The sequence below is a fragment of the Mirounga leonina genome, unplaced genomic scaffold, assembly GCF_011800145.1.
Source record: "Mirounga leonina isolate KUSES-001 unplaced genomic scaffold, KU_Mleo_1.0 Mir_166, whole genome shotgun sequence".
NCBI lineage: Eukaryota > Metazoa > Chordata > Mammalia > Carnivora > Phocidae > Mirounga > Mirounga leonina.
This window is the reverse complement of record NW_023270418.1, coordinates 31,031,194-31,158,277: the sequence shown is the minus strand read 5'-3', so window position 1 is coordinate 31,158,277 and position 127,084 is coordinate 31,031,194. Positions and strand designations below refer to the sequence as shown.

The 127,084-nt window shown below is 48.3% G+C and overlaps 5 protein-coding genes and 1 long non-coding RNA gene across 10 annotated transcripts in view; 2 read left to right on the top strand and 4 right to left on the bottom strand.

The window, feature by feature from the left end:
* Positions 1-7,138: 7,138 nt before the first annotated feature.
* Positions 7,139-14,767, bottom strand: LOC118015638 (solute carrier family 22 member 20-like). Its single transcript, XM_035012384.1, has 4 exons — positions 14,740-14,767; positions 11,329-11,432; positions 8,354-8,508; positions 7,139-7,865 (listed from the first exon to the last, which is right to left on the bottom strand). Exons 1-4 carry the CDS (start codon positions 14,746-14,748, stop codon positions 7,621-7,623), a joined length of 513 nt encoding a protein of 170 aa, XP_034868275.1. The 5' UTR covers positions 14,749-14,767; the 3' UTR covers positions 7,139-7,620.
* A 13,585-nt stretch (positions 14,768-28,352) lies between these two features.
* Positions 28,353-53,025, bottom strand: LOC118016040 (solute carrier family 22 member 20-like). The gene is given in 11 exon segments (XM_035013207.1): positions 28,353-28,929; positions 39,276-39,479; positions 39,673-39,781; positions 41,793-42,007; positions 45,339-45,454; positions 46,565-46,688; positions 47,218-47,386; positions 50,223-50,377; positions 51,769-51,872; positions 51,963-52,277; positions 52,279-53,025. Coding segments are annotated over 11 exon segments (1,872 nt in total). The 5' UTR covers positions 52,543-53,025; the 3' UTR covers positions 28,353-28,832.
* A 794-nt stretch (positions 53,026-53,819) lies between these two features.
* CAPN1 (calpain 1) lies at positions 53,820-81,329 on the bottom strand. 3 transcript variants are annotated; one of them, XM_035013206.1, is made up of 22 exons: positions 81,231-81,329; positions 79,771-80,038; positions 79,537-79,606; positions 79,130-79,248; positions 77,546-77,679; positions 77,289-77,457; positions 76,346-76,429; positions 75,915-76,000; positions 75,516-75,590; positions 75,220-75,380; positions 60,431-60,609; positions 59,688-59,699; positions 58,784-58,995; positions 58,647-58,686; positions 58,046-58,111; positions 57,899-57,956; positions 57,062-57,126; positions 56,379-56,447; positions 56,064-56,142; positions 55,370-55,486; positions 54,971-55,029; positions 53,820-54,595 (listed from the first exon to the last, which is right to left on the bottom strand). In XM_035013206.1, exons 2-22 carry the CDS (start codon positions 80,035-80,037, stop codon positions 54,569-54,571), a joined length of 2,148 nt encoding a protein of 715 aa, XP_034869097.1. In that variant the 5' UTR covers position 80,038; positions 81,231-81,329; the 3' UTR covers positions 53,820-54,568. The 3 variants fall into 3 exon arrangements, with proteins under 3 accessions (XP_034869097.1, XP_034869096.1, XP_034869095.1); XM_035013205.1 differs by lacking the exon at positions 81,231-81,329 and adding an exon at positions 80,862-81,054; XM_035013204.1 differs by lacking the exon at positions 81,231-81,329 and adding an exon at positions 80,698-80,855.
* A 112-nt stretch (positions 81,330-81,441) lies between these two features.
* LOC118016037 lies at positions 81,442-88,310 on the top strand. Its single transcript, XR_004680743.1, has 3 exons — positions 81,442-81,585; positions 81,960-82,351; positions 87,200-88,310. It is a non-coding gene; the product is annotated as an uncharacterized LOC118016037 (long non-coding RNA).
* A 568-nt stretch (positions 88,311-88,878) lies between these two features.
* SPDYC (speedy/RINGO cell cycle regulator family member C) lies at positions 88,879-90,641 on the bottom strand. Its single transcript, XM_035012383.1, has 5 exons — positions 90,500-90,641; positions 90,170-90,228; positions 89,820-89,905; positions 89,546-89,717; positions 88,879-89,462 (listed from the first exon to the last, which is right to left on the bottom strand). Exons 1-5 carry the CDS (start codon positions 90,639-90,641, stop codon positions 89,061-89,063), a joined length of 861 nt encoding a protein of 286 aa, XP_034868274.1. The 3' UTR covers positions 88,879-89,060.
* A 35,694-nt stretch (positions 90,642-126,335) lies between these two features.
* The window catches only part of SYVN1 (synoviolin 1), a 7,049-nt gene continuing 6,300 nt past the window's right edge, over positions 126,336-127,084 (top strand). For 2 of the 3 annotated variants that reach the window (XM_035013200.1, XM_035013197.1), the window contains exon 1: positions 126,336-126,438. The gene's annotated coding sequence lies outside the window, so the exon portion shown is untranslated. The other variant, XM_035013199.1, reaches the window with a different exon arrangement.

Below are 127,084 nucleotides of genomic sequence, written 5' to 3'. Positions count from 1 at the left end.
CATGACCTGAGCCGAAGGCAGTCGCTTAACCAACTGAGCCACCCAGGTGCCCCAATGATCTGTTTTCAAAAAAGGGATTTTTATTTCTAAAAACAAACCATAATATAATTATAATTCATAACCATAATTCAAACAAGAATCGGATATTGGTTAATTGCTAATACCTAAAGCTGATAAATAAGCAAACAATAAACAAACAAATAACAAAACATGAATTAGCAATTGAGAAACAACGAAATTTATTGTATTCTATTTTAACATCGTTAGATCAGATGCTAGTAACAAAACATGAACACAGCAATAATTCGATATGTCTTCTATGTTAGAGAAATTTAGGTGTAGAAAAAAATATATACATTTACATGTCCATGCTGAACAGAGAACCTCACTGATAACAAAGGGACTCTGTGACTTTTCAGAAATTCGGGCTCTTCTCCGTACAGTAGCCCTGTGGGGGCTTTCTGGTCATGGTCTCAAGCATATGTCCTTATATATCAAAATGGCCATTACCAAATGTAGGAGCAATATCAGTAACTAGCGAGGGGTGCTATGTCAATTGCACTCGGATCCATATCTTGGACACACCTATCCACCACTTGCCATTGGAAGTTCTGCTCGGTTTTTGGCCTTTTGTAGTCTCAGGCATCCAGCCTGTGATCTGGGCAGGTGGCTGCAGCTGGCCCTGGGCTGCACGTCAGTGCTGGTTGGGTTGTCCACAGGCAGTGCAGGACGTGGCCATGACCTGTGGCTACTAAGGGCTACATGGTCTGACAAGAGACACCACAGAGGAGACAAAACCCTTGGGGAGGCAGCCTGGGAGATGTTTTTAGCCATCAAGTCATCATTTTACATTAACCGTAGAAAAAATCTGCTGGGCTTGAAAAATACTTCTATCATAAAAATTTCCAAACACATCCAAAGGTAGGAGGTACAACGAACCCCCTGCTTCAAGCCTGGCACTCACTCTGTGCACTTTTCTAGTATTTTAAAGCAAATTCCCAATGTTTCATTTCATTCCTAAATACTTCAAGTTAACATCTTTTTTCTTTTTTAAGAAGGGACATTGGCTTATATAACCTAATGCCGCTGCCAACTTCACAAAATCAACAGATCCCTTAATATTTATTTAAAGCTCATTCTTCCTATTCAAATGTCCTTGATTGTCCAATACATGTCTTTTCTCAGTTGGTCTATAAGTCGAATGACTCATCTGCCTTATAATATTTCCATATCACAGCACTATCATTGCTTTTTCCAGTAGACGGTCAAGTGAGGTGCCACAGCATTTCCTTGGCAAGATCCTTCACATTTCAAAATGTGAGAAAGTTGTGAAGAGAGCAAGGGCCATTCAGAATATAGGTGTGGGTCCAAAGAAATCACACTGGGCATTCTACTTTTGTCTTTTCTGGAAGAAGTGCGACCAATCCATTCTTGGTGGTATTTTCACTGACGTTTCTTTGCTTGTCATGAGCCATCTTTATTCTGGGCAGGGAGAAGCATAGAATAAGCTCTGAGTGGAAAAGTGAGAGCTTCGTGGATGGAAGGGCTCTTGGGTCTCTGTCACTGCCCTGAGAAGGAGGGGCCTGCTGGTCCCAGAAGGAGGATGAAATGGAGAGGCAGAGCTGCCCCCAGGGAGTTGCCCCCAGACCAGACCAGCCCATCTGGAGCAGAGCCCCCCCAACCTGCAGACACACTCAAGCCCAGCCCAGATCAGCCAAGCCACAGACAAGGAACCCACTTGCAAAGAAGTGTTCAGTGGGTAGATTCAGTGGGTAGAATGACCACCTTCATTCTAAAATAGAAAGCATGGCTGAACTTCATCTGGAGGAACAGACTGACCTCCTTGGTCATCACCATGTGGTTTTGCAGCCATAGGTTAGGTGAGAGGAGGGACTTTAGCCATTCAACAGGTCCCCTCCACATTCAAAGTGATGATGTATTTAATAAAAGGAAAATCTGGCAGCATTGTATATGGCCTCCTGCATGATTTACCTCCAAATGCTTCAGCAGGCTCCCGGACAGTCACCACCAAGTTTAATACACCCGAAGCTATTATTACATATACAGATGGAGGGGCAGGGGCAGCAGGAGCTGCCCCAGAGTCCTGAAATGGGCCCAGGGGGTGCCCCACTCCTGCCAGGGCAGCAAGAACCCCAGCAGACCCATTCCCACTGCTCCGTCCCCACAGTCTACAAGGACGTTCTGAAATGCTGGAGAGATGGAGCAGGAAGGCTCTTACCTCTTCTCTGTCTCCTGGATGGTGTTCAGCAATGGCTGGTTATTCGTCTCCATCAGGAAGGTGCCTGCTGCAGCCGCCAGGATAGGGACCAGGCCAAATATCACAGGCTGTAGCAGTGGGCTATGATTGCCTAGGATGTAGACCAGTGGGGACAAGAGGGAGCCCAGGCGTGTGCTGAAGATTCCGGCACTCATCCCTATCTGCCTGTGGTAAGAGAGACCATAGGAAGGGTTTGGGACCCTGCATGTGCGCTGCCCTAATTCAAGCACCTGCAACAAGTCTAATAGGATTTGATGAATGAATGAATGAACCAGGCGCTGAGCCTCAGGGCCAGTGCACGAGAGATAAGAAGGCTGTGTGGCAAAGGGCCAGATCTTGATATGGGTCATGTGGGGGCACATCATGGGGAAGGGAACATTCATCTCAGATGTGGTCCCGCAGGATACTTATTGGGAACCATAACAATGATGAAAAAACTGACAGCTAATACTTACTGAGCATGTGTTTTGTGCTAGGCACTGTTCCAGTACTCGACGTCCTCAACTCAGCGATTTCCTATGGCTATCTAAGATATTTACACTTTTCTGAAGCTATAGAAATGAGACCATTTATGGAGTGCCTGTCAAGCTCCAGTCACTATCCAAGAGCAATGTCCTATGATAACCAAAATCACGATAAAATAGTGACACGAACCTGCTCCTTTGAGATGTGACACCACAAAACCATTTCCATATGGAAGCTGGTTTCCTTAGTGGCCCAGCCCTGAGGGACAGAGGCTGCCTTCTTGGTCCCAGAGACTCTGATCCATCTTCTTACCTGACTTCTGTTGGGAAGAGCTCCATGGTGTATAGGTAGAGACAACTAAAACAGCCAGCCAGGCTCCCTTTTCCAAATAAACAGAGGATCATCTGAAAGGTATTCATGTCTGAGAGAAGGTGGTGGGTGGGGTGTAGACAAAAGGGAATTAATTAAATGTCAATGCAATCACCTGTTCTGACATCTCAATGTGTCAAGCACCTCTCTGCCTCAGGGCCTTTGCACTCGCTGTTCTCGCTCCTCAGCGTGCTCCCCTCCCCACTATTCACCTACTTATTTCTCATTCTTCTTCAGATCTCAACTCAAATGCTACTTTGGCAAACCCTGTTCACTGGATCAAGCCCACTGTATATTTCCTGACTCCCTGGACATCTCCTCTGAGGCACTGATCCCAACAGCAATTGACACGAAGCGATTGGTTACCGTCTGTCTCCCTGAAGGCCTCTAGGCTCCATGAGCCTGGGTCTGCTCTGAGCCCAGGGTAGGCAGGTGCTCAAGAAATAGCTGTGAAATAACTAACAATCAAAGTTGATATTTTCAGATGAGGAAGGGGGAGTTGGGGAGTGAGGGATGCTGAGATTAGCCCTGTCTTGGGGAGTCGGGGAAGTGACTGTCCCATGGACACAGTGTTCTCATCAGTGAAATGATAGATGAGGCAGTCTTCAACACACCTCCTACTTGCAGGATTCTAGATTTCTGTGATTCCTACAACCATCTCAAATTAGTATCCCTTGCTACTAGATCTCAGAAGGCTGAATTTATACCTTTATAAACTTACCTATATGATGATAACTAAAATTTATTCAATGTTTACCATGAGTCGGGCACTGGGATAAGAACTTTTACACATGATCTTTTATTATTTTTTAAAAAATTATTTCAGGGGCGCCTGGGTGGCTCAGTCGTTAAGCGCCAGCCTTCGGCTCAGGTCATGGTTCCAGGGTCCTGGAATCGAGCCCCGCATCGGGCTCCCTGCTCGGTGGGAAGCCTGCTTCTCCCTCTCCCACTCCCCCTGCTTGTGTTCCTTATCTCACTGTGTGTCTCTCTGTCAAATAAATAAAATCTTAAAAAAAAATTATTTCAAACATATGGAAAACTATAGAGATTGATATGACAAAAACACCCATGAAGCCATCATATTGTTTTCTCCAATGTTAACACCTATTAGCTGTGTGACCTTGGACAAGTCACTTCACCTCTCTGTGCTTTATTTATTTATGCTTCAGTTATAAAAGCACTTCATGGAGTCCTCGTGATGGTCAGATGAGTTGATACATGTGAAGTGCTAGCACAGTGCTTGGCATGCTGTCAACCCCCAATAACGGCCTCTTAATTATTCTTCCTAAGTAACTGTGAGGGTCAGCAGAGGGTAAGTGGGTCAACTTGTCCATGATCACAGGAGACCACTTGAAAACAGGTTCATCTGGTTCTCCAGTCTGCTCTGAATCATTAAACTGGACCATGTTGTCCATCATATCAGAAGAGAATTTTCACGAGACCCAGAAGGAAACCTCACCTTGAGGAAGAAATGCAGTGATAAGGATCATGCAACCAGCCACCAGCAGCAGGGAGACGGTGGTGATTCGGCGGCCAAAGTAGGCCATACTCAGGCCTGTCAGCAGCTTTGTGGGGATATCCACCACTGAAAACAGCACTTGTGTCCAGTAGATGTTGAACCCAAATTTCTGCACATCTAAACTCAGCCCATAGAAAGAAAAGCCTGTGGAAAACCTGGAAGAGAGAAAGTGCCAGTAATTTATTTCATACCCTAGAGGTGGCCCATGGTTTGCCTTTCTTTCCAATGGAAGGAGTCTTTCCAACCTTTTGGCCATGGATGCGATGTGATCCTGTTCTAAAACTAAATCCTCTCAGGTTCCAGACTTTGCCAGGTTTTCCCATCTTCTCAGATTGCTTAGCCATGATCTGTTGCCTGCATCTCTGTCTCAAGCCAGTGGGGCACCAGGGAATGACAACTCAGGAACAGGTGTCAGGTGAATGACCAGGGGGTCACTCTCTGGGGCCCCACTCACCATCCCAGGGTGATACAGCAAGTCACCCTGCAGAGTCCCGGAGTGCGGAAGAGATCTAGGAAGAATGGGGACTCCTTCACAGCAGCTGTGTCCTCCTGCATGTGGATCCTTACAACCTAGCAGGAAAAGACCAGAGTGGAGATGCCAGAAGAAAGGGCTCTGGCCCTTAGTCCTTCCACTTTCTGATGCCACAGAATCACTTGATTCCTCCCACATTGGCCAATTCCTTCACACACACGTCCAAAAAGAAATAGAGGACTTCAGATTTTGGGTGTGTATTCTCTTTTGGAGCAACTTCTCCTTTTCTTTTAACTAGTTTTTCTTGATGGTCAACAATGACCCTCATTTATTGAGCCCTTGTTATTTGCCGGATGGGGGTCTAAGTACTTGATGTGAACTAACTTATTGAATGTAAAGGAGATGCTATTATCCTTTTTACAGATGAGGAAACTGAAGCTCAGAAGGTTAAATAACTTGCCTAAGATCACAGAGCTGTAAGTAGAGAGCTGGGAGTCACCCAGGTGAATGGTCCCGAGTCTGGGATCTTAGCCATTGTTATTTTGTTTCTTCATGTTCATAGTTAGAAAGGTCCCTGCCTCTCCTTTCTCTAGTACCACTCCCAATTCCTACTCTCCAGAAGCAACTGCTTTCTACTCTTTTGGTGTTTCTTCTCATATTTATCTCCTATTTCCAGATAAAATGCTACAATGCTATGGCTTGATTTTCCAACTCTAGATTGATTTATACTAAGAAAGAATGAGGATTTAACCCTCTTACTCTACCACCTCTGACCTATACTTTCCCTTCTGTAATTCTCCCAATGTAAGTCTCATTCAGAGTTGAACCATGTAGCGTACTCTGATTATATTTCTTTCCATGACATGAGTTTTTTATTTTCCTGGAGTTAATAATTGCCTCTTTTGTGTATTTGCTTGCTTATATTCTTGATTTCTTAAGTACTTGGCACTAATTTATCCCCAAATTCTTTGATAGAACCATTCATAAAACTCCTGTTAATAAGATAAAGTATAACATGGGCGCTTGGGTGGCTCAGTTGGTTAAGCAACTGCCTTCGGCTCAGGTCATGATCCCGGGGTCCTGGGATCGAGTCCCACATTGGGCTTCCTGCTCAGCGGGAAGCCTGCTTCTCCCTCTCCCTCGGCCTGCCACTCCCCCTGCTTGTGCTCTCTCTCATTGTCAAATCAATAAATAAAATCTTTTTAAAAAATGACCTTAAAAAAAAAAAAGCATAACAAGCAATCTCTCAGCATCATTTTTTTTTCTTCATGAAAGGCTTCCAGTATATGGTATTCTTTTGCTTCAGTATAAACTGATTGTTCTCTAGGTTTCTGTACAACTCTTTCCCTTCTTCTTTCCCTTTCTCCTATTTTGGATCTTCTATTTCCTGGATTCCCTGGTGGACATTCTCGTTTTGGTGGAATGTACCCTGTGGTAGCTTCTGAGAAAGGGTGTAACAGGACACTTGTCCCACAGGTCCCCTGGCTATCTGATGGTGGCAGTTACTACTTCTGGATGTAGAAACTTACCTCTTGTTCACCCTTGGCAGCCAACTTAAGCCCTCACTGAGAATTACCACCAGGTCAGGAGGAAGGGTTCAGGTAGCATGTGGGTTCCCTTTGTGCGTACCTCTGGAGTGAGTTTCCTTCCCTGCTCCTTTTTGCCATTTAATCTTGCCACAGCCTGCAGATTTTTCACAGCCTTGTCAGGTTTGTTGTGAGTGATGAGCCAGCACGCGGATTCTGGCAGGCCCCTAGGAGTGAGAGGGAATGGGGTGAGGGAGGGAATGATCTGGAGGCACGATCAGACAAGGCAGAGCCTCCTGCCCACCCCTGACCCCGATCATCTGGAGGTGCCAAGGGATCTCCACCCACAGTACCCACACAGGCACTGGGCTCGCTGTCCCAGTCACCATGTGTCAAGGGCTGGCCCACCCGAAAACAGGGAGATCCAAGGGAAAGTCCAAAAAAGCAAAACGGGAGGAATAAGGAGAGCAACTGTGAATGGGCTGGTGGTTGTTTCCCCCATTTTCCTTTTTGTCAGATCGCAAGATACAGACGTAAGCACGTGTTTGTTTTTGCAAAACGATCTCCAAGTTGTACACATCTTCTGTTACCCACATTGCTCATTTCATGCTACACTCTCAAAATCTCTCATGGCACTAGTATGGATCTTCACTGTCATTTTTATGAGAGTTCTTACTTTCATTGCGGCTCTGGATTTGTATGGAAAATCTCATCTCATTGGCTGAGTGGAGTGGCCAGAAATCTTCAAGTCTGACCCCATGAGGTATTTCATGGGAGCCTGGGGCTTCTGAGGGGCCTTGTAGTCACTCAGGACTGAATTTGGTATGGGGTCAAGTGTGCAGCCGCTTAGAACCCCAAATGGTGCAGGACTACTCACCAAGGATGATATGGAGAAAAAAAATCAAATGAAGACACCTCGTCGTATACCAAGGGTCCTCTCTTCTCTCCTTAAGGAGGTCAGATCTCAGCAGACCCAAGCCAAAGTAAGCTCTCAGGTCAGCAAACACTTCCCAGGAAGACAGACCAGACAAGGCAACTCTGCACAGTACGTCTGGGAGACGACGTACCAGGAGTAGAGAAGAATAATCACGTAGGCGACAGAAACGGTGCCCTGTAGCCAGCGCCACTGGTGGATGAGGTAGGCCAGGCCCGTGAGGACCACCTGGCCCAGTGTGATCATATACATGGTGTAGATATTGACCAGCATCCGACTCTGCGTTGGGGTCCACTCCATGGCTGGGGATGACAAGTTCGGCATTGCTGGTAATGAACTCCACAGGGCCTGGGTCGGCCAGTGACAGGGACCCCAGGCGATGCCCCTGCGGAACTTTCCCCTGACGATCCCAGTTGATGGGTGGGCTCTGACCCTGCTCAGTGCCACCCAGGACACACTGTCCCAAGCAACTTCTGCCATCTCATTTGATCTTCGTAACACCCCATATGCAGGGGCATCTGTGATGATTTCCCCTTCACAGGCAAGGACTATGTCACTGGAATCTGAGCCTGGGGTGCTTAAGCCACCACCTTAAAAATAGCTAACATTTCTTGAGGTCTTCGTGGGTGCCATGTATCATTCTATAAATATGCATGAGATGAGGAAGGTACTATCTTTATCACCCCGTATTACAGATGGGGAAACTGAGGCCCGGGCAGGTTACCTGAAGTGCCCCCCCCAGGTCGCACAGCAGCTAGTGGGGGAGCCAGGGCTCCGCAGGGGTACTCACCGAGGCAGAGGCTGGTGATAATGATGCCGGTCATTGCCACCCCACTGAGGAAGCGGAGCACGCAGTAGGCGGGGAAGCTGGACGCGAAAGCGGCGCTGGTGCCCATGATGATCATCAGCAGGGTCCCGCTCTGCAGCGCCGTCTTGCGCCCACAGCTGCAGGCAGGATAGACAGGGAGGCCAGGCTGAGCCCGGGGTCCGGCTGCAAAGGCGACTAGAGGCCACTCTGCCTCTGCTTTCGCTCCAGTCTGCTCCCCTCCACCTGTCAGCCCCCCACTTCACTGCATCCTTAGACAAGGGCTTGGGAAGCCGCCTTCACAATGTGATTGAGGGTCCTGGGAAGGTATCCCTGACCTCCTCTTGACACCCTCCCAATCGAGGAAAAAGGCCTTGGGAAGGGACTCCCTCCTTGCCCCGGCCCCTCCCCACACGAGTTGCCAAGGCCTAGAATTCCCCTATGGGAGGACGGTCAATTCTTTGCCTCTTGGCTCTGTTCCTTGTTAAAGTATAGCTGTCTCCGGATGGGGCTGTAATTGGCATCTGAGTGTGGCTTCTGGTCCCCGCCCCATGGGGGAGGGAGTGTGAGCAATGGCTCGAATGTTCCAAACGACCCTTAAGCCCACTCTCATTCTCTTCTACCTCCTCTTACACCCCTGTGTGCCAGGCAGGTGCCAAGGGCTGAGGACTCCACCAGGAGCTCACTTGCCCCTCCCCACGGGACCCCCCTACCCGTACCCACAGCCCTGGCCTGGGGCACTGTGCGAGAGCTGTGGTCAGGGAGAAATCAGACAATAAGTAAGATAAATGGGTAAAATACATAGACCGTCAGAGGCCACAGAACAAACCGGAGCAGAGCAGGGGGACACGGAATGTCAGAGGGGCTGCAGTTGTAAATAAGGTGGCCAGAGAAGGTCCTCTGGGCCGGTGACACAACGAAGCACCACAGACATAGCACTGAGGTGTGCTGGGGCTCCTCCCAAGTCATCTCGGGTCAATAGCGTCATTATCCCCATTTTACAGATGAGAAGACAGAGGCTCAAGCTGAAATGACTTGCCCCACACACACAGCCGGTGAGAAATCCACATCACTGTACTTCGAGGCTGTGAGAAGTGACCTGAAGAGGTGTCCTGGGCATAATGCCCCTGGTGGGGGCAACAGCCAGTGCAAGGGCAGGAGGAAGAAGGGGGGGTGGGGCTGGGTTCACGGCAGTGGATCTGGGGCCAGCCCAGGCAGGGCCAGCAGGCCATGTGCCCATTAGGCTTCACTGGCTAAGAACCGGAGAGCTGGTGGAAGGTTGAGCAGAGGAGGGCCAGGATCTGTTCTGTATCTAACAAGATCGCTCTTCCCATCGATTTGAGAGTAACAGAAGGCAAAGATCAAGGATAGGAAGAAGCAGGGAGGCTCCCTCAAAGGCTGTTTCAGCCAGCCAGGTGCAAGATGAATGAGTGGTAGCCTAGCGGGTGGCGAGAGGAGGAGGTGGGTTCTGATCTATGTTGATGACAGAGCCAACAGGGTTTGCTGGTATACTGGAGAGGAGGGGAGAGTGGGGGAGGTAGGGGGGAAGGGAGGGGGAGTCAAGGGGATGTCTCAAAAGGGATCAGGCAAACAGTGGAGAAGAGGTGGCGTTTACACACTCTGGAGGTCATTCCACCCCCTACCAGGGCTCTTTCCAGAGGTGGGTGCCTGGAGGTAGACTGGAGCTCTACCTTGGATACCCCGTGGCTCTCAGCTATCTGAATACAAGATACTATTTGGCCAGGCTGCAGGCCCCTTGTTACTTGGGGACTGGCATTTAAAGCAAGAGCTCCCTGCCGGCCCCATGGAGATGACTTAGTTCCCTCCTTTCACCTCTGGGTCAGGTGGGGGTGAGGACAGAGTCTGGGGCCCTCCAGATGGCCTCCTTTCCGATGAGCAAGGCCTTTGCGTCACCAGTCCCTCCTGCCCAGAGCTCAAGGCTGGGTTTCCCAGCAAAGGGGCCAGAGGCTGAGTGTTCCTGGAGCCCAGCCAGGGGAGACAGGGGCAACTGGAGCCACTGGGTGACTGGGAGAGCCCCTCAATTGTACAGAAATGATCCCAAGAGCTAAGTGAATTTTCTAAGGTTCCATAGAGGGGCAGAGCCCAGCTCCGCTGATGTCCACTTGAAATCCTCTTTCTGCTGCACTGGACGGATGCATCCTACAGGCTGGCAAAAACCAAGAGAGGTAAAAGACCAGAAGACACCGTACCCAGGGTTGGCTTTCTCAGAAATGTGCCTTGGCTTGTTTAACTTTAACCAGGACTATCTGTCTAGATGTGGCATCGAGCACAGAGCTTCTTCCTCACGGGAACATCATCGTCACTTCCAAGAACAGGGACTAAATGTCCATGCTGGAATCAGTTTTCCGTAAGACCAGTGGTGCTAAGCCTCATTTCATCTGTGAAATGGGAGCAGCTACCCAGGGCTACTGGGAGGATGTGGGAGAGCGCTCGGTAGAATTAGCCGTTCACAACAATAATGACCATCACAGGGGCTCTTTCTTCCTGGGGGAGCGACCTGTGGGGGCAACCCTGCGGGGAAATCACGGATGGCAGAAATGAGACCACGGACCCAGCTTCATCGCCATTCACATGATGAAGGCGTTCTGCCACGTGACTCAAAATTCATCCCCAAGCAGAAAGTAATTCGAGATTCATGATTGCAGTTCATTGCAGAACAAAAAAGGGAGGCATCATCACCTCAGCCACATCGGCTGCATGACCAGGGACTGTCTCCTAGAAAAGTGGGGTGTCCAGGACCCAGGCAGGGAGTGGCGAGCGCTCTACCCCGGCCCCTCCTTTTGAGGTCTCGGGTGCGGCCCTGGCTGTCTGGCAGGGAGAAGGACATGGGGGGGGTCTTCTCAAGTGGGGTCCTGAGCCTTTGAAGACAGTGTGGGCATAGCATGAACTCTAGCCTCGTAGGAAGCTTCTGGAGACTTCCTCGGGCCTCCTGCCCTCACCTGTCAGAGAAGATGCCAAAGGCAGTAGCTCCAACCAGCTGTCCCGTCATGTATATGGACTGGGCAATGGACTTCAGTGACTTGTGCTCGCACACCAGGTCCCACTGGAGAAAAAGAGACATAAGTGTCAGCAGGTGGCTCATGCATCCTCACCATGTGGCTTCCATAGAATATTAAGAGCTGCCTCGTCACCTCTTACATGCTAACACGGTCCCACAGCTTGCCCTTAAGCACATAATGCTGCCATCCTCAGCCCTGGCCCTTTTATTTTAAATGGCACGAACCTCTATATCAATGTCAAGCACATTATCCCAGATGTTTTATAAAACACATGGTCCTGAGTCTTAGGAAACCTCTACCCTAAAAGAAAGATGACCAACATGAATCTAGACCCAGTTTACTTGAAATGCTTCATTTTTTCCTGCTTTTTGTTCTCATTTCATTCAGCAGTCTGAGAAATTTGGGGGAAAACAAGAAAACAGGGGCACCTGGGTGGCTCAGTCAGTTAAGCATCTGTCTTCAGCTCAGGTCATGATCCCAGGGTCCTGGGATCGAGCCCCGCATCGGGCTCCCTGCTCAGTGGGGAGTCTCCTTCTCCTTCTCCCTCTCCCTCTACCCCTCCCCCCCCGCTTGTGCTCTCTCTCTCTCTCTCAAATAAATAAAATGTCTTTTAAAAATTACTTAAAAAAAAAAAAGAATGGACATATACTCTGTGGCATATTCGTGCAACGGAATGCTCTGAGGAACTGAGAAAGAACCATCTCCCAAAGCATATATCAACATGGATGACTCTTAAAAATCTATATTGAATGAAAAAAATCCCAACACACTAAAGAACACATACTCTATGATTCCATTCATATGAAATTCAAGCATAAGCGGTACCAAGTGATGGTGATAGAGGTCTGATTGGTGGTTATACTGGCGGTGGGTGGGGGGTAGTAGTGATGCAGAAGATTACAAGGGAACCTTCTGGGGTCCTTAGAAATAACCTGTAATGGGCACCTGGATGGCTCAGTTGGTTGAGCAACTGCCTTCGGCTCAGGTCATGATCCTGGAGTCCCGGGATCGAGTCCCGCATCGGGCTCCCTGCTCAGCGAGGAGCCTGCTTCTCCCTCTGACTCTCCCCCCTCTCATGTACTCTCTCTCATTCTCGCTCTCTCAAAATCTTTAAAAAAAAAAAAAATGAAATAACCTGTACCTTGACCTGGTGTTTACATATGTAAAATTTATCCAGCTGCACATTTAAATTTTGAGCATTTAATGGAATAAGTTATGTCTCCGTTAAAATAAAACAAACAAAAAAAATCATCTGAAGACCCAGCATTCAGCTGTAGCTTTACCTCACCTCAGAAACGATTGAGGAGGCAACAGTCTGGTCATACACCCACCCATCCAGGCAGGCCTCGGTGTCCAAGCTCAAAGACGAGGTGCCATTGTGGTTTAAGATCTGCCAGTGGGGCTCAGAGAACCTCAGGCACTGCTCAGGCTTCTGGTCCTTGTCCAGTGGGATGAAGACTTGCAGCAAGTCCCCATCCCCTACACCACCCGGGACATGGGACCCGTTGGTCCAGTTGGCTGGCCGGCAGTGATGTTTTGGGGTCGTGGCAGTGAAGTTCTGCAGGAAGCTGTGACAGGCGATCAGGATGGCAGGGAACATCATGAGAGCAGTTTGAAGGATTTGGAAGTTCCCCATACCACCGATGGTGTGGAGCAACTCAGAGAACCCCATGGTGCTCTTTCCACTATAGCTGTTGACAGAAGCATATCCACACACCTACGCGCGGGCTATTTTATAGACTCTCTTGCCTCCTTCTAGTGGGTTCTTGGGAAAGAGCTTCTGGGCATTTGTCTGGAACCATAGTATCATCACATTTTATTTGCTCTCCGTGAGGAAATAAGGTGTTTCTACATAAGAATATTTCTTCAAGGAATAAACTTCTTGTGACCATTTAAATGGAAGCCTTCCAGACAAGTTCCCTGTGTCTTAATTGCATAAGTCCGTTGTCAATATTTACCGAAGACCTGCAGACTGGTTATCCTTCCCAGGCTCATGAGCATCTTTACGTTCCCAAAAATGGTGTGAAAATGTTGCAATTTCTCCACATCCTCGCCCACACCTGTTATTTTGTTTTGTTGATAGTAGCCATCGAATGCGTGTCCGGTGGTGTCTCCTTGTAGTTTCCATATGCATTTCCCTAATGATCAGTGATGTTGAGCATCTTTTCATGTGCTTATTTATTGGCCATTTGTCTGTCTTTGGAAAATGTCTATTCAAGTCCTTTGCCTATTTTTGAATCGTGTTGTCTTTGTTGGGGAGTTTTAGGTGTCCTCTCTATATTCTGGATATCCATCCCTCCTCAGATATATGAACTGCAAATATTTTCTCCCATTCTGTGGGCTACCATGGACCAACTCCACTTTCCTCGTCTTAGAAACCCTCAGACTAGAGTAGGCACAGCTGCCCCTCTGTGGGCTGCCCAGGCCTACACAGCCCAGCCCCCAGCCAAGACAGCAAACAGGTCGTTGACTAAATAACGCAGCAAGAGAGGCTGGCAGCCACACACCTCACCTTGACCAGCCCGCAGGAAGTGCAGGGCAATGTGATTGCCCATTGCCACTGTGCTGGAGGGTTTAGAGCAACCAGTCTCTGACAAACATAAAAACCCATCCAACAATAAAAAGAGGGAACCAAAGGGACGGAGCCATGTCCAGAAAGTTCATCTTGTTCGGTCCTCTTCAGTGGAGGCTGCTCCCTCTTGGATTCAGTAGTTGTTGGCAGGTGTCTGATTAAGACTCTTCATTAGGGACACCTGGGTGGCTCAGCTGGTTGAGCATCCGATCTTGATTTCGGCTCAGGTCATGATCTCAGGGTCGTGAGATCGAGCCCTGCATCGGGCTCCGTGCTGGGCGTGCAGCTTGCTTGAGATTCTCACTCCCTCTCCCTCTGCCCCTCCCCCGGCTCCCCACAAAAGACTTTTTTTTTTTAAGATTTTATTTATTTATTTGAGAGAGAGACAGAGAGAGAGAGCATGAGAGGGGGGAGGGTCGGGAGGGTCAGAGGGAGAAGCAGACTCCCCGCCGAGCAGGGAGCCCGACGTGGGACTCGATCCCGGGACTCCAGGATCATGACCTGAGCCGAAGGCAGTCGCTTAACCAACTGAGCCACCCAGGCGCCCCCCCACAAAAGACTCTTTATCAGTCAGTGGTCGAGTTGAGGGTGGCAGCTAATGGCTGGACTAAACTGGCCAGATGCCCCATGAATAAGAGCCGAGAGGAAGAGATTAGTGTCCCTTTCTGTGCTCTGACCTCCCAGGGGTAAAGTGTTCCCGTCCTCCCACAGCCCTGCCACCCCCATGCCTGGTCCCTCAACAACCACTTCGCCCTTTTCCAGTCTTCTCCATGTCTTACCCGCACCATTTGCACAGGCTTGTCCCCAGGGTGCTCAGTGGTTTCCTCCTTCTGTCCCTTGTACCGTCCTAAGTCATCTCCCACCGCCCGCCTTGTGGGCCATGCCCGGTCACCCTGGGAGTCTCCACCTCTTGTTCACGATCGCTGGCATCAGTATCAACACTGTTTATTGCCCAAACCAGGGAGCCTAGTGCCTGCAAAAGAAACACCAGGTGACAGTCCCCCATCGCCACCCCCTTTTTGGGCTCCTTGCAAATGCCAGTAGCCCGGGTGCCCAGGGCTGGGCATGCGAAGGGAAAAGTAGAGGGTGACAGGTTCATTATGCGGTTTGGCCTCTTAGAGCCGGTCTGGGCCTCACCCCTCTCCAACTTCATAATCAAGCACTCAGTTAAAGCTAGGGAACTCTTTGCGGGGGACCACTGAATTTAGACCTCAGACTGGCAGGGTGTCTGCACTGGGCACAGGACCCCGGACAACCAGTTGTCTTTTCCAGGGTCTCTTTTAAAGTCCATCTTTTGGTGGCACCTGCTGCCTGGCAGCCCAGGCCAGATCAGCATGTTGCTCCTGCTCAGGTTGCATGTGAGTCATGGAGACGGGGTTGTGGACCTGGTGACATCTTCCAGTCCTCCCGCTGCCAGGCACCAGGCTGTCTCCCCCTGGGTCAGTGAAAATGTAACCAGGTGCATTGTGGGGGCTGCTTTCTGGGGCGAGCACCACAGCCCACAGCTCTGCCCAGGGAGCCGAGTTCCTCTTCCAGGTACGATTGTCAGCAGCAGTGGCCAGGACCCCACCAGCCCTTACCTTAGCTGATCTGCCCTCACCTGATCTTTCCTGATCTTGCCCTGCCCAGGCAATCCTTGATGCTCGGATCCTGGGCACCTCGCAAGCCATCTCTCTGCAGCCACAACTTAGAGATGCCCAGAAGACTGTCGTCCAAGGCTCTTGAAAACCTAGTGCCCTGGCTGGTCAGTGCCTTCGGAGGTAAATGCAGAGAAGTCTGGAAGCTATTTACCAGTTACAGTAAAGGTGATCATAGGGGACCAAAGGCAAATGGAATCCTGTTTAAACCGTTCACTCTTGTATCATCATCGAGAACATCAAGAACTTGTCTTCACTTAGTTTCTGGCCAGTATTTTTGGTTTTTGGTTGTATCCCATGGACTGTGATCTGTCCTCACGATTATTCTTACTTCTCATGGGAAACTTCCTTGTCAGGGTGTTTGTTAGAGGAAATCGGGTTTGTTCACTTAAACATATGTATTACCTTTGTCTTGCCCAATTCATGGCAACTACTCCACCAACTAGGTGTTCAGAGTGTGGCCATAATTAACCCTAACAACTGGGTTAAGTTCTGCACATTTTCTTGCTGGTTAGGAAAACTATTTCTAGACCAGTCGTTCTCAACCCCAAATAATGACATCAGCATCCCTGGGAGTGGGCCCGACCCAGCACTGGTATTTTTTAAAAGCACACAAGCGATTCCAGGATTGAGAATTGCGATTTTAAATTTTCTTCAAAAATACAAATTACAGATGTTTATAACAGATTTGTTTTTAAAACTGTTAAAGAAAGAACTTTCCCCAAATAGAGTCACTTGTGCTAAGCCCCACATCAGCAAACCAAGACTTATTACCTAACCGAGTTGCCGTTTTTGTTTTTTTTTTAAGATTTTATTTATTTATTTGAGACAGAGAGAATGAGAGAGAGCACATGAGAGGGGGGAGGGTCAGAGGGAGAAGCAGACTCCCTGCCGAGCAGGGAGCCCGATGCGGGACTCGATCCAGGGACTCCAGGATCATGACCTGAGCCGAAGGCAGTCGCCCAACCAACTGAGCCACCCAGGCGCCCCCCGAATTGCCGTTTTAGCCTCTCCTATGACTGGAATTTCACACCAATTAGTGTAGCATTTCCTGATCCACATCAGAGAGGTCATCTGCTAGATAGACCCCTGTCCTTCCCCCCAAAGGAAGGTGATTGTAATAATCCCTTCTTTCATCTGTGACTTCCATGTTGCTGCCTAAAAAAAGCTTTTTGCCTTTTGCCTTAAAAAGCTTTCCATTTTGTATAGCTCCTTGGAGATCCTTTCTTTCTTTCTTTCTTTTTTTTTAATTTGACAAAGAGAGACACAGCGAGAGAGGGAACACAAGCAGGAGGAGTGGGAGAGGGAGAAGCAGGCTTCCTGCGGAGCAGGGAGCCCGATGCGGGGCTCGATCCCAGGACCCTGAGATCATGACCTGAGCCAAAGGCAGACGCTTAACCATCTGAGCCACCCAGGCGCCCCAATTTTTTTTTTTTTGACAGAAAGACACAGTGAGAGAGGGAACACAAGCAGGGGGAGTGGGAGAGGGAGAAGCAGACTCCCCGCCGAGCAGGGAGCCCGATGCGGGACTCGATCCAGGGACCCCAGGATCATGACCTGAGCCGAAGGCAGACGCTTAACGACTGAGCCACCCAGGCGCCCCTTGGAGCTCCTTTCTATTTGCTCGGTGGGATGCTGCCCAAGTCATGAATCATTGAATAAAGCCAATTAGATCTTCAAGTTTAACTTGGCAGTAGTGACAGGATCCAAAGCCAAACTTTTTTTTTTAAGTGGGCTCTATACGCAACATGGGGCTTGAACACAGGATGCTACTGACTGAGCCATCCTGGCACCCCCAAAGCCAAACTTCTGACAGCATTTGGGGCCAACGAGAAACATAGGTGTGGTACCCTAAAACCTCTTTTTTGAGTTCTCTTCTTGCTGTTTCTGAAGCCACGGGTAAGTTCCTCTTGGTTCTGAGCTCCTGGTCTAATTGGCCTTCTGATACAGGACAGGTCAGCCTGAGCTGGCAGACGATTCTGTCGGGAGCCCAGCTGAGCTGCCAGGTGGTTCTGCCCAGAGCCAAGCCTCTGGCCTTTTAGACTGCAATTCCCAGATTTTTGAGGGGGAAACCCCCAGCCCTTAATTCTTTCTGGAGAACCACGTGGGAACTCTTAGGGGCAGTCCCCAGTCCCCAACTGTTGGGGTCTGCTGCTTTAATTCTTTCCCCAGTCCCAGGGTCCAAGGGAATTGTCGGAGCTGTGCATAGGCCATTTGTTGGGCCAGGACGTAGTAACAGGTCTCGGTTACTGCTGATCTATTAAGGTGCACGTGTTTCTTTGTCTTGTCTTACATAGATAAAGGCTAGTTGCTCATGAGAACTTCCGAAGTCAAAAAAGCCCACCGAAATTGGTGGGCATTTAAAGCATTTATTTATTTACTTATTTTCGTTTAAAGCATTTAAAAACTGCTTGAACACTTGCTGCTTAACCCAAAGACTCCATGTTAGGATAAAGCCGGTCACGGAAGAGGTTGGATTGACACGAGGTCACCTACCAACCTCAAGAAAATTTCCGGGCACCAAGGTACACTATGAAACATCACACAATTCCCGATCCACGGTGGCACGCCCTTTTTGGGTATTGTTTGGCTCCAAGATACCCAAGGCCTTAGCTGAAAAATAAATAAATAATAATAAAATAAGATCTTTGAATTCCAAAGAGTGGAACATACCCCTTCCCGGCACAGCTGGTGGTTTTATATTTAAGAACTGTGGTCTCTGAAATTGCAGACAGCTACAAACATGGCAAAATCGTACCATCACAGCAATGGCCACAATGGCCAAACTATGGAAAGAGCCCAGATGTCCATCAACAGGTGCATGGATAAAGCAGATATGGGATATATACAATGGGATATTATTACCAAGCCATCAAAAAGAATGAGATCTTGCCATTTGCAATGACGTGGATGGAACTAGAGGGTGTTATGCTAAGCAAAATAAGTCAGTCGGAGAAAGACAAATACTGTATAATTTCACTCGTATGTGGAATTTAAGAAAAAACAGATGAACATAGGAGAAGGGAAGGAAAAATAAAATAAGATAAAAACAGAGAGGGAGGCAAACTGTAAGAGACTCTTTTTTTTTTTTTTTAATTTTATTTATTTATTTGAGACAGAGAGAATGAGAGAGACAGAGAGCACATGAGAGGGGGGAGGGTCAGAGGGAGAAGCAGACTCCCCGCTGAGCAGGGAGCCCGATGCGGGACTCGATCCCGGGACTCCAGGACCATGACCTGAGCCGAAGGCAGTCGCCTAACCAACTGAGCCACCCAGGTGCCCCTGTAAGAGACTCTTAACAGTAGAAAACAAACTGAGGGTTGCTGGAAGGAGGGGTTGGTGGGGGGGAATGGGGTAATTGGGGGATGGGCATTAAGGAGGACACTTGACGTGGTGAGCACTGGGTGTTATACGCAACTGATGAATCACTAAATTTTACCCCTGAAACTAATACTACACTATAGGTAAGCTAAATTTAATTTAAATTTAAAAAATTTTAGGGGCACCTGGGTGGCTCAGTTGGTTAAGCCCCTGCCTTCTGCTCATGTCATGATCCTGGAGTCCCAGGATCGAGCCCTGCATCGAGCTCCCTGCTCATGGGGGGAATCGGCTTCTCCCTCCCCCTGCTCTTGTGCTCTTGCTCTCTCTCAAATAAATAAATAAAATCTTAAAAAAATTTTTTTAAATAAATAAATAAATAAAACAACTGGAAATTACGATGGTCATTACGGGGAACGTTCCGGTAGGTAAGCTTGTTCATTTAAAAAGTGCACTTGAAAGTAAGGGTTTTCAAATTAAACAAGTAGAACAGTATACCTATTTTAGTTGGCATGCAAAAACCCCCAAAAGTCTAAGTTTTTTTTTTTGAAGGCTAAGATTTACGGTAAAAGGCTAATGAAAAATTAAGATATAAAAGGTACCTAGGACAAAAGACTATAAGGCTGAAGTAAGCCTCCTGCTCCCCTCAGTCCTCCTTTGAGCACTCTTCAATGCTGTCTGAATTGCCTTTCCCCTAGGGAGAGACTGTTAAGCAGGTGCCTTTTGAAATAAGACCACTCAAGTCTACAGATGATCCTCCAGGTATCTGGCCCTCCTAGATCAAAGGCCAATCTGAGAACCAGAGCCACGTTGTCCCTTCCTTTCCAAATCCAAGCCAATGGTTATTGATCTCTGTGAGTGACTCTGGATCTTGTGAAGATAATATCTTTTGCACCCTCCCTGAGGATGGCTCTTGGGCCCACGGGCTTGTCTAATACCGCCAGAAATATTTGCTGTTCGTCCTAGCTGAAACTGACAAAATATTTAAAAGAATTTTTATGTAGGTCTGTGGTTAGAAGTTGGCCAGGTTGGTGGCTGATATTCAGAGCCTAATAAGAACTTTTTTTTTTTTTTGGCCTTCACCCCTGTGCTAAATGTACCCAAAGGAACAGAAAAACTTTGCAACATAGATGGATGTGTCGGTCTTTTGATATCTTTTAGGTGGCAATCCAAGTCCCCGAAGAATTAAGAACAGCTGTCCTTGTTCTACAACTTAAGTCTTTACAGGACCACAGGTGCAGCTCCAGAAACTATTCAAAGTCTGCCACTCTTTTTTACCAATCCCTAAACCTCCCCCATTTATCTCCAAAGGCTTGTCCTTGTGCCTCTGAGATATAAGTGTGCTACCTGGTCTTCCCCAGGAACTTTTTTCTAGGTCATCTCTTTAAAATACCAATGTCAGGGGCACCTGGCTGGCTCAGTCGGTGGAGCGTGTGACTCTTGATCTTGGGGTCGTGAGTTCAAGCCCCATGCTGGGTGTAGAGCTTACTTAAAAATAAATAAAATTAAAAATTTAAAAATAAAGGAAAATATCAACTTCAGTGAAGTAGTTCTTACCAGAAGAAAAACAGAAGAAGGAAAGGTTATTCGAAATTTAAGCAAATAGAAAACAATAACAACTTTAAGTGTCTTCTCTATAAATGCCTGTCTTGTGGTGGAAATCTGAGAGTGGAAGCTATGAGGCCTTTCAGTGTCTGTCGTATGTTCACGTGTGTCTATATATGTGTGTGTGTGTGTTGTAGATTTGTGGCATTTTCTACCTCTAGATGGTATTGCCAAAATTAATTTGTTAAAGAGCTCCCCTTAACTGGCTTAAAGAAAATTAAGTGCTTATAGAAATTAAATTCCCAGAAATATAATAGAAACTTAATCCAGATGGGGTGCCTGGGTGGTGCCGTCGGTGGGGCATCCGACTCTTGGTTTGGGCTCTAGGCTCAACCAACTCTTGGTTGTGATCTCAGGGTCGTGGGAGCCAGATCTGTGTTAGGCTCCAAGCTCAGAGGGGAGTCCACTTGAAATTCTCTCCCTCTGCCCCTCCCTGCCAGATGCGCACAGGCTCTCTCTCTCTCTCAAAGAAATAAATCAATATTAAAAAAAAAAAAGAAACTTAATCCTGATGAATTTCAGGGTCATTGGATATGGGGAAATATTTGGTATTAAAGCTAGTTTAAGTTTGTTGATTTAATTAAGGCAGGCATGTCTTTAGAGTTATCAGCATTGAATACAGTATTTTTATTCCACCTAAGCTTACTAAAGGCCTGGCAATTTCATATTATTGCTTACAAAACTTGTCAGCAGGAGAAATACCTTGAGACAATGGCTAACTGTCTAGAATTTTTTTTTTTTTAAGATTTTATCTATTTTTAGAGGGAGAGAGCGTGTGCAAGTGCCCGAGCTGGGGGGAGGGGCAGAGGGAGAGAAAGAGAGAATCTCCAGCCGACTCCACACTGATTATGGAGCCTGGCTCGATCCCACCACCCTGAGATCATGACTGGAGCCAAAACCAAGAGTTGGACACTCAGTTGATTGAACTACCCAGGCACCACTGACTTAGTCTAGAATCTAAATGTATTCATTAAGTGGCCAATTTATAGAATGCTAGAGCAATATTTCACAATCGTTTGCTTCTTTTTCTTTGGTTTGCTTCTTTTTCTTTTAAAGGTTAAAAATTCTAATATGTAAGCTAGTAGAAATAATAAAAATATTCCACATACAAAGAAAGTAAAAGGTGTGTTTTCGGTAAGAGAAGGTATGAGAAATGGCGGCATGTTTTTGTGTTGAGGGAAAAGAAAATAATTTTGTCCCAATCTGAGGCTGGTTGTCTAAAGAGGAAAAACACAGGACAAATATGAATGTAAGAAACAAAGTTGCATAAGTTTTGTGGAAAGGAATCTTGGGAAAGGAATTTTAGTCTGGTCAGGCTAAATGAATTTAAAGGTTAAAAAAACTTTAACATCAATAACATACTTATGTGAAACTAAACCTTAATTTTTTCTTTCATCTGATGAAAGGACACATTTTCTTGTGTTTTCTTTATTTTTTTTTAAAGTTTATTTATTTAAGTAATTTCTACACCCAGTGTGGGGCTTGAACTCACAACCCCAAGATCAAGAGTCACATGCTCTTCTGACTGAGCCAGCCAGGCCCCCAGGTTTTCTTTACCTTTGATTTTTTTTAAGGTTTTATTTATTTATTTGAGAGAGAGAGAGCACGAGCAGGGGGAGGGGCAAAGAGAGAAACAGACTCCCTGCTGAGCACGGAGCCCGATGCAGGGCTTGATCCCAGGACCCTGAGATCCTGACCTGAATCTAAATCAGGAGTTGGACACCTAACCAACTGAGCCACCCAGGTGCCCCAAAAACTTTTGATATTTTTGACAAACTTCCCCAAAATCAAAGTCTTAAACTTCTTTTTTTTTTAAAGTAGGCTCCACGCCTAGCCTGGAGCTCAACATGGGGCTTGAACTCACAACGCTGAGATCAAAACCTGAGCTGAGATCAGGGCATCCAGGTGCCCCAGTGAAATCTGTTTGATCTCAAACTAACTTGGGGATTTTTCAGAAGTCCTTAGAACATCTCAAAAGGTTTGTTCTCTCTTTTTATAAGAAAGGAGATGTGAAACTAATCAGGCTAATTTGACGTGTTAAATTACATAGGAAGCATTGTCAAGTAAGAAGCTATACTAAGGAGCGCCTGGGTGGCTCAGTCGGTTAAGCAGCCAACTATTGATTTTGGCTCAGGTCACGATCTCAGCGTCATGAGATCGAGCCCCATGCTGGGCTCCCTGCTTGGCGGGGAGTCTGCTTGAGATTCTCTCTCTCCCTCTCCCTCTGCCCCTCCCCCCACTAGCACTCTTCCCCACCAAATAAATAAATCTTTTTTTTTTTAAGATTTTATTTATTTATTTGACACAGAGAGAGAGAGTGCAAAAGAGAGCATAAGCAGGAGGAGCAGCAGGCAGAAGGAGAGGGAGAAGCAGGCTTTCTGCTGAGCAAGGAGCCCAATGTGGGGTTCAATCCCAGGATTCTGGGATCATGACCTGAGCTGAAGGCAGCTGCTTAACTGACTGAGCCACCCAGATGCCCCTCAAATAAATAAATCTTTAAAAATAAAATAAAATAAAATATTGAGTGTCACAGAAATAACCAGACTTTCTTGTCAATTCCATGATAATAAACTCTCATCAGATCTTTAACAATGGGCATTTAAAAATCTTTGTCGTTAAGCTGTCATCATCAAGACAGTATGGTACTGGCACAAAAACAGACACATAGATCAATGGAACAGAACAGAGAGCCCAGAAATGGACCCTCAACTCTATGGTCAACTCATCTTTGACAAAGCAGGAAAGAATGTCCAATGGAAAAAAGACAGTCTCTTCACCAAATGGTGTTGGGAAAATTGAACAGCCACATGCAGAAGAATGAAGCTGGACCATTTCCTTATGCCACACACAAAAATAGACTCAAAATGAATGAAAGACCTAAATGTGAGACAGGAATCCATCAAAATCCTAGAGGAGAACACAGGCAGCAACCTCTTCGACCTCAGCTGCAGCAACTTCTTCCTAGAACCATCATCAAAGGCAAGGGAAGCAAGGGCAAAAATGAACTAATGGGACTTCATCAAGATAAAAGGCTTTTGCACAGCAAAGGAAACAGTCAACAAAACCAAAAGACAACCAACAGAATGGGAGAAGATATTTGCAAATGACACATCAGATAAAGGGGTAGTATCCAAAATCTATAAAGAACTTATCAAACTCAACACCCAAAGAACAAATAATCCAATCAAGAAATGGGCAGAAGACATGAACAGACATTTCTGCAAAGAAGACATCCAAATGGCCAACAGACACAGGAAAAAGTGCTCAACATCGCTCGGCATCAGGGAAATCCAAATCAAAACCTCAATGAGATACCACCTCACACCAGTCAGAATGGCTACAATTAACAAGTCAGGAAATGACAGATGTTGGCGAGGATACAGAGAAAGGGGAACCCACCTATACTGTTGGGAATGCAAGCTGGTGCAACCACTCTGGAAAACAGTATGGAGGTTCCTCAAAAAGTTGAAAATAGAGCTACCCTACGACCCAACAATTGCACTACTGGGTATTTACCCCTAAAGATACAAATGTAGTGATCCGAAGGGGCACATGCACCCCACTGTTTATAGCAACCAGTGTCCACAATAGCCAAACTGTGGAAAGAGCCTAGATGTCCATCAACAGAGGAATGGATAAAGAAGGTGTGGTATATATATACAATGGAATATTATGCAGCCATCAAAAAATGAAATCTTGCCATTTGCAATGATGTGGATGGAACTAGAGGGTATTATGCTAAGTGAAATAAATCATTCAGAGAAAGACAATTATCATATGATCTCACTGATATGAGGAATTTGAGAAACAAGACAGAGGATCATAGGGGAAGGGAGGGAAAAATGAAACAAGACGAAACCGGAGAGGGAGACAAACCATAGGAGACTCTTAATCTCAAGAAACAAACTGAGGGTCGCTGGAGTGGTGGGGGGTGGGAGGGATGGGGTGGCTGGGTGATGGACACTGGGGAGGGTATGTGCTATGGTGAGTGCTGTGAATTGTGTAAGACTGACGAATCACAGACCTGTACCCCTGAAACAAATAATACATTATATGTTAATTAAAAAAATAAAATAACTTTAAGGTCATAAAACTCAACTGAGTAAGAATTTCCAGAACTAATGGAAAAACTGGATTCAAGCCGAGCAAGAATTAATAACGTGGGACCCAATGAACTGACGAGGATGATTATAATTTTTATGACTTTTTGTTTGAAACGTGGCTGGTTCCTTAACATTTTGTTTTTCCAGATTTAAGAAAACTTTGTTCTCTTTTCTCTTACTATGGCTTATAGCAAATTGGTAGGGCCTTTGTAAACAAAGATGAAACATTAGTTTTCTCTACCTACCTGATCCCAACAGAAACTCCTGAGTTTTCTTTTTATGGCAATGTAATCAGTTATGTGCAGAAGTTCCATAAGAATCTATTCTCCTTGTAACAGGACACAGTTGGAGATACTGGCTACATTACCAAAGCTTTGATTGGAATGCCATATTTGAGAGAGATATGCAAGGCTCAGATATGACCAGACGATTTTAAGGAACTGCTTTAACCTTGGCTTGGCTTCCTGGCCTCAGACTTTTAAGAGTTCAATCTGAGATTCCTTATAAAAAGTTCCAGCAAATCCGTCTGAAAAAGAGCTTATATGGCCAATCACTATTCTTTTTTTTTTTAATATTTTATTTATTTATTTATTAGAGAGCGAGCGAGAGAGAAACAGCATGAGAGAGGAGAGGGTCAGAGGGAGAAGCAGGCTCCCTGCTGAGCCGGGAGCCCAATGTGGGACTCGATCCCAGGACCCTGGGATCATGACCTGAGCCGAAGGCAGTCGCTTAACCAACTGAGCCACCCAGGCGCCCTGGTCAATTACTATTCTTGCTACACTTATGTAAATAATCAGGCCAAGTTTAATGCAAATAAATTAGTTTTGCTGTGATTATCTTTGGTAAAAGATGACCATAGATAGAAAAATTATGTTTGCACCTTTTTATAGATATTAGATTCTGATCCTGTTCATTGTCTTTGAGGTCTGGGGACATACCTGTAAACTGGCCTCAATCCTGAATTCTTCTGGTTTCCTCAAATATCTGACTATGACTCCCCAAACTGTTTCTAATTTTCTCCCACCCTTCTGATTTGGAATCGCTAAGAACAAGAACTGCCCTTGAACGCTTTCAAAGGGACTGTCCCAGGTCCGTAGGGTCCTGTGCAGACCAGGAGACCTCCTAATCAAATTGACCAGGAGGAGAAGCAGCTGACATTGATGTTGAGTGCTTCTACTCAAGATGCTGAGTCAATGGGGCGCCTGGGTGGCTCAGTCGTTGAGCGTCTGCCTTCGGCTCAGGTCATGATCCCAGGGTCCTGGGATCGAGCCCCGCGTCAGGCTCCCTGCTCAGCGGGAAGCCTGCTTCTCCCTCTCCCACTCCCCGTGCTTGTGTTCCCTCTCTCTCTGTGTCTCTGTCAAATAAATAAAATCTTTAAAAAAAAAAAAAAAAGATGCTGAGTCAAAACTTCAAACTTTAACTAAACATGAAATCCTTTCTTCTTTTCTTTCATTTGCTCTGGCATTGGCCTGGAAAGATAATATCATCATCTGTATCTCCCAGGCCATTACTAAGGGGACAATCTTTCAGACTGCTGGATTTGTCATCAAAAACTCTGACCTACCCATGATGCCAGACACCCTCTGGTCCATTTTGCTGTTGCTGGTTAACAGTGCCAAACTTGGGGGACTCTGTGCCCAGGCTGTATGCAAAGAAAGGGACACAAGGCAAGGGTAATCAGAATAAAACTCCCTGTGTGGTCTATAGCCCTTGCAATATTTACTGGCCTCATGGATGTTACCTTTCCAGTCCAGAATCAAGCAGGAATGACCAGGAGGCCTTTATGATTCATTTACGCTTCCCTTGGCAGGGCCCTACTTCCCCGGTTGGGGAGTAAATGTAAATGAGGCTATAATCAGGAACGTCTTCTTAACTCTTGAAAATACTGCAGAATTCGCTGCTAAAAAAACAATAGGGCGCCTGGGTGGCTCAGTTGGTTAAGCGACTGCCTTCGGCTCAGGTCATGATCCTGGAGTCCCAGGATCGAGTCCCGCATCGGGCTCCCTGCTCGGCGGGGAGTCTGCTTCTCCCTCTAACCCTACCCCCTCTTGCGCTCTCTCTCTCACTCTCTCTCTCTCAAATAAATAAATAAAATCTTTAAAAAAAAACAATAGCTGCCCAACAAAAAATCCTTAGATTCTCTGGCCCAAGTTGTTCCTGATAACAGGATAACCCTTCACTATCTCTTAGTTGAGCAAGCTGTGTTGTGGCCACCACCACCTGCTATGCCTGGATTAACACTTCTGGGGAAGTTGAAACCCAATTACATAAACTCAATTGTACATAATTATGTACAATTACATAATTACATTGAGCGAGTGGCTTGGCTTAAAAAGGTGACTCCTTCAAAGGGGTCTTTGACTCATTTGATTTCGATTGTTTTGGATCCTGGGGACTATGGCTCTGAAGCGTGGTCCAGACATTGTTTATAATAACCTCAGTAATCTCCCTGGCATGTTGTATTCTCTCAAAAGTTTATTTTTTTTAAGGATTTTCTTTATTTGTCAGAGAGAGAGAGAGAGAGAGCACGAGCAGGGGGAGAGACAGTGGGAGAGGGAGAAGTAGGCTCCCCGCGGAGCAGGGAGCCCAATGCAGGACTCGAGCCCAGGACCCTGGGATCCCGACCCGAGCCCAAGACAGACACTTAACCGACTGAGCCACCTAGGTGCCCCCAAATTCTGTTTTTTTAATAAAACATGTACAAAATCTTGTTTTACTGCCTCCTCCCTCAGAGTTCAGCAGTGACAGGTCACGTGTTTTTGTTTTGTTTTGTTTTTTAATCCTCATGACTATTTCATCCACTCCAGCAACACGAACTGAGTACCTACTGTGAGGTGGACCGTGGTAGATACACACAAAGATGACCTACCTGTCTTCAAGGAGCCACTATGATAGATCAGCATGTAATGAACCCATCACAGCACAGCAGGGAGAATGTGAGGAGGGACTCACGAGAGCCCAGAGGCAGGCAGGGGAGGTCAGGGAATGCTGCTGCCTGGAGGAGGTGACTCCCAAGGTGAATCTTAAAGGACGCCTTTCAAATTTACTGATCTGCTGAGGGCTGTGGGTTGAGAACAACTCAAACAAGAAAGGAAACACACAAAGGATCGCCGAATGAGCGGTTAAATCTATGGGAGGGACTGAGGATTTAGTGCATCAAGGCTCATGCCTTGGGACAGCTTTTTGGAGGATTCGCATTCAAGCTCTGTTCCAAGCGGTAAGCTGCTGAAAGATGACGTTGGCAAAAGGACATGTTGCAGTGGTTCCTGCCCAAACTGTGATATTTTTACTTTTCCCCCAGATTGCGCTTTTTTCTTGAGCTTTAGGGGTGGAGCCCTGATCTCATGGATTCTCTGGCAATTCCAGGAGGAAGGGATCAGACAGGAAAATGTGCTCAAGACTACTCAGAGAGCCAGGATTTGAATCCCTCATGGATCCAATCTGAATTACACTGAAGGGCAAGGCCAGGGGTGCAGGCACCTGTCCAACATCTGGACTGGAAATGGATCTGAGGTCAGAGGGATACCAGGAATTCGTCTCTCTGTGAGACGTTTGGAGAACCACGCCACATCCTGTTTCTGCAAGGTGGTATTGCCAGGAATGCCGGTGAGGGGTAGAGGTCTCTATCCAGTGCCTGAGTCTGGCTCATCACATATTCACCAACTACTCACTAAGCACGTGCCATGTGCAAATGCCACATTTGCTAGTTGAGAAGGTAAGTCATACACAACCAGGGGAAGAGAACTTTAATTGTATATACGGCAAGACAGAGTAAATGCCGAAGGTGTGGAGCAGAATGAGTTCTCAAGGACAAGCTGGGTGGGGCTGTCCCAGGGACAGCCAAGGGGCACAAATGTCAGCCACTTTAACCTTGCAAAGACACAATGTTTGGAGGTAGAACAAGAATGAACAGAGGTTTTAAGGGGACAGGTATGGGGATGGGAAAGGAAAACAGTTCCTCCTTTGGTCCCTGGACATGGAGGGTCCCTGGTTCCTCTTGACTTTCTCCATGTTTGTGATGCCAATTGGCTGCTGGTGGCAGTTTCCTTCCAGCAACCACAGCCCTGGCTTGTGAGCAGCTCTTTGGCCTGGACCCCCAGAGCCACCACGGCCCTTGGCCAACCTCACCCCCATCAGTGTCAGGAAAAGCCCCAGGGGTGTCTGGAGACCAGATGAGGGGCTGCCAGCAAGCACCAGGCTTGTGGCAGCTTAGATGATTTCTTTGAGGGGAGAAGCTCCCAGCTGCTGGAGAGAAATTTCTTCCCTCTTCTCTTCCGCATCCTTCTTGGAAAGACCTCCTTTGACTCTGTTGAAATGAAAAGGCAAATGGAAAAATAAGACGGAAAGGCAGAAAGGACATGGTGAGAAGCAGGTGCTGTATGCACAGCATTCAACACATGTCTCTACTAGCCCAAAGCCCCCAAGGGTGGTAGAAGCCACAGTGGCCCTTCCTCTAGTTCTCGTGGGGGCACCCCAGGGAAAGACTGCAAGGTCAAAAAGTTTTCCAATGAGGACCTGAGGCCAGACACGCACCCAAGGTCACCCAGCTGGTGAATGGGGCACCCGGTTCACTGAACTTGCTGGGGCTGGGCCTGGCTCCCCTGCGGACCAGGGGCACCTGCAGAGACTCTGGGGGACTAGGCACTGCCAGGGCCCTTCTCGCTCTGCCCCAGGTAGAGAATCAGCCAGGCTGGAGCAGGGAGGAGAGTCAGGGGCTGGGAGATGGCAGGGAAGTCATCTGGAATAGCCTCCCAAACAGTGTGGGGGCTGCCCCGTGGGGCTTTCTGTCCTTTGAACAGGTGCAGCTTTGCCTTTTTCGCTTGTATCCCTCTATCTTTGAAATAATTTGTGTTCTGGTCTCTTTTATTTTATCCTGGAATTGTGCAGACCAAGAATGGTTTGTTCTACGTAATTATGTTAGTTTTCTTTTTTTTCTCGTTTTCATCATTTACACCTCTCGTCCATTTCTCTGGTCTACTTTTCACTGGCTCTGGTTTGAGAACGTTTTCCAATGTTCCAAATGTCTTATCAGAGTTTTCATCCTTACCTTGTAACTCTTATTTCTAACCTTTTAGTCCAACGGTTTAAGCCATTTTTGTGTGTGATTATTTCTTCACATAATCACAAAGAGACATTTCTTTCTTCTCGCTCTACTGTCCTCCATGTCTCTTTTTTCTGCACTTGAAGCCTTGTATAGTCTTTCTGACTCTGTCCTTTGGGTCCATTCAGCTTATTGGCTTTACCTGTTGTGTGCCTGAGGGGTGGGGGCTAAGGGACAGGAGCCTGTCCCGCCTGCCTGTTCCTCCCCAGCTCCCGTCCATGGATTCCCCATCCCTTCCAAAGATGATTCCTAAAAACCCAGAGGCAGACATCCTCCAGATTCAACCACTACAATGGTTAGGCTTGCTCAACACCATTTTTAAAATTCATCATATGAGCAAAGATGACCAGAGGCAGCATGTTGGGTGACCTGAAATCCATGGTCTTCTTTTTTTAATGTCTGAAATATAATACAATAAGCATTAAAAACGTCCTGGGGTCAGCCATGAACTGGGGTTTGCCATGGGTGAGAGGGTGGCAGGAGGTCCCAGCTGACCAATGGCTTGGGCTTTGGCCTTGGTGAGCGCCAGACCTCTTGCTGAAAGGCTGAACCACATCCCCCACCCCTCACCTCTCTAAGCCCCCACTACCAGTGGGAAGAACTCCATGGAAGGTCACCGGTTGGAACCTCGCAACTTTGTCCAGGCCCTGCTGCCTCTCATGGGTCCTTCCGCCATCTTGGCAGGCTTTTAGGAGCACCAGCATCTTCCCAGACACTTCCCTAGCTTCTGGGCCTTGAGAGGGTCTCCCCTGTGTCTGGGAAATTATGTAATTGAATTTTTTTTTAAGATTTTATTTATTTATTTATTTGAGAAAGAGAGAGAGAGAAACAGCATGAGAGGAGAGAGGGTCAGAGGGAGAAGCAGGCTCCCCGCTGAGCCTGGAGCCCGATGTGGGACTCGATCCCAGGACTCCGGGACCATGACCTGAGCTGAAGGCAGTTGCTTAACCAACTGAACCACCCAGACGCCCCGTAATTGAATTCTTATAATTGCTTTCCTTTGTGCCTCTCCTCCTTTGTTACCAAAGAAAGCCTGCTCAATATAGACAATTTGGAGATAATTTTTATATTAAAAAAATTTTTAAGTTTTATTTATTTAACTAATCTCTATCCAGTAAGGGGCTCGAACTCAGGACCCCAAGATCGAGTTGCATGTTCTTCTGACTGAGCCAGCCAGGCATCCCTGGAGATAATTTTTAAAATGTGAAGTAGCCAGGAAAAAAATTAAATGTCACTCCTAACTATGAGGTGACCACTGTCACCATCTTAACATACTTCTTTCTCTCTTTCAAGTCTCTATTTCTTTTTTTTAGTTTATTTTTATTTATTTATTTAAGTAATCTCCACACCCAATGTGGGGCTTAAACTCATGACCTCAAGATCAAGAGTTGCATGCTCCACTGACCAAGCTGGCCAGGCGCCCCTCGAGTCTCCATTTCTCGACATAATTAGGAAATATCATAATTAATTTTAATATACTATTTAACAGTATAATATAAACATTACCCATGCCCTTAAAAGTCTTCATCAGCATAACTTTTTACTATTGCACAGTAATCATAATTTATTCAAATTGTTGAAGATTTGGAGAGTTTACGTTTTTTTCCAGGCATATTAAGCATGGTGATGAATATCCTTGTAAATAAACTTTGTCCACATTTCAGTTTATTTGCATAGGGCAGATATGGAAATGTTGTTGCTACTTAGAAGAATATGAAAATTTTTCCATCTCATGATCGGTAGTGCTAAAGAAACTTCCAGAAAGTTGCAGGAGTTTCCTCCTTCCTGTCCATACTTCATCATTGACTATGACTATGTTTTAACTGTTTTCCTTATTGGATATTTAGCAACGACCTCTTTTTTGTTTTAGCTTACATTTCTTTGATTGTGACTGACGTGAATACCTTTCCTCTGTTTATTTTCTATCAGCATTTCCTCTGTGAATGTTATAATCTTACAGGAAAGGATTTTTTGAGCAGGGTTAGTCAACTCTTCTTTTGCTATATTGCTCCAACAAACTGGGGCATAAGCCCAACTGGGTCATGGAGGCTGACCTGGCCCCCCGCCAGGCATACAGACCATTCTGGAGAAACATTATCTGGTCTTGTGATTAATGAAGGATGGGAGCAATTTACACACAAATAACTTATTAACAACTGGATTTTCGTCAGCCTGTGAAATAAATATGAGGAAGTACCCTTATATCTTTATGTAACCTAGGAGCCGGTGGTAGGTGTGTTACCCCTAATCCCTCTTGGCTTGTAGCCATCTTGGAGATGGGTAACGTGAACCTTCGAAAGAGCCATTTTCTTCTCATCTTAATCCTTGACACCCAAGGCCTGGGACTAGCACTCATAATTATATGATGAGATTAGAAATGGAGAAAAATGAAATGGGCTGAGCAGTTCTTGAATTCTTATTGTTCAGATGTTGAAAACTCCACTTGACTGACTCATGAGAGAGGCCGTTTCTTGCCTCCCGTTCCCCAACATCACCACTGCCTACCAAACCAAAACAAGTTGAGTCTTTTCTGTCTCATATTTGGTTGGAAGGGAATTGTCAAGAAGAACCCCAGACAGGTTATTGAAGAAGCCCATGGACCAGAACACTCGAGAATCATGCAGGAGCATATTAAATGTGTATCTGATTATAAGCCCCTCAGGGGCTCTAAAAATCTTAACTGCAGGAGATCCTATGGCTGTTGGAACAGGTAATCATTGCTGAAGAATACTCATTCTTCACAGGGGTGATATGGCCCTCAGGGGGCGAAAACTGGTTCTTGGAGTGGGGGGGGATGAAAAATCTGAGATACTACAATGGTTTGTGGCCATCCAAAGGGCCAAAGTACGTGAACAGATACAATTGTTATTGGCAGGGTGGAGGTGTGATTAGGGAAACAAATGTATATCTAGAAATGTCCCCACAGTGGGGGTGGGAGGGGTGATAATGAAAAACGGTTGAGAAACTGTTCTAAAGCAACTGCTCTAAATTCCTAGACCCAAGGGCCCATTTAGGCTGAGACTTACTAATGCAAAGGAGACAGAAAGGGTCTTTAAAAATCAGACCACATCAATCCCTTCCTCCAAGTCCTGCAGTGGTTTCTCTATTAACTTAAAAGCCTAAGTTCTCAGAGTGGTCTCGAGGGCAGCCCCTGCCTCTCTCTAGGCTCATCTTTCAGGTTCACACCTGGCCATCAGCTCCTGCCAGCTCCGTGGGACTTCAGGGGGCCTTGCATAAGCTGTTCTCTTTTCCAGGGACACACTTGTCCCCCTTCTCAGCCTGGCTAATTCCTTCTCCTTCATTAAGTCTAGAGGCATCCTCAGTCACTCAGTTAGTCTCTCTCTCTTTTTTTTTAAGATTTTATTTATTTATTTGAGACAGAGAGAATGAGAGAGACAGAGAGCACATGAGAGGGGGGAGGGTCAGAGGGAGAAGCAGGCTCCCTGCCGAGCAGGGAGCCCGATGCGGGACTCGATCCCGGGACTCCAGGATCATGACCTGAGCCGAAAGCAGTCGCCTAACCAACTGAGCCACCCAGGCGCCCCAGTTAGTCTCTCTTAATTGCACATTTATTTCTGTGTCTTTGTTCTCTCTGTGTCTCTCTTCCTCTGTAACCTCCAGGAGGGCAGAGATCACACCTGTCTTGTTCCTCCTGCACCCCATACTTAGCCCTGTGTCTGACCCATCATAGGAACTCAATGAATAATAATACATAGATTAGATTTAATACACAGATTAGATTTCGAAAAGGCTAAATTAAACACCAGGTAAAATCCTTGGCCTCCAGAGCTCTGCCACAGCTCCTTGACCACTGTCCACTACGTTTATCAGCTCACTCATGGCGGGCTCCATCTGGACAAGCTCCTCCTGGTGCCTCCCCAAGAGCAGGTTTTGTTTCCCAAGATGTTAGCCCATTCTATTTGCTAAAAAAGCATCATGACCATTTCCTCAATAGGTCACAAGTTTAAACTTCTTACACAAAAGTTTATTTGAGATGCAAACTGGTTTTGAGTGTGGCTAGTCTACTTTTGGCATGGTTATACTTGCTATAATCTCAAGGGGGAATCTAGAGGAGTGTGAGGTTGGAGGAGTGGGGAGGTCAGCGGGATTGTCCTTTATCTGTTTATGAGAATGACAACCTGTGTCATCAAAAATATATGGAAAACTTTTCTTCCCTTCTCTTCCTGAACAACTGATCTTTTTTTTTTTTAAAGATTTATTTATTTATTTATTTGAGAGAGAGAGAGCAGGAGGGGGGGAGGGTCAGAGGGAGAAGCAGACTCCCTGCCGAGCAGGGAGCCCGATGCGGGACTCGATCCCGGGACTCCAGGATCATGATCTGAGCCGAAGGCAGTCGCTTAACCAACTAAGCCACCCAGGCGCCCCTGAACAACTGATCTTAAAGCCATTACGTGGGGCAGAGCAAGGTAGGTGTTGACATGGAGGGCTGTCCCGGCATGGGGTTTTGGAGCCTAGGTGGGGTGTGGAGGGGTCTGTGAAGGAGAGGATGAGTTACATGCCGGGGGATTGATCAAATAGGCAAATACGTTAAGGCTGAGGGAAGGCAGATTTCTCATTGTCAGAGAAGGGAGTTAAATATGAAAAGGGAGGGCGCCTGGGTGGCTCAGATGGTTAAGTGTCTGCCTTCGTCTCAGGTCATGATCCCAAGGTCCTGGGATCGAGTCCCACATCGGGCTCCCTGCTCCTTGGGAGCCTGTTTCTCCCTCTGCTTCTCTCTCTCTCTGTCTCTGTCTCTCGTGAATAAATAAATAAAATCTTTTAAAAAAAAATATGAAAAGGGAGCAAACTGATATAAACCTGATGGTGGGTGGTGTTGGAGGTAATGGTGTGACTCATGGTTTTCAGTATGATCTACAGATACAGAAAAAAAGATGTACGGGTCTCTGTACCTATATGTATATTCATATATTCCCTACCTCTGTTCGCTGGGAGGCTTGAGAGCAGAAAAACCCCATAATAATGAGCCCCTCACACCTGGATCTTGGCTTTTTTTTTTTTTTTTTAAGATTTATTTATTTATTTTAGAGAGAGAGAGAGAGAGGTGGGGGAGAGGCAGAGGGAGAGAGAGAATCTCAAGCAGACTCTCTGCTGAGCCCAATGGGGGGCCAATCTCACAACCCTGAGACCATGACCTGAGCCAAAATCAAGAGGCAGATGCTTAATCGACTGAGCCACCCAGGTGCGCCAAGGATCTTGGCTTCTAAATACCATTCTCTACTAAAATGAGTTAAGACACTCAGAGAAATGGTTGCTGCCAAGACAGTTATGGGGAAACTCATTTCCTAGGCTATCCAGGAAACAACAACATGCTTAAAGAATTTTGAAAGAACACAGAAGTCAAAAGGTTCATACTGCCCAAATTTAGGACAAATTGAGCATCAAAATAAACAGGGTATAATACATTGAAAAATAAGGATTGGGGCGCCTGGGTGGCTCAGAGGGTTAAGCGTCTGCCTTCGGCTCAGGTCATGATCCCAGGGTCCTGGGATCGAGCCCCGCATCGGGCTCCCTGCTCAGCAGGGGGCCTGCTTCTCCCCCTCCCTCTGCTTCTCCCTTTGCTCATGTTCTCTCTCTCTCTCTCTGTATCTCTGTGTCTCGAATGAATAAATAAATAAAAATAAATAATCTTTAAAAAAATAAGGATTTATAAATCCATAATGATACAAATACATACATAATAAATTGAAAGTTTGATCAGGAATGGAATACTTACATAGTATAAAGTACTTCACCACAAAAGCCTTGTTAATTACAAAGGGGAAAAGAATTAACTTTACAGTGCAGAGGGCCTGGCAGGTACCTCCTTAATTAAGGGATCAAGGGGAACATCACCAATCACAGGACAAACCAAAATCGTGCACCAGCTGATGGGATACAACAAGCAGAATCAGGCCTCACATTTGTGATAACATTGCCAGAGATGCGTGAGCTACAACCTGTAACATCAGAAAACCCCAAACCAGGGAGAGATCTACAGAATAACTGGTCTCCATCTTCAAACAGTCAAGGTCATTGTTAGCTCACAGCTAGTCTGTGGCAGCTCCGCGTGCATCTTCAAAGACATCTGGAGCCAAGACACTGCCCATCAACCACAGCAAGGATGATATGGACTAGCCAGTAATTTTTCATGGGCTGTCAAAGTGTGACTCTCCCTCTGGAGACAGCCTCTCCCAGCTTGTCTAATATTGTTTGTTGAAAATTATGGATTGGGGCGCCTGGGTGGCTCAGTCATTAAGCGTCTGCCTTCGGCTCAGGTCATGATCCCGGGGTCCTGGGTTCGAGCCCCTCATTGGGCTCCCCGCTCGGCTGGAAGCCTGTTTCTCCCTCTCCCACTCCCCCTGCTTGTGTTCTCTCTCTCGCTGTGTCTCTCTCTGTCAAATAAATATATAAAATCTTTAAAAAAAAAAAAAAAAAGAAAATTATGGATTTATGGTCTGCAATTGCTTTACCTGGCTCTACAAACCGATTTTAGCTGTGACCAACGGGATACCAAAAAAAAAACCCCTTGGCAGACGTGTGCCTAGGCTTCCCCGAGATTGAGGTATCTCCCTTTCATGCTGACAGCCTCTGAGAGAGACCAAAGAGAGGGCAGAGAGGACCCCCAGGCAGTGTACCTGGGTGCCCTGGGCCTTCCTGATGATTGCCTGCATTTTCTTCCTCCTAACTGTATTGCATCCTTCATCTCCTGAAAGCCTTATATAAGTGTGCTCTGTGGACTCATCCCTGTCCTTGCTGTTATAAAACCTTGTATAACTGTTGGAGTCAAGAGAGTCTGAGAACACCCGAGGATCTAGTCCAGCCTGAACGAAATGCAACATCTAAATGCCACTTGTGATTCTGAACCGGATCCTCTTGCTTTATGGGATGTTGGTGGTGGGGCAGGGGTGGGGGTGGGAAAGACTGGCAGAACTTGAATGAGGCCAGAGGATTAAATGGAAATCATATATCAATATTAGCTTTCTAACTGTGATGGTTCTACTGAGGTTGTGTAACAGAACATCCTTGTTGGAGAGAATTACACGTCAGAATATTTGGCAGAGATGTCTCAACAACTTTCTCTCCCAGGGTTCAGACAAAGAGTGTAAGTTTGAGATTGCCCCAGACCACACTCAACACACAGACACGGAGGCAGATGCCCTCACACATACATAATTTAAAAAATAAACGATAAAAGCAATGCAAAATCTGGGACTACTCTGCAACATTGTGCAGCTTCGGAGAGCTTCCTGCATTTTGGATATTGGTTAGTTTCCCAGGGTGTGCAAGCTCTTCCACACTCCCTGGGATGAATGGACTCCTGACAGGACCAGCTAGGTCAGATCCAATCAGCAAATTGTTGTAGGAAAGAATGGCTTGTTCCCAACTATTTTATTTTATTTTATTTTAAAGATTTTATTTACTTATTTGACAGAGAGAGAGAGCACAGCAGGGGGAGCAGCAGGCAGAGGGAGAAGCAGGCTCCCCGCTGAGTAGGGAGCCGGATGTGGGACTTGACCCCAGGACCCTGGGATCATGAACTTGGGCGGAAGGCAGACACTTAACTGACCGAGCCACCCAGGTGCCCCTCAACAATTTAAAAAATAAAATTAATTTTAGGGGCGCCTGGGTGGCTCAGTCGGTTAAGCATTGGACTCTTGATTTCGGCTCAGGTCATGATCTCAAAGTTGTAGGATCGAGCCCCATGTCTGGCTCTGTGCTGGGCGTGGAGTCTGCTTGAGATTCTCTCTCTCCCTCTCCCCATGCACTTTCTCTCTCTCTCAATAAATTAAATTAAATTAAATTAAATTAAATTAAATAATTATTTTTAGTAAATGGCCTCCATCATGTAATTGGTTCACATCTGTAACAACATACAGTAGCTTTATAATAAATGTTCCTGGCAGGATCAAACGAAGCTCTGTTACCCAAAACTCGAATTTCATTTGGCATTGCTGGGTTTTTCTATAGCTAGGGTAAGCAAAATGTGACTTTAAAAATGCCCAGGCCAGGGGCGCATGGTGGCTCAGTCATTAAGCGTCTGCCTTCGGCTCAGGTCAGGATCCCAGGGTCCTGGGATCGAGCCCCGCATCGGGCTCCCTGCTTTGTGGGAAGCCTGCTTCTCCCTCTCCCACTCCCCCTGCTTGTGTTCCTACTCTCGCTATCTCTCTCTCTGTCAAAAAAATAAATAAAATATTTAAATGAATAAATAAATAAAAATGCCCAGGCCAGAACCATTACAGTAATATTGGGGGGGCCACTCCTCCAGTTGTCTCTTCATGTACTTGGGTCCCTCAGGCAACATCTCAGAGCACCTGTAAACAGGCTCTGGATTGGGTTATTGACAAATACTAACCCAGCATCTGGGGTGTCTAGACCTATACCTGTGGCATGAATGGGAATTAAACAGGCAGAGAGCAAAGAGAAGAACATTCCAGACAGAAAGAGCAGCCTTGGTGTTGGCAGGAGCCAGATCCTGGGAGCTTGTGAGATTTCATATTTTATCTTCAACATAAAAGGGTGCCAGGGAAGGGTTACAAGGAAGAGTGATGTGATTTCTTACATGGAAAGCCTTTCACACTAGTTGCTGTATAAAGAATAAAGTGGAAGGGACAGGGGAAGATACGAGGCTTTTAGAGCTGTCCAGACTCAGAGGGGGATGGTCACAGGGGTGACAGAGAGGGACAGATTCTAAATATATTTTGGAGGCAGAATTGACAGGACTTGCCAAAGGCAAGTGTCCTGTCCTTGATCTATGTGAGTCCAGCCTTAGTCCACGGCTCAGGTTAGATGTAGGATGCTCATGGGGGATTATTTTAAGGATTTCAAACACAGTCCACCTCACAGGTCTCTGGAGAGATGGTTCCAGCTGTGGAATCAAGCTGGACTCAGAGAAAGCTACAGACTTGGGCCCTGTTCCCTTCCCTGGCCCCATTCCCCACAACCAAGGGTCTTCAGTGGCCCCACTGTTGCTGAGAAATGCAACAAGTCCACCTGGCACTTTTAGAAACATCATCAAGGACATCACCTTACTCAGTGACCTCCCTAAGGAGATCCATGAGAGAAATTTCTTCTAGTGCTAATTGTTGAGGAAAGTTTCACTTTTCCCAGAGAACTGGTAGCCCCTTTTCTCTTGGACAATATGACGGAAGTCCGTAACCGGGTCTCCCTTTCTGTTGCCAGGAAGCTCTGGGCCAAATCTGAAGGCCACCATGGCAGCCACACGGGCCTGTCTTTGCTTCAGAACATGGCACCTCTCTTCCCCACAAACCGTTATCCCCACTTCTCTGCCAGGCTTGACCTCAGCTCATGTTCCTGTTTTGCCTGGTCTCCAGTTTATTCTTCGTTCTATTTCACCATTCATTGTTGGGTCTGTCCTTGATGAAAGCCAAGCCTCTTAGACAAAGGTGGGTAGGCAAGGCTGGTCTTCCCAACACGGCTCCCACCCACCAGCCATGACATTGGAAGAGCAGTGGGAAGACCCTGAGTTATTTCACCTGCAGCCTGTTTGGCCATCCCCCCATCCCCCCCCACCATGCCCAGAGGCTCCTTACCTCCTCTCCATGGCCTCGATGGTCTCCACCAGGGGCGCGTTGCTGGTCTCAGCCAGGAAGCAGCCAGCCAGCCCAGCCAGGATCGAAGTGGCCCCAAAGCCCATGGGGGACAGGATGGCGCTGAACTCCCCGAGTGTGGTGACCAGGGGCGCAACCAGACCCCCAAAGCGGGCATTGACCGAGGCAAAGCCCATCCCCATCTGCCTAAAAAGTGCAGACTGGTCAGTGGCCATGGCCCAGGCTGCCTAGAGAACTGGGGGTGCCAGGCCCTGGGTGTCAGGGGGCAGACAGAAAGGAGAAGGGGTCCTGCTTCAGCAAGCTCAGCAGGTGTCATCCTGGAACTCCAGGGCCTCCCAGGTTGGGGCAGGTGCTGCTCTGCGTCCCCCCATGCACCCACCTGATCTCTGTGGGGTACAGCTCTCCGGTGAACAGGTACACACAGATGAAGGAGCTGGCCAAGCAGCCTTTGCCCAGTGCTGCCTGGGCCGTGCACAGGGTCTGCATATCTGCAGAGGGGTAAGCAGAGCCGGGGGTTAGGGGGAGCTCAGAGCCCCAGGGGGGACCAGGCAGGCAGAGGAGTGTGGTGGGAGCAGAGGTGCTCAGGAGGGGATGGGATCTGGGGAAGAGGCAGAGGCTGAGGCTCAGAGCCCAAAAAGGGAGGGGGTAGGCAGAGCACTGGGTGGAGGGGCTTGGGATTCCCACGACCTCATGTTCCCACTTAGGCCCCAGAACACCCCGCACTGCACTTCTCTCACTTCTGCCTCCTTTTCCCGTTCCCGAGGCAGGACAAACTTTGGAGTTAGGCCTGGGTGCAAATCCCCATTCGGTCACTGTCACTTAACCTCTCTGAGCCTCCCTGTCCTCAACTGTAAAATGAGGAAAACACCAGCACCTGCTTTGCAGGGTGCTCATAAGGTTCCGTGACGTCATGAGTGCAAAGGGCTCAGTGCTCACTCAGTGTTTGCTGTTACCATCATTGCTACTGGTTATGAATAGTAAAACCCCAATGCACATGCCCAACATCGAAGCAATGGTCAAGGAAATTATGGTACGTCCTCTGACTGCACACTGGATCCAGGAGGCGAGATTTATAAAACACCCACATCTGGGCTCTACCCCCTCTCCGTTATATTAAAACCTCTTGGGGATAGCCTCAAGTTTGGGTATTTCTTTAAAGGTCCCTAGGAGAGGGCGCCTGGGTGGCTCAGATGGTTAAGCATCTGCCTTCGGCTCAGTCATGATCCCAGGGTCCTGGGATCGAGTCCCGTGTCGGGCTCCCTGCTCCTTGGGAGCCTGCTTCTCCCTCTGCCTCTTTCTCTGTCTCTCATGAATAAATAAATAAAATCCTAAAAAAACAAAAAAGAAAACCCAAAAAAACCAAAAAAATAAAGGTCCCTAGGAGATTCCAACATGCAGCAAGAGTTGTGAGGCACCAATCTGGATGAATTATTACATAGTAATACAAAATTAGGGTCATGGAACATTTGTATGAACATTTGTATGAACAAAATTAGGGTCATGGAGCATATTGGGGTGCCTGCTGGCACAGGCCATTGAGCATCCAACTCTTGGTCTCAACTCAAGTCTTGATCTCAGGGTCATGAGTTCAAGTCCCATGTTGGACTCCATGCTAGGCCTGGAGCCTACTTAAAAAATAATAGTAAATAGGGGATCCTGGGTAGCTCAGTTGGTTGAGCGTCTAACTTCAGCTCAGGTCATGATCTCAGGGTCCTGGGGTCGACCCCACTCAGCAGGGAGTCTCTTTCTCCCCCCCTCTCTGCCCCTCCCCTGCTATGCATTCCCATTCTCTCACTCAAGTGAATGAATAAAATCTTTAAAAATAATAACAATAAAAATAAATAAATAACATGAAAAAGCATATTTATGTTATAACATATAGTGAAATAGGATATATCTTAAATGTATAAATAAGATAACACATATATACATATATAATCCCATTTTTATATATATGTACATATATAATATTATCTCAATTATGTCAAATACAAAATCTACAAAAAGGAAAAAAGACTGGAAGAAAATATGTCAAAATACCAATAGAAATAATCTATCCATTTTACAGGAAGGCGATAATGCCCGGAGAAATCAGACAAGCTGCCCAAGGCCATGTGCCCTTGGCTTCACACAAGCTCTAGGACTCTGCAACTCAACCCCGGCTTCTTGCTGGAATCACTGGACTGTTCTTTAAATACCTACAGTTGGGTCCCATTCCTTGACATTGCTGACATTGGCCTGGAGCCCCTGGGCATTGGGAATTTCAAAGGTCATCAACCTGATCTCCCTGACAAGATGGTAAGTGCTTTGGGGTCTTTGCCAATTCTCCGCCATGGTGCTGAGTGCGTAGTAAAAACTCTGCTAATGGACAGTCACTTCCTCTCCAGATCCAGAAGAACATCCCTCAGCCTGTTCCTTTGCTGTAGTCATTGCCCACCAGACCCCAGACCCCAGACCCCAGAGGCTCCTAGGCGGTCATGGCAGAAGCACATGGCTCACCTTCTGGCACAAACATGTTCACGATCACCATGAGCCCAGCCAGGATGAGGAAGGAGGCCACGGTGGCCCGGCGGCCCACGTATATCATGGTGGTGGTGGCCACTAGCATGGCCGGGATGTCTATGACTCCAAACAGGATCTGCACCAGGTATACACTGAGTCCAAATTTCTGCAGGTCCATGGCCAGCCCGTAGTAAGCCATGGAGTTGGAGAACCTGGTAGAGGCAGAAGAATGGTCCTGCTATGGCCAGGGTTCACTGTTCTGGACCCAGGGAACGGTACACAGGATGAATGACACAGGATGCCATTGTCAGGGCATTAAATCCCCTGAATTTAACCCACCCCCCTTTCCCCTTCACCAAATCCAAGTCTCTGACTTGGGTCTTAGAGCCCAGGCTCCTCCCTCCATGTCCCTGCTTAACCACCTGCTCCCCAAGTCAAGTCCGTGGGCTCTGGAGTGTGAGTGTTTTCCTGTTTTCCCCTATCTGCACTGCTCCAGCCCCTCCACCTCCACCTTCAGTGGCTGGTCTGAGCTTCACAACTAAAAGCTGGAAGGAGAAAACGAGAGGCTTCCAACCAGGCAAAGACCCCACTGGACCCTCACAGCGTCTCTCAATGTTTACTGAGAAATCTACACCTACAGATGTCTGCTTCCGCCAAGGGGGGTTTATGGTCAATCTGACGGCAAAGGTCTGGAGTTCCCACACTGGGGTGGGGGGGAGGGGGTCTCCAGAGAAATTTAAAATGTCTCTGAGGCAGTGTCTCAAAGAGATATTTGTACATCCGTGTTCATAGCAGCATTATTCACAAGAGCAGGAAGATGGAAGCAACCCCAAGCTGCGACCGATGGATGGATGGATGGATGGATGGATGGATGGATGGATGGATGGATGGATAAAGAGCATGTGGTGGTTGCAGGTAACTACTCAGCCTTCAGAAGGAAGAAGTATGATGTTGAACTTTCTTTTATGTGTCATTTACCCACGTAACAATAAAAGCATGGGACTGGCCCTCATGAACCCCAGCAGGTTGGACTGGTTTTGTTTCCCTGTGAGACCATATGTTGACATAGGCTCTGGAACATCTTGGGGAGGGGAAGTGGAAAAATGGAATTTGGCAGGGGGCTCTCTCCAAGTAAGACCCCAGCCTCTGCCCCCTTAGCACTTACTGAGAAACGCCTACCATCCCTCCCACCTACCCCCAGCTATGTGAGTCAGGGGAGATGGAGAAAAAGAGAAGACACTTCTAGAAAGGTGATACAGTAATTCTTATTGACCCTAGACAGGTCTGGATTCATGTAACACTGTAAAGATAATTACAGATATGGTTAAGTTATTAGAAGCAAGTAGCAGATATGTATGGTATTAACCCATTTTTGTAAGAATACAAGTGTGTGTCTTGTGTGTACAAAGGTCTGGAAGGATACAGACTCATGCTTGGCAGGGCTTGCTGCTGGGGGGTAGGGGGGAGCAGAGTGGGAGAAGGAGCGTTCGCTTTCCTCTCATCCAGTGATAACAGGTACGCATCTTGAGTTTACTAAGTGTCAGATACTGTTCTATCGGCTTCACATACATGAATGCTTCTAATCTTCACAACCGCCCTATGTGGTAGGTACTATCATACCAATGTTACAGACGGGGAAACTGAGGCACAGAGAGGTTAAGTAACTCACCCAAGACCATGGAGACAGAGCTGTGGCAGATAAGTGGCAGAGCTGGAATTCAAATCCAAGCAGTCGGGTTCCAGAGTCCTGCCTTTTATTTCGTCTTGTTTTTTTTTATTTTTAATTTTTTATGTATTTTTAAAGATTTTATTTATCTATTTGACAGAAAGAGAGAGAGACAGCGAGAGAGGGAACACAAGCAGGGGGAGTGTGAGAGGGAGAAGCAGGTTTCCTGCCGAGCAGAGAGCCCGATGCGGGGCTCGGTCCCAGGACGCTGGGATCATGACCTGAGCCGAAGGCAGACGCTTAAGGACTGAGCCACGCAGGTGCCCCTTGTCTTGTTTTTTTAAATTAAACTACAGTTGAGTCCTGCCTCGCAACCAATACAATATCCTGCCTATATGTTTCTGGGTTGTTTGGAAAAACATTTTTTTTTTTTCCCAATGAGTATGCAGTGCTTTTGTAATTTAGGGGGAAAAAAATAACAACAAACCAGTAGAGAAAAAGAAATCCAAGTTCACGGAAGGCATTTACAACAGAGGCTTGTGAAAATCCACCAGTTCCTCACCCTTCCTCTTCCTCCCAAATCTCCCCACCTGCCGGCAGAAACTCCATCTGGGTGACCCAGTCACTAGCTGCCTGAATTACTTCCTTTGAACAGAAATGGGCTTGAGCTTATTTTTTCCAGAAGGATCCAAGAGGGGACTTTCAACCCTGGAATTTTTAATTCATGATGTTTCTTCCCAGTGGGAAGAGGACAGCGAAGTAGGGGTGGGCCAGCAGGGGTAAAGCATCACCTCCTTGACTTGGGTTCTGAGGAGCTCTCTGGCTGCCCAGGGCAGAAGCCCTCTAAAGGTCCAGGGTGGTGGACAATCCCACATTTCCAGGGCTCAGGGAACACAGCTCTGAACTTAAATCAGAGAATAGACTCTATCCAAGCACTTACCCTGGCCAGGTGGGGGGTTACATGTCTAAACATTTAGTTCTCAAAAGGACCTTAGGGGTAGATATATAAGCTGGAAATTGGGGCACCAGGAGGCTGGCTGACTTGCTCAAGGTCACCCAGGTAGTCTGGTCTTCCACCACAGCCTGGCCAGTAACCACAAAACAAAACGGCTGGGTCTCCTCCAGAGAACAGATCACTCATTGCCTGTGTTCCCTACGTCACAAATACCAACCCTTACCCTTTACATATCTAGGACATCCTGTCAAGCACAATTAAAATGGCTCCCTACCCCCTTTCTAAATCAGTTCCTTACCTTAGGGTTTGCCAGCTGCCAGTCTGTGCTAATGGGAATGGATTGCCCTTGTGGTTTTAGCCATTTTACACTTCATGTTTATCTATGTGAGCTGCTATGAATCCCTTCCTGGTCCCCTGGCAAACGCCACAACCATTTTTGTAAAATCCACCTGGATGCCGTCTCCTGCATGAAGCCCTCGGCAGCCCCAATCAGGAGAATTGCTATAGGGACACTTGTCATACCTCATAGACATTATCGTTTCCTTGTCTGTCCCTTTCTGACCCACAAGTGTTTCTCCAGGGTGGGACACTTCCCAGAATCTCCTGCAGAGCCCCAAGGGCCTATCAGGATGGGACAAGGTACATTTTGGAAAAGCTGCGTGGGTGATTCCAATGGGCACCGCCCCCACCAACGTGAGACCCACTGTCCAGATGTGGGGTCCCTAGGTCGGCACAGATGTCTCATCTATGACCACATCTCAGCGCCAAGCAGAGGGCCAAGGACCCTAGACAAAGAGTAGGGAACAAAATTGAATTCACAAGGCTCACCTGCTCAATGCATTTGAGAACAGAGTTTGGAAGTGGGGATAAAAGGTGTGTCCCTGTCTCAGGTCAAAGACTTAGGCGCAAGCATATCACCTACCAGACCACCATGAGACAGCACGTGACCTTTCGGATGGCCGGGGTTCGGAAGAGGTCCAAGATGGAGTTGGAGGTGTGCACATTTGCAATCTCACTCTGGATGTAGGAGCTCACCACCTGGACAAGGGAAGTTTGATCAGCAGAAGGGAAGGATCTGGGACCCTATTTTCCTGCGAGGAGTCCCTTTATCTGTGGAGAGGAAGGTCAAAGTTGAGGTCCCCAGCAAGGTGGCTGGTTCTAGTCTCTGCATGCTGGGACTGATGGCTCTCAACAGATTGTTTCCAGAGCTTCGGGATGAAGCAGAGGCTCCAATGTGAGTCCCAAGGCTCCTGAGCTGCGGGCTGATTAGGCTGAAATTGACACCTGTGGTTCTCGAGGGACCCTCACGCCTCACCCCTGGTAGAGACTCTGAGATAGGCTTGGGCAGTGGTTAAAGGCAGGGGTTCTGAGTGGTTCTGCCACTTCCCACTGTGTGTTCTTAGGCAAATGACCTGGTCCATTCAAACTTCAGTATCCTCAACCACAAAAGTACCATTTTTTTTAAGGATTTTTTTTTTTTTTAAGATTTTATTTATTCATTTGACAGAGAGAGACACAGCCAGAGAGGGAACACAAGCAGGGGGAGTGGGAGAGGGAGAAGCAGGCCTCTGGCGGAGCAGGGAGCCCAATGCCGGGCTCGATCCCAGGACCCTGGGATCATGACCTGAGCCGAAGGCAGATGCTTAACGACTGAGCCACCCAGGCGCCCCCCAAAAGTAACACATTAAATGAGATTATGTACATAAAGCCCTTAGCAGAGTGCCAACACGGGGCTTGAGAAACCGTACGTATTTATAATGAATGGTAACTATCTTACAAATGGTAATTATCTTATGCTGGTATTCATCGTTAAGGGTACTTTTATTATTGGTTCTTTGATAATTTCATTTTATGACTTCTACTTTAATATTTTCACTTTATTTTCTTGTTTTATTTAAATTTCGGCGAGGTGTCAATGTGAATGGGGTTATTTCCCCACGGCATAGATGGGTGGACTGATGAACAAAGCCGTTAAATTGTTGCTCTCAGATCACACAGCCATTCGCCTTTTCGCCTTCTCTCTCTATTCCCAGCCTCCTCCCCTGGGTGGACGGTGGCTCCTGGCAAGCCACTGAGTCCCGGCACATCTTAAGGCCACCAGCCAGACTAAAAACGGTCCCTCCCCTTTCTTCCACCCATGCCGCCTACCTCTGTGGTCAGCCTCTCCCCTTCCTCCGTTCTCCCATTCATAACGGCCACCTTCCGCAGGTTCTCCACAGCTAGGTGCGACTTGCCATGGAGGAGGAGCCACCGGGATGACTCTGGCAGCCACCTGGCACCGAAAGGAGGATGAAGGATGGCAGGGGTGAGTAGAGCTCCTTCCATTCTCCAAACCCAAGTACACTCTCCTTCCCTTTCCTGCTGCCTGCAGACTCGGGAAGACCGGGGGACACGCCAGCTTCCCTTTCCCAAAGCACAGCAGACAGCGAACTGCTAAAGGGCACTTAGAAACGTTCACAGATCCAGTTTTGAATCTGGTTCTGACACTGCTGTGTGGCTAGAATAACAGGGGCCCTCCCTGGGCTGTGCCTCAGTTCCCCTCCTGTTGTGAGTTGCAAAGGAACTGATGAGGCAAAACCACTCGAACGTTCTGGGGCCCTACACTAATGTGAGGGATTTTATGGGAGCTTCCCAACAGCCATCGGCAGTACCCGTGAGCCCATGGTCCCCACAAGCATCGACCCTCTTTCGAGTCCCCACCATGTCCAGCAAGTCCCAGTCACTGCATAGCCCCAGACTGTCACAGGTGGGGCTCAGTCACATGGGTGCACCCACCCACCCCCCTCTCTGTCGGGACGTACCAAGAATAGAGGAAGAAGATGAGGAAAGGAACAGAGATAGCAAACTGCAACCACCGCCAGGGGCGGATCAGGTATGCCACTCCGGCCAGGATGAGCTGACCCAGGGTGAAGGAGTACCCCAGCAAGACCCCCGCCATGGTCCGGCCCCAGGTGGGCATCCACTCCACGACTGCAGAGAGAATCAGGACAGGATCAGTAGGACTCACAGCCCCCATGGTTGTCTAATCCACCTGTGCCTTTCATGGCGACTCTGTGGCTACTTGAAATTTTTCCAGAGGTTTCCTGAGCCACAGGTGCACCAAAGAACTAAATATAACCAATAAAACCACAAGAATGTTAGAAAAAAATCATGGCAACTTTTTTTTTCAATCTTAGAGTCAGGAAAGTCTTTTCTAAGAATGCCACAAAACTCAGAAGCAATAAAAGGGAAGAACAACAATCTTGACTTTACAAAAATTAGAGTGCATATAAGAACGAACACCTTGACTGGCTTTAACAACAATAAAAAAAGCAAACACCATAAGTCAAGTCATAATGTCAGCGAAAACAGTCAAACAAAAAATTTGCAACTCAAATTATAGAGAAAGGGTGAATTTCCCTAATATTGGAAGGATTCTTACATATCTATAGGAAAATGACCAAAAGGCAAAAAAAAAAAAAAAAAGAAAAGAAAAAGAAAAAACCCACAAAAAAACAGGCAAAACATGTAAATGGTTGGTAGGAAAGGAAATACAATGGCTCTTAATTACAAGACTTTTTTTGTAAATAGCAAAACTTGGAAACAACCTAGCTGTCCATGCTTGGGGGACTGATTAACAAATCATGCACACTTGGGGCGCCTGGGTGGCTCAGATGGTTGAGCGCCTGCCTTCGGCTCAGGTCATGATCTCTGGGTTCTGGGATCGAGTCCCACATCGGGCTCCTTGCTCGGCAGGGAGTCTGCTTCTCCCTCTCCCTCTGCCTCTCCCCCTGCTCATGCTCTCTCTCTGTATCTGTCTGTCTCAAATGAATAAATAAAAAAATCTTAAAAACAAAAAAACCAAATCATGCACAAGCTTAAAAGGCAACTGTAGCCATTAACGAGGACACTTCTTTCCCATGAGCAGCCAGCTCGTGTGTCCAGTCCATCAGCAAATCCTGCTGCTTCTACCAGCAGAACCCAGTCGAGCCCTTCCTGCCTCTTCTTGCTACCCCCGGCCCGAACCAGTCTGCAGCTGGCTGGTGACCGCAGGAGCCGCGGAACCGGCCTCCACAGGGACCCTGGCAAATGCTAAGTCAGATCAGGTCAGGCCTCTCCTCAGCTTGGGATCCTCCAGTAGCTCCTGTCTTGCTCAGAGTCAAAGCCAAAGTCTGTAAGCGGTCACAGGGGCTAAGGATCTGCACCCCCAACTCATCTGTCACCACTCCCCTCCCCGCTTCCCACCCTGTGCTCTGCTCCAGCCACAAGAACCCCCTCCTCAGGACGCCCGGGTAGCTCAGTCGGTTAAGCGTCAGCCTTCAGCTCAGGTCATGATCCCAGGGTCCTGGGATCGAGTCCTGCATTGGGCTCCCTGCTCAGTGGGGAGCCTGCTTCTCCCTCTGCCTGCCTCTCCCCTGATTGTGCGCTCTCCCCCCTTCCCCGGTCAAATAAATAAATAAAATCTTAAAAAAAAAAAATGAACCCCTTCCTCTTGAGCCCACTAGAAACACACACCCCATCAGGGCCTTTGCCTGGAGTGTTCTTCCCCCAGATAGCCGCGGGGCGCACTCCCTCCCTCCAGCAAACTCTGCTCAGTGAGGACTTCCCCTGGCCACTCTGCACCCCCCAATCCCTGCTTGCTTATCCCCTTTCTGGACTTCAGTTTCCTCTGCAGCATTTATCCCCGTCCAACATACTACATGATCCGCTATTCATGTGGCTGTCTTTCCTCCCCCGCAGAGCACAGGCTCCATGGGAGCAGAGATCTGCTTTGTGCATTACTCCATCTCTGGTGCTTAGAGCCGCATCTGGTACATAGTAGTAGTTCTAGTAGTAGGTGTGCGCAGGGGTGTTTGTAGGTAGGAGTGTATGTGTGTATGTAGGGGTGTGAGTGTCATAGAGGTAACTCTAGCACGAGATGGCCCGTGCACGTCTGTTCCTGCCTTCCGATCCCATGAGCTGCGGCTGGACGCCCAGCCTGGAGGCTGAGGTGAGTGGGCTGGGATTTGCCGGGATCGTGCGTGAGATCAACAAGCTTCAGTGTCCTGATTCAGGGAGGGGGCTGTCAGGTGTGCCAGCCTGGTACATCCTGGCTCTCTAGCCCTAAGGTGTCCTCCCCATCCCTGAAAAGAAAGACCCATTCCGTCTTTGGCAGCAGTCTCTGGATCCCTCAGACCCTCCCTGAGCCTGGTAGTGTCCCAGGTGCAAACTAAGCCCTCAGCACAAGCAAGTGGCAGGCCTGTGTGCACCGTGAGCTTTCCACTGCCTACCAGTGCTCCATGCTGGAGCTTCCAGCCGCTGCCTGAAACCAGCCTCCAGTGAGGACTGACCCTGTCACTTTGGGGGTGGGGGACATTCCCACCTGGCTTCCAAGGGGCCAGGTCTCCACCATGGTGCTAAGGAGTCACCACCTTTGCAGCCCGGGTGAGCCCTGTTCCTTTTTGGAGCTACATAATCTTAGGATACCTGCAGCCTCGGGGACCACTGTGTCTCAGCTCCCTTCTGTGTCCCCACACTGAGCCCACACGGGGCGTGGCAAACAGTAGGAGTTTGCTAAATGGTTATTGTGGACCATCGCACACAGGAAATAACCCAACCCTCTCAGCATACAGATGGGCACATCCCAACCCAGGGTCCACGGCTCATTGCCGGCAGGGCCATGGCTGAGAGCCCAGGTCGCCCAAGAACCCTGGGGTGGGGGCTCTGAGTGGAAGTCACTGGACGAGAATCCCAGCACCACACAACAGGTAGGACATCCACTAATAGGGCGCCATTCCCGCTTCCGCGAGCCCTCCTCCCCTCTAGGCCCCTCCTTGGCTGGACTCACCCAGGGAGAGGGAGTTGAGGATGATGCCGGAGAAGGTCATGCCCATCAGGAACCGGAAGACGCAGTAGGCACTGAAGGAGCCAAAGTAGGCTGTGGCCGCCCCCGAAACTGCCAACTGCAGGTACGACCAGACCAGAGGGCCCTTGTGGCCCAACCTGAGCCGGGCGCCAGGCACGGGGTTAGCTTCCGGAGGCAGCGGCTGCATCCCTTGTGGGGGTTGCCGAGGGAGGGCAAGAGGAAGCTGCCTCCCAGGCCAGTCCCCCGTAACAGAACCAGGCACGTCTGCTGGGACCCAGGCAGTGGCAGCCGAGGTTGGTCAGGGAGGGAAAACCGGACCCGAAGAGACGTCTTTTCTCTTTTGTTCCTTCACTCGAGTATTTCTGGCCCCCCAACCCAGCTCCTAATCTTCGGGGCTTGTGGTCAGAGGGTCCCCTGAGTGAACTTCCGGCTGGACGGAGGCCTCCCACCAGGACTCACAGGCCAGTGGGAGCAGGACCCCAACATCAAGTCTTCATTTGAACTGGTCATGCTGGGGAGGTGGGGGGGGGGGCTTGCCACACCATAAAGGGGTCGAAGGTCAGGGTTCCGGGTAGCAGAGTTAACCCAGTCTGGCCTCGGCACTGCCCTATTTGTGAGGGTCCAGGGCCAGAGGCCTAGCGTGGCTGGGAGGGCAGCAGGCCAGGAAAGGGGCCACACACTGCCCATCCCGGGATCCACTCATTTGTTCACTCATTCATTCTCTGACACAAACATGCCTCGACCGCCTCTAGGAAACCGTCCTGCACTGGGGGCTGGTGACAAACTCGACACCATGGATAAGAGACAAGCTCGTCCACGGGAAGGCCAGGCTGGGTTGTGACACAGTATGACCAGGGTCATGACAGAGCTGCCCATGAGGGGTCTGAGGCATGCAGCACGGGGTTGGGGGGCAGTCCACACTCCAGGGTGCCAGAGAGCCCCCCAGAACTGGCAGGGAGGGGAGGAGGAGGGCAGGGAGAAGGGGAGGACGAGCTGGAAGGCAGGGGAAATAGGACAGAGGAGGTGTGGAGCCGACTCCATTGGAGCCTAGCGCCACGTTGGGTTTCCTGGGGTCTCTCTAGAAGGGCTGCCGGCTCTACTCAGGGGCCGTTCTGCTCAGTTCTGGTCGCCCAAACAGTAGAATTCAGCAGGGACGGTAGGGAGGACCAGAAAGCTCTTTCTAAAGGAACATGCAGAGGCCTCGAAGGGAAGTAAAAGCCAGGTCCAGAAGCACACGTCGGGTGCACCAGCATTTGTAAGACAAAAGTGGGACAGAGCATATGTCCCTGTTGGCTTGGATGACATAAAATCATAAAACCTCTGGTAAGAGACACAGAAACCAGGCTGCCCTCTAGAAATCCCCGGGCAGTGGGGCAGGAGTGGGAAAGGGACTCTTCCCTGCAGACTCTCCCACACCTTCTGGAATGGTGAACCCTGCGAATGAATTATCTCTATACAAATCAACGTCAATAAAGTAAGATAAATGAAGAGGCTCAGGTGGCTGGGACCCTCCTCCCCCAAGACTCACCTGTCCGCGAGGCTGCCGAACACGGCGGCGCCCACCAGCACCCCGGCCATGTAGATGGACTGAGCTAGGTCGCGGAGGGGGCGGGCCTCACACACCAGATCCCACTGCACGGGGGAGAGAGGCACGCTCCAGCCTCGGCCTCGGGCAGCATCCCCCGCCAGCACCACCCCGGCCCCCACCCCCACCCCGCTGACCTCCATCACGATGGTGGACGGGAAAACGCTGCGGTCATAGACCCAGCCGTCCTTGCAGCCCTCCGTGGCCGCTCCGTGGACAGACGTGTTGGGGCTCAGGAGGGCCCACTGAGGCTCCGTGAAGCGCCGGCATGGCTCGGGGGCCCCGAGCTGGTCCAGGGGTACGGTAGCCCTCCGCCAGCCCCCCAAGCGGTTGGTGGCGGCCACGGTGTGGTTGACGGGGCCCCGGCAGTGGTGGCCGGGCACGGCGGCCGTGAAGTTCTGCAGGAAGTTGTGACAGGCCAGCAGGGTACAGGGCAGCAGCAGCAGGGCCGTGCCAGACGAGCTGGAGAAGGCCCACGCCACCTAGGCTGTCCAGCAGGTCCGTGAAGGCCATGGCCACGGGCCCAGCCCATGGCCCAGCCTGCCGCGGCCTTATGTGAAGGACCGGGCCCTGGGAAGTGGAGAAATAGTCCCTGGGGTCAGGACCGCAGACACCCTGCGTCCGGCAGGTCGGAGGGGTCCGGTTACACCTCACAGGAGGCCTCGCCTGTCCCCCTGCCTGCAGGGCTCCCCCTCCCTCCAGGGCCTTGCTCCTCATTTCGCTCCACCTCCCCTCCCAGTTAGAAAACCAGGGTTCCCAGAGTGCCGCCTTGCAGCGCACCGCCCAGTTCTACAGGCCCAACCGCCCGAGCCCTGCCTGCACCAGCAGGACCCCCCCCAGTCACGGCGAGGCCATCATCACCCTCCCCTCTATTCGGGAGGCCATCGTGAGGCATCTTTGAGAGCCCGATCCAGCCTCAGCACAGGGCACCCAGTCCCTGTGCCCGAACCAAGAAGTCAGAGGCTGCACAGGAGAAACTGGGGTGAGGTGGGGTGGAGTCCTTTAAAGATGCTCAAGCAGGGCAGCCAAGGGGAAGCCCAGGTCTCCCTGCCTCCGTCCCAGGCACTCAGTCTCAGCGGGGGTGGGGGGATGGGGGGGCGTCTGTGAGAGGGTGGGGCTGCCAGATCATCCAGACCATTATTCCAACCTGCTCATCAAACAAAAGCCCAATACAGAGAACTACGAGGGTGGGGCCCATCCATGCCCTGCCTCCCAGCCCTCCACCTGGCCCCCTCACACCCCAGCCTAGACTTCCAGAAAGTGATGGGCACTCTCCTTAGTAACAGGACACCAAGGCCCAGGACCTGGTCTAGGACGCCTGAGGGCAAAATGCAGGCTCAAGACAGGGGGTCCAGGCCCTGCGCCAGCCTGTGGCGAGTCCAGTATGGGAAGTCTGCCGCCTGGGGCTCTCTCTTCAGCCCCCATCCCCAACCTTGGCTCCCTCAGCCTCTGCCCTGCAGACGCTGCCCTAGTTTGTGGCTCGCCCATCCCCCTCCTCTTCCCATTGTTCTAGCTCTTCTACCCTCACCTCAACCCACTCTTATCTCTGGTAAGTAAAGCCAGGACCCCAGGGGGCTGGAGCGGCTCACATAAGCTGCAGGTGTCTAGGTGAAGGAGGCTCTTGTGTTCTGGGAGCTTCCTGGGGGGTCAGGTTTGCGCTCACTAGGAGTTCGGGTTTCAGCTGGCGCCTCCCCGGGTCAGAGTGTACGTGGAGGGCAGGGGTCAGGCCTCTGGGGCTGTGAGGGGGGCATATAGGACCAGCGGGGTCAATGGGTCCTCAGCAGTATGATCTTATCCCTGCAGCTGGGGCCCCATCCTCCCCAACTTCCTAGATACCCAGGACTCCAGCAAGGGTGAGTCCCCAGGGCCTCAGGGAAGGAGCCAGAGGGCAGGGCAGGGGTGGTGTGAGGCCCTGGGCTGTCCCTGCAGGTCAAGGCTTGCTGATGCCTTCCTGAGCAGCAGCTTTGGGCAGAAATACACTCCAGAGACAGGTGTGGGGCCTTTTCCTTTATTGTTGGGGGTTCCTCGGCATGGAAACGTGAGACCCCACCCCACCCCACACCCAGGTGCCTCTGGCACCCCTGTTACTGGTACACCAGTCCCTGAAGAGTCCCCTTTAAAATCACCAATATAAAAAAGGAGGGAGCGAGGGAGGGAGCACCTGACTACCCCTCAGTCCAGGCGACTCCTGGTTGGCAGGTGGGGCAGGGCTGGGGGTGGGGGTGGTGGGCAGGCCATGGAGGCGAGGGGCACTGGTTTCTGCACAGGAAGGAACGGGCCTTCCCAGCCTCAGGAGGAGGCCTCCGCTGGGAGGGGCCCTGCACATCTGGATTGCAGACTGTGCAGTTAGTGGTTATGTTCTACAGTCCGCAGGTGGGGCCAGGTGGCTAGGCTAGGTGGGTGGTCTCTGGAGCAAGGCGAGAGGACACGTGGGGAGATGCCAGGAGGCCTGGGGCTGTCAGCTCCCCCAGGAGCCCCATCCTGAGGCAGGAACAGCGAAAGCTGCTCCTTTGACGAGGGGAGGGGCGGGGGAGTCCATCCGAGCCCAGGGCTGGCGAAGGCAGGGAAGGCCACACAGCTCTCCGCAGAGCAGATGAACTGTGGCAGCTGGGAGGTGAGGGGACAGGAGGACGAGGCCGCCTCCTGGTCCGAGGAAGGCACTTGCAGCTGGTGTGGCACGGCGGGAAGGCATGGCTGGGCGGATGAGGGAGAGGAACACAGCGGGGGGCCCTGAGCCCCTGCCTCATGCAAACATGGTCAGCTGTAACCACTGCAGAAGGGGGCAGAGAGACGGGTCAGCCGGGGACAGCAGAAGCGTGAAGTCCAGCCTCCCAGCCCAGAAGCCACCGTCGCTTCACCACTGAGGGCAGGTGGGAGGGAACCCTCTGGGGGAGGAGGGCACCTTCTTACCTCCTATAACCCTGGGAGACCAGGGTGCTGGCTCCCACAGAGACCTCCGGGGGAGCCTGGCCCTCCCTTCCTGCTCCCTTCCCAGGACCCAGACGACCCCACCCCATCCTTCCAGGACTCAGGAGGCCTGGCCTTTGGGGCTGGGTCTGAGGCCACAGGCTCCCGCCACAGGCAGGTGAGAAAGCTCCATCACCCCTAAACACCCTCCCCTGCCACAGCCAAGGCAAGTTCCCACCTTAAACAGGTCAAAGGTCACGACGCCATCCAGATCTGTGTCCAGAGTTTTGAAAAACCCTACATTCCAAAGAAGATGTTTTGGCACTGAGAATTCAGTGGGACACTCAGGCAGGGCCAGGACCCACCTTGCCCCCTGCCCTTTCCCCCCCCATCTCCATAGCACCCCAAGCCCTCACCTGTCGCTGCCAGGGAAATAGCTCTTTCTGCTGCCTGAGCCCACCCCTGCTGCCAGGTCCCCACTCCCCCAGACTCCTGGCACTCAGCCTTCAGGATCCCAAGTGCAGAGACCTTCGCCGTTCTGGCACACGCCATGACACGTGTGTCCTATGTCTCCCTGTCGTTTCCCCCCAGCTGACGGGAGACAGAACTAGCGGCAGGAGCCAGATGGGACACTCACGGAACATGGTCTCCAGCCGCACCAGGCAGCACACAAAGTTGTCGAAGTCCACGGCAAGGTCTGGCTCGGAGTAGCGGGTGATAATGAGCTCATACAGCTTCTTGTTGAGCTTGAAGCCTGGCCCAGGAGAGTGGGTTAGGGCCAGGGAGGCGTGGTCTGGCCCGACGGGCCAGGGAGGGGGACTGGGGGGTATGCAGGGTGAGCCCTGCAGCTCCGAGGCCTGAAGACCTCCTGAGTAGGGCCCAGTGCTGGGAGGGGCTGGGCAAGCAGGGTCCGATGGCCCCAGGGAATCAGCTGGCTGGGGAGGGCCCAGGGGCCCAGTTTTATTTGTGCGGAAAGCCCTGGTCTCATCCTGACATGCACCTCTCTCACTGGAGGCTCTGAATCCCAGCTCCACCTGTGTCTGGCTGTGTGGCCACAGGCTACTGGCTTTCCCTCTCTGAGCCCTACTTTCCTCTGTGTGCAGCGGAGATAGTAAGAGACCCTTTCCCAGTTAGGCTGCAGCGAGGGCAAGAGGAAATGCTGATAAAGCACTTAGTTCAGTCATCACGGGAAGAAGTCAGAAGATGGCTGTTACTGCCATACCCCATCACCGTCACCACCCCAAGGACAAGGGCAGGGTGGTGGCCTGCCACCCTGGGTCGTTGGCAGGAAATCAGCCTGGGGCCATCAGCCTCCGGCCCTCCGGCCTTACCTGCAGACTCGATGGCCATCCGCATCTCGTAGGCACTCATGCTGCCCGACTTGTCCAAGTCAAACTTCCGGAAGATGGACTGGAGTGGGGAGCAGAGGGTGAGGGCCAGGCCGAGGGGGGTCACCCAGCCCTTCCGGTCCCCCCCACCCCCCAGGTGGGGGCTTGCTGAGGGTGCAGGGGAAAGACCTGAAAGTTGGGCCAGGAGCTGGGATCTGGAGAGGCGGACCCAGGGCAGAGGGACCATGCAGCCGGCCCCTCCTGGGACTGCAACTGCAGCGGAGGGAGGGCGCTGACAGGGACCACGGGACCACCTACCAGGTAATTCCGGATGCGGTTCCACAGGATGTTGAACTCCACCAGGCCCAGCTTCCCGTTGCCGTCCCGCTGGGGTGCTACTGTTAAGAAGCTTAAACCAGGAACGCTGTGGTGGCTCAGTTGGTTAAGCGTCTGCTTTCAGCTCGGGTCAGGATCCCAGAGTCCCGGGATCGAGTCCCGCATCCGGCTCCCTGCTTGGCAGGGAGTCTGCTTTTCCCTCTGACCCTCACCCCACTTGTGCTCACTCTCTCTCTCTCGCTCTCTCAAATAAATAAATAAAATCTTAAAAATAAGTAAATAAAAAATAAAAAAAGAAGCTTAAACCAGGCACAGGGTAAGGAGCAACCAGGCAGAAACGGAGACTGACCTGAAGATGAGAGAAAAGGGGAAGGGGCAGGAGCCTGCATAGCCAGGTGGGTTGGGCTTGGAGGGGTGCAAAAAGCACCAGCCTTAAGGTCACTCAAGGACCTAGGCCCTGCTCTAACTCCCACAACACAGAGCCCGTGCCTCAGTTTCCCCCTCCCAATCAATGGGAAGTTGCCCAGGAAAACTGTCCATCCACACTAGACAGAGTTTTGTCCCTTTCTCTGCACTGCTCCCGGGAGAGGTCACGGGGCGTCCTCCCCTCACCACGTCCACCCCCCCAAACCAAAGCAGCCTCAGGAAACACAAGCAAAGGATACATCCATGAGGTTCACCATGCTGCGGCACGACTCTAGGCTGAAGCCCTTGGTGCGCAGGTCCTTGTCTGCAAGAAAATCAGTTCTGACCCCCCAACCAGCGAGCTTCCGGGGCCTGCCCTGTGCTGGGGGCCCAGGGACCAGGGAAGCACGATTCCCGGCGCATGGTGTGTAAAGTCTAGCACGGTGGGTGTGTCAGATCATTTTTACTGTGAGCACAGTTTAAAGTAGTTAAGCAATCAAGCCGGTGTCCCAGCAACAGTGTCCCTGCCATGGAACCGCCATGAATGAAAGGAAGTCAGTGCCAAACAGAAGTGGGACAAATGCAGTAGAAACGTGAGGCCAAGGCTGCCACGGAAGGGCTGGGGTTTGCCGCAGGCCCCAAAGGGGGGCAAGAGGAGAGGGCTCTGGGCTGAGGGGAGCAGCGTGGAAGGAGGTCAGAGGTGGGGGCAAAGGGAAGGTCGGGGGGTGGCTGCTCTTGGCTGTGCACACGGGGGAGTGAAGCCAGCCACGTTCTGCTCGAAGCCACTCGGCCCGGCCCTGGGATGTATCTTCTGGAGGAAGGGGGGCCTGTTCCTTCATATTACGGTGCTTGCCTGCAGCTCAGCTTCTAACCACATCAGGTCCCAGAACTTGGGCATAGAGAACAGGGACCGGCAAGATGATGGAAGCAGTCTGAGAGGAAAGTGGGGGTGAGCAGGGCTCAGCAGGGGGTGAGTAGGGCTTCACCCACCCATGAAGACCAAGGGCTTGGGTTTGGCTCAATGTGGGACCAGAAGCCTAGATTCTGGGGTTTGGAGGAAGTGAGGACACAGGGTGGAGAGCTGCTGGGACGCTCACGTTTGCTGATGATCCTGTTGAGGATGGTCTGCAGCTCCTTGACACTGATCTCCAGGTCCTGGGGGGAAGAGGGAGGATGGCACCCGCCCTGGGGAAAGGCTGTCCCCTGGTGCCCCAGAGCCCCTCGCTCCAGCACACCCAGCCTACCTCCCCTGCCAGCTGCCTGAAGAGAGCCTTGAAGTTCTCGTCAATCTCCTCTTCTGAGAGCACTTGCTGGATGGAGAGAAGGGGGAGAGCAGGTCAGGGGTGTTCCAGCCGGGCCCCTGATGAGCAGCAGCTGGGGCGAGGCTGGGACCACTCATCACCATGCGCCTGCCTGAGCCTCACTCTTCTCACCTGGAAAGTGGGAATCTAGACCCCACTCTCCTCCTGCCCAGGGCTCTGTGACCTGAGGAGGGTGCAGTTCAGCTCCATGATGGGGGTGAGCCTTGGGCAAGTTCCTTAACCTCCCTGAACGTGAGTTTCTCGCTGGAGGGGGAGATGGTGACGGCACCCTGACAGGATTGTTGTGGAGGAAACGGGCTGACCAAGTAAAGAGCTCAGCACAGACCCGGCAGAGACAAGACCTCAGGGACCTTGCACCATTATCATCTCAAAGTCCTTTGCAAACTCTCAAGTGCTGGGCAGATGAGGGATTAGGATTCCTTGTATGGCTCCTCCCAGGAGCCAGGACACCCAGGTCCCCATGATACACCCAGGGTGAGGCAGAGGAGGAAGGCACGGGGGGGGGGGGGGGCAGGGCACGCACCTCATCAGGGAGATTGGCTTGGATCTGGTCGTCCAGCTCCCTGCAGACGTGGGGAGAGAGGGGGGCCAGTCAGGGCGGGGTGCAGGGGGACCCGTGGCAGGTGGGGAGCAGGCACTGGCGAGGGGCCTTCTACTCACTGGGTCCCGGCGCTCTTCTCTGAGAAGAAGCGCAGCACGAAGTCCCCCTCCTTGTTGGGCTCGAAGGTGGAGGGCACCACCACGTACTCCCCGGGCGGCAGGCGGAAGCGGGTGCTGACCTCGCGCAGGTTGATGAACTGCTCCGAGCGTGCCCGCGACGAGTTAGCCAGGAAGAAGTCCCGCTTCAGGTGCACTGCCGGCTGGCCCACCAGCTGGTGGGAGGCAAGGGGGGAGCGGGGGCTGCAGCTGGCCGCTCGCCCCCCGGCCCCAGGAGCTGCCCACCGACCCCGACCCTGACAAATCGTTCTGTCTCAGTTTCCTCGGGTCAAGTGAAGGCGACAACCCTGCCTTCCGCACGGGGCGGAGGTGAGGGGACACTCTGGAGGTGGATGGAGATACTAGGACACCACTGAAATAACATTCCCATTATTCCCCAAGTCACACAGCGCAGGGTACTTTCCACGGGGCCCCTCATTTAAAGCTCACGACAGCCCTGTGAGATGGCGCTTTCGTGCCCTAAATTTAACAGACACCGACACGGAGGCTTAGGCAGCTTGCTCGAGGGTGCGGAACACTCAGCCAGCCCCAGGCAGCCCCAGCCAGCGTTACTCAGTGGAAACAGCAAGACGGGACGAGCCCCAGGTGTGCATCTGAGGGGAGGAGAACTCTGAGGGCCACGGTTCAAACCCAGCTCCCTCACTTATTACTTGCCCTGGCCCCCAGGACAGCAGTGTTTGCCCCCTGCCCCAGGTGGGGGGAGGAGGACAGTTAGCGAGCAATAAAATGAGGTGACTTCTTAACTCTCTACGTGCGGGCTTGCTGCCATCTTGCTCCCCTCTGGGCACCGTCGGGCCCTCTGTGTTCAGGGGTATGTAAATCCAGGTGAGGCTGCTGTCACACCTACCTCCGGAGGGACCTGCCAGAGAGATGGAGGAGTTAGAGATGTGTGCTTGGCCCAGAAGAGGGGGGGTGCAGCATGGCTGGGCAGAGGCCCTGAGTTCTTAAGAATGATGGGATGAAGAGACCAGGAGGGAGGGCTCGGGGCCACTGGTGACCCAGACCTGTCTTCACACCAGAGAGGGACCTCAGGACCTCAAGACAGGGGGCCCAGGCAGGGTCCTCTTCATCCTCAGAACACCCTGGGCCTTGGCTCTGAATCAGAGCACCCAGGACAGCCCCCAGGGTGGCCACCTGCAATGTCCCAAAGTCCAGAGACATCAAAGGTCTATACCAGTCTGCAGCCAGGAGCTCTGGGCCTGGGCCAAGACTGTGGCCATTCTTTGCCCCCACCAGGAAGGTCCAGAAGTTTCTGTCTTGAACATAGGGAGTGAAGCAGGGCCCTCCTAGGCCAGCCTCTGCTTACATACTTCTAAGACAGGGAGCTCACTACTCCAGGACAGCGCACTTGCCTCCTTCTTTCTGAAGCTGAGCCCAAGTCTGTCCCCTAGAAGCTACCTCCCAGTTGTCAACTAAGCCAGATCCCTCTGCCAAAGAATGGCCTCAGCAGGTGCCTCCAAGGGACAGTGTCCTTGCCTGCCTCGGGGCTACGGAGGCAGTGTCCTCCGGCGCCCCCTGCTGGGGATCGCCTACAGTGCACCGGGAGGCGGCTTTCCCCGCCGGTTCTGAGATCCCTGGCTCGAGGCTCACCTCGTAGACCGCGAAGCCAATGGTCTCCATGTCGCGGCCAAAGCGGCGCTCGCGGCGGCGGTGCTTCTGCATGAGGGCTAGCACGAAGCTGCAGCCTGACTCACGAGCCCCGAAGTCGTCGTCCGCATCATCTGTCTCCTCCAGCCGGATCTTGAACTGGGGATTGACCCAGAAGGTGGCTGTAGCGACGGGTGGTCGGCAGGAATCAGAGGAGGAACGGCGCAGAGCGGCCCCTCCCCCCTCTCCAGGCTTCCCCTCCCCCATGTGTCCGTTCATTCATCCATCCAACAAATATTGCTAAGTGCCCACCGTGTGCCACGTGACAGCCGTGCACTGGGGACACACACGGTCCCTACCCTTATGAGCTCACATTCCAGGAGGGGAGGCAAAGTAGGCGCTAGTCAGTGTAATTAACAGAACAGTTACCAAAAAAAAGCAAGCTGGAGCTGGTCAGGGTGGGCATCTTTGAGGAGGTGACATTTAAGAGAGATGGGAAGGAGAAGCCCTTGGGAAGACCCTGGGCAGCAGGAGAGAACCAAGAGCCCCACACATGAGGGGACAGCCAGGGTCTGATGCAGCATCTGGCTCCAGCGAGCACTGGGGATCCAGAAAGGGGAAAAAGGGGTGGGAGCAGGGTGGGTGGTAAGGAGTGTGGTTTTAATTGAAGTGCAAAAGGACCTACCCCCACCCCCCCAACAGGCTTGCAGCAGGAGGGGCATGAATGGATTCAGATTTGCTAAGGTAGCTAAAACTGCTGTGTGGACAATGACTTAGGAAAGAAAAAGAGAAAGCAGGGTCTGATGGGAGGCCTCAGAGCTGCCAAGGGTGACAAAGACATTTCTGGGAGTTTGGTGATTCAGCTGCTCACAACCCCCTCAAACAACCAGGTACTGGATACAATACGCGAAACTGCTTTTTAGAGAAACGAATAAGCCACAGCATTCCCGTCCTCCCCCACACAAGGTGACACTAACCAAAATGACAGATACTCTCAAGTGCTAGCCAGGATGTGGAGAAATCAGAACCTCAGATACTACTGGTGGGAAAGTAAAATGGGGCAGCCACTTTGGAAAACAGCCTGGCAGTTCCTCAAATGGTTAAACACTGAATTATCATATGACCCTGCAGTTCCACTCCTAGGTATATACCCAAGATAAGCAAAAACATATGGCCACACAAAAACTTGTATGTGAATATTCTTAGTAGTGTTATTTATAATATCCAAATGGTAGAAATAACCCAATTGTCCATCAACTGAGGGATAGATTAAAAAAAAAATGTGGTGTAACCAAACAATGGAATATTATTCGGCAACAAAAAGGAATGGAGTACTGCTAGGTTCTCTAACATGGATAAGTATATGACCAGGCAAATCCACAGAGACAGACAGTAGGTTGGCAGTTATGTGGGAATAAGGAGGAAGACAGGCTCAGGAGTGACAGCCACAGGGTGTGTGGTTTCTTTTGGGGGTAATAAGAATGTTCTAAAATTGATGTGGTGAGAAATGCACAATATGTGAAAAGCCACACTGAATTTTGTACTTTAAGTAGGTGAATTGTACTGTATGTAAATTACATCTCAATAAAGCCCTTTTTAAAAAATGGACACTTAGGTGGGGGGCCCCGGGTGGCTCAGTAGATTGTGTCTGACTTCAGTTTGGGTCATGGTCTCAGGGTCATGGGATCAAGCCCTGCATGGGGCTCCCCACTCAGCGGGGAGTCTGCTTGTCCTTCTCCCCCCGTTCATGCTTTCTCTCTCAAATAAATAAATAAAATCTTAAAAAAAAAAAAAAAAAAAGACACTAGGAGCCTGCAAGGTAAATAATGCCAAAGGACTTCTATTGATTCCTGGAGACCCTGAGCCCTGGGTACTGGGATGGGAGATAAAATCTAATAGGAGATCCTTGTGATAAAACTGGGACCCCTATGAGGAATGCCAACAGCGTTAAGTGTGAAAGAAAAATAAACCCCATTGAGAAGAGGGGGGAAAAAATCTTCCAGAGAATTTATAGCCACAAGCCTCCAAGTGAGCTTGCAGTTTCTTTCTCTCTTTTTTTTAAATTTATTTGTCAGAGAGAGAGAGAGAGAGCACAAGCAGGGGAAGTGGCAGGCAGAGAGAGAAGCAGGCTCCCCGCTGAACAAGGGCCCCAATGCAGGGCTCGATCACAGAACCCTGGGATCATGACCTGAGCTGAAGGCAGCTGCCTAACCGATTGAGCCACCCAGGCGCCCCAAGCTTACAGTTTCAACTCATGTTGCCTGTAAGGTCAAGGAAACCTTAAGGAGAGAATTTATTTTTGAAAGAGTCCTGGGTTGGCAGCATCCCAGGTGACTGACAGAAACACTGGAGGAACCTAACTTCACCCAAGGACTCAAAGAACTCCCACCGATGAAGTTGTAGGCCAAACGGGTCAAAAATCTCACAAGGTAAGAAGGCATGAGGAGTGAAAACTAGCAGCCAGAGTGGACAAAAACCAACCCACCGAGTCTTCAAATATTGAAATAATCACAGAATATAAAAGACTAGTCTTATTCTATTTAAAGAAATAAATGAAAAGCTTGAATACATGAGGAAGAATGAACAGATTTGAAAAAGAGCCATTAGAACTTCTAGACATAAATTTTTAACAAAATTAAGTACTTGTTAGAAGGATTAACCAACAGATTTGATGCAGCAAAAAAGACCATTAGTGAATTGAGAATGGATCTGAAGGAACTATCCAGAATGCAACCCAGGGAAATGAGATGGAAAACTGAAGCGATGTTAAGAGACACAGACAAATGAGTGAGGAGTTCCAGCTTACATTATATTGGAATTCTAAAAGGAGAAAATGAAGAGTATAAGGAGGAGCTGCTATACTAGACAATCATGACTAAAAATTTTCTAGAATTGTCTAAATACATCAATTTCCAGACAGAGAAAGCCCAATGAATCCAGAGTGGAATGAAAAGAAATCCACACCTCAATACATCATGGTGAAATGACAGAATATCAAAGATAAACAATCTTAAAACAGAAAAGACAGGGTGCCTGGGTGGCTCAGTCGGTTAAGCGTCTGCCTTCAGCTCAGGTCATGATCCCGGGGTCCTGGGATCGAGTCCCGCATCAGGCTCCTGAGCCTGCTTCTCCCTCTGCCTCTACCACTCTGTGTCTCTCATGAATAAATAAATAAAATCTTTAGAAAACAAAAACAAACAGAAAAGACAAAGCATCGCAGGAGGCATGGGAGACAGAGTCCTGACTCACAGAGCAACAACAGATTCAGAATAAAGAGTAACTTTCAACGAAAGAGTAACCCCTTCAATGGGCTGAAAGTAATGCAGTCTAGAATTTTCTGTCCAGAGAATTGTCAAGAATGAGCACACTATAGAGGCATTTTACAGAGATAGTGTGAAAGTTTATAGAAGGAGAGGGAGAAGGAGGAGGAGGTGAAGGAGAAGAAGAAATTTAAAAGTATGTGTTTCAGGGAGATGGAAAATGATCTCAGATGAAAGCTGTGAAAATGGTGAGCAAAAATACCATTATGTGGATAATCCAGTGAATCTGGGCTACATCAAATAGTGATAATGATGATGATATTTAATTGACAGCAGGAAGGAAAGTGTTTAGAATTACAATACTAACTAAAAACAGCATAGTAAACAAAGGGGGGGTTTATCCAAGTTAAGTAGTCTAAGGTCTTTGCATTGATCAACTAACTTAAGAATGTATTAATTAGGGCGCCTGGGTGGCTCAGATGGTTAAGCGTCTGCCTTCGGCTCAGGTCATGATCTCAGGGTCCTGGGATCGAGTCCCGCATCGGGCTTCCTGCTCCTTGGGAGCCTGCTTCTCCCTCTGCCTCTCTCTCTCTCTGTCTCTCATGAATAAATAAATAAAATCTTTAAAAAAAATGTATTAATTAAAGCACTTATATCTTCCAAGCTCACAGATTGAAAAGCTAGTAGAGAAAAAGGTTAAAGAACTCAATGCAAAATAAGGCATAACAGGAGGGACAAGAGGAAAATGTGCAGTAAGTCTGCTGAGATAAATACAAAGTTATTAATAATCACTGCAAATGTAAATGGATTAAACTTTCTAATCAAAGGGCAAAATTTTTCAAATGGATTAAAAAGCCAGCTATAGTCTGTTTACAAGAGATAACCAAAACATTGAGTTATAGAAAGATTAGACATCAAAGAGTATAACAAGGGGCCCCTGGGTGGCTCAGTTGGTAAGCATCTGCCTTCGGCTCAGGTCATGATCTCAGGGTCCTGGGACCAAGTCCTGCATTGGGCTCCCTGCTCAGCAGAGTCTGCTTTCCCTCTCCCTTTGCCCCTCCCCCTGCTTGTGTGTGCTCTCTCTCTCTCAAATAAATAAATAAAATCTTAAAAAAAAAAAAAAAAGAGTATAACAAAACATACCACTAAATTACTAACCAAAAGAAAACTGGAGTTGCTATAGTGACATCGACTGAAATAGACTTAAAAGTAAAAGAATTATTACCATAGAAGGGAGCCATTAAATAACAACGAAAGTAACAAAACAGGTTCAATTCACTAGCAACTTATAACAATTCTAAGCTTGATGCACCTAATATCATAATGCAAAATATGCAAAGAAATATAATTGATAGATATAAAGGGAGAAACTGGCAAAACCATCAGGAGGGTGTGTGATTTTATCCTCCCTCTTCCAGTAACTGACAGATTAAGCAGACGAAATATTAAGTTTGATATGGTGGACAATTATAAAACATTCCCCCTAACATTCAGAATTGTGTAATGGTCAAGAGAACAGACTGCAGGGCTGCAAACCTGGATTCAAATCCCAGCTCCATCACTTATTAGATTAGTGACTCACCTTCCTTAACTGTAAAACAGGTATAATAATAGTACCTACCTCATAATACCTACCTACCCTAACTAAATATTTAAAATATTTAGAGGAGTGCTTGGCATATAATACAAAATTGAGAAGTGTTAACCAGTCTTTGCCAGAATGCGGGAACACTGAGGAAAATTCACCACAAGCTGGGCTGTAGAACCAGCTTCTGTTTATTTCAAAGCTATGATCTCATATAGATTGTGTTTTCTGACTACAAGGATATTAAGTTAGAAATCAACAATAAAACAATAACTAGCAGGTTATAACTGGGAGGTTTGGTTATAGACTCAATCTCTTAACTGTTACAGGTATATTCAGATTTTCTATTTTTCTTAAGTCAATGTTGGTAGCTTGTTTCTTTCTAGGAATTTGTCCATTTCATCTAGGTTAGCTGATTTGTTGGCACACAACTATTCACAGTATTTCCTTATAATCCATTTGTTTCTGTTGGGTTGGTAGTGATGTTCTCTCTTTAAGTCCTGATTTTAGTAATCTGAGTCTTCTTTTTTCTTGTTTAGTTTGGCTAAAGATTTGCCAATTTTGCTGAGCTTTTCAAAGGACTGACTGTTGGTCTCATTGACTTTTCTCTATTGTTTCTCTATTCCCTATTTCATTTCTTTGGCCTTTCATCTTTATTATTTCCTTTCTTCTGCTTGCTTTGGGTTTAATTTGCACTTTTACTACATTCTTAAAGTAGAAGATCAGGTTATTGATCTCAGATCTTTCTTTTCTAATATAGGCACAAAGTGTTTTAATTACTATTCTACATGATTTCTCATTTACATTATCATTTCTTTTTGATAAATTAACTCATTCTACGTGACACTACCCTGATACCAAAGCCAGATAAAGACATCACAAAAAAATCACAGGACATCACTTACAAATATCAAAGTAAAAATCCTCAACAAAATACCAGCAAATCAAATTCAACAGTATTTTAAAAGGATTAGACCCCATGAAATAGGATTTATCTCAAGAATGAAGGATAGTTCAACATAAGAAAATCAATGTTAATACACTACACATTAATAGAACAAAGGGGAAAAACTTACATGATCATCTTAATTGATGCAGAAAAGGCATTTCATGAAGTCCAACACACATTCATGGTAAAAACATTCAGAACACTAAGAATAGGGACACCTGGATGGTTCAGTCATTAAGCGTCTGCCTTTCGCTCAGGTCATGATCCTGGGGTCCTGGGATCGAGCCCCGCTTCAGGCTCCTTGCTTAGCAGGAAATCTGCTTCCCCCTCTCCCATTCCCCCTGCTGTGTTCCCTCTCTTGCTGTTCCTCTGTCAAATAAATAAAATCTTTAAAAAAAAAAAAAACTAAGAATAAAATGGAATGTCCTCAATATGACAAAGAGTGTTTATGGGAAAAGCCAGTTAATATCATACTCAGTAGCGGAGACTGAAGCTTTCACCCTAAGATCAGGAACATGGTATGGGAAGTTCCAGCTAGAGCAATTAGTCAAGGGGAAAAAAAGGTATTCAAATTGGAAAGGAAGAAGAAAACTATATTTGCAAATAACATGATCCTGTATATAGAGAAACATGAAGAATCCACAAAAAAGTTACTAGAACTAATATCAAAGTCAGCAAAGCTACAGGTTATAAGCTCAAGACACAAAAATCAGTTGTGTTTCCATATACCAGCAATGAACAATTGAAAAGGGAAATTAGGAAACAATTCCTTTACAATAGTACCCAAAAGAATAAAATATCTAGGTATAAATTTAACAAAGGAGTTCAAAGACTTGAACACTGAAAATGGCAAAACATTGCTGAAAAAAATTAAAGACATGAAAAAATAAAAAGATACCCCAAGTTCATGGATCAGAAAACCTAATATTATTAAAATGTCAACACTACCAGAAGTGATCTGCAGATTCACTGTGATCTTTATCAAAATTCCAACATCCTTTTTCTTTTTCTTTTTTTTAAAGATTTTATTCATTTATTTGAGAGAGAATGAGATAGAGAGAGCATGAGAGGGGGGAGGGTCAGAGGGAGAAGCAGACTCCCTGCTGAGCAGGGAGCCCGATGCGGGACTCGATCCAGGGACTCCAGGATCATGACCTGAGCCGAAGGCAGTCACTTAACCAACTGAGCCACCCAGGCGCCCCCAACATCCTTTTTCAAAGAGGCGGAAAAGCATTATCCTCAGACTCATGGAATTATAAGGGGCCCAGAAATCAAAATGATTATGAAAAAACGTAGAAGTTATAAGACTCGCGCTTCCGGATTTCAAAACTTACTACAAAGCTATGGTAATTACAACAGTGTACAGGCATAAGGACAGATATATAGGGGCGCGTGGGCAGCTCAGTCGGTTAAGCATCCAACTTTTGATTTCAGCTCAGGTCATGACCTCAAGGTTGTGAGATCGAGCCCTGAACTGGGCTCTGCACTCAGCATGGAATCTGTTCAGGATCCTCTCTCCCTCTCCCCCTCCACTGCATTCTCTAAATGAATGAATGAATGAATAAGTAAATAAATAAAATCTTAAAAAAAAAAAAAGGGATATATAAACTAAAAGAACTGGGTCCAAAAATAAACCCGTACATATCAATGGCCAATTGATTTTTGACATGGGTGCCAAGACAATTCAATGGGGGAAAGAATAGTTTTTTCAACAGATCATGCTGAAACAACTGATTTCCACACGCAAAAGAATTAAGTTGGGCACCTATCTCATACCATATATGGTGCTATGGTGATCAATGATCTTTTATATTACTATTGTGCTTGTTTGGGGGCACCACAAATTGCACCCACGTAAGACAGCAAACTTAGATAAATGCTGTGTGTTCTGTTCCACCCACTGGCTGTTCCCCCATCTTTCTCCCTCTTCTGGGGACTCCCTATTCCTGGAGACACAACAATATTGAAATGAAACCAATGAATAATCCTACAATGGCCTCTGAGTGTTCAAATGAAAGAGTCCCATGTCTCTCACTTTAAGTCAAAAGCTAGAAATGATTAAGCTTAATGGGGAAGGCGTGTCAAAAGCCAAGAGGGGCAGAAGGCTAGGCCTCCTGCATCAAACAGCCAAGTTGTGAATGCAAAAGAAAAGTTCTTTAAGATAACTAAAAGTGTTATTCCAGGGGTGCCTGGCTGTCCCTCCCCCTTGCTTGTGCACTTTCTCTCTCTCAAATAAATAAATAAAATCTTAAAAAACAATAAAACAAAAGCGCTATTCCAGTGAACACACACGATAAGAAAGTGAGATAGCCTTATCACTGATAAGGAGAAGTTTTAGTGGTCTGGACAGATCAAACCAGCCCCAACATTCCCTAAGCGAAGATCTAATCCAGAGTAAGGTCCTAATTCTGTCCAATTCCATGAAGACTGAATGAGGTGAGGTAGCTGCAGAAGAAAAGTTTGAAGGTTGCAGAGGTTGGTTCATAAAGTTTAAGGAAAGAAGCCAACTCCATACCATGAAGGTGCCAGGGGAAGCAGGAAGTGCTCATGTAGGAGATGCAGCAAGTTCCCAGAAGATCGAGCTGAGATCATTAATGCAGGCGACTACACTAAACAACAGAATTTCAATGTAGACAAAGCAGCCTTCTATTGGAAGAAGATGCCACCCAAGACTTTCATAGCTAGAGAGGAAAAGTCAATGCCTGGTCTCAAGGCTTCAAAGGGTAGGCTGACTCTCTCATTAGGGGCTAATACAGTTAGTAACTTTAAGTTGAAGGCAGTGCTCGTTTACTATTCCAGAAATCCTAGGGCTCTTTGGAATTATGCCAAACCTACTCTGCCTGTGCTCTCTAAATTTTTAAATTTTTTTACATAATCTCTACATTCAACCTGGGGCTCAAACTCATGATGCCAAGGGAGATCAAGAGTCGCATGCTCCTCCCACTTAACCAGCCAGGTGCCCCTCCCTGTGCTCTTTAAATGGAATAACAAAGCCTGTGTGACAGCGCATCTGTTTACAACATGGTTTACTGAACATTTTAAGACCCCCGTTGAGACCTACTGCTCAGAGGATTCCTTTGCCTGTTCTTTGACAATGCACCTGGTCACCCAAGAACTCTGATGGAGACAAAGAATGAGATTAATGTTGTTTTCACGCCTGCTAACCTAGCACCCATTCTGCAGGCGCTGGATCAAGGAGTAATTTCAACTTTCACGTCTTAACTACTTAAGAAATATATTTTTGTAAGGAAGATAGTGATTCCTCTGATGGAGCTTGGCAAAGTTAATTGAAAACCTTCTAGAGGGGCGCCTGGGTGGCTCAGTCGGTTAAGCGTCTGCCTTCGGCACCAGTCGTGATCCCAAGGTCCTGGGATCGAGCCCCAAGTCGGGCTCCATGTTCAGCAGGGAGTCTGCTTCTCCCCCTGCCCCTCCCCCCAACTTGTGCTCTCTCTCTCTCAAATAAATAAAATCTTTTAATAAAAGAAAAAGAAAAGAATACCTAGAAAGGATTCACCATTCTAGATGCCATTAAGAACACTTGTGATTTAGGGGCACCTGGGTGGCTCAGTCAGTTAGGTGTCTGCCTTTGGCTCAGGCCATGAACCCAGCATGATGGGATCGAGCCCCACATCGGGCTCCGTGCTCAGCAGGGAGCCTGCTTCTCCCTCTGCCTGCCTGTCTGCCTACTTGTGATCTCTCTCTCTCTCTCTCAAATAAATAAATAAAATCTTAAAAAAAAAAAAAAAAAAAGAACACTTGTGATTTAGGGGAAGAGGTCAAAATACCAACACGAACAGAAGTTTGGAAAAAGTGGATTACAACCCTCATGGATGACTTTGAGGGGTCCTAGACTTCCGTGGGGGAAGCGGCTACAGATGTGGCAGAAACAGCAAGAGAACTGAATTTGAAGAGGGGCCTACAGATGACACTGAATTGCTGCAATCTCATGCTAAAACTTTAATGGATGAGGAGCTGCTTCTTACGGCTTCACAAAGAAAAGTGATTTCTTGAGAGGGAATCTACTCCTGGTGAAGATGCTGTGAAGACTGTTGGAATGACAACAGGGGATTTAAAATATTACATAAACTGGGCAGCTGGGTGGCTCGGTTGTTAAGCGTCTACCTTCGGCTCAGGTCATGATCCCAGAGTCCTGGGATCGAGCCCCACATGGGACTCCCTGCTCCGTGGGAGGCCTGCTTCTCCCTCTCCCACTCCCCCTGCTTGTGTTTCCTCTCTCGCTGTGTCTTTCTGTCAAATAAATAAATAAAATCTTAAAAAAAAAAAAAAGATTACAACTTGCTGAAAGCTGAAATGGCAGTATTTTTAGTGATAAAGTATCTTCAAATTAAGGTATGTACATTTTTTAGACATAATGCTACTGCACACTTACTAAAATACAATATCATGTGAACGTAAGTTTATATGCACCAGGAAATCAAAATATTCATCTGACTTGCTTTATTGCGGGATTTGCTTTACTGTGGTAGTCTGGAAATGAGTCCGCAGTATCTACCTCTGAGGTATACCTCTACAAAAATTAACTCAAAATGGATCAACGACCTAAATATAAGAGCTAATGCTGTAACACGCTCAGAAGAAAACACAAGGGTAAATCTTCATGGTCTTGGATTTGACAATGGATTCTTAGATATGACACCAAAAGCATGAGCAATAAAAGAAAAAAAATGAAAAATTGGGCATCACAATTAAAAACTTCCGTGCTTCAAAGGACACTATCAAGAAAATGAAGACAGGGCGCCTGGGTGGCTCAGACGGTTAAGCGTCTGCCTTCGGCTCAGGTCATGATCCCAGGGTCCTGGGATCGAGTCCCGCATCGGGCTTCCTGCTCCTTAGGAGACTGCTTCTCCCTCTGCCTCTCTCTCTCTGTCTCTCATGAATAAATAAATATATAAAATCTTTAAAAAAAAAAAAGAAAAGAAAAGAAAAAAAAAAAAGAAAGAAAATGAAGACAACCCACAGAATGGGAGAAGTTATATGCAAATCATCAATCTCATAAAATCATATCCAGAATGTATAAAGAACACTTATGACCCAACAATTAAAAGACAACCCAATCTAAAAATGGGCAAACTTGGGGCGCCTGAGTGGCTCCAGTCGGTTAAGCATCTGCCTTTGGCTCAGGTCATGATCCCAGGGTCCTGAGATCCAGCCTCGTGTTGGGCTCCCTGCTCAGCGGGGAACCCGCTTCTCCCTCTCCCTCTGCTGCTCCCCCTGCTTTTGCGTGCTCTCTTTCTCTCTGTCAAATAAATAAATAGAATCTTTAAATAAATAAAAATGGTCAAACTTACTTGCATAGAAACTCTGAAAAATATATGTAAGTGGCCAATGAATACATGAAAAGACACTTTTATCAACCTCATTCGTCATTAGGGAAATGCAGATTGTCAATGAGATGCCATTTTATACCCACCAGGACTGCTATAATAAAAAACCTGGGCAACAACAAGTGTTGACAAGCATGTGGAGAAATTGGAACTCAGACACCACTGGCGGGAATGTACCACGGATGGGTGCTGGCACCTTGAAAAACAGGTTAAACATGGAATTACCATGCAACCCAACAATTTCACTCCTACTAACAGACCCAAGAGAACATCTGCTCACATAAATACAGGTATATGAATGTTCATAGCAGTATTACTCGTAACAGCCAAAACCCAGAAACAATCTAAATGTCCATCAACGGATGAATGAATAAGCCAAATGTGGTATTATCCACACCATGGGGTATTATTCAGCCATAAAAATGAAATCAAGTACCGATACATGTTACAACATGAACAGACTTTGAAAATGTTACAATAAGGGAAAGAAGTGATGCACCAAAGGCCATGTATTGTATCATCCCGTTTATACTAATGCCCAGAAGAGGGAAATCTATAGAGACAAAATGTAGATTAGCGGTTGCCAGGGGCTTAGGGGGAGAGAGGGGGAGAGGGAGTGACTCCTTACAGATATGAGGTTTCTTTGGGGACTAGTGAAAAGGCTCTGGCATTAGATGGTGGTAGTGACCACCCAACATTACAGGTATACTAAAAACCACTAACTGTACACATTATAGTATGTGAATCACATCACAAGTCTTCAAAACATTATGTATCAAAATTGTGTCACTGAAAGATGCACCTGGAGGGAAAATTATCACCTTAGGTATTTACATAGAAAAACCAGCCCAGGGGTGTCTGGGTGGCTCAGTTGGTGAAGCATCTCCTTCAGCTCAGGTCAGGATCTCAGGGTTCTGAGATCGAGCCCTGCTCAGTGGGGAGCCTGCTTCTCCCTCTCCTCCCAGCTTGTGCTCTCTCTAGCCATCTCTGTCATTATCTCTGTCACTATCTCTGTCTCTCTCAAAGAAATAAAATCCTTAAAAAATATTAATTGTAGTTTAAAAAGTTTGCTGGAGGGTGCCTGAGTGGCTCCATCAGTTAAGTGTCTGATTCTTGCTATCAGCTCAGGTCACGATCTCAGGGTCATAAGATCGAGCCCTGTGTCTGGCTCCATGCTGCACGTGGAGCCTGCTTAAGATCCTCTCTCCTCCTCTGCCCCTTTTCCCCAACTCTACTCCCTCACCCCATGCTCTCTCTCAAAAAAAAAAAAAGTTTGCTGGATACAAAATAAATTTAAAAGGTCACCTGCATGTTGCTGTATCAGCAATTATTATTTGGGAGATACAATGTTAAAAGAGATACCATTTATAATACCAACAAATGATACAGTATCTAGTAATTAATCTCAAAGATGTATAAGTTCTTTAGGTGAAAATTATAAAATTTTCTTGAAAGACACTAAGAAGACCAAAATAAATAGATATACCACATTCTTAGACAAGAAAACTCAAAACTATAAAGACGTCAGTTCTCCACAAATCGATCTATAGTTTCAGGACAATTCCAAATTAAAGTCTCAAAATGATTCTTTGTAGGACTTAGTAGCTGATTCTAAAATTCATACAGGAAAACAAAGGGCAAGAATAGCTAAGAGACTCTTGAAGGCGTTCACCCTGCCCCCAGAGCAGGCCTTCTTATAAATCTCTAGCAATGAAATTGATGTACTATCAGCAGAGGGGAAGACCAAGGGATGGAATGGTGAGCCCAGAAGGAGACCCACACATATATGGGAACTACAGGACAGAGCTGTCACCACAGGGCAGTGAGGAGAGGACAGATTTCTCAATAAATGATGCAGGAAACAGTTGTTATCTATTTGAGCAAAACCTGAAACTGGATCTCCATGAGGGGGAAGAATGCTTCCAAACAGGGCTGTGAGCCATGCTGGGAACACGGATGACGTAGGACGTGAGAACAGAGCAGTGGGGGAGTCTGGCAAAGCCAAAGATGTGGGTGGACTTCAAAAGAAGAGGACCAGGGACGCCTGGGTGGCTCAGTTGGTTAAGCGGCTGCCTTCGGCTCAGGTCATGATCCCAGGGTCCTGGGATCGAGTCCCACATCGGGCTCCTTGCTTAGCAGGCAGCCCGCTTCTCCCTCGGCCTGCCTCTCCCCCTGCTTGTGTTCTGTCTCTCTCTCTGACAAATAAATAAATAAAATCTTAAGGGGCACCTGGGTGGCTCAGATGGTTAAGCGTCTGCCTTCGGCTCAGGTCATGATCCCAGGGTCCTGGGATCGAGTCCCGCATTGGGCTCCCGGCTCAGCGGGGAGCCTGCTTCTCTCTCTGACCCTCTCCCCTCTCATGCTGTTTCTCTCTCGCTCGCTCTCTAAAAAATAAATAAAATCTTAAAAAAAAAAAAAAAGAAGAGGACCAGTCACATGGTGAGGATGGAAGCTGGACCACAGTGGGTTAAAAAAACTGAACTGGAAGCAGGAAAGGAAACAGGGAGTGTGGTAAGCTAAAACATTTTGCTTTGAAGGGGAGCAGAGCAATGGGTGGGGAAGTGGGGTCACGAGAGAGTTACTCTAAGACAGGATTCTCCACAATGACACAGGACCCAGAGGTGATCGATGATGGAGCCAATGGCTTTCAGACACGTGGGAGAATGGAAGCCAGAGCAGGGGCAGGGCTGGTCCCTGTGAGCGCAGACAGTTCTGTCATTGTCACAGTTGAGAAAGCAGTGACGACGGGCACAGGCCGAGACAGGTGGGGTGAATACAAGAGGTGCCCTGCGTGAAGACAGCTACCTCTCAAGGAAGTGCAAGGCCGGGTCGACAGGTGGGAGTAAGCACGGAGGCAGGTTTGAGGGAGTGGGAACGTTCCTAATGGTTCCTAATCAGCAGGGGAAATGCTGGGGACCACGCACGGTGGTCCTCTGAGGGGTACGGCTGTGAATTTGGAGGGCAAATGCTGCCCCCGTTGTGTGATTTTCTCTCCAGCCCCACTCAGTGGTCCTGGAGCTGATGGAGAGGGTTCAGTTGGGATTCTGAGGGTGCCGGGGGCGGGGGTGGGGAAGAGGGAGCCAGGAGCCAGAATGTCTGCAGGGACAAGATTACAATGCTGACTCGAACTAATGAGAAGAGAAGACATAATGAGAGATGAAGGATAGAGCAACAGCGGGCTTAACAGGCCAGACAGTTAGACAAGGCTGAGGGCTGCAGAATGAGGGAGCCCAAAGCGTCAAGGCAGAGGTCAGGCTGCAATGTCTGGTCCGGCTCCGCTGGGCCTTTAGGGGGGGTGGCTGAACTAAGGCGGAAGAAAAGGTCGCTGCCGGTGAGGATGTGGAGGAATCGAGAGCCCAGGATGTGGCCCAAGTCACCCGCATGGATTCAGAAGCTCAGGGAAAGGTGACGGAGGCCCAGGCAGAAAGACAGTGAGCCAGGAGGGAAGGTTCCAGAATGAGGAGTAAAGACTAGTCAATCAACCTTTTACTCCTCAAAGCAAATCCCAGAGGTCAGTACAACCATGCTAGTTCACAAATGAGAAAAACTGAGGCTCAGGGAGGAGACGCGCAGGGGGCGAAGCCCAAGAGCCAGGAGGCAGCCGGGCCCAGAAGCCACCCCTGGGCGCCCTGCGGGCCGCGAGGTCAGGTCACCTGGGTAGTTCCGGCAGCCGCCTGCGGTGCTCCCCCGCCGCCAGGTGCCCTCATAGAGTGTGGTGTTCCATTTGCGGACTGACCGGCTCTTGAGCGTGTCAGGCGTCAGGTTGCAGATCTCCAGGCGGGTGAACTCACGCATGAAGTCTCGGAAGGACATCCTGGGGTTCCGGAACAGAGGTGAGCCACAGTCCCCAGCCAGGGCACAGAGGGAAGGGGCATGTGCAGGGTTCTTGGGGATCGGGAGCTGAGGCGCAAGCTCCAAGAGGGGCTAGACGGGGGAGGAGGCTGCTCACCAGAACTCTCCATCCTCCATCTTGACCTGGAGCTGCTCCCGATCGTAAGGGTCCACGTTGTTCCACTCCGAGGAGCTGGGGGGGGGTGGAGGGTTGGAGAAGGGCGCTGCCGGACGCTGGCAGAAACTGACCAGCCAGCCTCAGTCCCTGGAGCCTGTCCTCCCTGAGCCCAGGTCAGAAGGCCTCCGCGTGGTCAAGCCCGAGGTCCCAGTTCCAGGGGCTGTCATACGAGGGCCAGCTCCGAGGATGCCCGGCCTGAGCTGTATCAGGACAGTCCCCCAGACCCAGTAACGTAGAGATGGGCCCACCCCGCTCAGTCCTGAGCAGAGCCCCGGCAGAGATGCCAGAGCACTGACCAGCCTCCCCCAGCCTCCCCAGCCAGCGTCCGCTGCCCCTCACCCGTCACTCCAGGCTCCCGTCCACTCCACCTCGCCCCAGGGATTCCGCATCCGGATCAGGCTCACCCTCTGGCCCTGGTAGTTCACCTGTTCCCCAGAGCTCTCATGAGTGCCTGCTTCTGGCCCGCACTTCAAACATCCCTTCCTGCCCCTCCCCCCTCAGGGGCCCTGCTCAGCACCCAGCACCGCACCAGGGGAAATACAGCCCTTTCTCTAGGAATTTACCACGGAGGGAGGCAGCTCTGCACACAAACTACAGAAAATCAGAGTAAGATAGACATCTCAGGATTAGTGGCCGCAAGACGCAAGTAAGATGCCCGAAGAGGTCAAAGAGCCAGCCCCTCCCATGGCTCTGGTCACAGGCCAGACAGGCAAAGGCAAGCAAGGAGGCAGGAACCATCTTCCCGGGAAGGCCCCCATGTGGGCTGGTACCTGCTTGGCTCCTGTCACAGAGTAGGCGTGGCCCTTCACCAGCTTCCTGAAGGTGACGGCCTCCATGTCCAGAACGCTGGAGATCTGCACAGAGACACATGTGCCATGGTGAGGGGCCAGGTTCCAGGGACCATGGGCATCCCCATCCCCAGTCAGGAGGTGAGCCCCATCATAGGTCCCAGACATTCCCATGCATATACGACAGCTCTTGGGAGTGGGAGGCAGGGACCCTGATTCCGCCTAACGCCCCCACACACACTGCCCCTAGAAGGGGGGGGTCGTTCCACCAATGCCACCACTGGCAGGGGGGCCTGGGCAGCCCACTGACACTGCTTTGGCCAGGGCTGGCCAGACCCCATGCAAACACACAAGTGCACACACGGACAGTGGTACATAGGTCCCCCAGAGCCCCAGGGCCCTCGCGTGGAGGGACACAGTGAAGTGGAAAAGGGGGTGAGGACAGGCTGGAGTCAGCTAGGACTGGGGAAGAAGGTGGAGGGTGGGGATGGGGCTAGAGCTGAGGATGCAGTGATGGAGGGGGAGGAGCCTGAGATCAAGGGTAAGTGGTGAGAACAGAAGAGCAGCAAAGTGGCGGGGGGAGGGGGCGGTGAAGGAGGCTGGGCCAGCAGGAGCTGAGGCTAGGGAAGAGCTGAAGTTGGAGGCTGGGGAGCTGGAGAGCGGATGGGCAGAGCATCTGATGACAGGACCGGGCAGCAGAAGGGCGGGAAAACAAGCTGAGGTCTGAAGTCTGGGGGACAGAAATGACACCATCCATGAAGGAGGCAGATGGGACTGAAGTGATGTATGAGGCTGGGTGAGAATCCAGAGATGGGGTGAGATGATGGGTCTGGAACCAAGCCTGGGGCCAGGATGAGGCCAGGCTGGCCTGGAAAAGAAAACAGGTTACGGGGGGGGCGGAAAGGTCAAGGCCGGGTGCACTCACGTCAATGGAGCAGCCCAGGAGGGACCCCCGTTCCAGGGCCTTGAGGATGATTTGGTAGAGGTCGCTGGGTGGCTTGCGCAGCTCATACCACTCGGTGACCCCGCCTGTGAAATCCTCGAAGCCCTCTGAAGTGCTGCCCCCAGAGAGGGCCTCGTAGCTGCCATTCACCCTGCAGGCAGCCCCAGGTCAGCACTCTGGCAGCAAGCCAAGACCCCAGGCCCCAGGGTCGCCTGCAGTGGCCCGTGGCCCTGACTCACTTGGCATAGGCCTTCTCGAGCAGGGCACTCCAGAACTCATTGCCTTGGGCAGAGTGCACAAACACCAGCTTTCCGTCCTTCATGGGCAGCAGGTCATCCACAACCACGTCCACCCATTCCCCAAACTGCCAGAGCTGGAGGGGACGAGAGCACAGTGAGCACCTGCTGTGGGATCTGCCCGGCAGCCTCCCCGGCCATTTGCTAGATGCCTGATCACGGACCTCTAGATCTAGGAGCCTGAGCGAGGTCTCCTCTCGGAGCCTCAGTTTCCCTAGCCATAAAAGGGAACAGCAGGACCTTCCTCAAGGGAAAACTAACCATGATCACAAAGATAAAGCTTTTAGGACAGCATTATTGGTATTTCTAGAACAGACCAAGGTGCTTCCTCAAGTAGGCTGAGGTTGGAAAGCCCTGGGGGCTTGGCTCTCGTGGAACCAGACCCCTACCCCCCCTCCGCATTCTAGTTCATTCTAGGTCGGGATGTGTGTCTTGAGGGGGGATGTGGGGGGATACATTTGTAAATAAAGTCTGGATCCAAAATGTGGCATCTAGACCACAAGATGGGTGTGGTTCTCACATGCATGGGTTTGCTTCACAGATGGCGAGAGAAACAGGTTTCCTAGGGCCAGAAGCGTCAGGGGCCTGGGCCAGAAGTGATCAAGTGCAATCGAGGTGGGAAGGAGTGCAGAACATCGGGGCAAGGGGAGGAGGTGGGCCCAAGTAGTGAGGGGGGAGGGGGACATGTGGAATGGGCCAATCAAGAGGCCAGGGAGGAGCGGATTAGAGGAGTAAGGGAAGGGGGCAGGGGAAGGGGCAGCAAGGCCACGCCCCTGCAAGCCGGTGCGGACAGGTGCGCACTTGGCACGGCCGGTCCGCTCGGCCCCGCCCACCGGCCCAGGGCAGGATGGAATGGGGAAAGGGACTCCCTGAGCAGGCGGCAGGAGAGAGCACCCAGGAGTCCCCGGGGCAGGGCTGGGGCCACTAGGGCCAGAGGGTCTCACCCAGGGTTGCTGGGGGTGTGTCTCTCCCAACATCAGCTCACTGAGAATTCCTTAGTGTGACTTGAGAAATGGGCCCTTGCGTGCAAAAAGGGAATAGCAGGTTTAAAAAGTTTTAATCCTTTCTTTTCTGCAGGTCGCCAAAGTGCTAGAGGAGCTGGGCGTGCGTGGGTGGGGAGACTTGCGCCACGGGTGGGGATGGCCACGGGTGCTGCTCTGTTTTCCCCAGTGGAACACTATTTATTTTTCAGACGGGAAACTGAGACCCCGTGGAGGAAAAGGACTTGTCCCACAGGAAATAATAGAGATCTTTCTATTCCTCCAAGCACTTTTTCCCTGATCTGCACAACCACACAGGAAGACTGCCAGCCAGAATACCTGCCTGCCCAGCCGTTTCACACATGACAGATCTGAGATGCATCAAGAGGTCAAATTCTTTCTAGAGGAAGGACTGATCCCTGCAGGGTGTGGACTTAAGCCACCCTAACTTCAGACTGCTGTAGGTCACTGGTCCTCACCTCTTCCAGTGCCTGCTACCCCTCTTTTCCCCCATGCCCTGGTCCTAGGTGGATTCGGGGCTCCTCACCTGGAAATGGAAGATGCCGGCATAGCCATTCTGGAAGCTTTGGCCGTGTGGAACCACTCGATGCAGAAGCGTGTCATTGAGGGTGAGGGAGGCAATTGCGGCCAGGAGCCAACAGTCCCCTGGGATGGGAGGGACCCACATCAGGACTGCTCTGCAAAAATGCTCCCAGGGATGCGCAAGTGCCTATGCCGGGGAGAACCTGGGATTCCCTGGGCACCATGTCCCTCAGCTTAGAGAAAAGACCTAGGAATCTAGGCAAACCAGCCCAGCACTGATAGCTAGAGCCTGCCTGAGCTTGCAGGAGGGAGGGAGGGGTTAGGGCAGAGCGGGAAAGAACAGGCCTGGGGAACTACTCTGGAAAAAACACACAGAACCCCCCCCCCACCACCACCACCACAAGGGCCTACCCAGTGCTCCCTGGCAGATGTCTGTACGGGTAGCTCCATCCACAATGAACTGGGGGTTTGAGAGCAGCTCCTGCAAGAGACCCGGAGTCCTGTCTCTGGGCCAGCCCTCCGAGAAACTGGAAGCCAGCCACCCCAGACCCCAGTCCCCGCCAGCGACCTCGAGTCCTCTTCCCACTCCTCACCCAGGATAGGGGTAAACGGACTCCCACCCCTGGGGAGAGGGGTCCCTCTCACCGTGGGACGCTTCCACTTGATGCCATAGGTTTTGGAGGAGTTGGGGCCCAGGTCCTTGTAGCCTAGGCTCTGGGGCACCGGGGGGAAAGCCTCATCACGGAAGAGGGCCCCACTCTGCAGGCAATGAGCCCGCAGCTGCTCATAGTCCTGGCCCATGTACTTGATGGCGTTTTCATGGCGGCCAAGGCCCAGCTCCTTGGCCCGCTGCTTCTGCACCTGAGCAGACACTCCCGTGCAGTACACTGGGATGATGATCTCCTCAGCCATCCTGCAGGACAGACCAGCCGCTCAGAACCCAGGCCTTCCCAGGGCTGGAACTGGGGCTCCTGCCTGCCGCTCAGCACCCTTCCTTTCCAAACCTGGGGTTTCCCCACCTCACTGCTCCCCTCACAGAACTCGAGACTCTCCGCCACCTCCCTATACCCCCAGAAACCAGGAGGGGGGCTGCTCTGCCCCTAGGTGTGCGGCCACCACCTCCCCACCCCTACACAATGCTCTCCCTTCCCACACTCCCATTGTCCTGGGCCTGCAGTCCTGTGCTTAGCCGACCAGGCAGGTGGGGCAGGGCAGAGCCTAGAGACGACACAGTAACCCCGTCCCCAAACAGCCGAGCTCCTAGGCACCGGCCCCCCCTTCCCCGGCTTGGAGGCCGAGACCTCCAGGCAGCCAGGGTCCCCCTCCCCAGACCCGTGACACGGGCTGAGTGATCCAGGGCTGCCGGGCCTCAGTCCCTTCCCCTCCGGCCTTCCCCCAGCCCCGCCCCAGGAGACTGGTGAGCGCAGGCTGGGCCGGCTGCCTGGGCTGCGCGGCTTGCCGAGCCCCCGCCCCTGTCCGGGCTCTCAGAAGGCTCGGGGCAGGGGCAGCCCCTCAGCCCGAGAGCAGTGGCCAGGGCTCGGCGAATCCTGGCCGGGCCACCCAGCTCCTTACCTGGGGGGAGCAGTGGTCGGGGGATCGCTGCAGTCCAGGCGGCTGCCTTCCCGGGTGGCGGCTCAGGGCAGGGCCCAACCAGGAAGAGCGCTCCTCCCCGCCCTCCTCCCGCGGCCCCTCCGCCCTCCTCTCCTCCTCCCTCCTCCTCCTGCCCCGGCTCCTACCCCGCTTCCTCTGCGCGCTCCCTTATCTCGGCGGCACCTTCTCCCACTATCTCTCTGACGGCGTCTCCCCGCCCCTCCCTCCGGGGCCAACTCAGCGAGAGGACAAATTGGTGAAAGGCGGAGTGGTGGCCCGGGAGGGGCCGCTGCGGCCCAGACGGAAGGGCACGGCGGGCGCGGGGGCGGGGAGCGCGGGGGAGGGCCGGGCCGGGGGTATTTTTAACCCGGGACAGCTGCTCCCCGCGCCGGGCCCGGCGGCCCCACCCCACGCGGTGCCCCCGGAGGGCATGCCCGGCCGCTCGGCCCGCCTCGCCTCCCGCCGCCCCCCCCCGCCCCGCCCCTGCGCGTCCCCCAGCGCGGGGCCGAGATTACCTCAGGCTGCGGCAGCCGCTCGGAGGAGGGGCCGGGCTGGCGGCGGGCGCACCCCTGTCGGACACCCGGGCACACAGCAGCCGGGGCCCCGCCGCAGCCCCGCTCCGCTCCGCCGCCCGCCCGCCCCCGCCCCCGCCCCGCGGCTCGGGGCGCCCCCTCCCCGCCTTAGCGGCTCCGCGCGCCCCCCCCCCCCCGCCCGAGGCCCCGGCTCGCTGCGTGACCTTGGGCGAGTCCCTGCCCCTCCCGGCCTCGGTTTCCCGGGTGTGTGCGCCGAGAATGGGACGGAGACGAGCGACGGCGGGAACCCATCTTTCTCTTGCGCTCTGGGGTTTCTTGAACCCGGAACCTGCGAGAGGTGGGCCTCCCTGCCCGCGCCCCCAAACCCTGGGCCCACCCACCTGGGAGCGCCCTTGTGCCGCCTGACCCAGGAGGGGGCGGCAGAGGCTGCAGGACCGACGGATCCTGCCTCCAGCCTCCCGAGCTGCGCTGGGAGAAGTCGGAGCGCCCAGAAGCCCAAGGGTGGAGGACTGCGGCGTTCCCCCAGCTCGGGGCTTTTCACTGACCCCGGGGGCCCGGGCCCAGCAGCTGCTGCAGGTCGCCTAGGATGTACACACGAGCATTTTGTTGGGGAAACAGTGCATAGCTTTCCTAGGATTTTAGGAGCCACTACCCCAAGAAGGGTGGGAGCCCCTGATTTAACCGGACCTCATTCACAGTCTCACTTTACAGATGAGGAAAACTGAGGCTGAAGGATGTGACTTGCCGAGCCCCCTCACCAGGGGCTGGAACCGAAGCCTGGGCTCTTTGCTCTTCACCATTCAGCATTTATGTGTCGAATCTTGACTAAACCCTTCTGCCAAAGCCTCTGCACAGCAGAGACCCATGACTAAGACACAGCAGCCCCTGCTGGGGAAGCAGGCTCTCCTGGTCCCTTGTTTTCGGTGATTAGGAAGTTGAGTCCTGATGGACAAGTAGAAGTTAACTAGGCAATGAATCGCTGGAGAGGGTGTCTCGACAGAAAACAACCAGCTTGTGCAAAGGTCCAGAGGCTGGGAGAACATGTTCCGTGTACCTAGATCACCAGGAATAAGGGCCTGGAAGAAGAAAGAGGCTCCGGAAAGGTATGTGGCTCAACCTACGGGTCCCACGGTTCCCAGAATCATCTTCACAAACCTATCACTCCTACCCAGTGCTTTTGATTGTTCACCAAATGTGCACTGACCACCTGTATGTGCAGAGCACTGTGCTCGCCTGAGCATAAGATGGTGAAGACCCATGGCCTCACCCCCTCTGAAGGAGGTGTGCATCGCTTTAATTATGACACCCATAATTAATTGGGAAGAATTGGTGCTAAGCCCTATCTAGTCCAGGGGTTAGAATAGGCATAAATCAGACACAGGGTTGTATGAGGGGGTATGGGAGATGCCAGGTCGGGGAACTGGCACAGTGGAGGAACTGAAATATGCATAGTGTTACTTGAGCAGAGAGAGAGAGTTATGGCAGGACTAGGTGACCCATGGGAGTTTCCATTTTATTCTACTTGGGGTACAAGGCTGCTCAGATTTGTACAAATGAAGGAGGCTGCAAGGGAGTGGGCTGGAGGGGCAAGAGAGAAAGCAGGGGATCCAGATAAAAGACCAGGGAGAGTGGTGGCTCAAACAAGGGAAGTGGTAGGTGGGAGAGAGAAGTAGATTAATCTGATAACTATCTAGGATACATCATATCAACATCTGAGACTGGGTTAGACACCTAAATATAAACCTTAAAACTACAAAACTTCCAGAAGAAAGCACAGGACAGATCTTAATGATCTTGGGTTTGGCAAAGACTTCTTAAACATGACACACACACAAAAACACAAGCAATAAAAGAAAAAATTAAATTGAACTTCATCAAAATAAAACACTTTTGTTCTTTGAAAGGCATGGAAATGAAAAGACAAGCCACAGACTAGGAGGAAATTAGCAAAAATTATATCTGACGAGGGATGTGTATTTAGAATATATGAAGAATTTTAACAACTTAAATAATCCAGTAAAAATGGGTGAAAGATTTGAATGGACACCTCACCCAAGAAGATATATAAATGGCAAATAAGACATGAAAAAATGCTCAACACATTCATCATCCACTGGGAAAACACAAATTAAAACAACCTAAAGGACCATCACTACACATTTACTAAAATAGCTAAAATGAAAAAGACTGTCCCTGTTGGCAAGGATGCGGAGGGCTGAAACTCTCAAATGCTGCTGGTGGGAATTCAGAATGCCATCACTACTTTGGAAAACAGTTTGACAGTTTTTTAAAAATATGTTTTTTAAACATATTTAGCAATAAATAAAAGTGACCTATCAAGCTACAGAAAGGTGGTGGAATCCCAAATACCTATTGCTCAGTAGAATATGCCAGAAAAAAAGCTATATAGTTATGATTCCAACTATATAACATTCTGTAAGAGGCAAAACTAGAGATAGTAAAAAAAAGATCAGTGGTTGCCAGGGGTTTGCAGGAGGAGGGGAGGGATGAATAGATGTAACACAAGGACATTTCTAGGGCAGTGAAATTTGTGTATGATATTATAATGGTAGATACATGACATTATACATTTGTCAAACCCATAGAATATACAACATTAAGAATAAATCCTAATGTAAACTATGGACTCTAGTTAATAATACTAATGTATCCATATTGGCTCATCAACTGCAACAAATATACCACACTCTTGCAAGATACTAATACTAGGAGAAACAATGTGACAAAGAGGGGGTATATGCGAATTTTCTGTATTTTCTCAGTCATTTTTCTGTAAACCTAAAGCTGCTCTAAAAAAAATAGTCTATCTTGGGTTGCCTGGGTGGCTCAGTCGGTTAAGTGACTACCTCTGGCTTGGTCCATGATCCCAGGGACCTGGGATCGAGCCCCATGTAGGACTCCCTGCTCAGTGGGGAAGTCTGCTTCTCCCCCTCCCCCTGCTCATGCTCTCTCTCTTGCTCACTGTCTCTGTTTCAAATGAATAAATAAAATCTTAAAAAAAAAAAATAGTCTATCTTAAAAAAAGAAAAAAAACACATACCTACCATATTAAACATAAACCTATCATATAGTCATATAGGACCCATTATTCCACTCCTAAGCATTTACCCAAGAGAAATAAAAGTATATATCCACACAAAGACTTGTGTTCATAGCTTTTTTTTTTTTTTTTTGGTCGTCAAATGATCCTTTCTTGAAATCTCCTTTGTAGCTGGGTATTCCACTGCACCACTGCCGATGTCTTTTATGGTGCCATGAGGAAGGCGGCCGTCAACCCCGCAGCCCACAGACTGGCAATCCCCATGATCTCTTTAATGGTTCCCAAGCACTCTAGTTAAAGATCGGTGGGGTATCTGTCTGGCAGTGTTGACAATCTTACCAAAAGTGATGTTTCCACTGTGCTTAATGTTTTTCTGCTGTCTCTTAGTGGTTCCTTGAGGGTTTTGATGATCAGGGCAGTGGCAGAAGGTACCACCCCAACCAATGAACAAAGGACTATCATAGCCTGATGAGTTATATGTATCTCCCTAAATTAAATAAAATTTTATGCCCCCCCCAAAAGAAGGTACCACCCCGATCTGGTTCTGTCTGTTCACTGTCATCCTCAGTCCCTTGTAATCACCAGTTGCTTTTGGCAATGTCATCTCCAATCTTCTGGGGAGACAGACCCCAGGGGCCAATTATGGGGGCCAGGGCCGATGTGGCACTGACCTCCCTGCCCCTGCATCTCAGGTATATGATTTTGATATCCTTGGGGTCAAACTTAGGCAGCAGGGTGGAGATGGCTAGTGCCGGGTGAAGCCAGATTCAGGACTAGCAAAGAAGTTGCACCAGGGCCTCCTCAGAGCAGAGAGCTGAAAGCTATTCATAGCAATTTTAGTCATAGCAGCCTAAACTAGAACCAATCAAATCTTCATCCGTGCATTGTGGATGGATAAACAAACAGTGGTATACATATACAATAGAATCCTACCCAGCAATAAAAAGGAACAATAGATGAATCTCAGAATTATAACAAATGTAAGAAGCCAGACAAGAATACATATTATATAATTCCACTTATATGAAAAGTCTAGAAAAAGGATGCCAATTTAGTGATAGAAAGCAGATCAGTGGTTACAAAGGGGTGAGGGTGGGGGGGCTGGCAGGTGGGAAAGGGTGGGAGGGAAGGATTACCAAGGGGCTTGAAGAAACTTTTGGGGGATGGACATGTTCATTCTCTTGATTATGGTAATGGTTTCATGGGTGTATACATGTCAAAACAAAATGTATATTTTAAATGTGTGTGGTTTATTGTATGTCAACTAGACCTCAATAAACCTGTTAAAAACCTGGAGCGCCTGGCTGGCTCAGTCAGTAGAGCATGTGACTCTTGATCTTGGGGTTGTAAGTTCAAGCCCTGTGTGGGGTATAGAGATTACTTAAAAAATCAGTCTTTAAAAAAGCCCAACAACACGAACAGGGCTTAGTTAGAGTTAGAGATGGCTCTTGGAACACAGTAGGGGATCAAAGGCAACTCTAAACCCTTGATCTGGCTTGACCACCTGAGTGGATTAAGGAGGCAGAGGGGACTCACCAAGCCAGGGGGACAGTGCAAGACCTTTGGGAACACTTCCTCCAAGCAGAGGGGCCCAAGGAGGGAACATAGAGGTACAAATTTGGGAGTCACTGGCCATTGGTGCCACGTGAAAGATGCAGAGATCAGGGGACAGGCACTTTACTCTGGATACAAAGATACTTTATAAAGATGTCAGTTCAACTTAAAGCAATCTATAGATGTATCAGAGTTAATATTCTAACTGATCAGGGGAGGCTAGAAAAGCTGATTTAAGGTCCATATGGAAAGTTAAACAAGCAAGAGTAGCCAGGAAACTTCTGAAAACAAAGGGAAATCAGTGGAGACTAACTCTACCAGATATTAAAACATAATAAATCCATAATTAGATGTAATAATTAAAGAGGGGTACTGACATATAGATCATTGGAAGTTAGAAAAATCTAGAAGTGGGGGCACCTAGGTGGCTCAGTCAGTTAAGCATCCATCTTTTGATCTCAACTCAGGTCTTGATCTTAGAGTCATGAGTTCAAGCCCCACATTGGGCCCCATGCTGGGAGCGGAGCCTATGTAAGAAAAAAAAAAAAAGAAAAAGGAAAAAGAAAAATCTAGAAGTAGATCCAAATGCACATAGGAATTTAGTATTTAATATAGCATTTCAAATCTGTTGAGAAAAGATGAGTTTTTAAATAAAAGGCATTAGGAAAATAGGAAGGAATTTTGCATATGATAAATTCCAGATGAACTCAAGATTTGAATGTAAAAAAATGAAAATAAGAATGTAGCCAAGAGCTAAGGGAGAAGATTCTTTAGTCATCTCAGTGTGGAAAAGGTCTTTTTAACTATGACACAAAACCCAGAAGCCACAAAAAAAAGCTTATTTTCCTACATTAAAAAATCTGCCCAGCAAAGTCAGCAAGAAACTGAAGAAAATACAATCGACATCTTGAAGGGCTATTTTTCTCGCAAACCCTTATATGTCAATCAGAAACCAAAATGGGAGAAACAGGCAAATAGGGTTGTTCACAGAAAAGAAGACAAACGACTCTTAATTGTATGAACTTGAACTCACTCAAAAGAAGAAAACATGCAAATTAGAACTTCACCAAGGGACCATTTTCCACTGAGCAGTTTGGCAAAGATAAAAAATCTGGTATGTCACTGATAGATGATTGTTCTGGAAAACAGCCTTCATACATACTGCTGGAGGTGGGGCTCAGTATGGGCATGGCCTCTAGAGAGGGACATTTGGCAAAAATTGTAAAAATGACTATTCGGACGTGGCCCTGGGGCAATTCTTTAGGAATTCCTACTACAGGTATCTTTTCACATTTGAATAATGATGTCCTTACAAAGTCTTGGTGACTCTCTGTAGGACTGTTTGGAATAGAAGAACTCTGGAAGCAACTTAGATGTCAATGGATGAGGAACAAGCTACATTTTGGTACATCCGCGAAGAGGAATACTATACAGCTGTCAAAACGAATATATGGATAAGGAACCATCTTCAAACCTGGGGTGCCCACAACCCCTTCCTCAGGTTTGATCATTTAGTAGAAGACACAGAACTTGGGGAAGTGCTTTACTTATGAGTTTTATTTTAAAAGATACAACACTGAAGCAGCCAAATAAAAGCTGTGCCTAGGGGCAAGGGAGGGTGGGGAGGGATGCAGAGCTTCTGTGCCTTCTCTAGGTAGCCCACCCTCCCAGCACCTGTGTCCCCCAATCCAGAACTGCTCCAATTTCCAGACCCGCTCTCCTCCTTGGAGGAGGTGGGGAAGCTGAAAGTTCCCACTCTTGATTGGTCTTCCTGGGGTAAGTAGGGGCTCCACCCTGAGTCACTTCATTAGCATGGTGTGGCTCAAAGGGGCTCATTGCGAATAACAAAATTCACTCCTGTGACGCAGAACATTGTAAGGGTTTTAGTAACTCTGTGCAGGGAACGGGGACAAAGACCAAATCCATACTTTTTTTTTTTTTTTAATCACACCACATTTGGCTGTGTATGCTTATATTCTTTCTCTGGAAGGACATAAGCTATTAGTTTTATTGCTTCCAGGGAAGGGAACTGGGGGTAGGAGGTGACCCTTGGTTCAAAATTTAAAACATACATGTGAATATATTATCTCTTTGAAAAACAAATGAAAAGTACTTTGTAGCCCTTGTCTTGGCTTCTAATGCCCGCAATCTCCCGGCTTTCTCACTTCCATGCTTCCTGGGAGCCACTCAGAGAGTATGCAGGGGAATGGTGTGCAGATCCGCTTGTCGGACACCCCGCCCCCCCACCGTGGACTTCACCAGCTTCAGTTCCAGCCACTTCCCAAACACACCCTCCCCTCCAGACTTTCCCCAGCCAGCCATTCCCTCTACTGGTAACACCCAGGGCTCGCATCTGAGCTCCGTTCTTAAAAAAGTTCTAAACACATCTAGGATTAATGCACTCAAACCTCACAACAGGGGCGCCTGAGTGGCTCAGTTGGTTAAGCATCTGCCTTCAGCTGAGGTCATGATCCCAGGGTCCTGGGATTGAGTTCCATTTCGGGCTCCTTGCTCTACGGGGAATCTGGTTCTCCCTCTCCCTCTGCTGCTCCCCCTGCTCGTACTCTCTTTGAATAAAATCTTTAAAAAAAAAAAAATACCTCTTCTCATTCAACCTCATCGACACTGTGTAGATTTCGTCATTCATAGGTGAAGTCATAGAGGGGAAACTGAGTCGGGATGACTGGTCATCATTGGAAAGGGGAATTGTTATTACAGAGCCTGTGCTCATGAGTCTCCATCACTGGTACCTAACTTGGCAGACCCCCCTCTCCTGGCATTCCCTCCCTAACCCTACCCTGGGTCAAGGAGCCAGGCCAGGGCCTAAGCACAGTCAGAGTCCTATAGACCCGAGTTTATTAGAGGGGCCAGGGTCAGAGTGGGTACATTTGGGAGGAGGTGACGGGGCCTGGGCAGCTCTGCCAGCCTGATGGCAATAAGACAGAAGGCCAGGGGGGGAGGGGGGGCGGCACGCAGCCAGTGGGGCTTGGGTCAGCAGGCAAGCAGGTGGGCTACTCTTCACCCTGCAAGTGTCAGTGCCCAGGGCATGGTGGAGGCTTCGGGAGGACTGGGGAGAAAGGACAAAGAGAGGCTCAGAGAGGAAACTTACCAAGTGCACACAGCTAGGAGGTGGCAGAGCTGGGACAGGTGCCCAGGCCTGCTGGACCCCAGGTCCTGTGCCCCTCCTTCTCGTTCTGTCAGGCCCCACACCTGCCTCCTAGCCTCCCAAGCCCAGCCCCAGCTGCTGCCTTCAACTCACTGTGGAGACTGTAGGTGCCTGGCTCCACTTGCAGTTGGGGGGGCGGAATGATAAGGAAGCCCCCCACCAAGGGGTCTTCAGCCACTGAGAGACAAGCTTGGAGGGGAGGGCAATGCCACTCAGGGGCTGGGGAAGGGCACTTGGTTAAGACAGGCAAGGAGCGGGGCTGGTGGTGGCAGTGGCTGTGGGAAGGGGGCCAGCCACAGAGGGAACAGTGAGGTGGCGAGAGGCTGGGGGGCCCGGGGAGGGGGACCTGGGCCTTTGGACCCCTCTGAGCGCCACCATGCTGGGGGCGCCGCTCTCGAGTCCAGGCCCAGTGAGACCGCTCCTTGGCCATGACCTGGCGTGAGTAGAGTGCATAGTAAATGGGGGCGGGAGGTCCAGCCTTGTGCCCCCCACCCCAGGATGATGGTGGGGCCTCACCTCCTCACAGCACTCACGGCTCACCATGGCCCGGAAGCCCATCCGGGCCCACAGATTATCCCTTTGATGCAGGAAGTCTGACACCCGGAGATGCCAATCTTTTCCCAGGGCCCACAGAAAAATCACACATTTGGGGTCCTCTACATCCTCCTCCATGTCATTGGCGAGAAACCTGGCCATGGAGGGGGGGCAGAGAGCAGAGGCCCTAAGCATCTGGCCTGCCCCACTCCACAACTCCCAGCTAGCGTCTCTACCACCTGCCCTGGCCACTCACAGAGCCAGAAACAAGTTGCTGTGGTTGTACTCGCTGAGCTTCAGGTTGGCACGCCGGAAGTAGACCAGCACCATGGCCAGAAGATACTGCAGACACAGAAAAGGGGAGAGTTACAGGGAGGCACGGGGGAGAGGCAATTGCACCAGGCCCACCCGCTCCCAAGGAAGCAGGGGTGTGAGTCAGAAAACCCCGAGGAATTGGCTGGGGTGGGGCGGGGGGTGGGGGTGCAAAGATTTAAAAGGGAGGTGCTCCCTCCACCAGACCGGGAGGCCCGCTGAAATAGCCTTCAAGCTCCGCGAATTCAAACTGCCCCAAGTGACCCCCGGCCTCTACTCCCCGTGTCACCTCACCTTATCCGAAATCTGGAAACAGGGATCTTTGGAAAGGAATTCCTGGAGGAAACTGTGCTCTGCGGTATAGAGAAGAGAGATGGTGGACTGGGGTTACCACCAGCCCCCACAAGACAAGAGTGGCATCAGAGTTCCAAAGCCCAAGCCTCCGCTGATCCCACATTCTGCCAAGACCCCTCCCTTCCCTTTGCCAAACTGGGGTCACCTGAGAAGGGACAGGACAGAGATTTCAGAGGCGTGCATGGATGGGCAGGTGAGATCCCACCTCTCCCATCGATTTCACGCAGGGGCCCCACACCCGCTTCCATGCCAGCCCCCAAGTGAACTCACCCAGCAGGTTGAGAAAGGCCTGGAGCTCCTGGTGCCGGCGCTGATGGACAGACCCACTCCCCCCACCTTGACGGCTCCAGCCCCCCAGCTTCACCTGGGTGGCAACCACGGGGACAGTGGCCAAGTCTTGAGTGTCACTCATCTCACAGGGGGTGGGGGCAGGACAGCCTGTAGAGAAAGCAGCCTCAGGATTTAGCACCTACCCCCTTGCCCCCCACCCCCCAAATCGAGAGGGTTGATGAGGCTGGCCTGACAGAGGACCTCCAGAAGGTAGAGACTTGGGGTGGGGGGCAGGGCAGTGCTGGGAGCAGACAGAAACTGGCATATGTGTGGGGTGAGGAGGCCAGAAAAGCAGCAGAGTTCCTGAAGGATGCCGCCCCCCCCCCACCCCCACCGCATCCTGGCACCCCAGGCCAGGCCAGGGAGGAAGCAGAGCATCAACAGGCCCACGAGGGCCTCCTAAGTGCCTGGGGCTGTGCTAAATTCTTTAAGGGCATTATTTCACTTCATCCCGGAGCGGGTCTAGGCCAATACCCATTTTGCAAACACGGAAGCTGAAGCGTGGAAGTCTCGTCACAGCTACTTAAAAGGTGGGGACGGCCTGACCCCCAAAGCCAAAGAGTTTAATTGCTCCTCTGCCCCCCCCCCCAACTCCCAAATACCCCTTCACTCCACACCAAATTGGCATATTTGGAAGGACCACCAACCCCTTTCTTCACGGAGAGGAAACTGAGGCCCAGAGGGGGGATGTAACTAGACAAGTACCTGAGGTGGGGCGACCTCAAAATTTTCAAGCTACGGGGAGAGACGCCACCTACGGGGCTCAGAAATTGCAGCCCACCACCCTATAGTCAACCTGAGGTCCTCCACCTAGGCTCCCACAAGCAGCCCACCCTCCTCTTCCTCCTCCTCCAAAAAGCCTTACCTGAGCTAGGGGATTACCTACAGCATGACTCTTTGCGCTCGGGACTGCATTTATATAGCCCTAGCGCTGCTCCGCCCCCGCAGCCCTCCACCAATCAGGCCCCTTCCTGGGAGGGGGTGGGGCTTTCGGCCATCACCGCCCACCTCTACCTGGAGTGAACTCGGTCTCCACATTCGCCTCCCAGCTGCGGCCCCCCAAAGTAAGAGCTTCTCCAACACTCCGTCACCTGCAAGAGGGGTAAAGGCAGGCCGGCGGGACCCCAGGGCCGGAATGGCAACACGGTCCCCTCCCCACCTGTTTCTTAAAGGTGAAGCCAAGGTGCAGGCCGGAAACGAGGCCTGGGCACGATTCACTGATTGTGTCTTGGTGGGACAGAGTTGCTGGTTGGGTCTCTGTTTGTTTCAGATCCAGGAACCTCAAAACCTGAGAGCCAGAGAGGAGAGTGTCTTGGCATGAGAGTTCCCAGAGTCCACATCCCCCTCCCAAGATCCTTTAGTGGCAGGGGGAGCTTAGCCAGTGGCTCTAAGGTGGGAGAGGAGGCCTTTGCCAAAGACCAGCAAGCCCCGCCCACCCCACCACCCCCCACCCCACCCCCAACCCCCACCCCCACCCCCAGCCTGGTGCAGACCTTAAGCCTTGCCGTGCTCACTGGTTCATTTACTCTCTCTATAATCCTATGGGACAGTCACCATCTGCATTACCTTCTACTTTTAACAGGTGACACTTGGGTTTCCCCCCATTTTTTTTTTTTTATCGTGGTAAAATACACATACCGAACAATTTACTACCTGAGCCATTTTTACGTTGAGTAGATTTAAGTACGTTCATATCGTTGTGCAGCCACCACCACCAGCCATCTCCAAAACTCTTCATCTTGCAAAACTGGGTGTCTATACCTATGAAACAATCACCCCCCATTTCCCCTCCCCCAGTCCAGGGCAACCACCATGCTGCTTTCTGTGTCTGTGAATTCACCTCCTACAAGTGGAATCACACAGGAGTTGTCTTTTTGTGACGGGCTTATTTCGCTTAGCGTGTCCTCAGGGTTCATCCATGCCCTGGTATATGTCAGGATTCCCTTCCTTTTTAAGGCTGAATAATATTCCATTCCACGTATAGACCACAGTTTGCTTATCCATTCATACATCCTTGGACACTTAGGCTATTTCCCTATCCTGGCTATGGTGAATACGTCAGCCATGAGCATAGTGTACAAATATCTCGAGCCCTTGCTTTGAGGTATACACCGAGAAGTGGAATTGCTGGGTCAGGAGATAATTCTATGTTTAATATTTTGAGGAAGCATCAAATTGTTTCCCACAGCAACGGCACCATTTTGCAGTCCCGCAAACGGCCAACAAGGGTTCTAACGTCTCCACATTGTTGCCAACACTTGTTATTTTCTGTTTTGTTGATAGTAGCCATCCTAATGAGTGTGAGGTGGTGACAGGTGACTTTTAAAATACGTATTTAGGGGCTCCTGGGTGGCTCAGTTGGTTGAGTGTCTGCCTTTGGCTCAGGTCATGATCCCAGGGTCCTGGGATCGAGCCCCGCATTGGGCTCCCTGCTCAGCGGGAAGCCTGCTTCTCCCTCTCCCACTCCCCCTGCTTGTGTCCCCTCTCTCTCTGTCAAATAAATAAATAAAATCTTTTAAAAAATCAAATAAAAAATGAGAAAAAGATCTGAACAGAAAATTCACCGAATAAAAGACATGAAAATCTTTTCCAAACATATGAAAAAATGTTCAAACTCACTTAAATAAATCAAATCAACACCGAAACACCTATCAGATTGAGAGGGGAGTCTGCTTCTCCCTCTCCCTCTGTGATCTCTCTTGCTCTCACTCTCCCTCAAATAAATAGATAAAATCTTTTTTAAAAATAAAATACCGGGGCGCCTGGGTGGCTCAGTCGTTAAGCGTCTGCCTTCGGCTCAGGTCATGATCCCAGGGTCCTGGGATCGAGCCCCGCATCGGGCTCCCTGCTCCGCAGGAAGCCTGCTTCTCCCTCTCCCACTCCCCCTGCTTGTGCTCCCTCTCTTGCTGTGTCTCTCTCTGTCAAATAAGTAAATAAAATGTTAAAAAAAATAAAATAAAATACATATTTAATAGAAATGGAGGCCAGAAAGAAGTTGAATCATTTATGCTCAAAGTAACCACATAAGGGGGCTCAAGTCACGTGACCAACACATCTGCCCCTGGGAGGTCAGTTTTGTGGTTCTCATTGACATTTTTCATATGGGAAACTGAGGCTCGGGGCCTCAACCTGCTGACATTTGAATGTGGCTGGGCCAGGTGGTCGGTGAGCACAGGGCCAGCTTTGGAGCCCGGGTCCACGGACCTCAGATGCAGTCTCCTTCCTCTGACCTGGCTGCTCTTCACTGGTTGGACACGCAGCAGCCGTCTCTGCTTTGCTCCCAGTCTCAGGCTTTGACCCCGGCTGCCAGTGTGAATTTTCATTCCTGGGGACTGCCGCCCCTCCTGTTCTGTGTCCCTCCATCTCTGTTGGTTTCTGAGTCCCTTAATCTCTTGATCTCTCTGTGTCTCTCAGTCTCTCTGCATTTCTGGGTATCTCGATGTTTTGGGGTCTCTTGGTGTCTCCGTGTCTCAGAGTTTTTTGGTGTCTCTGGATCTCTCCAGGTCTCTCTGGATCTCTCTGGGTCTCTGATATCTCTGAGTCTTTTGGCCTCTCTGGGTCTGTGGGTCTCTTGGGTGTTCTAGGTCTTTTTGTCTCTCTCTGTCTGTCTTTGTCTCTCTGGATCTCTGGATCTCTCAGTCTCTGGGTCTCTATGCATCTCTGGATCTCTTGGTCACTCTGGGTCTCTGGACATCTCTCGGTCTCTGGGTGCCTTAAAATCTCTGGGTCTCTGAGTCTCTATGAGTGTCTCTGAATCTCTTAGTTTCTTAGTCTCTCTGGTCTGAGTCCTCTCCGTGGGGCCACGTCCCATGCTCCCTGAGGCTGCTGAGCCTCTCCCTGACTACCCGGTCTCATCAGGCCACCCTCCTTGTGTGTGTGTGTGTGTGCGTGTGGAGGTGGGGGAGATCTGTGTTTCCCCTTGTGTATTTGTTGTCGACCTCCCCCAGAAAGGAAGCTGTGACCCCCACGGTCTCAATAGCAAGCCCCCCAAACATGTCACTAAAGAGCCTGTAATTGAATCAGCTCACATGTTCCTCACGACCACCCCACGAAGTGGATATTATTAGTAGCCTCGTTTTACAAATGAGAACTACAACTAAACCACAGAGTTTGGGTGATCTCTGGGAGGTTAAGTAACTCACTGCCAGCCACGAAGCTAGTGAGTGGAGCTAGTGAGTGGAGGGCCACATTTCAACCTGGCTGTCTGGCCCAGGCCCCATGTTGAAGCCTAAGCCAGGGAGCCTGGCTGTCTGGGTCTAGCGCTCTTTCCCGACAGAGCCTAACATAGAGAAGGTGTTCAGAAAAAACGAATGAATGAATGAACGAATGAATGAATGAATCCCCCAGACCAACTGAGTTTTCAGCCTCTCCCCCTCAGTAAGTGGGTACAAAAAAGCCTGTGGGTGGGCTTCAGGCCCATTCCCTTCAGTGCCAGCCTTGGGCTTCCACACTCCACATTGGAGAGAATATTTTCATTTTTTATTTTGAAAGAATTTAGACTCACACAGATGTTGCTTAAAAAGTATGGAGGGGCACCTGGGCGGCTCAGTCGGTTAAGCGTCCAACTCTTGATTTTGGCTCTGGTCATGATCTCAGGGTCATGAGATCAAGCCCTGCATCAGGCTCTGCACTGAGCATGGAGCCTGCTTAGGAATCTCTCTCCCTCTTCCTCTGCCCCCCCTCCCTGCCCCCACCATGCCTCTCTAAAAAAAAAAAAGGAAAAGTATGGAAAGTTTTTCTGTCCCCTTCACCCAACTTCCCCCAATGGTAACATCTTACATAACCAGAGAACAGTGAGAACCAGGAAATTGACATTGGTACAACAAAACTATGGATCTCATTCAGACTTCATCAGGTTTCATAAGCACTCACTCTTTGATTTTTTTTTTTTTTTTTTTTGGTGTCTGGTTCTATAAATGTTATTACACACATGGATTGGTGTATCTACCACCCCAAGCAGGATACACAATAATTCCATCACCCAAAGGAACTCCCTCAAGACTCCTTCAGAGTCACACCCTCTGTCCCACCCCCAGCCTCCAGCAACCATTCATCTGTTATCACATTAAGATCATTACATAATTAGAATCATACTGTATGTGACCTTGGAGGCTGGTTTTTCATTCAACATAATGCCTTCAGACCCACCCAAGTTGCTGCATATATCAAAGGTTCATTCCTTTTTATTATCGTGGATTTTTATTACCAAGTAGTATTCCACAGTTTGGAATGGGTTGACTCCAGTGCGGGCTATTACAAATAAAGCTGCCGTGAACATTTGTGTACAGGTTTTTTTTTTTTTTTTAAGATTTTATTTATTTATTTGACAGAGAGAGACACAGCGAGAGAGGGAATACAAGCAGGGAGAGTGGGAGAGGGAGAAGCAGGCTTCCCGCTGAGCAGGAAGCCCGATGCAGGGCTCGATCCCAGGACCCCGGGATCATGACCTGAGCCGAAGGCAGACGCTTAACGACTGAGCCACCCAGGCGCCCCTGTGTACAGGTTTTTACATGGACATACGTTTTTATTTCTCTAGGATAAACACCTAGGAAGAGTCATATGGTAAATGTATGTTTAACTTTATAAGAGGCTGTGAAACTTTTTCAGAGACAATTTTGGTATTGTGAGTATTCTTTATTTTAGTCCTATGGGTTTTTTTCCTTTCTTTTCATGCCTTCCTAGTTATTTCTACCTATAAATGAGTATGTACCTTCTCCACCTTTTTTTTATTATTCTGACACCCTCTACATATAAACTTTTGATAACTGGATTTCTAAGCAAGAAATTTTAATTAAACAATGTGTTATATACTTCTGTGTCTCACTACACTTACGTATTTGGTTTCCTTAGTCGTGTGGTTTTTAATTTGCATTTCCCTAATGGCTGATGATATTGAACATCTTTTCACGTGCTTATTTTCAGTTGTGGAGTATATTGTTGCCCCCACCAACCACCAAAAGATATATTGGTCACCCCTACCTCCTCCATTTCCTGTGAATGTGATGTTATTTGGAAACAGGGTCTCTGCAGATGTAATCAGGTACAGATGAGGTCATACTTGATTAGGATAAGCTCTAGTCCAATATGACTGGTGTCCTTAAAAGGGAAGAGACACAGAGATAGGTGAAGACAGACACGAGGGGCCCCTGGGTGGCTCAGCTGGTCAAACATCTGACTTTTGGTTTTGGCTCAGGTCGTGATCTCATCAGGGTCATGAGATTGAGCCCCGGGTCTGGCTCCACGCTCAGTGGGGAGTCTGCTGGAGATTCTCTCTCTCCCTCTCCCTCTGCCCCTCCCCCCATGCTCACGCTCACCCTCTCTTTCTCTCTCTGTCTCAAATAAGTAAGTAAATAAATAAAATCTTAAAAAAAAAAAAAAAGACAGACACCCAGAGGGAAGACAGTCATGTAACAACAGAGGCAGAGATTGGAGTGTCGTAGCTACCAGCCAGGGAACACCAAGGCTCTCCTGCCCCTGCCAGAGAGACAGCATGGCCCCGCTAACACCTTGATTTTGGACTTCCAGCCTCCAGCCCTGAGATAGTAGCTTTCTCTTTGAGGCCCTGCAGTTCGTGGTACTTTGGTACCGGCAGCCCCAGGACATGCATACATTTTGCATCCATTTATCTTCTCTGGTGAAGCTTCCGTTGGAGTCTGTTGCTTGTTTGTTCATTGGATTGTTTGTTTTCTTACTGTCGAGTTTAGAGAGTTCTTTACATATTCTAGGTACAAGCTTTTGTCAGATAAATGATTTGTCAATATTTTCTCCCGAACTATATATAGCTCCTCTTTTCACTCTCTTAACATTGTCTTTCCCAGAGCAAGGCTTTCATTTTGATGATGTTCAATGACTGATTTTTGTTAATAGACTGTAGGATATCAAAGATAGGGATTATCTCATTCTAGGGCCTCAAGAAGCCCCAGAGAGAGACAAAAACCAGACAAGAGAGACGCAACCAAGAGTAGACCACTCTAGAAGAAAAAGCCATGGGGCTGACGCTGCCCCGGCTGAGTGTGTAGGAGGCATGGGGGGGCAGGGGGCAGGCGGGGACAGAGGCTGGAAGAGCTGGAGATGAGCCCTGAGTGGGCGTGATCAGAGGGTCACCATGGAACACGGATCCAGGAGGCAGAGGGCAGCCAAACTTCCAGGCCTGGTTCTGGGCCCCCTTCCTCTGCCCATGCCCCCCAGTTTGCTCCCTGAATTGCCTGTCAAGTCCACGGACTTTAAATCCTTCCAGAGGCTCCAAAGGCTCTTCCCAGCCCTGACACTCCCCCATGTCCACACTTGTACCTCCTGCTGCCTCTCGGCCCTCTCTGCTTGTTTTCTCCAGGCACCTTGTTATCTGCCCCCAGGAACCTGTTCCTTCTTCCGTTTCCCCATCTACTTACCAGCCGTTGTTCAAAAGTAACATAGCAACAACAAAATTAGGGGTCGTTGTTTTCCAGTACACTTTTTATTGTAGCCACATAGAAAAGTACACAGAACAGAAATGAGTCACGTGATGAGTTTTCAGAGCTGTGTAGCCAGGGGCTCCACGCGCCCTGCCCAGTCTCTAGTCCCTCCGCCCCCCCCACCTCCACTTCCCCCCCAAAGGCTAATCACTATTCTGGACTCTAACCTCATCGGTTATTTTTGCCTGTTTTTAACTTTATGTAAATAGAAGCACACAGTAGGTTTGCTTTGGGGCAAGACTCCATCACACTGCTGCTTCATTCCCCTTGCTAGGCGGTGTCCTCTTGGCTGAGAATTTGCAAGTATTTTTACTTTCTTTCTCACCCCCGACATCCAGTTCATCACTAAATCTTGTGGATTCTAGCTCAGAAATCTCTCCCTAATTCAGGCCCATCTCCTCTCCCCTCTGCCTCCCTGGCCATCACCTCCTGCCTGACTCCCCCAGTGGTCTGCTGAACAGTCTCTGACTTCTTGTGCTCTTGGCCCTCCCTAGAGCTGCAGTGATCTTTGAAAAATAGTCCTTTTAGGGGCACCTGGGTGGCTCAGTCGGTTAAGCGTCTGCCTTCAGCTCAGGTCATGATCTCAGGGTCCTGGGATCGAGCCCCACATCAGGCTCTTTGTTCAGCGGGGAGTCTGCTTCTCCCTCTGCCCCTCACACTGCTCATGCTCTCTCTCTCAAATAAATAAAATCTTAAAAAAAATTAAAATAAAATAAAAATAGTCCTTTTAATAAAATACAAACTCCTTAACTGTGGTACTTATATGATCACTGTCTGCAATCATCTCACTTCCTTGTTACTTCCCACTAGGTAAATGCTTTCAGAACAGGGACCTCATCAGCCTTGTCTGTCCCCAAGCTTCCAGCCCTGACTCAGCCTACTGTGTAAGCACTCTGCTCACATTCACTGGATGAATAGATGGCTTACCAGGCCCTGCACCATCTGGTCTTGCTCCTCTCTCCAACCACGTCCCTAGCCCTGCCTCTCTGCTGCCCTCCAGCCAGACCGGCTTCTTTCAGTTCTTCTCTGAACTCTGTCCCCCACTCCTTGCCCCAGGGCCTTTATACATGCTAGTCCCTCCCAATAAGACAGGTGTCCTTCCTCTGGGACAATTCTGCTCGCTACCCCGTTTTATACTTACTGGGACGGCTTTCTTCAATTACTGAATTTGAGCAGAAATGGTTTATGCCACACCCGAGCAGAAGCTATAGGAGCCCCAAGGTGTTTCTACTCTTGCTCTTTTCCACCTGTGCTGGGCGGCCTCTCTAGCCTGGAGCCTGGAATAAAGAAGACATGAAACGGATCCAAAGCCAACCTGTAAAGGGCATGGAATGTGAGCAAGAGATAAACTTTTGTTTTAGAAAGCACCGAGATTTGGAAGTTGCTTATTATCATATTGGATCTCTCTCTGCTGCTGGAGCCAGTAATGGAGTGGCTTCGAACGACACAAATCTATTATCTTACAACCATGAATCCAAAAACAAGAGGTCACATTCTGTGTGGATGTGGCCTGCATTCCTTGATTCATGGCCTTGCCCTTCATCTTCACAGCGAGCAGCACCTCATCTTCAAATCTCGAACTCTGACCCCACTTCCACTTTTAAGGACCCTTATGATGACATTTGGCTCACCTGGATAATCCAGGATAATCTCTCCATCTCAAGATCCTAGACTTAATCACATCTGCAAAGTACCTTTTGCCACGTGAGGTAAGGTTCACAGTTGCCAGGAATTGGGATGTGGACATCTTTGAGAGGCCACTATTCTGCCCACCACATTTATCACAGCATGATTTATGCTCTGCTACCAAATCTACTATTTATAACATCGTATATTAGCACTGCGTGCTATTTATAAAAGATACACATGAGGGGCGCCTGGGTAGCTCAGTTCGTTAAGCGACTGCCTTCAGCTCAGGTCATGATCCTGGAGTCCCTGAATTGAGTCCCACATCGGGCTCCCTGCTCAGCGAGGAGCCTGCTTCTCCCTCTAACCCTCCCCCCTCTCGTGTACTCTCTCTCTCTCATTCTCGCTCTCTCAAATAAATAAGTCTTAAAAAAAAAAAGATACACATGAAACACAAGGATATGGGGGCACCTGGGTGGCTCAATCGGTTGGATGTCCGACTCTTGATTTCAGCTCAGGTTGTGATCTCAGGGTCATGAGATCAAGCCCCGTGTCAGGCTCCTTGCTGGGCGTGGAGCCTGCTTGAGATTCTCTCTCTCCCTCTGCTCTTCCCCCCACTGCTCATGCTCTCTCTCTTAAAACAAAAAAAAAAGGATATAAAAAATTTGGAAGTACAAGGTTAGAGAAAAAGATAAGGCAAATATTAAAGCTGAAAAAGCTATATTAGTATCAGAAAAAAATAAATTCCAGGTTAAAAGCATTACTAGACAGAAAGAGGGTGCTTACATAATGATTTCTAAAATATATAGCAATTTAAAATTTATTTACTTTTTTTTTTTTTAGATTTTATTTATTTATTTGACAGAGAGACACAGCGAGAGAGAGAACACAAGCAGGGGAGTGGGAGAGGGAGAAGTAGGCTTCCTGCGGAGCAGGGAGCCCGATACGGGGCTCGATCCCAGGACCCTGGGATCATGACCTGAGCCGAAGGCAGACACCCAGCTACTGAGCCACCCAGGCACCCTAAAATTTATTTACTCTTAAAAATAAAGTCCGTGGGAAAAAAAAATAAAATAAATAAATAAATAAAGTCCGTGGGGCACCTGGGTGACTCAGTCAGTTAAGTGTCTACCTTTGGCTCAGGTCATGATCCTAGAGTGCTGGGATTAAGTCCTGCATCTGGCTCCCAGATCAGCAGGGAGTCTGCTTCTCCGTCTGCCCCTCCCACCACTCGTGTTCGCGCTCTCTCTCTCAAATAAATAAATAAAATCTTTAAAAAAAATAAAGTCCAGGGGTGCCTGGGTGGCACAGTCATTAAGCGTGTTAACAGATCTGTATGGAGCTATTATTAAAAATATTAATAGATCTGGGGCGCCTGGGTGGCTCAGTTGGTTAAGCGACTGCCTTCGGCTCAGGTCATGATCCTGGAGTCCCGGGATCGAGTCCCGCATCGGGCTCCCTGCTCAGCAGGGAGTCTGCTTCTCCCTCTGACCCTCCTCCCTCTCATGCTCTCTGTCTCTCATTCTCTCTCTCGCAAATAAATAAAATCTTTAAAAAAATATATTAATAGATCTGTATGGAGCTATTATTAAAAACCAAAAAAAAAAAAGTGGGGGCGCCTGTCTCGGTTGGTAGAGCATGCAGCTCTTGATCTCAGGGTCATGAGTTCAAGCCCCACGCTGTGCAAGGAACCTAAAAAAAAAAAACAAAAAAAAAAGCCAAAAAAAAAAAAAAAAAAACGGAAAATAAAATGCACATCAAGTGAGATCTCCCCTCACCGAAAAAACAACCATGAATCCAAAGAAAAGTATCCCCCCACCAAAAAAAAAAAAAAAAAAAAGAACGAATCACACATCAGGTCACAAAGAAATCATCAGTAAGCTCAATACCAAAAAAAGTATTGTAAAAGCATTACTAGACAGAAAGAGGGTGCTTACATACCAAAAAAAAAAAAAAAAAAAAAATCGGAAAATAAAATGCACATCAACTGAGGAGATCTCCCCCCACCGAAAAAACAACCATGAATCCAAAGAAAAGTATCCCCCCAACCAAAAAAAAAAAAAGAAGGAGTCACACATCAGGTCACAAAGAAATCATCAGTAAGCTCAATAAAGTAGAAACATTATAAACAATATTGTCTGAGCACAACATAATAAAATATGAAATTATTAATAAAGACAAAACCAAGAGGATTTTGGTGAAAACAAACTGGAATACCAATTTTTAAAAAATAATGAGAATGAGAATCCTCCTTACTGGATTCTGTGAAATCTGTTGAAAACAACAACCAAAGGGAAATTCGCCACACTAAACACTTTCATCATTAAAATGAAAGAATGAAAAGAAATGAATGGGGGGCGTCTGGGTGGCTCAGATGGTTAAGCGGCTGCCTTCGGCTCAGGTCGTGATCTCAGGGTCCTGGGATCAAGTCCCACATCGGGTTCCCTGCTCAGTGCAGAGCCTGCTTCTCCCTCTCCCTCTGCCACTCCCTCTGCTTGTGCTCTTCTATCTATCTCTCTGTCAAATAAATAAATTTTAAAATCTTTAAAAAAAAAAAGAAAAGAAAAGAAATGAATGGTAATTCCCAGCTCAAAACTAGAGAAAGAGCCACAAAGTAAACCCAAAGAAAGCACAAATGGGGAAACAATTTAAAAAAACAAAAAACAAAACAAAAAAACAAAGATGAATGGACTGGAGAATAAAAATTAGACTTGGATTTTTGGAAAGACTAACAAATAGAAAAAAATACCAGCTCACTTGTTTAAGAAGAGGGGGGAGAGCACACATATAACAAATAAGAAATGACAAGAGGAAACCCATGGACCAAGAAATATTTTTAAATCTTGAGGTTGATTTCCAAAATGTCAGAGTGAGGAGCTTGGTAGACTCTCTCCCCAGTGAAACAACCATTTAACTGGGAAAAAATGTTTTTGAAAACCCAACTATTTAATGTCTGGAAATTATCCTACAGGCATATCCAGCAAATGTAGAAGAATTCCTTCAAGGACATTTCAGTAAGAACAGAACAGTGAGAGCTTATGGCATCTGAGCCACAACCCACTCCTTTCTCTTCCCATCCCCTCCTCATTCTGTCTTCTGGAAGCTTCTACTCTGGGGCTGTGCAGCCGAGAAAACAGGGGGCTCCCTCTCCCACTCCAATCCGCACTTCCCAGTATAGAGCGAATACGTCACTCCAGGAGGGGCAAACGATCAATGTGTGTCACCCCCTTGTCATGGAAGCTCTCTCTAGTCCAGGAGGGTGCAGCAAAAAAGAACCAGGCGTCTTTTCCCCACACACAACCCACACTTGTAGGGAAGAGGCTCTACTATAGGCATGACAGCCTAAAATACTGGATCCCCACGACTCACACCCCAGCTCTCTCCTAGGACACGTATTCCATGCCAAGAGGGCAAGTCAAGAAGACCTCAGGGTACTATCCCCCTCCCCCACCAGCTTATAGAGCAGAGGCCTCGCTCATGATAAGGGACTGCTCTCCCCACCCCTACATCCCATCTGGTGAGGCAGAGGTTCTGCCCAGGTGGAAAGGCAGGCTATGAGGATGAAAAGCTTCATAATTCTGCTGGAAGGAACTGATTTTATTTGGCACAATGCCGGTCTGTGGCTTGTCTTCTCATTCCCAGTTTCTAGGTTATAAAAACTGAGGTTTCCATCTTGGGCCTTTCTCACTTTCTCTCTCTTGGATCAGTGATTCTGAGGGAAACCGTGTTGTAAGCAGTCCCATGGAGAGGCCCACATGGCAAGAAACTGAGGTCTCCATCTGGGGAGGAGCTGAGACCTGCCCACAGCCACTTGAGGGAGTTTAGAAGGTGACTCTCCAAGCCTCGGCCTCCGAGGAGCCTTGAGTTGACTGCAAGCCTTGCTTAACTCATTAAGTTAACTCATTAAGATTAGCTCATGAGAGACCGCGAGCCAGAGTCCTCAACAAGGCTGTTCCCAGATTCCGGGCTCCCACAGAAACTGCTAGAACACAGGAGATAGATAACTATCACAACAATAGATCGCTAGAAGGAGGACCAGTCCTAGCAGACGTTAAAACAAGTATAAAGCCTCTGCAATTAACACAGCGTGGTAGTGGTCCGGGAATAGGCAAACCAGTGGAATGGAAGAGAAAACCTAACCCAAGTACAGTGGAAATTTGGTATAGGGCAGGAGGCACGGGAGGGATCTCAAAGCCACTGGAGAAAAGGTGACCTTTATAATAAATGGTGTGGGACCACCCACTAACCATTTGGAAAAAGAAAAAAAATAGACCCATTCCTTACACTCTACCTGAGAATACACTTCAAGTGCGTCAGGAATCTAAATGTCAATTATAAAACCACAGAAGCACTGGACGAAAATATGAGTGAACTCCTCATTCACCTCTGAGTAGAAACGGCCTTTCTAACTCTGATTCAAAATCCAGAGATGGTAAAAGACAAGATTAATAAATTCGACCACCTCACATGAAGAAAAGATTTTTGCAAGGCAAAAACACCATGAACAAGCTGTGACAGCCATCTTAGGACCCTGAGAGGACAGGTCAGGAGACAAAAATCAACATGCTGAGAATGTCAGAGGAGAAAGATAAGAAAATCCTGGATCTCTGATGTCATTATTGAACCACTTAATTACAAGAGGAGTTCACCACCTACTCGAACTTCTTGTTGTATGAAATAATAAATGTCTTTATTTTAAAGCCTTCAGAATAGGAGCCTTTTGCTTGCTGTCGAAATTATCTCATGTTAATACTTGATCCCCATAAAACATACCAACAATAGAAACATTGTATACAAAATAGAAAACAAAAGCTCCTGGGACGCCTGGGTGGCTCAGTTGGTTAAGCAGCTGCCTTTGGCTCGGGTCATGATCCCAGGGTCCTGGGATCGAGTCCCACATTGGGCTCCTTGCTCGGCAGGGAGCCTGCTTCTCCCTCTGCCTGCCTCTCCCCCTGCTTGTGTTCTGTCTCTCTCTCTGACAAATACATAAATAAAATCTTAAAAATTTAGAAAAAAACAAAACAAAAGCTCCTAAACAGCTTCTAAACAAACAAAGACACCTGACAAATTAAGAGAAAAATTTTCAACCTATGTCCTTAATATACAAAGAACTGTTACAAATTGTGGGACAAAAGACTAAAACCTAGATTTAAAAAAAAATGGTCAGGGCACCTGGGTGGCTCAGTTGTGAAGTGTCTGCCTTCAGCTCAGGTCATGATCCCAGGGTCCTGGGATCGAGCCCCACATCGGGCTCCCTGCTCAGTGGGAGGCCTGCTTCTCTCTCTCCCACTCCCTCTGCTTGTGTCCCCTCTCTCGCTGTGTCTCTCTCTGTCAAATAAACAAATAAAATCTTTTTTAAAAAATAAAAATAAAAATAAAAAATGAGAAAAAGATCTGAACAGAAAATTCACCCAATAAAAGACATGAAAATCTTTTCCAAACATGTGAAAAAATGTTCAAACTCACTTAAATAAATCAACACCGAAACACCTATCAGATTGGTAAAAAGTAAACAATACAACAACATATTTTGTTGGTGAGGCTGTGGTGAAACAGACCTTCTCATGTTGCAAAAGGAAACGGGAACTGGTATAACCCTTCTGTAGGGAAATTTGGCAACGTGTAACAAAGCTACGTATGGACTTACTTTGTGGCCCAGCAATGCCACATCTAGGAATTTCCCAATGATACACCTCCAACAATATGAAAATATATACGCACAATGTTATTTATTGAAGCATTGTTTGTCATTGCAAATAACTGAAACAAGCTTTACATACTATATCGTATATGGAAGATGGGTGAGGGGATTTGGTACATCCAGACAATGGAGTACTATGCAGCTGTAAAAGGGAAAAAAGGTGGGCACCTGGGTGGCTCAGTTGGTTGAGCAACCAACTCTTGATTTTCGACTCAGATCATGATCTCAGGCTCATGAGATCGAGCCCCATGTCGGGCTCTGTGATCAGCATGGAGTCTGTTTGAGACTGTCTCTCCCTCTCCCCTCCCCGCCCCTCCCCCCTCTCTCCCTTAAATAAAGAAATAAATAAAATCTTTTTTTAAAAAAAAGAGTGAGGAAAATCTCTAAGAACCACAAGGGAGTAATTTCCAGCAGCATATAGGATGTTATCCTTTATGTAAGGAGGGGTTATAAGAAAATATACCTATATCTATTAATTTTTGCAAAAAGAAATACAAGAAAGATAAACCAGAACTAATGACATTTATTACCTTTATGGAGTAGGTGGAAACGGGTTAGAAAGAAGCCAGGAATGGAACTGGCATAGAAGCTTCGGATTAGGGAAGAGTTACCCTTTTCTGAGTATGTTTTTTGTATAGTGCTGACTCTTAGGCCCATGTTAATGTTTTCCCTACCCTCCCAAACAATAAATAAATAAAGTCAACTGGAATATGGGGGGGTACCCAAAAAGGAAATAAAAAATAAAACATGAACTTCACTGCATTAAGAGTAAGTAACATAGCCACACTGAAGGGGGTGGGGAGACAAAAACTCACCTAAATCACTTTGGATACCAGTATTTTGACTACGTACTGTAAGGCAAAGGACAGAGGTACTGAACAACACAGGTATTGCACTTGAATTACAATATTTGGTTTTCAGACTGGTACGGGTTAGAAATGCTGAAAACTATCTAATGTATAGACTTGTATTAAGCATGTAAGTAATACACTGTGGATTATGAGAACCAGATTTCTCACTGTTGAAATAAGGAGTTACAAATAAGGAAAAGGGTAGTGTTGGATTGGAATCAAAGGCATTAGTATAAACTTGTGATCTGCATATATGTTAAACACATATATAACATGACACATGTAACACATGCACGCATACACACACACACACACACACACAGAGGGATAGATCTAGAAATAAAGAGATGTATGCAGACATACATATATTCCCTACTTTATGCACTGAGAAGGCCTAGAAACAATGACACCCCAGCAGCAGTGAGCACAGACAGTACCCAGATCTTGGTTCTTAAATTCCATTCTCCAATAAAAGTATTCAGGGTTCTTTGGAGAAATGGTTCATTTCCAGGCTAGGACAGAGATAAAACAAGATGAGTCTGGAATATCATGCAGTGACAGAAAGTAAGGGAGTGCTCAAAAAATGATGGGGGACATTTCAGAAGGACAAGAATCAACTTGAAGGAGCTTCCAAGGGCCAAATCTGGGACAATGTGAGCAATTAAATGAGTAATGATAGTGTATAGTCAGAGTTCTCCAAAGAAACAGAACCAATAGGATATATATGTGAAGCGATTTATTTATTTTTTTTTAAATGATTTTATTTATTTATTCATGAGAGACAGAGAGAGAGACAGAGGCAGAGGGAGAAGCAGGCTCCCCGCGGAGCAGGGAGCCCCATGCGGGACTCGATCCCAGGACCCTGGGATCATGACCTGAGCCGAAGGCAGACGCTTAACCGACTGAGTCACCCAGGCGTCCCTATGTGAAGCGATTTATTAACAAGAATTGGCTCATGCAATTATGGAGACTGAAAATTCCCACTATCTGCCACGTGCAAGCTGGAGACCCAGGTGAGCCATGGGATAATTCCATCAGACTCTGAAAATCTGAGAACCAGAAGCACCAAGAGCAGAAGATTGATGTCCACCCCAAGCAATCAGGCAGGAAGGGGCGAATTCTTCCTCTCCCCACCTTTTTGTTCTCTTCAAGCCCTCAATGAATTAGATGATGCCCACTCACATTTGAGAGGGCTTCACAAGTCCATTTCATCCAGGAACACATGTTCACATGTTCATTTCATCCAGGAACACCCCCACAGACACACTCAAAAATAATATTTAGCCAAATATCTGGGCACTCCTTGATCCAGTCAAGGTGACACACAAAAATTAACATCACAGATACTAATAGATTATTACCTATAAAGGAAATAAATATTCATGTGTCTATACTGGTATAAATAAGTAAATGGGGGAGAAGAGACAGCTCTTCCTTACTGTAGGTTTCTAATAAATGTAGAAGGAATGATAGAAATAGAAAATCAGGGGCACCTGGGTGGCTCAGTCGGTTAAGCGTCTGCCTTTGGCTCAGGTCGTGATCCCAGGGTCCCCACCAGCATCCTGCTCCCTGCTCAGCGGGGAACCTTTCTTCTCCCTCTCCCCCTGCTCTTGCTCTCTCTTGTAGTCTCTGTTGCTTTCTCTGTCTCTCTCTCTCAAATGAATGGATAAAGTCTTTAAAAAAATAGAAAATCATCATTAGGCAAACCATACAGTAATAATCGTTGCAGGCATGATTCATTGATGGATGTTAAAATTAATAAGTAAGGGGTGCCTGACTGGCTCAGTCAGTAGAGCATGTGACTTTTGATCTCGGGGTTTTGAGTTCGAGCTCACGTTGGGTGTAGAGATTACTTAAAAATAAATAAATAGGGGCGCCTGGGTGGCTCAGTCGTTAAGCTTCTGCCTTTGGCTCAGGTCATGATCCCGGGGTCCTGGGATCGAGCCCTGCGTCGGGCTCCCTGCTCCACGGGAAGCCTGCTTCTCCCTCTCCCACTCCCCCTGCTTGTGTTCCTTCTCTCGCTATCTCTCTCTGTCAAATAAATAAATCTTTTAAAAATAAATAAATAAAATATTTAAAAACAAAAGAAAAGAAATCATGTCTAAAAAAATTAGTAAAGTGTGCCTGAGTGGCTCAGTTGGTTAAGCAACAGCCTTCGGCTCAGGTTATGAGCCCAGAGTTCTGGGAGCCTGCTTCTCCTTCTGACCCTCTCCCCTCTCATGCTGTTTCTCACTCTCTCTCACATAAATAAATAAAATCTTTAAAAAAATAAAAAATAATAAATAAATAAATAAATTAGTAAGTGAAAGTATGTTGAGAAACAAGATATTTGCATAAATTCGAAGTATCTCTTCACAGAGATTTACTAATCATAAAGAGAAAAAGTGTAACCTTACAGTGGAGAAACCCAGAAGACACCACCTTAACCAAGTGATCAAAGTTTACGTGACCATTTATAAGACATACCAGCATCACGTAACATCTAATATGAAGCACTTAGAAGAGCATTTCACTTCTGTAATATTCTTATCCAAATGAATAACCTCAAAGTAATCATTATGAAACATCAGATAAATCCAAATTGAAGGATATTCTAAAGAAAATAACTGGCTAGTACTCCAGGAAAAAATGTCAGGTTCATGGAAGAAAAATAAATCTGAGATTGTCCCAGATTGGAGAGACCAAGAAGACATGACAAGTGTGGTAGCCAACCTCCAAAATGGCCTCTGAGTGATGCTTCTGTTCACGGAACAGGGCTGACCGGTGTATCAATAGGATATTGTGGAGATGACACAGGGTGATTTCTGAAGCTAGGTCATAAGGGACTTTGCAGCTTCAGCCTTACTTTCTTTGGGTGAAGCCAGCTGCCATGTCATGAGGCCACTCGAGCAACACCGTGGAGAGACCCATATGGTGAACTGAAGCTTCCAGTAGTTACGTGAATAGGCCATCTTGAAAGCAGATCCCCCAGTCCTAGTGAAGATGTCAGATGACCACAGTCCTGGCTGACATCATGAATGCAACATCATCAGAGACCCTGACCAAGAACAACCCACCTAAGCAGCTCCTAAATTCCTGACCCACAGAAACTATGAGACAATAAATATTTGTTGTTTTAAGCTACTAAGTTTTAACATAATTGTTACATAACAACAAATAATATACCAATTATATGCAATTTGGAATCCTGGATTGGATTGGATTCTGGACCCGGAAAAAGACATTAATGGGACCGTTGGCACAATTAAAACAAGGTCTATAGATTAGCTAATAGTCTTCTAGCGCTGTTAATTTCCGGTTTCAATAACAGTCCTGTGGTTGTGTAAGATGTTAGCATTAAGAGAAGTTTGGTGAAGGGTATACAGGAACTCTCTGCAGTTTTTGCAATTTTTTGTAAGCCTAAAATTATTTCAAAATAAATAGCTTTTTAAAAAAGAACAAAAATGGGGCGCCTGGGTGGCTCAGTCATTAAGCATCTGCCTTCAGCTCAGGTCATGATCCCAGGGTCCTGGGATCGAGCCCCGCATTGGGCTCCCTGCTCCGTGGGAAGCCTGCTTCTCCCTCTCTCACTCCCCCTGCTTGTGTTCCCTCTCTTGCTGTGTGTCTCTCTCTCAAATAAATAAAATCATTAAAAAAATAAAAAGAATAAAAATATGCCTAATGAAGTAGAAGGAATAAAATAATAAAGAGCAGAAATTAATAAAATAGAAAAAATTTAAAAGTCATAATTTGGTTCTTTGATAATACCCATAAAATTAACAAACCTCTAGCAAGATTGATTCAGAATAACTTTTAAAAGAGAAGGCACAAATTAACAATAATAGGAATGAAAAGGGAGCTATAACTACAGATATTAGAAAATAAATATATGAGGATATTATGAACAACTTTATGACAACTTTTATATTTATATTTTATATATGAAACATATACTGGGGTGCCTGGGTGGCTCAGTCAGTTAAGCCTCCGTCTTGGTTTCAGCTCAGGTCTCGCTCTCACATTTGACTCTACGCTTAGCTTGGAATCTGTTTGAGATCCTCTCCCTCTGCCCCTCCCCCCACTTGCACTCTCTTTCTCTCTCAAATAAATAAAATAAATCTTAAAAAGAAACATGTACTTATTTTATACACTTATATTTGTTTATATGATAGTAGAATAGTCCTTATAGAAAAATATAATTCACCAAAACTAAAACATATGGAAATAGAAATCCTGCTTAGTCCTATAACAGTAAACAAATTGAATCATTAGACAAAATCTTATAAAGAATACTCCAGGCCTATATGGTTCCACCAGTAAGATTAAAATTCAAAGAACAAATAATTGCATCTTACACAAATCTTTCCAGAGTATAAAAAAAGAGGGCCCTTCCTCCACACATCATCAGGGTACCATACTTGATACCAAAAAGCCAATAAAGACTATATAAGAAATTCTGCAGGCTCAGAAACATAGATGTAAAAACTCTAAGCAAATTATTAGTAAACTGAATCTAGTAATATATAGAAAAGATAACACACTGTGCCCAAATTGGATTTATTCTAAAAAGGCCAGGTTAGGGGCACCTGGGTGGCTTAGTTGGTTAAATGTCCAACTCTTTTTTTTTTAAGATTTATTTATTTACTTACTTACTTATTTGACAGAGAGAGAGCAAGAGAGTACAAGCAGGGGGAGCGGCAGAGGGAGAGGGAGAAGCAGGCTCCCCGCTGAACAGGGAACCCAATGTGGGGCTCACTCCCAGAACCCTGGGATCATGACCCAAGGTTCACGAGCTGAAGGCAGACTCTTTTTTTTTAAGATTTTATTTATTCATTTGACAGAGAGAGACACTGCGAGAGAAGGAACACAAGCAGGGGGAGCAGGAGAGGGAGAAGCAGGCCTCCTGCGGAGCAGGGAGCCTGATGCAGGGCTCGATCCCAGGACTGAGCCGAAGGCAGATGCTTAGCAACTGAGCCACCCAGGTGCCCCTGAAAGCAGACTCTTAACCCACTGAGCCACCCAGGCGCCTGAAGCATCCAACTCTTGATCTCAGCTCAGGTCTTGATCTCAGGGTCACGAGTTCAGGCCCCATGTTGGGCTCTGAGCTGGGCATGGAGCCTATTTAAAATCATCAATCAATCAATAGGCCAGGTTAGAGATGAGAAATTTAATGAATGCATTTACCCCTTTAACAGATTAGAGGAGAAAATTTGCACCACCTCAATGAATGCACAGAGTTCATCTTGCCATGCCCAGTGAAACACACCCCATAGGGCACACTGCACCAGTAATGGATGTGTGGCCAAGAGCAACAGGAGAGGCAGGGTCTGGTCAGGAAATTTGAGCCAGTTGTTGAAACAGGATCTAGATATTGAGAGCTTTATTGGGCATGCAGTCAGTTTTATACATAAAAAGCAAATCCTTTCAATTCTTAACTGGAACATTTTGGTAAGCATATTTATAATAAAAAAGCCACTCAAGTTTATGAGAAAAATGATAGCAAGTTCATGAGTTTAAAAATAATATAAAGTAAGACATAGTAAAATTTCAAAAAAATTAAATAAATAAATAAATAAATAAATAAATAATATAAAGTAGTGGTGTAGGAGTCGGGGAGATATATTGGGAAGAGGAAATGGGGAAACAGCGATGTCAATAATGTTCTGTTTTTCAAGCTGGGTGTTAATTATTTCACTCCATTGCTTATGTATACTTGACATCAATTATTTTGTACATATCAAATATTTCATAATTTTTAAAAGTGAACTCAACGGGCTATCTCTAAACCTGCAGTCTCTGGGATTCCCCATCTTAGAGAATAATTCTATGTTCCAAACGGAAGCCTGGGGCTGCTTGGCTTCTCCCTTTTTCTCTCCCGCCCTTTTACTCAAATACCACATCCTGGCCCTCTCTATGCCTTCAGGGGGCCCGTCCACCCCGCCCAGACCAGAACAGGCTGCTTTTATCTCTGAGTGCTTGCTGCATCAGCTTCCTGATCACTCTTCCCACTCCAGCTGCTAGCCCCTCCCTCTTCTAGTCCCTTCCTCTACTGTGGCCATGATGACATTTCCCAGGGCAGACCTGCTCCTCCATCTCCGGCTTAAACCCTGCAGCATCTTCCCACTGACCCTAGTCTGGCTGTCTACAAGGCCAAGTGTGCTCAGTCTCCATTCACCTCTTCAGACTCATTTTCGGCCATTCTCAGCCTCACTCTCCAAGCTCATCACTCAGGCATTCTCCTTGTTTCCTAAAATACACCCACACTTTCAGGCCAGAGGATCTTCCTACTGATCCTTGTTTCTTTTTCTTCCCTTCCACCCACCCTATGCTCTAATCATCTTTCGGTTCCATCTTAAATGTCGCTTCCTCATCCCATTTTTCACTATTTTTTATTATTCATTATTCATTGAAAACCACCCTAACAATCTCCCTCACTCTCTATATCCTAGACTTCCAGCCCAGTACAGATCTCTGGGGAACTCCAAGGGCGCCCAGGGAATGGCAGAGCCACAAGATAGAAGGAGCCTGGGTTCTTGCATAACCAGGTGGAAGCCTGCCCTCCAATACTCCTCTCACCATCGAAGACACTGGTGTATTAGTTATGGTGTTGTATAAAAATTATCCCAGAACTTTCAAAAAACAATTTACTACCTCGCTGTTCCATGGGTTAGGCAACTCAGGAGCAACAGAGCTAGGAAGTTCTGACTCACTGTCTCTCATGATGTTTGCAGTCAAGATGTCAGCCAGGGCCGCCATCATCTGAAGGCTTGGTAGGGGCCAGAGATTTGCGGGGGTTCCCCTCCTTGGGGGCTGACTCACATGGCTGAGGGCTGCAGAGCCCCCATTGCACACCACGTGGTCCTATCCAGAGGGCTGCTTGTGTGTCTTCCTGCCATGGCCCCTGGCTTCCCCCAGAGTGAGTGACCCAAAACAGAGAGCAAGCAGGAAGCCAAAGTGCCTTTTGTGACCAAGTCTCACAAGTCAGGCCATCGCTTTTGTTTTAATCGACTCAGTAGAAGCGAATTACGGAGTCCAGTTCACACTCAAGGCGAGGAGAGTTAGGGCCGCCTCTGGAAAAGAGGAGTATCAAGAGCACATGGATGGGGCGCCTGGGTGGCTCAGTCGTTAAGCGTCTGCCTTCGGCTCAGGTCATGATCCCAGGGTCCTGGGATCGAGTCCCACATCAGGCTCCCTGCTCGGCAGGAAGCCTGCTTCTCCCTCTCCCACTCCCCCTGCTTGTGTTCCTGCTCTCGCTGTCTCTTTCTCTGTCAAGTGAATAAATAAAATCTTAAAAAAAAAAAAAAAAGAGCACATGGATATATCCTAGAAGTGCCACACCCTGGCTGAACCCATTCATCCATCTACAGGGTACCTGTACCTGAGGCGAAGCAAGTCAGGTAACCAGAGGGCTGCCTCACAGTGAACTCGGGGCGCAGGAGGCCCTGGGCACACACCTCCTGGAATTCTCCTGTGTTTCTCTACTCAGATCCTGGTCCCACTTTCTGAGATAACTGGTCACAACTTCTCCTCGCTCCTCCCACCTCCCACACTTGTTCCCTTGTCCTGTTCCTGTATCTCCCTATGCATACCTCCTGCAGGGATAGGACTGTCTCTCCTGCCTTCAGACACCCGGGGTCCTCCTCATTTGCTCCACCTGCCCTCCCCTCTTGATTTCCCAATGTCAACACTTCTCTGTGTGTTTCCTTGTTTATTTGTTGTCTATTGACTGGAAGCTCCAGGAGGACAGGGATTTTTTTCTGTTTTGCTCATGAATGCATTCTCTACACTGAGCACAAGGGCTGGCTCTTGGTGGGCACTCGGTAAATACTTGCTGGATAATTGGGTGATGGGCATTAAGGAGGGCACGTGCTGGGATGAGCCCTGGGTGTTATACACAACTGATGAATTTTTTTTTTAAGATTTTATTTATTTATTTGAGAGAGAGAGAATGAGAGAGACAGAGAGCACACGAGAGGGAGGAGGGTCAGAGGGAGAAGCAGACTCCCCGCTGAGCAGGGAGCCCGATGCGGGACTCGATCCCGGGACTCCAGGATCATGACCTGAGCCGAAGGCAGTCGCTTAACCGACTGAGCCACCCAGGCGCCCAACTGATGAATTATTGAACACTACATCTGAAACTAATGATGTACTATATGTTGGCTAATTGAATTTAAATTAAAAAAATACTCGCTGGATAAAGAAATGACCAAATCAGGGGCGGCAGGGAGACTCCATCCACTCTAATGGTAAAGAAGCAGGAGGAAAAGTGATTGTCCCAAATTTCCTGCACTGGGCAAGAAGGTTCATGAGGGCAAAAAGTATCTTTTCGCTTCCTACTGAGTCCCCAGCACACAGCCCGATGCCTGGCACATAACAGGCCCTGTAAATGTGTGTTGATTGACTGAGCGCTAACCGATTGCCCACGGTAGCAACTTATTGCCCCCAACACCTTTCTTTGCCTATAATACACTTGGGTAACAGGTGCTATCCCTGGACCTGTTCTTAGCCCACCCTTATATTCTATGTCCCTTTCATAGATGCCCTCAGGGTCTATGTTCAGAGTTATGACATGGCCTCACACCTGGCCACCTGCCCCTTGCAGTGGGCAGAAACTTGGGCTCCCTGGCCCTGCTCTGCCCTCCAAGGACACTCAGGTTGTGTAGCCCAGCAGTGACTGCTCCCTAGCTTTGCCCAAAGACTGTGGGTAATGACTGAGCCCCAGACACTGCTTGGATTGGGGGTGGAACTCACTACGGGTCCTGGGGGAGTTGGGTCCAGATGGTGGGGACTGTTGGCTCACAAGAAGTGCAGGGGAGTGTTAGGGAACCAGACAGTGTCCTAGCTCAGCCACTCTCCAGCAGGGTGACTCTGGCTAAGTTCCCTAGCTTCTCTGAGCTTTGGCTTTCTCATCAATAAAATGGTAATTTGGGGTACCTGGCTGGCTCAGTCAGTAGAGCATGCAACTCTTGAACTGGGAGTCAGTTCAAGCCCCATATTTGGCTTAGAGCTTACTTTAGAAAAAAATGGCTATTTGTCACAAGGATTGAGAAAATGGATGTGTTGCAAAGTAAAGAGGCTGTGGCGCCCCGCTGCCTGGGTTTAAATCCTGACTTTGTCTTTCCCTGTTAGCTGTGCAAACCTCAGGCAAGTTACCTAATCTTTCTGTACCTCAGTTTCCCCATCCATTAAAGAAGCATGATAGTGGTACCTGGCTCATAGGATTGTGATGAGCCAGGCGTATAGTCAGAGCTCAACACACAAGGGCTATGTGATAATCCTTACAATTTACATCACACACAGAGGAGTTATTTTTATTATTCCCCACCCTGCCCTGACAGAGGTCACAGACACAGGAGCTATGGCAATATAGGGTCAGATGAGATTGTGTTCCCATTGGCTCAGTGCCATGCGCACCAAGAGGAGGGAGAGATTCATCCGGGTTTACAGCTGATGCTTGTAAGTGTCTTTGGAGGGGCACTAAGCATTTTCTGGGCAAACAGGAGGAGGAAAACATCTCACACAAAGGAGGAACAGAAGAGAAGAAAGCTATGCTGAAGAGACAAAGCAGAGTGTGAGGAATGAGGACGAGTTAAGTTTGGCCACGACACAAAGTGCATGAGGGACGGTGGGGGTGGCAGGCTGAGGCAGATCACGCGGGAATCCGGATGCCCAGTGAGACAGGCCTTTGGAAGAGCAGTGAGTGGACGTGGGTGTAGCCATCTGGCTCATGTGGCATCTGTCCCAGGCTCCTCCCAGCTGCCTTCTTGGACTTGCAAAGGTTGGAATGAAAAAAAAAAAAAATAGGGGCGCCTGGGTGGCTCAGTCGTTAAGCGTCTGCCTTCGGTTCAGGTCGTGATCCCAGGATCCTGGGATCGAGCCCCGCATTGGGCTCCCTGCTGGGCGGGAAGCCTGCTCCTCCCTCTCGCACTCCCCCTGCTTGTGTTCCCTCTCTCGCTGTGTCTCTCTCTGTCAAATAAACAAATAAAATCTTAAAAATATATATATGTATGTTCCAGCTGTTCAACTGCAATCATGTGAGACTTAACTCTGGAACCGAGTGAAACGGAGGGCTCCCCCCGGCCGCCAGCCCCAGGCATTCCTTCTGCTGGTGTGGCTCTGGAACCACTGCACTGTGGAGGCTTCCAGGTCCCGGGATGGCAGCCACCACCTCACGGGGATCATCTGTGTAGGTCCTACCCTTGACATGCCACCTCCAGTGGCTCTGACTGGAACCCTGCCCAGGAAACGAGTTAGAACAATCCCAACACGAACAAAAACAAAAAAACACAAACAAACAAAAACAATCCCAACAGAAACTGCCCCCTCCATCTTCCATGAAGCTGCTGCCCCGTGTCCCTGATTCTGCCAGAACCTACCACTCCAAGGCGGTCAGCCCCGAGTCAGTGCACGTATCTACCCATCCATTCATCCATCCAAATGTATGTCTATTCACTCCTTCAACATCCACTGAACTCGGATTGTGTCCCAGGCCCTGGACCTGGGGCTGGGAACAGTGAGACAAACCAGACATCAGGCCCACTTTGGTGATGGTTATCTACTGCTGTGAAACAGACCACCCTCAAACTGAAAGGTTTGCAGCAATTACCACCATGTATTTCCTTACAATTTTGCAATTTGGGCAAGGCCTTCAGCAGTGAGCTCTTTTCTCCTCCATGTAGCATCATCTGGAGCAGCCAGTTATTTTAACAGCAAAAGAAGGGTTTATTCGGGAATTGCTGAGAATTACAACCTGGGACAAGCAAGCTCCAGCAAAACCCCAGGCAAGTCCCTGACCCAAGGAGAGGACCACTCTTTTATAGAGGAAAGGGGGGAGTTGGGGGTTATAAACTGAAGGTCCTTTGGAGTAAACTGGGAGCTTGAAGTATGTGGCTTCTCAATGGCTGAACTGTGACTGTCTGTCATTGGCTGGGCTGTTGCTGGGGCAAGGAGAAATTTTCCTTCCTCTGGCTAGGATAGCACAAGAGTATCCCCTTGTGAGGTCCCTCTCTTCCTGTTGGACCTGCAGCTGACAGCTAGTGCTGGGCATGAGGCTCCCCCTGCTGGCCGCCTGGCTCCATTCTAAGTGAGGCTTCCTTTTCTTAGTTTTCACACCAGCATGGGCTTAGTCTAGAGAAGAAACAGAATGTAATAAATGTGTGTCAGATAAATGATGGGACAAATTCCTAATGTGTGCCCTTGGAGCCAATACCCAGCTGAATTGAGGGGTGAGCATGGCTTGTCATGGAGTGCCAAGAATGTCTCCATTTCAACGCATGCCCCAAGTAACAAAGCTAAAGCGCACAGAGCTGGGACAGGTAATGAGCGGGAGTGACCTTGGCCACTGGGGACTGGAAAGCACTGGCCCCATCCAAGCGGCTCTAACTGGGAAGGTGGGCCCAGTGGGGCCAGACAGTCAAGTTTCCTGGAGGAGCCAGACATCCTTACTTCTTATGCGAAATCTTATACATTTTAAGCGATGACAACTAATTGATAAAAAATTGTCAGTGTAGTGCGGGTCAAACAACACTCAACCATGGGCCAGATGTACCCATGGGCAGGCAGCTCAGGTCTCTGATCTGAAGGCTGTTTGTCCTCCAGAATGCCAATGGTGCCCTCCTCCGTGAAGCTTCAGGCTTACGCTACCACACAGCTCCCAGCAACCCAGGATTGCTGCTGCCTTTTTTTTTTTTTTAATCTTTATTTTTCTGTTTATGAAAGGAATCCCCTTTCTTGGTGAAAAACTCAAACCTTACAGAAATTTCTAACATAACCCATAAACACAGACCTAATCCTATCTCTACCTTCCATCTACATAACCACCAGTAATAGTTGGTGAATATTCCTTCAGATATTTTAAGAGTTACTTCTTTTTCAGTTCACAAAATTGAAATCTTACTGTATAACTACTTTACAATCCTTTTTTTTTTTATAATAACACAGGATAGACAACTTTTCGTGGCAGTGACATTGATCTAAACTCATCCTTCTTAATGCCTGCATTTAGGAGACACAGTGGTCAAGGTGAATGATTGTGGAATCAGATACACCCGGGTTCAAATCCTGTGTCTACCACTTCAATTCTGAGTGACTGGTCAGATGGCTCAAGCTCTCTGAGCCTCCGTTCCCTCATCTATAAAATGGGGGAAGTAATGGTGTCCACCTTGCAAGGATTAAGTGAAAACATGAATGTAGGGTCAGGTACATACTATGCATTTGATGAACTTTAGTTACTACAGTAACCATTCTGCTGTATGGTTATATAAATGTCACCATTTGCCTATTGATGGGCATGTAGGTTGTTTCTAAATTTTCTCTATTACAAACTATGCTTCAGTGAATTCTTTGTCAAGATGGATTCCTAGAATTGAAATTGCTGGGTCAAGGGGTATCTACATTGTTTTGACTCACTGAAATCCTCAAAATCATTTTATAAATGATTACACAAGTAATAGATGAATACATTCCCTTTCATATGGTTTTATGCTGCTCATAAGTATGCGGGGTAAAACAGCCATCTCTCTTCACAACACTCCTCCCCCCACCCCACCTCCTCCTCTTTTCCCTAGAGATGTCCCCTTTATTTCTTTTTCTTTTTTTTTTTTTTTTAGCTGGGCTCCTTATCGAACCCAAGATCATGAAGATTTATACCTGTTTTTCTTTTTTTTTCTAAGACCTTCATAGTTTTAGGTCTTACATTTAGGTCTTTGATCCATTTTGAGCTAATTTTTTGTGTATGGTGTGAGGTAGGGTTCCCAGCACCATTTGTTGACAAGACTATTTTTTCCCCACTGTAGCATGTTGACACCTTTGTTGATAATCAATTGACCATAAGCGTCTGTGCTTATTTCTGGACTTGTAATTCTACTCCATTGCTTTATCTGTCTATCCTTTTGTCAGTACTACATAATCTTGATTATTGTGGCTTGGTACTAAGTTTTAATATTAGGAAGTATGAGTACTCCAACTTTCTTCTTCCTTTTCAAGAATGTTTTCTCTATTCTCCGTCTCATGCATTTCCACATGAATTTGAAGATCACCTCATCAATTTTTGCAATGAAGGCAGGTAGCAGGGATTTTGACAGGGCTGCTGAATTTTTAAAGTTTTTTTTTTTTTTTTGAGACAGAGAGAATGAGAGAGAGAGAGAGCACATGAGAGGGGGGAGGGTCAGAGGGAGAAGCAGGCTTCCTGCCGAGCAGGGAGCCCGATGCGGGACTCGATCCAGGGACTCCAGGATCATGACCTGAGCCGAAGGCAGTCGCTCAACCAACTGAGCCACCCAGGCGCCCGGGCTGCTGAATTTTTAGATCAATTTTGGGGACTATGCTGTCTAACAATATTAAGTCCTATAATCCATAGATATGATATATTTTCTATTTATTTAGATGTTTAATTTCTATCAACAATGTTTTGTAATATTCAGTGTACCAGTCTTACACTTCTCTTGTTCAATTTATTCATAAGCATTGTAAATGGAATTTTCTTGATCTCATTTGCAGATTGTTCATTGCTAGTGAATAAAACTACAACTGATTTTTGCATATTGATCTTCTATCCTACAACCTTGCTGAACTCATTTACTAACTCTAATAGTTTTCTGATGGATTCCTTAGGATTTTCTTTCTTTTTTTTTTAAGATTTTATTTATTTATTTGACAGAAAGAGACATAGCAAAAGAGGGAACACAAGCAGGGGGAGTGGGAGAGGGAGAGGCAGGCTTCCCGCGGAGCAGGGAGCCCGATGTGGGACTCGATCCCAGGACCCTGGGATCATGGCCTGAGCCGAAGGCAGACGCTTAGCGACTGAGCCACCCAGGCACCCCACCTTAGGATTTTCTATATACAAGATCCTGCCATTTGCAAATAGAGATACTTTTATTTCTTCCTTTCCAACTAGATGCCTTTTATTTATTTTCTTGCCTAATTACCCTGGCTAAAACTTCCAGTAATACCGAATAGAAGTGACAAGAGTGGACATTCTTTTCTTGTATCTGATCTTAGAGGGAAAGCATTCGGTCTTTTACTATTATGTATAATGTTAGCTGTGTGTTTTTCATACATGCCATTTATCAGGTTCAGGAAGTTCCAACAGATTCCTAGTTTTGGGGTTTGGTTTTTCTTTTTTTTTTAGATCTTATTTATTTGAGAGACACAGAGAGAGCACGAGTGGGGGAGGGGCAGAGGGAGAGGGAGAAGGAGACTCCCACTGAGCTTGGAGCCTGACACCCGGCTTGATCCCAGGATCCTGAGATCATGACCTGAGTCAAAATCAAGAGTCAGATGCTTAACTGACTGAGCCACCAGGTGCCCCTAGTTTGGGTTATTTTTAAATTTATTTTTATTTTTTATTAAGTTTTAAATTTTAATTCCAATATAGTTAACATATAGTGTTATCTTAGTTTCAGGTGTACAATATAGTGATTCAACAGTTGTATACATTACTCAGTGCTCATCATAAGTGTAGTCTTAATCCCCTGCACTTATTCCACCCATCCCCCTGCCCACCTCTCCTCTGGTAACCCTCTGTTCTCTATAGTTAAGAGTCTGTTTTGGGGGGTGCCTGGGTGGCTCAGTCATTAAACGTCTGCCTTCAGCTCAGGTCATGATCCCAGGGTCCTGGGATCGAGCCCCGCATCAGGCTCCCTGCCCGCATCAGGCTCCCTGCTCCGCTTCTCCCACTTCCCTCTCCCACTTCCCCTGTTTGTGTTCCCTCTCTCGCTGTCTCTCTGTCAAATAAATAAATAAAAAATATTTTTTAAAAAAAGTCTGTTTTGGGGTTTGTCTCTTTTTTTCCCCTTTGTTCGTTTGTTTTGTTTCTTGAATTCCACACATGAGTGAAATCCTGTGGTATCTGTCTTTCTCTGACTAGCTTATTTTACTTAGCATTATACTCTCTAGTTCTATCCATGTTGTTGCAAACAGCAAGATTTCATTCCTTTTATGGCTGAGTAATATTCCATTGTGTATATATACTACATCTTCTTTATCCAGTCATCTACCAACGGACACTTGGGCTGCTTCCATGATTTGGCTATTGTAGATAATGCCACAATAAACTTAGGGGTGCATGTATCCTTTTGAACTAGTGTTTTCATATTCTTTGGGTAAATACCCAGCGGTATGATTACTGGATCATAGGGTAGTTCTATTTTTTATTTCCTGATGAACCTCCATACTGTTTTCCACAGTGGCTGCACCAGTTTGCATTCCCACCAACAGTGCACGAGGTTCCTTTTCCTCTACATCCTCGCCAACACTTGTTGTTCCTTGTGTTTTTGATTTTAGTCATTCTGACATGTGTGAGGTGATATCTCATTGTGATTTTGGTTTGCATTTCCCTGATGATGAGTGATGTTGAGCATTTTTCCATGTGTCTGTCGGCCATCTAGATGTCTGCTTTGGAGAAATGCTTGTTCTGTGTCTTCTGCCCATTTTTTAATTGGGTTGTTTTTTGGATGTTGAGTTGCATAGGTTCTTTATGTATTTTGGATACTAACCCTTTATTGGATATGTCATTTGCAAATATCTTTTCCCATTCAGTAGGTTGTCTTTTAGTTTTGTTGATTATTTCCTTTGCTGTACAGAAGCTTTTTATTTTGATGTAGTCCCAACAGCTTATTTTTGCTTTTATTTCCCTTGCCTCAAGAGATATATCTAGAAAAATGTTGCTATGAATGACATCAGAGAAATGACTGCCTGTGCTCTCTTCTAGGATTTTTATGGTTTCAGGACTCACATTTAGGTCTTTAATCCATTTCAAGTTAATTTTTGTGTGTGGTGTAAGAAAGTGGTCCAGTTTCATTCTTTTGCATGTAGCTGTCCAGTTTTCCCAACACCATTTACTGAAGAGACTGTCTTTTTTCCCATCGCATACTATTGTCTCTTCTGTCAAAGATTAATTGATCATATAATTGTGGGTTTGTTTCTGGGCTTTCTATCCTGTACTATTGATCGATGTGTCTATTTTTTTAAGATTTTATTTATTTGAGAGAAAAAGAGACAGCACGAGCAGGGGGGTGGGAGGGGCAGAGGGAGAGGGAGAAACAGACTCCCCACTGAACAGGAAGCCTGACATGGGGCCCCATCCCAGGACCCTGAGATCATGACCTGAGCTGAAGGCAGACACTTAACCAACTGAGCCACCCAGGTGCCCCTGATGCATCTATTTTTGTGCCAGTACCCTACCATTTTGACTACTACAGGTTTGCAATATAACTTAGAATCTGGAATTGTGATACCTCCAACTTTGGTTTTCTCTTTCAAGATTGTTTTGGCTATTTGGGGTCTTTGTGGTTCCATATAAATTTTAGGATTATTTGTTCTAGTTCTGTGATAGGGATTGCATTATGTTTGTAGATTGCTTTGGGTAGTATGGACATTTTAACAGTATTTGTTCTTACAATCCCTGAGCATGAAATATCTTTCCATTTGAATCGTCTTCAATTTCTTTCATCAATGTTTCATAGTTTTCAGACTACAGGTTTTTTTACCTCCTTGCTTGAGTTTCTTCCTGGTATTTTATTATTTTTGGTCCAATTGTAAATGGGATTGCTTTCTTAACTTCTCTTCCTGTTGCTCATTATTGGTGTATAGGAATGCAACAGATTTCTGTACATTGACTTTGTATCCTTTGACCTTACTAAATTCATTTATCAGAGCTTTCCCCCTATGATCAGGAACAAGATAAGGATGTCCATTCTTGCCACTTTTATTCAACATAGTACTGGATGTCCTAGCCACAGTAATTAGATAAGAAAAAGGAAGGAAAGGCATCCAAATTGGTGAGGAAGAAGTAAAATTTTCACCATTTGAAGATGGCATACTATATATAGAAAACCCTATACTTTGGGTTATTTTTAATCATGCAAGTGGTCTGATATTCTTTTAAATCTGCCTTTTTAATGGATTAAACATTATTGGAATAGATGGATCTAACCATTCTCTTCCTGATGGACACATGGGAATTTTTTCTCTCCTATCACACCCTCCTTCCCATTTTACATGTTATTGTATCTAGTATTTTAACTTTTTTTTTTAATTTTACTTATTTATTTGACACACACAGAGAGAAAAAGGAATCACAAGTAGGCAGAGTGGCAGGGAGTGGCAGAGGGAGAAGCAGGCTCCCCGCTGAGCAAGGAGCCCGATGTGGGACTCGATCCCAGGACCCTGGGATCATGACCTGAGCCGAAGGCAGACACTTAACGACTAAGCCACCCAGGCGCCCCATAGTATTTTAACTTTTTTAACCTCACCAATCAAATATTATTGTTACCCCACTTATTAAATATCAAATTTGTGGGGCGCCCGAAGTGCCTGGGAGGCTCAGTCAGTGCACTGTCCGACTCTTGGTTTTGGCTCAGGTCGTGATCTCAGGGTGGTGAGATTGAGCCCCAGGACAGGCTCTGCATTGGGCATGGAGCCAGCCTGAGATTCTCTTTCATCCTCTCCGTCTGCCCCTCCCCACCTCCTAAAAAAATCTAATTTGTGATGATTTTTATTTAATTTTGAAAAAATATAATGATTTGGTAAAAATACATTTTTTACCTTTTTTTGTATATATGATACATCTGGGGTCCCCACATACAGGGCATATGCCTAAAGGGCAGAGTGTGGGGAGGGGAGGCAAGGAATGAGCTGAGGTGGCAGAGGATTTTTCTGGCCACTGTGGGGACTAAGAAGAAAGTAGAGTATAGGAAAGGAGACCAGTTGGGTGGCTGTTAAACTGGCCCAGGCATGAGATGATGATGATCTGGACCAAGACCAGGAGATGAAGATGGAAAAGAAAGAATGAATTCTAGAGACACTTTGGAGGCAGAATCAACAGGACTTCATCTCTTGAGTAGTATACTGTAAGAGCCTCCTAACTGGTTTCCCTGTTCCCACTTTGGCCCCCCACCCCACTACATTCAATAACACAGGTGCTAGGGTGACCCTTTTAGACACAAATAGAGCATGTTACACCTCTACTCAGCACCCTCCAATGGCTCCTCATGTCAGTCAGAGTAAAAGCCAAAGTCCTTGTAATGGCTAATGCCATCTGGTTCTGCCTCCTCCTCCCACTTACCCTTTTGCTATTTCCACTCCAGCCATACTCACCTCCTCCCAACAAACCAGGACAGTTCAACTTTTAACCAGCTGAGACTCTTTACCCAGACGTCCCTTTGGCTCATGCCCCTTCCTCCTTCAAGTCTTTGTTCAGCTTCTCACTGATATTGCCACCTGCTTCAAGCACCCTACCACACTCCTGATCCCTTTTATTCTGCTCTTTTTTGCCCATAGCACTTATTACCTACTTATTACCTCCCAACATAGTAGAGCATTCACTTATATTATGTATATGGTTTATCATCCATCACATCCACATGTGTAAAACTTCACAAAGGCAGAGATCATTACTTTGTTCATTGATATCCTAAGTTCCTAGAACAGGCTGCATCCAACACATTTGTAGACAACTGAATAAATGATTTCATTACCAGTTTGGGTGTGGGGACAGATGGAGAGGGAGAGGGTGAACAAGATGCCCAGGTTTCTGAAGCCGGGGTAGGGGTGGAGGACTAGGAACACCGAAACGTTTTAAAAACAGGAGACATTCTGGGTGAAGACCAGACCTGGGAGTCATCCGCACATGATGGGGGTATGGAATCCACAGGAGCAGAGGGCTTTATGCAGAGAAAACAAACAGAAGGGGCCAACATGGACACCAGCATCTAGGACATGTGGGGAAGAGACAGACAGAGGACAGACAGAGGAAAGGCGCAGAGGAAAGGACAGACGAGGAAAGGGGCAGATGCACAGCCAGAAAGAAAAGCAGAGGCCTGTGGGATCACAGAAGCTCAGGGAGGAGACTTTTTAGAAGAGGAGAGAGGTCGAATCAGGCAAGAACTGAAAGCTCACCACTGGATGCAGTCACTAGAAAGTAACATATGGCCTTGTCAGGGAGCCAACTCTGTGACAGGTTACAGGCTAAACTGGTCAAGCCAATTCAGGAGGTGGTGAAGGTGGCTGAGGCCAACAGGATGGGAATTTAGCGTCAGACAGACCCGATGCCAATCCTAGAACAGGTCTTGTTAAATCTCTGAACCTCCATTGTCCCACGTACAAAATGAGCATAGCACCTCCTAGCCCATACACTTTGGTGATTGATTGCTACATGAGACAGAGAAAAATGCAAGACACAAATTGGGCGTATTGGCTTCATTCTGTGAATGAGCAGACTGGCTTGGCTGCGACTGAGACACAAACGTAAATACTGGGCAGCCCAAGACCAGTGGTAGCTGCGGTTATGGCCGGGGAGTGGATAATACAAGGAGGGCAAAGCTGTAGGCACAGGGAAGCTGAAGTCAGTCCCTTTGCACAGAACACTACCCCAAGATTAGCCGGTATTAAAGATCTGCCTTCTTAGTCCTAGACACACCAGCCTGCGCCTCCCTTTCGTGGCGCAATAAACGTTCCCCTGCGCAGACACAGATCACCCGCCCACGGCCTGTAGCCCCCCTCTCCCCACCTCCCCGCCAGCTGTCCGCCCACTGGGGTTGAACCTAGACCTAGGCAACACTGCCTTTCGTGCCTAGCAACCGCTCACCTGCTTTGCTCTTTCCATAGGCCAGCAAATTTCCTTCCTTTTTCTTATTGGTCCGCGTAACTCTATCTCGGCCAATTAATAGCAGCCACGGGGACCCAACACACTCCCATACAATTTGGGGGTAATCATGGAGGAGCAAATTTTTCTTTTCTGAATCTAGTTCTCCAGGAAAGCATCTTATTTGTCAAATTGTTCTGAAATCTTCTGGGATGAGACTCTAAGCATTTTATTCCACTTAAGCCCGTAATGTCTGTCCCTTGCACGCTCCCCCCCTCCAAGTGGTACGGCCCGCACAAAGCCCCACCTTCCTCCCCGCCTTAAGAGCCTGAGTCCTCCCCTGGGTTGAGTCCACTTGGAGACGGAGACGATACCATCTGGGACCAATAGGCGGGGGGACTCCACCACCTGCCGGGCTGCCCTATTCCGCTTCGACCACCTCTCGCATCTCTTGCTCAGGTCGTGGGCACGAAGCCTAGATACGGTGGTGGGGCCACCGCTCCCGGCAACACGGAGGGTGCGCGGTGCGGCCAAAGAAAGGGTGCACTTGGTACGATCTACACTGAGCCCCGCCGGAAGTGAGGTGTCTCACCCCCGAAGTTCCGGCTCGCAGGGGGTGGGGAGTGTTGTTAACCCGAGCCGCCTCCGCAGTCGCGGGGATCGAGCGGGCTCGCGGCGCTGGGCTCCTGGTGAGTCGGCCGGGGTCGGGCCCGGGTTGTGGTTGGGAGTCGGGACCTGGGCCCTCCCCTTGAGGGCTCCGGGGTGGGCGCGGCCCCTCAGCCCCGCTCGCAGCTGTCAGCTGGCCGTAGACCTCAGGCGCCCGCGCGGCCGCTCTCCAGAGGCTGGGCCCCGCCTGCGACGCTCGCAGCTCCTGGCGATCACAGGTGCGGGGGGCGCCCCGGGTCCCTCTCCGTGCCGCCGCAGCATCCCGGCGATCGGCCGTTTCTCCGCTGCCCCCGAGTGGACACTGCCCTGGGGGTTGGGGGACGCCAGGGTTCCAGGCTGACGTACCCCGCCCTCTCCCGCGGGGCGCGCGTCGCAGCTGCCCACCCTGGCCGAGCTGTCACCGGCGCTGTCGCTTGCCCGGCTGCGCCCCCCAGCGCCTGGCTTCTCCCAGTCCAGACGGCACGTTCCTGCTTCTGGAGGTTTCTGCGTTTGCATCCTCCCCATCATCTTCACTTCAGAGGCCGTGGTAGTGGTTCCCCCCTCCTCCAGCACGGTTGCCTCTCCTCCTGCCTCCCTAGAGGCGGCGGCTTGGCAGGCGGCGTGGAAAGCCCTAGATTTGAAACAAGACTGACCCAGGCTCCAGGCCTTGCGTCAGTGGGCTCGCTTAAC

Excerpts from the sequence above, each read along its gene's own strand:
- CAPN1 (XM_035013206.1), bottom strand. The coding sequence starts at position 80,037 with ATGGCTGAGGAGATCATCATCCCAGTGTACTGCACGGGAGTGTCTGCT. Across the intron at positions 75,591-75,914 it reads ACGGGAGCCTGGAGTGACGG|CTCCTCGGAGTGGAACAACG; the intron begins GTGAGGGGCAGC and ends ACCCCCCCCCAG. Across the intron at positions 56,448-57,061 it reads GCATGGTGAACCTCATGGAT|CGGGACGGCAACGGGAAGCT; the intron begins GTATCCTTTGCT and ends GTAGCACCCCAG.
- SPDYC (XM_035012383.1), bottom strand. The coding sequence starts at position 90,641 with ATGAGTGACACTCAAGACTTGGCCACTGTCCCCGTGGTTGCCACCCAG. Across the intron at positions 90,229-90,499 it reads GGCCTTTCTCAACCTGCTGG|AGCACAGTTTCCTCCAGGAA; the intron begins GTGAGTTCACTT and ends TCTATACCGCAG. Across the intron at positions 89,906-90,169 it reads GTTTCCAGATTTCGGATAAG|TATCTTCTGGCCATGGTGCT; the intron begins GTGAGGTGACAC and ends CTGTGTCTGCAG.
- LOC118015638 (XM_035012384.1), bottom strand. Across the intron at positions 8,509-11,328 it reads TTTGGCATCTTCTCTGACAG|CTGTGGGCGCAAGACGGCGC; the intron begins GTGAGGGCAGGA and ends TCCTGCCTGCAG. Across the intron at positions 7,866-8,353 it reads TATCACCAGCCTCTGCCTCG|CCATGGAGTGGACCCCAACG; the intron begins GTGAGTACCCCT and ends TGTCATCCCCAG.